The sequence below is a fragment of the Equus asinus genome, chromosome 25, assembly GCF_041296235.1.
Source record: "Equus asinus isolate D_3611 breed Donkey chromosome 25, EquAss-T2T_v2, whole genome shotgun sequence".
Classification (NCBI taxonomy): Eukaryota; Metazoa; Chordata; class Mammalia; order Perissodactyla; family Equidae; genus Equus; species Equus asinus.
In genome coordinates this window covers 13,135,850-13,274,364 of record NC_091814.1, presented here as the reverse complement: position 1 = coordinate 13,274,364, position 138,515 = coordinate 13,135,850, and the positions used below count along the sequence as shown (strand labels likewise).

The window sequence follows — 138,515 nt, the reverse complement described above, 5'->3', positions numbered from 1 at the left end:
CCACCTCCACCCAGGTAACCACTCTAGCAGTTAAATGTACATAGGTGTTATCTTTTTTTCCATTAATATACTAACATATATTACTATGAATAAAGATATTTTCAATTGATGAACCAAGGAATAGTTGAGTGAGAATTAGATAATAGTAAAAGGTGAAAGATTTATGCATTCTGAAGAGAAACATGAGTATGAATTAGATAATAGTAGATCATAGATGAGTTGTGTTAGAAAGAATAAGGGTGGCCAGCCCTGCAGCTGAGTGGTTAAGTTTGTGCTCTCTGCTTTGGTGGTCCAGGCTTCATCAGTTCGTTTCCTGGGTGCAGACCTACACACTGCTCATCAGGCCAGGCTGTGGTGGCATCCCACATAGAAGAACTGGAATGACTTACAACTAGGATATGCAACTATGTATTGGGGCTTTGGGGAGGGAAAAAAAAGCACAAAAGAGGAAGATTGGCAATAGATGTTAGCTCAGGACCAATCTTCCTCACCAAAAAAAAAAGCATTAAAAAAAAAGAATAAGACAGATTTTCCTAAGAAATCAAGGAGGAAGTTGGGATTTCAGGAGCTTAATCCTAATCTCTTCATAATTAAATTTTGCCATATGAAAAATTTGTGATTTTAGGCAAAGTGAATTAGCAAAATGGTGAGGGATTGAAGGGTAAACTTGTTCTGCTCTTATTTTGCTGAGTTTGTTCTGTTCATCTCCTCTGCTGGGGGCTCTGTTGGGTGGCTTACTGTATCCACTTGTCTCCAGAACCACAGGAAGAGGGCGGGAGGATAGCTGATCTAGTTAGATTTTAAATGAAACTGAAATGAAAGTTTACTTCCTCCTTGTGGATACCTCATGTGACAAGTTCCAATTTCTTCTCAAAGTCGATTTAACTGAAGTCTCTTTGCTGCCGCTGAAATCTTTGGAGCAAGCCCACCTTCAAGCCTTCTTAGTTTGGGGGTGCCTGCCGGTTCCATCATGTACGTATGTCCGTTCTTTTTCTCTCATTTGGTATTTAAACCCCTCGTTTGTGCTTTTAGCTTGCTCTGCCTGCCAGTTTTAAATCTGGTTTCAGGAAGTACACTAAAAAAAATCATGTCGCTCAATTTGCCTCTTCTTTTTTTGACTAAGAAGAATCTATTTTTGAAAAGTTAATGTCTGCTTGAACATCTAAGCCTGAGGTTGAAACATAGTTTTCTTTGGGATATAATTTGAAGATTTACATGCTTAAAATTCCAGCTGTTTTGAATTGAAAAGAAAACAGAATCCCGTCTGAGGGAGCTGGTCGTTGAATGTCTGTTAGTCTCGGTATTAAACTCGGAAGGGGGTTTCCAAAAGTGGGTAATTGCTTCCTTTGAAATCGATATTTTGATTGTTGGGAAAAAAAAGTTAAAAAAAGAAAATGATCTAAGGATATGAAAACAATACATGGGAGTCGTCTTTTAACTACCTCTAAAGGTTGTGGATATTTAAATAGACCAGTTAAGAAGAGCTCATTTATTCAAAAATTAAGATAAGCTGATTTTTCAAAAGTTTGTCTTCTTAAGGATGATTTTTTTTCCCAAAAGGAGGAAAGAGGATTTCCCTTGATTAGATTTGTTGGCAAATCCTGTAAAGTCCCTGCTTCCCTCCCCTCCTGACTCCCCCACCTTGGATGTAAGTTTGGTTTACCAGATATCGGGAAATTTCTGAAAATCACTTTTTAAAGTGCTATGGAGTATTGGAAGTGGTATTTCAAACATAAATCTGCAGTTACTCCCTGTGACTATATCCCCCAGAAAGTTTCCTGTCTAATTCTGATTTGTAATATTCTGTCCCTTTGACAGACTTTGAATTGCTATTTTTTGTTATGAAAAAATATGGTCACAATATGCGGCGAATAGCTCCTCTTCCTCTCTTGCCTTTCCTTTGACAGGACGCACTGGCTGCTTTGGGCGCTCCTGGCGTGCTCCTGTGCAGCAGCGCAGCTGCACAGAGACCCCACTCTGGATAATCACTGGGATCTCTGGAAGAAAACCTATGGCAAACAGTACAAGGAAAAGGTAGATGGGATTGCAATTTGCTTTTGCTTGAGTACTCTATGCTTTCTCCCTCTCAAAATTATATTCTTATAAGCAGTGTTTTCAATAAACATTATGCAATCATTTCTTGCCAGATTCTGTCCTTGGTACTAGAGATACGGCAGGAAAAACAAAACAAAGTTCCTGTTTCTATGGAGCTTATATCATAGTAGGAGAGACAGAAAATAAGTAAATAAATAAATAAATATATATATAGTATGTGAGATGATGATAACTGCAGTAGAGAAAAATAAAGCAAGGCACGGCGGGTAGGAAGGGCCCTGGGCGATGGCTGTGAGTGGTTGGGGGTGATTATTCTACACATGTACATGATAGAATGGTCAGGGAAGGCCACACACATAGGTGACATTTGACCAGAGAATTGATAGAAGCCAGGGAGCAAGCAGATAACTGGAGTGAAGGTCCCAGGCTGAGCAGAAATGAGTGCATGTTTTTGTTTTGTTTTGTTTTTAAGATTTTATTTTTTTCCTTTTTCTCCCCAAAGCCGCACCCCTCCCCCCTGGTATATAGTTGTAGATTCTTAGTTGTGGGTCCTTCTAGTTGTGGCATATGCGATGCCACCTCAGCATGGCCCGACAAGCGGTGCCATGTCCGTGCCCAGGATTCGAACTGGTGAAACCCTGGGCCACCATAGCAGAGCGTGGGAACTTAATCACTCAGCCACGGGGCGGCCCCACAGGTTTGAGGAACAAAAAGGCCTTGTTTCAGTCCCTGGCACAGAAGCGCTACCAGATGTTGTTTCTTGACTCTCATTTCCCATTTTGTACTTTTGTTTTTATTTCAAAGCACTTATTGTTCAGTTTTAAGACCTTAACCCCAGTGCTTCAAGTAGCTAAGTTCTATAAGTTCATAATATTTCTGAGTTTGTAAGCAAGTATTATGTGTTTACTTATTTGATGTATGATTTTTGCATAAAAATGATACTTGTAGTAGAATGTGTACTGAGTTGTTTTCTTAGTGGTGATGAATCTTACCCTTACCCACTCCCCTTTAGGACCAAACCTCTAATTTCAAGGTTGACTAGCGTTAGATGTGCAGTTAGCACCACTACCTGGTTAAATGAATGTTCTCTCTCTTTCCAATGATTCCAGTCCCTTGGGAGGAATGAAAATAACTTTTAATGTTCTATCTTAATAATTTATCTCAAAGTTCACTTCTTTTTCTTTTCTGTACTTCATTAGATTTATTTTTCTTTATTCCACTTTTCTCCCCTCTAGTGGTTTGGAAGTGTATTTGTACTGGGGTAACAGTAAAACCTTGCTCCAAGGGAGAGGGGCTGTACCCAGACTTATTCCCTGGAACCAGGGCCTGGGCCTGGGCTCTAACACTCAATGAAATAAGGCAGAAAGGAGTTGTTGCTGACTGCTCATTGGGCTATGGCTTATTGGAAGTGATGGCCTTGGGGTGAGGGTGGACAATTCTAGGAGGCACCACGTACATTGTATTCTACGTGTGTTATATTCCTTGTAAGTAAAGCTCCTGGAGGGCAAGAAAATCAACAGTCAGAATATAAATTCACTCTGGATGAAGTTAAAATAATAGAACCAAAAATTATTTTAAAATAAAACTGTACATAACATCCATACAAATGAACAAGATAATTGTGAAATAAATTAGTAATCCAATTAGAAATCCTGGAAATAAAAAATACAGTCATTGAAATAAGAGCCCAATAAAAGGGATAAAGTCCAGACTGGAAAGAGTTGGATAGAATCAGCAATCTGGAAGATAGTACTGAGGCGTTAACCCAGAAGGCAACACATAAAAAAAAGGAAAAAGCTTTAAAATGTATGTAAAAAAGATGAAAGACAGTTTGAGACTCCCAAATACACGTGATACAAGTTTTTGAAGAAGAGAATTAGACAGAATGGTGGAGAAGCAATATTTGAAGAGATATTGGTTGAGAATTTTTCAGATACCAAAAAAACTCCTGAGTCCACCAAAGTGCTCTCCCATCAGAAGGAGAGGAAAATCAAAAAACCCACATCCACGCACATGTAATGCAGTGGCAAGACATCAAAGAGAAAGAGAAAAATCACACAAGTTACCAAAGTTAAAAAGAGAGGTACAACGATTAGACTGACAACAGACCTCTCATCTGTAGCCATAGATACCAGAGGCAATGGAGAAATATCTTCAAATAACTGAAGGAAAATAGCTAGAAATTTATAATCAGCTAAACTATTTTTCAAGAGAGGAAACAAAAAGACATTTTAAAGACATAAAGATTAAGTGAGTTTACCATCTACAAAAGATATACTTCAGCAAATAGCATTTTCTAAAAACACATTTTAGCAAATTGAGGAAGTGAATTATATATATCATAAAATGTTACTAATCACCATTAAAACAAGTAAGACCAAGAATTAAGATTAGCATGCAATTTTACTAGTTACATTGGATATGTTCATTTATTTGCATCCTCCCAGACAGATCCACATTTAGTAGAACACTTCCTAATGTGTTGATTTTGATTACAGAGCACTTATTTGTGCAAGATTCAGTATAACTATGTTCTTTTTTCCTGTCTTTTAGAATGAGGAAGTAGCGCGGCGTCTCATCTGGGAAAGGAATCTAAAATTTGTGATGCTTCACAATCTGGAGCATTCGATGGGAATGCATTCATATGATCTAGGCATGAACCACCTAGGAGACATGGTAGGTAAATTACAAATAATCCTGTTTTCCTCTCTGGGTAAGCAATTTGAAACTAAACAACAAAGGAGTATTATCTACATATGTACAAAGTTAGAAAACAGTGAACTGAAGGACATAAGAATTTGTACAGATTCCTTATTTAGTCCTCCTGTAACCACTTTTCTTGACAAATCCCTTCTTTAAAGGAATATTTTAAACTCACAGACTACTATTGCTTTTATTTTTTATTAATTCTAGAAAGCATTGCCTAAAGATCACTCACAATCTTTTGGAGTAAGTTACCATACTTAATTAAGTCTAAATTGACAATTTAATTGAGCCCACCTGCTTTCTTAATGGAGGAGTGTGGGTATTTAATATCACAAATAATCTCCCATTAGTTTTTAGATTCTATTCTACCCTACAAAACTTTACCACTGTGGCCAAATTAAAATCATTCATAGTACCCCTTGGAAGGGAACATCCTAGGTAGATTAACTTCCTACTGTTTGGTGTGTGTGAGGAAGATTGGCCCTGAACTAACATCTGTTGCCAAGAACTAACATCTTTTTGCTTCAGGAAGATTTCACTGAGCTAGCATCTGTGCCAATCTTCCTCTGTTTCATGTGGGACACCACCACAGCGTGACTTGACGAGCAGTGCTAAGTCTGTGTCTGGGATCTGAACTCTTGAACCCCAGGCCATTGAAGTGCAGCCCACGAACGTAACCACTACACCACCAGGCCAGCCCCTAAATTCCTACTCAAATGCAAGAATCTCTTTTGTAATTCTTTCTCACAAGGAAAACCAGTTCAGTCCACTTTTTAGACAGCTCTTTTATAAAATTCTGCCTTGCTTTGAACCAAAAATCCACCTCCCAGTAACTTCTAGTTTTTACTGTTTTCTTCTTCTCCTTCCCAATGCTTAACTAGGATGCTAATACAAAGTGTAAGACTAAGGAGGCCCAGATAATTCACCTACCGGATAGTTAGCTATGTTAGTCACAACTACCACTAGTTTTTCTTAGTTGTTAAATATATTCACAATTATGGTTATTAGGATATGAAAAAGAAGGATATAAGTGAAAGGATATATATGTATATATATATTTGCCTTGTAGACCAGTGAAGAAGTGACGTCTCTGATGAGTTCCCTGAGAGTTCCCAGCCAATGGCAGAGAAATGTGACTTACAAGTCAAACCCTAATCAGAAATTGCCTGATTCTCTGGACTGGAGAGAGAAGGGGTGTGTTACTGAAGTGAAATATCAGGTGAGTGTTATCATTCCAGGCCTCTGTACCCCAGGCAGAGCTCTCTCGTCCTTAAAAACTTAGTCTAACTTCACAATCTGGCAGTGAATCTCACAAGTCCCTTACGTCACTTTCTAATTATTTTTGTTATTCTTGTCTTCCCAACTAAATTGTAAGCTCCTTGAGGACAAAGGATGACCACAGATCATATTTTATTTGTATTCCCCACGGTCCTGAAAACACCAGTGGTTAGAGCCACATTAGACAAAACTGTGAACTAGGCAAACAGGTCTTTAAGACAAACTTTAGTGTCCGCGCTGTCCGTCTGCTGCACTGGACTCTCTGCCAGGCCGACTGCTTGAGACACAGTATCCTGTGTGGGAGACTATCGGTCAGGGAGTTTCTCCCTCCATCTCACTTATGAATTTCAGGGTTGAAAGAGAGGAAGGAACTAGGGCTGAGAGTGGTCTGTAAATTATACCAGTCAAGTTACGTCATGACTAGGCTTGCATTGTTAGAATAAGAAATGTGGGCTTTGTAACTTTATTTTTGTTATTGTATTTCCTTTAGTTTGCTTGTAAAAAAAAAAAAGCTACAAAAATCCTAACTTCAGAATAACTAAGGGTAAAATGCATGGATTACCTTAGAGGTCAGGGTGTGGGACAAGAGTCACAGTGTTGTGAGCAGCGAAGAAGGTGAAAAGGAAGAAGCGAATGGTACTGTTGATCTCTTATTCTTTTCCAGCTTGATATGTTTCTTTCAACTAGTTTTGGGCTTCTTACTGGGGCTTCTCTAAAATAAAAGTTTGGGAAGATCCAATAAGCTACCAATAAGACCCAATAAGGTGTTAACTATAAATAATGACCTCATTTACCTGGGTGCTTGCATTTTAATGGGTGATTTTACTTTAACCAAAAGCAAATTAAATTTGTTTCCTTTGGGTAGGGAGCAAAGTGGGATGAGGGGAGAAAAGAGACACAGCAATTATGATGGGGCTCTGGATCCTCTGCACTTTTTTTTAAACTAAAACAGCTTTGTGTTTATCTGTTTGTTTATGCTTCCTCATAAAATATATTTTGATCAAAAACTTCGGAAGCTAAAAATGTTTGAAAAATGCTAACCTTACGTTTCAGGTATCATTTGGCAAGAGGAAGGGTATTTTAGGTCGAGGGAGTCATCCCAGCTCCTCTCAAAGTCACTTTACTGTAGGCATCTATCTCCCTCACCTATGGGTGAAGATAGCCAGGATTTGGTAAGTGCTTAGTAAGTACTGTTTTTTAATATATTTGAATGTGGCAATTGTGCTCTGAGCGCAGCCATTTGCAAATCTTTATCAAGGTTGGACCTTGCCCAGAGAACAATCAAGTATTTAGTCTTCATTTCCATTGTCTAAGAAAGGAGATTGTAAAGGAGGGAGCTCTTCCTGGAACTACTAACAGGGCTCAATGTTGGAAGCTGTTCCGTTTGTGTGATGGCAGTCATTCTTACTGGCTTTTTACGATTGCCTTTGTGACTTTGTCCCTGTTTTAGGGTTCTTGTGGTGCTTGTTGGGCTTTCAGTGCTGTGGGGGCCCTGGAAGCACAGCTGAAGTTGAAAACAGGAAACCTGGTATCTCTGAGTGCACAGAACCTGGTGGATTGCTCAACTGAAAAATACAGTAATAAAGGCTGCAATGGTGGCTTCATGACAGCGGCTTTCCAATATATCATCGATAACAACGGCATCGATTCAGACGCTGCCTATCCCTACAAAGCCATGGTGTGTCACGAGCAAACTTTTTGTCCTGCCCCATGACCTTATGCTATCCCTTGACTGACTGTCCTAAAATTGCCACCAGCCCAATTGCTTGGGAAGCAGTGTCATATGTGAGAGAACCCCATCAGGATTTCTTAAACTCCCAAGAGTTCTCTTTCTTAGGAAGTAGCCTTCTTAATTTATAATTGACACAATGATTCTAAATAAGCAAGTAGAATTCATGCTTAAAAGTGGATTTGCAGCAGAACTTTCTTAAAATTCTTTCTGGATATCTACCTGGTATTTAAACTTTTTGCCCTGCAGCATCCCACGTTCAACCTTATTCTCAGATCATCAAGCACATCATTCTTCCACCTACTAAAAAGCTAAATAACACTCTCCTCCTCCTCACAGGTTCGTTATATATGTAGTTAAATATAAGTAACATATCTATATTGCAGAAAATTTAGGAAACATAAAAAACATCACTCAAAAACCTCCTACTTTAACCACTATTGTTTTGGTTTGTTTCTTTCAAGTTCTTTTTCCTATTAACCATTAAAAAATATAGTTGTATACACAACAAACATGAGTTTGTAACTTCCCCTTTCCCACCTGAAATATACTCAGTGTTTTCCATATTATATGGTCTTTATAAACCATCACGTAAACTGTAGATCATCTTGCAGGTGTTATATCATCAAAAAGATTTTAAAGCTCTAGTCTAGAGTTTATGATCTTTATATAGCATTCCCCTACAACCCACCTCAGAGTCTGAGAGACGTTATCCTGGCAACTTCCACATGTATGAAGATGTTCACAATTTAAAACCATAGAATAGTCCTGTGTTTCCTCTGTTATTGATGAAATGTGGAACATTAGGCTTTGAAAGTTTTTATTTTTCTTTCTTTAAAAGGAGGAAGGAGGCTTAGACACTTGAAAAGGCTAAATGAGGAAAGAAAACATATTTGAAATCCAAATTTAAGATACTGGTGATTTATAAAGGAAGTTGAACTATGCTTCTTTATCTGATTTATACTTTTTTTCAAGGATGGAAAATGCCGATATGACTCAAAAAACCGAGCTGCCACATGTTCAAAGTATACCGAACTTCCCTTTGGCAGTGAAGATTACTTGAAAGAAGCTGTGGCCAATAAAGGGCCTGTTTCTGTTGCTATAGATGCAAGTCATCCTTCTTTCTTCCTCTACAAAAGTGGTAAAAACTCAGATATATTATCCTCTTATTATGTGCTGCCCTTTCACTTTGAGAATGTTATCCTTTCCCATCACGCCACCTCTGCATGCTTAGCTTAGGTTAAACAGAATCCTCCATTTCATATATGTATTTTATACCCAATTCTAATTAATAAAGTAATACTCATCAAAGTTTACTAACACTACATGCCAGGTACTATGCTAAATTCTTTCCATGCATTATCTCATTTAATCCTCACAACAACCCTATTTACAAATGAAAAAAGTAACTCTTGGATGGGTTAACTTGCCTGAAGTCGCACAGTCTGAAAGTGGTCAGCTGGTGTGAGAAAGCATGCTCCTTGTGTCCAGAGCCTGTTCTCCTAACCCCGGCAGCCACTTGTGCTGGAGGTGTAGCACAGCAGTGTGCAAGGAGGGGGCCACCAAGAGTAGAGCCTCATAGTAGACAAAGGAGAAGGTTGTCATCTTTTCAAAAAAGTCTCACCTTAGAGATCATTTAATCTAGGAAAGGATGAAAATGTATGGAACAAACAACTTAGTAATATATAGAGAGAAATACAATAATTGATAGTGTATAAGTTAAAAAATTAGAAAAAATTGGCAGCTTATCAAAGAAGATTTCTGAGGGAACCGTGATTGGATTGATGCCAAACTCGGCAAGAAAACTGACAAATATAGTATTGATGGCAAAGAATTATGAACTCTAAATAATTTAAACATGAGATTATACATTCCTAATGTTTAACTAACCTTGCCACGTATGCAAAACAATCTAATAAAAGTAATAGCATTTTCAAGCGTTCTTCACTGTCACATGCCATTCACTCTTTTTCTCCACCTGTATTTTATTCTTAGGTGTCTACTACGACCCATCCTGTACTCAGAATGTGAATCACGGTGTCCTAGTAGTTGGCTATGGGAACCTTAATGGGAAAGACTACTGGCTTGTGAAAAACAGGTAACATATTTGCACTTTAATGTATATTTAATCAAAATCAGGAATTTGAGGGAGCCTCAGCAACTGCTTTCTTGTGATGATGATGATCGTGATATTGACAATGATAAACATTTATAGCTTCTTATAAAGTGACATTGTAAATTCCTCAGTGTCCCCATTTCTTCCCTTCTGGTTCAGCCTGCAGCACACTGTCTTCATGATTTATCTTCTACAACACTTCTCTGATCTTTCCTTCTAGGTCTCCTTTATGAATAGCTATTCCTCTGCTTAGCCCCCAAATGCTGATATTTCCTCCACGGCTCCATCCTCTGTCCATTACTCTTCTTATTCTACATTTTTCTTGGGTACCATCATTCCATTCTTATGATTTTAGCTGTAAACCATATGCTAAAGGCCTTCACATCTCTAGCTCTAGCTCTGACCTCTGCCCTGAACTTCAGACTTATTTATCTAGACATATCCACTTCCACGTATCTAAGTTTCTCCAAACTCAGAATGTCCAAGTAATTCAGTACCTTCTCCACCATATTTTTGCTCCTCCAGAACTTCTCATCTCACTAAACGGTAACACCACACAACACAGTCATCCAATTAGATACAATGGGTTTATCTTAGATCCCTCAAGATTCAATCAAGGAACAAAGTCAGGGGCTGGCCTGGTGATGCAGCAGTTAAGTTTGCACGTTCCGCTCTGGTGGCCCAGGGTTCGTCGGTTCGGATCCCCGGTGAGGACATGGCACCACTTGGCAAGCCATGCTGTAGTAGGCGTCCCACATATAAAGTAGAGGAAGATGGGCACGGATGTTAGCTCAGAGCCAGTCTTCCTCAGCAAAAGGAGGAGGATTGGCAGCAGTTAGCTCAGGGCTGATCTTCCTAAAAAAAATTTAATTAATTAATTAATTATTTAAAAAAAGGAACAAATCAAACTAATTTTATCTCAGATCTGTCCTTGATTCTGTCCCTTCTCCATTTCTTCTGTTATTGCACTAGTTCAGACATCTCTTGCCTGGACTACTCCTGTAGCCTTCTAACTGGTCCCTTTTACCCTCGAATCCGTCTTTCATACTGCTTCCAAACTGCTTTGTCTAAAAGACGAATCTGGGCTTATAACTCTTCTACTTAGTACCATTCAGTGTAAAATTAATGTTCCCCAGTAGAGAAGACAAGTCATCTGTGTTGTGGTCCTCACCTGCCTTGCCAGCCTCAACTCCTGGCACTCGTTGTCTCACACTTTTCAATTCTAGTTATATTGAACTATACACAGCTATAGTTCCCATACATATCATCTCATCTTCAATATCTTTATATCTTGGCTATGCTGTTCCCTCTGCCTGAAATATCCTTTTTCCTCACTTGGTTTATTTCTTCTCTTCCTTCAAAACCAGCTCAGACATTATCTGTACCAGACAGTTTTCCCTGAATCCTTGGTCTGGGTAAAATATTTTTTTTCTGTGCTCCTAAAATATGCTATGCATACTGTAATATTTTATACACTATATTTAAACTATACGTTTACCTATCTATCACTCCACTATTCTGTATGTGACTTTGGAGTAGAGATGATGTCTTGTCTTTGTATCCTCAGCACAGTATGTGGCACCTAATGGCCCCTCGATACATTAATTAGCTGACATCTATATGATCTATAAACAAAAGGAATGTAGTTTTTAGAGGAAAAGGAGAAGGAAATATGAAAAGTTGAGACTGAAGTATGGTTGAAGTTTCTCCTTGTATTAGTTTCCCAGGGCTCCTGTAATAAAGTCACCACAAACTGAGTGGTTTAAACAACAAACATGCATTGTCTCACAATTCCAGAGGCCAGATCAAGGTATTGACAGGGTTGGCTCCTGCCTAGGGCTGTGAGGAAGAGAATTTTCAGTGCACTCCCCCTAGCTTCTGAAGGTGTGCTGACCAAATTATGAAAGAGCAGAGTGACTGCTGGCACCAAGTGCTAACTAGGAGAGATTGGACGTGGATGTGAATTCCAGGCTCCACAGAGATTGACTCAAACGAAAATCCTCTGAGATCATCAAACCTGTTCTTATTGATCTCTTAAAATGTTAATTATGTGCCATTTCCAATGCTACCAAGTTAATCTCAAGTAAAAGAACATAGCATCTGCCTCTCTTTGTCCTCTTCTTTAATATCTTCTTTTTGTTTATACTTAGTTCTTCTGGCATGTATATAACATTGATCCATGTCCCTGAATTTTTCTCTCCTTTCTGGACATGGATCTTTAGCCTCTTTACATAATACAGTATAGCATTGGGAGTAAAAGCAGTAACTTTGAAGCCAGGCAGACTTTGGTTGGAATCCTAGCTCCCTTTACTGTCTGTGCAACCCTAGGCAGGTTATTCAATGTCTTCAGCTTTCAGTTTCCTAATCTGTAAAATGGGAATAATGGCCTCAAGATTATTATAAGGGTTAAACAAGATAATGTATGTAAAACAGCACACAGTGCCTAGTATATAATGTGTCCGATAGATCATAGTTATTATTATTATTCCTCTGTTGACTCTCTATAAAGAGAATACTATCTGGTGTAGAAAACTATGCCCTCAATAACGTCCCAACTGTAAATATAGTTCTAAGTTTTAAAGGCTTTTATAATACTAATAATATCGGCCAATGATTTAATACCAAAGCATAATTAAGTAAAAATTATTTTATGGGAGCCAAAATAATGCAAAATAGCTGCCTATACAAACTTCTGATGGCTTGGCTTAATCCAGAAATAAAATTGGAGCATCTAGATGAGGAATGATGAACTATATATTCATCAGGGACATCTCCTTAAATGTTAGGCAGCAGAGATTTTGAGATTGTACTATCTGATCAGATCCTGAAGGACTGGGGTAGTCTATTTATGGGCAATTATGGGCAGATCCATAAATTTAGAAAGCTAGCTGAGCTAGAGATAGAACTGCTATCTACTTAGAAAAGTTTAGGAGCCTAGCAAGCACACATACTTGGCTAGAAGGCCACCCCAATATAAAGGACTGCCCACAAAATGGGTCAAGATTGTCTTTAGAAAAAAAAGGGAGGAGTTTAATCTAATATACAGATCAATGAATAATGGAGGACCTCAAGTTATTTGGCGCAAGATAATTTTAGCCTGGGGAAAAAAAATTAAAGGTGTTAATCATATGCTTATTAGAACCTTAAACACACAGGCACACACACCAAAAACTAAGAAAGTCCCCAGGACACCTGTAAACAATATCTGGTGAACTCTCTAAGATAAATAGTTGCAAAATAGATAGGCCTCTAGATAATGAAGTTGATGGAGTTGGTGGGTGGGGGATAGACATTGCTTCTCTTCATCCATAAGTGGCATTAAATTATTAAAACATAAGTTGGACAAAACCATATTCCATTTTTCTCTCACTGAAAACTATTGTCTGATCTTTCCAGAGATCTTGACTCTTAGAGTAGAGTTAGGATACATGTTCTATATCAAACATCATAGGAATCGATATTAAATTCATACATACTGCCTCCTCTCTATGGAATCAAAGGCTAAAAAAAGGCTAAAAAAGAAAAATGTTATAATCTAATTATTTTTCTTAGAGATTTCTCTACAAAGAGATTAAGAATGTGCATATTGGATTATAACTTAAATCATGTATTTATTCCCACCACTCCACTGAAATCACTCTTGTCAAGATTACCAATCACCGCCATCTTGCCTCATTAAACAGTCAGTTTTCAGGGCTCATCTCTCTTGCCCTCTTAACAGTTGGTGTATGATTACTCTCTCCTTTCTGAAACACTTTCTTTAATTGATTTCAGGGGACCATACTATCCTGGTTTTCTCCCTACTTTACTTCTCAGTCTCCTGAATTCCTTAGTTCCTTTTATTCTTCCTCACTTCTAAATATTAGAATGCCCCAGGCCTCAGTTTAACCCTCTCTATGCTCACTCCTTAGATGATCTCATTTAGTCTCATGGTTTTAAATACCATCTTTGCTGATGACTCTCCACTTTGTTATCTTTAGCCCTAAACTCTCCCCTGTGCTCCAGACTCCACGTCCAACAGCCTACCATTTGAACTCTCCACCTGAATATATGTAGGCCTCTTTAACGTAACATGTGCAAAATAGAACTCTTGACTCCCTGCTACTGCCCCAATTTTCCCCATCTCAGTAAATGCCAACAGTATTTACCCCAGGTCAAAACATTGGAGCCATTCTTTCTTTCTTTGATTGACATCCCACATCTAAATCATCAGCAAATCCTGTCATTTCTACCATCATTAAATTATCCCAAATCTTACCACTTCTCAGTATCTCTACTGTTAACACTCTAGTTCAAATCACCATCCATCTATCTCTTGATCTATTGCAATAATCTCCAACTGGTAGTCCCTTCCCCTCGTTTGCCTACAGTCAATCCTCTACATAGTAGCTAGAACGTTCTTTTTAAAGCATAAAGCAGATTATGTTAATTTCCTACTCCAAACCCTCTAATGGCTTTCCTTCACACCCAGAATAAAACCAATGACCTATAAAAGCAGGACATTATCTGGCCTCAGCCTGTCTCTCCAACCACCTCTCCAGCCACTTCCCCTCTCTCTCTGCGCTCCAGGTACGCTAGCCTTGTTACTATTTCTCAGACACACCAAGCTTATTCCCAGCTCTTTTCATAGACCTTTCATTACTTGTACCTTCACTTTACTTAGGGCTTTGGTCAAATATTTCCTCAGAGAAGCATTCTCTGACTACTCCATCTAAAATGTAGTCCTGACTCCCAACACTCTGTCTCCCCTTGCTGTGCTTTATTTCTCTTTATAATACTTATTATATCATATCATATTATTTATTTCATGTTTCCCCTATAGAATGTAGGCTTTAAAAAGGCTTGTCTATCTTGTTTACCTTTATAATCCTAATGCCTAGAATAGTATCTGGCACAGGCTAGGCAGCTCGGGACTGCAATTTATTGCAAAGGAAATTGGCACATATTTTAGAAGGAATGTCTAATAAATTAGCAGTCTATAATAGGCAGGGAGAAGGTAGGGTGACCACCTGTCCCGCTTTGTCAAGGACTAAGGGATTTCCCGGCCATAGGACTTTCTCTTTAAAACCAGCACAGTCCCAGACGAACTGGGACTGTTGGTTACCCTAGCAAAAGGCTATATTTTAAAAAGAGGATGGACTTGGGGGCCGGCCCCGTGGCCGAGTGGTTAAGTTCACACACTCCGCTTCGGCAGCCCAGGGTTTCACCACTTCGGATCCTGGGCGCAGACATGGCACCGCTCATCAGGCCATGCTGAGTCAGCATCCCACATGTCACAACTAGAAGGACCCAGAACTAAGAAAAAAATACATACAACTGTGTGCCAGGAGGTTTTGGGGAGAAAAAAGGAAAAAATAAAACCTTAAAAAGAGGATGGACTCTAGTTGAGTCCAATCAGATGGACTCATACTTGGATGACAATAAAAATAGCTACCTCTCCTTATTTAGCATTTACTACATACAGACACTGTGCAATTACTTTAAATACATTTTCTCATTTAATTTTTAAGATAGATATTTTATCCCCATAATACAGAATAGGAAACTCCTGATATTGAGAGCATTAAGAAACTTGCCCAAAGTTGAACAGTTTGAGTGAAAGGGCTATAATAAATATAATATATATAATAAATATAATATTAATATAAAATAATATAATAGTTCATATATAAATATAAATATATATAAATATAATAATATAAAATAATAAATATAATAAGGGCATTAATAAAAATAACTTGGTAAGGACTGGAATGAACATTTGGAGCAGACCTTGTACAGTTCTGAAGGCAAGAATTTGTCTTCAGATATTTATTTAGCTTGAGATTTTTAATCAGTTGTATTCTTTAAGGGAGGATTAGCAGGACTCAGTCAAAAAGAGTTCTGGGATCTTCTACAAAGTTTGGGACAGTTGATCTTGGTCTGTAAAGCTGAGCATGGAAGAGTAAGTTGTCTAGATATTGAATGGGATCTGGGACTCCTAGATCTCCCTGACTGAATTCATACTACTAGTAATGAGAGCTTCAATTCAATTTCCATTACTAAAACTTAGATCCAGACTCAGTTCATCTAAAATTTTTGGCCTATTTTTTAAGGCAATGAAATAACTATAGTAAGAAAGGTTAAGATATGAATTATATAAGATCCTGGGTGTTCTGGTCTGAGTTCCATTCCCCATACTACCTCACTCACAGGAATAATGTAGGGATCCAGTGAGTATAAAAGTTAGAGGAGGGCTGGCCCAGTGGCATAGTGGTTAAGTTTGTGTGCTCTGCATCAGTGGCCTGGGGTTCACTGGTTCAGATCCTGGGTGTGGACCTACACACCACTCATCAAGCCATGCTGTGGCAGCATCCCATATACAAAATGGAGGACGATTGGTATAGATGTTAGCTCAGGGCCAATCTTCCTCACCAAAAAAAAAAAAAAGTTAGAGTGGGCTTTGGAGTAAAACAATCCTAGATTTGAACCCTGGCTTCACAGTTTACCATCTATGTGACTTTGGGCAAGTCACTTTGCCACTCTGCTCATTTTTCTCTTTAGTAAAAGGAAGATAATACCCACCTCACAGGATGATGATTAAATCATATAATATATGTTGAGCTGTTTGGCACAGAGTTAGTGCTCAAAAAATAGTGGCTGTAAATATTAATAATAGTTTGGCCAGAATTTATTATTATAGCTTTCGTTTATCAAACTGGATACTAAAAGAGCACCACATCCACTGATAAGAGGTCACAGCGGAGTTTGGATTTTATTCTAAAGGTATTGGAGAGGCATTAAAGGATTTTAGGCAGAAGAGTGGCAATAATGAAAGAAATCCAAGGGGCCGGCCCAGTGGCGCAGCGGTTGGGTTCACACATTCCACTTCGGTGGCCCAGGGTTCACCGGTTCGGATCCCGGGTGTGGACTGGCACCCCTTGGCAAGCCATGCTGTGGTACGCGTCCCACATAGAAAGTAGAGGAAGATGGGCATGGATGTTAGCTCAGGGCCAGTCTTCCTCAGCAAAAAGAGGAGGATTGGCAGCAGATGATAGCTCAGGGCTGATCCTCCTCCTCAAAAAGAAAAGAAAAAAAAATTAAAAAAAAAAAAAGAAATCCAAAAAAGAGCCATGAAAGAATTTAAGGAGGATTGACCAGCGAGAGAAGAGAAAATCAGGACACTGTAGTATCTTAAAGCCAAGAGAGAGATGAGGGGGAAGTAGACCACCGTGTTAACCGGTACAAGAGAGAGAAAAATAAGGCCTGAGAAGTGTCCAGTGAATGGTTACTGTCTAGAACATTTAAGGCCTATTAAAGCACAGCTGGTTTCAATTATACCACTTTTCCTGCAATAAACCAGAACTACTTAGTTTCTCCACTGCACACAAAAACACAGCCTTCCTTTGAGTCCTGAGCAAAAATTTGCAATGGCTTCCCTTTGCCTGTGGAGTTAAACACAAGCTCCTCAGTCTGCTGTTCTAAGCTCTTCACAACATGGCCCCAAACCAACTTTCTATCTTCTTTCCCCACCACTCCCCGAAAGACGTCCAATTTTCCTTTCAACTAAATTTCTTGCTGCTCTCCAAATTCAAACACAACAGGCATTTTCTCAGTTTCCTGCTTTTATTTATATCCTAGTGATAGCACTTCATGAATTCTGCCTCATATTATAATTATTTGTATACCTACAATTACAAAATCTCAGAATCATAAAGAACTTCAGAAATCATTTCCCTTACCAGGATTTTGTCAGTTTTTTTACTAGTCTATGGCAAAGTGAGAAAAATAAGAATATTTTGGTGAATCTTTAATAAATCTAAATTTATTTGACTCAAAGGACTATCCTTAAATTAGAGATTATGTCCTCTGAAGTTTTGTTTTTGGTGCCAAAATGTCCTTTCTTTTACACCATGATAATAAAGGGTATTTTTTTTAATGTTGGTACTTGCTAGTTTAAAAACTGGTAACTTTATGTCAATCTGCAAAAGTTTTTAGAAATTCTCAAAGTCCATGAAATCAAAAAGGGAGAGAACGAGTGATCTTCGCTAACCCTTATCTGACCCATGAATTCCCTCTGCAACATCTCTGACAAGCTATGCAACCTCTGACTGAACAATTCCAGTGCCAGGGAGCTCACCTCCTCCCAAAGTAGCATGATCCATTTTTTAACTATGAGAAAGTCTTATCTCAGCTCCACTTCTAGGTCAAACAGCTGTTTGAGAGCTGCACTTTTTATTGCCTACTTTAGAATTCCCTGCCCTATGCCTTTTCCATAGTAGTCACCCAAAAATATTTCTTAATTGACATTCACTAAAGGAACTTAAGTTTGATAGAAAATCATCACCCATGATCCCATTATGCAAAAACATTTAGAGATGGGGCCTTAGAAAGGATAACAATACTCTTTTCCTGCAGGAGACTGATTTACAAAGTGGGAGGATTAAAGGTTTGGGATAGACCTTATATTGTTTTTCTTAGGTATTAAGTCTATTCATCAGTATAGCACTAAAGCCTTTCAAACTATCCTTGAAAATTGCCTAAAAACCCTGGAGAAATTATTATATTATTTTGTTCTAATTTTGTTTTACAGCTTTCCATATATAATTACTTTAGGAAGATAAGAGATAAAAAGTTGATAATATGATTTGATTGTATTCATTTGTAATTTTGTGTTCTTTTTCTAAAGCTGGGGAATCAACTTTGGTGACAAAGGATATATTCGGATGGCAAGAAATAGTGGAAATCATTGTGGGATTGCTAATTATTGCTCTTACCCAGAAATCTAGAGGATCTCTTCATTTTATAACAAGTCAATAAAGATAAAGCACTTTCTCTTAAACTAATTTTACCTGCTGGGACTAGTAGAAATGTGTGTCATAATCAGTGTATATTTATTGTACTAATATAAAATATAGTTTGATTCATCTTTCTTTAACTTTGCAGATCTCGGAAAACTTTTGCCAAGTAAATTAATAACATCTTATAGATATAACTGTATGAGAATTGGTCAGCATGAGATAATCTGTCATTGTCTTATTTTACATACTTGTTTAAGTCCCCTAATATGCTTTTGTAACTTGATGGCATATAAATGCTTAATAAATATGTGTCCTTTCAACTTTGTATCATTATCGCATGCCATCCTTTTCTTATTGTTAGGTAACTATTATACTCCAGCAAGAGAATGTAAATTGTGATATCCTGGTGATGAACTATGGCAACTTTAATGGAAGAAACTATTAGGTTATTAATGTCCTGAGGGCTCAGATTGTATCTTTGTGCATAAAAGGATTCAATAATTTTTTTTAATGAATGATGTTAAATTAGACAAGTGCTTAAGAGACATTCTGTTTTCATGCACTTTGGAAGAATTATTTTAATGATCAACAATTAATATACTAATTCAAATTATTTTTACCTAGTCATTAGCAATTTGGCCAGGACCTTTTCTGAGCAAATAATTATGTCAACCTGAATAAAATAAGCAGACTGCATTTCTTTTAAAATATTTCATTACTCATATTTTTACCTAAGTCAGATTGATCTTCCTCACAACTGATCTAGATTAGTACACAGGTTCTGAAGAGGCAATAGGAACTTTAAATTTTGTAAGTTCATGCCTATGACGTGAAAAGTGTGTGGGATGATGTCATTAGTATATCTTAAACTAATTTCACTACCTCTGGTTCCTTCTCCATAAAGTACATTTTAAAGAACAAGAATTGCTAACAATAAATACATGGTCATAATACATGACTATCATCAAAAGTTAGAGAAGCATTATAGTTAAAAATAATTAGTTGATTATTCTTTAATTTTCATTTTGCCCTCAATATTTCAAGCACTGTAAAAGGAACAAAAACATGGGTTCTTAACCTTTGTCAATCTGATGAAGCCTATGGACACCTTCTCAGAATAATGTCTTTAAATGCATAAAATAAAATACATAGGATTACAAAGAAAGCAGACTATATTGAAATACAGTTCTTAAAATGTTAAAATATAAATTTGCGCTAGAGTAATATATATGCTTCTTTATAAATGCATTAAATAACAAGTTAATAACTATCTTAAATTTGAAGTAGTGATGAGTATAAGTGATATTTGACAATATCTCAAAAACTGCAATGTGATATGAAAATAGGATCTGAGTTTTCTTCTGGTGATAAAGTTTCTTCTGGTGATAATGTTGCTAATATCACTGTGGCTTATGGACTACATTCAGAATTGAAAGAAATATTAACTTTCAGTTAGAGGTAGTGAAAATAATGATATAATTTTTTTCCCATGCAAATTCACAAATTCTCTGAATTCTATCCATGGAATTTAAGAATCTGTGGATCCTAGGTAAAGAACCTCTCAACTAAGTAAGTAGAGTAATGAAATACTTAACAAAAATATTTATGGTATGTCCAACACAAGGGGAAATTTTTAGCAATAAGTAATTTCACATTTATAGAAATAAAAAGCTTTTTTTTAATAAAAAGTTTAAAACAAAAAATAAATTTAAGAAAATAATTTTGGAACCTGTATATAGGATGATTTGATGAAAGTAAAAAGAAGGCTACTGGCTAGAAGATATTATGGTAGGTATATATGTGAGGTGATAAAACTCTGGACAAATTTAGCAGCTACAAAAAAAGAAAAAAGTGAAAAACAAATAAACAGCAAATCTGGGAGGCATCATAGAGTAAAAGTTGACAAAACTTTTAACTGAATAATAAAGGTAAAGTGACAAGAGGATTTAAACAGTCCGGAACTAGGAGTCCACTGGACAATGCCATTAAAAAGGTATAAGAAGAAAATCATAGTTTGTTGGAGTGACATCAGCATCATGGTGGAGTGAGCTCTTCCCTTAGACTCTCCCCCCTAAGATACAACAAAAACACATTCATAAACTAGCATAGGACAGTCACATAATGCAAAAGACATCTGAGAGACCCATACAGCCATATGTCTGAAGGTGGAGGTGCTGGACTCCGTGGGAGGAAGTTGAAGGAGGTAGGGAGATCTACTCTCCCTCCCCCAACTGCAGTGACCTAGGGCATGGGACCACACAGCTCTGAGAAAAGAGGGGAGAGGGGCAGCTCTCCATGGGAACACCTTCACTATTTAAGCTCCCTCACAGTCCATGGGAAAGCCTCACACAGAGGTGGCTATGCTATTGCAAGGGTGTCTTCATCAAGCCAGCACCCCAGGAAAGCAGATAGGAAGGGCAGAGCAAGAATGCCTCCAGGATCAAGCACACAAAAGAAAGTGCCCCTCCCCCCACCCGGGGTTCCAGCTCAGCCAGTTGACCAGAGCACCCACTCATACATTAGAAAAGCAGCAGCTGTGAGTGGGCAAGCCAGCAAACACAGACAGGCCCTATCAGCATAGATTCCAAAGGACAGGCACAGATGCCAGGGACCATGGCAGCTTCAGAATACACAGCTCTTGCCTCCCCACCCCACTGGTGGCAGGTGGAAGCTGCAACCAGATACTATCACTATGTGAAAGCACAAATCATTGCCGTAAAATAGTATGAAGAAATATATTAATAATCCAGACCAGAAGGAAAATGACAAGCACTCAGAAATCAATCCTGAAGGCACAGAAATTTACAATCTAAATGACAGAGAATTCAAAATAGCTACCATAAAAAACCTCAACAAGTTACAAGAAAATACAGATAGACAGTTCAATGAAATTAGGAACAAAATTAACAAACAGAGGAATATTTCACAAGAGTGATTCATACTAGGAAGAAAAACCCATCAGAAATGTTGGAGATGAAAAACACAGTGGGTGAGATAAAGAAAAATCTGGACTCCCTGAATAACAGAGCTGATATTATGGAAGACAGAATTAGCAGTCTGGAGAACAGAAATATAGAAAGATAGACAGAAATATAGAAATGCTTCAAATGGAGGAGAAGAGAGAACTAAGACTAAAAAGAAATGAAGAAATTCTCTGAGAAATATCTGACTCAATTAGGAAATTCAACATAAGGATTATAGGTACTCAAGAGGGAGAAGGGCGGGAGAATGGAGCAGAAAGCCTGTCCAAAGAAATAGTAGCTGAGAACTTCCCAAACCTGGGGAAGAAGCTAGAAATGCAAGTAAAAGAAGCTAATAGAACTCCTAATTTTATATCAATGTAAAAAGACCTTCTCCAAGGCATATAGTAGTAAAACTGGCAAAAGTTAATGACAAAGAAAAAATATTAAGGGCAGCAAGGCAGAAGAAAATAACTTATTAAGGAACCCCCATCAGGCTTTCAGCAGAGTTCTCAGCAGAAACCTTACAGGCTAGGAAAGAATGAGATGATATATTCAAAATTCTGAAAGACAAAAACTTTCAGCCAAGAATACTTTATCCAGCAAAAATATCCTTCAGATATGATGGAGAAATGAAAATTTTCCCAGATAAACAAAAGCCAAGGGACTTCATCGTCACAAGACCCCTTCCCCCACAAGAAATGATCAAGAAGGCCTCATACCTGAAAAAAAATAAATAAAGGGTTTACAGAGCCTTAAGCAAGGAGATAAATAGGCAGACAAAGTCAAAAAATTGCAGCTCTCTATCAGGACAGGATAGCAAACACTTAATTATAACATTAAAGATGAAGGGAAGGAAAGCACCAAAATAAATATTATCTCATCATTTGAACCACAAACTCACAACACAAGATAGACTAAGTTGTGACAACAATAACTTAGAAAGGGAAGAGGAGAGGGATGGAATTGGCTTAGACTAAGGAAATAAGAGGCTATCAGAAAATGAACTATCTCATCTATGAGATTTTTTATACAAGCCTCATGGTAACCACTAAACAAATAATCAGAACAAAGACACAAATGATAAATAAAGATAAAACTATCATAGAGAACTACCAAACTGAATTGGTAGTCCAAAATACAACGGATGAGAAACAAGGGCAATATAGAACAACTGGAAAACAAGTGATAAAATGGCAGCATTAAGCACTCATATATCAATACTCACTCTAAATGTAAAAGACACAGAGTGGGGGGATAAATTAAAAACCAAGACCCAAAAATATGCTGCCTCCAGGAGACACATCTCGGCTCTAAAGACAAACACAGGCTCAGAGTAAAAGGATGGAAGGTGATACTCCAAGCCAATGGCAAACAGCAGGTGTTGTCATACTTATATTAGACAAAGTAGACTTCAAGATAAAAAAAGTATGAGAGACAAAGAGAGGCAGTATAAAATAATAATAGGGACATGCCATCAAGAAGACATAACACTTATAAATATATATGTACCCAACACAGGAGCACCAAAGTACATAAAGCAACTATTAACGAACCTAAAAGGAGATATTAACAACAACACACTAATAGTAGGGGAACTTAACATCCCATTTACATCAATGGATAGATCATCTGGACAGAAAGTCAACAAGGAAACAGTGGAATTAAATGAAAAACTAGACCAGATGGACTTAACATATACATATAGAACACTCCATCCAAAAACAGCAGAATACACATTCTTCTCAAATACACATGGAACATTCTCAATGATAGACCATATGTTGAGAAACAAGGCAAGCCTCAATAAATTTAAGAAGATTGAAATAATAACAAGCATCTTTTCCGACTGTAATGCTATAAAACTAGAAATCAACTACAAGAAAAAAGCTAGGGAAGTGACAAATATGTGGAAGCTAAACAGCATGCTAGTGAACAACCAATGAATCACTGAAGAAATTAAAGGAGAAATAAAAAATATCTGGAGACAAATGAAAATGAAAATGCACTATACCAAATCATATGGGATGCAGCAAAAGCAGTCCTAAGAGGGAAATTTATAGCAATACAGGCCCACCTTAACAAACAAGAAAAATTTCAAATAAGCAATCTTAAACTACACCTAACAGAATTAGAAAAAGAAGAACAAATAAAGCCCAAAGGCAGCAGCAGGAGGGAAATAATAAAAATTAGAGCAGAAGTAAATGAAATTGAAATGAAAAAGACTGTAGAAAGGATCAATGAAACAGGGAGCTGGTTCTTCGAGAAGATAAACAAAATTGACAAACTCTTATCTAGACTCACTAAGAAAAAAGGAGAGAAGGCTAAAATAAATAAAATTAGAAATGAAAGAGGAGAAATTACAATGGATACCACAGAAAGGATTATAAGAGAATACTATGAATATGAATATGAATACTATATGCCAACAAATTGGACAATCTAGAAGAAATGAAAAAATTCTTAGACTCATACAACCTCCCAAAACTGAATCAAGAAAAAATAGAGAATCTGAATAGGTCAATCACAAGAAATTGAAACAGTAATCAAAAACCTCCCCAAAAATAAAAGTCCAGGACCAGATGGCTTCTCTGGAGAATTCTACCAAATGTTCAAAGAAGACTTAATACCTATCCTTCTCAAACTCTTCCAAAAGGTTGAAGAAGATAGAACACTTTCTAACATATTTTACAAGGCCAACACCACCCTGACCCCAAAGCCAGACAAGGACAGCACAAAGAAAGAAAATTACAGGCCAATATTGCTGATGAATATAGACGCAAAAATCTTCAACAAAATATTGGCAAACCAAATACAGCAATACATTAAAAAGATCATACACCATGATCAAGTGGGATTTATACCAGGGATGCAGGTATGGTTCAACATCTGTAAACCAATCAATGTGATTCACCACATTAACAAAATGAGAGCTAAAAACCACATGATCATCTCAACAGACACAGAGAAAGCATTTGACAAGATCTAACATCCATTTATCATGAAAATTCTCAATAAAATGGGTATAGAAGGAAAGTACCTCAACGTAATAAAGGCCACATATGACAATCCTACAGCCAGCATCATACTCAATGGGGAAAAACTAAAAGCCATCCCTCTGAGAACAGGAACAAGACACAGGTGCCCACTCTCACCACTCTTATTCAACACAGTACTAGAGGTTTTGGCCAGAGCAATTAGGAAAGAAAAAGAAATAAAAGGAATCCAAACAGGCAATGAAGAAGGGAAACTCTTACTGTTTGCAGACGAAATGATTTTATACATAGAAAACTCTGAAGGATCCATCAGAAAACTATTAGAAATAATCAACAACTACAGCAAAGTTGCAGGGCACAAAATCAACTTACAAAAACCTGTTGCATTTCTATAATCTAATAATGAACAAACAAAAAGAGAACTCAAGAATACAATCCCAGTTACAATAGCAACAAAAGAAATAAAATATCTAGGAATAAATTTAATCAAGGAGATGAAAGACCTATACAATGAAAACTAGAAGACATTATTGAAAGAAATTGATGATGACATAAAGAAATGGAAAGATATTCCATGCATATAGATCAGAAGAATAAACATAGTTAAAATGTCTATATTACCTAATGCTATCTACAGATTCAATGCAATCTCAATCAGAATCCCAATGACATTCTTTACAGAAATAGAACGAAGAATCCTACAATTCATATGGGGCAACAAAAGACCCCAAATAGCTAAAGCAATCCTGAGAAAAAAGAACAAAACTGGATGCATGACATTCAAAATATACTTCAAAATATACTACAAAGCTATAGTAATCAAAATATCATGGTACTGGTACAAAACAGACACACAGATCAAGGGACTAGAACTGAAAGCCCAGAAATAAAACCACACATCTATGGACAGCCAATCTTCAACAAAAGAGCTAAGAATATACAATGCAGAAAGGAAAGTCTCTTCAATAAATGGTGTTGGGAAAACTGGACAGCCACGCGTAAACAATGAAAGCAGACCATTGTCTTTCGCCGTATGCAAAAATTAACTCAAAATGGATCAAAGACTTGAAGGTAAGACCTGAAACCATAAAACTCCTAGAAGAAAATATAGGCAGTGCTCTCTTTGACATCGATCTTAGAGGGATCTTTTTGAATACCATGTCAACTCGGGCAAGGGAGACAAAAGAAAAAATAAACTAGTGGGGCTTCATGAGACTAAAGAGCTTCTGTAAGGCAAAGGAAACCAGAAACAAAACAAAAAGACAACCCACCAACTGGAAGAAAATATTTTCAAATCATATATCTGACAAAGGGTTAATTTCCAAAACATATAAAAAACTCACACAACTCAACACCAAAAACCAAACGACTTGATCAAAAACTAGGCAGAGGCTGTGAACAGACATTTTTCCAAAGATATACAGATGGCCAATAGGCACATGAAAAGATGCTCAACCTCACTAATCATCAGGGAAATGCAAATCAAAACTACACTAAGATATCACCTTTCACCCGCTAAAATGACTATAACCACCAAGCCAAAAAATAACAAATGTTGGAGAGGTTATGGAGAAAAGGGAACCCTCATACACTGCTGGTGGGAATGCAAACTGATGCAGCCACTATGGAAAACAGAATGGAGACTTCTCAAATAATTAAAAATAGAAATACCATATGATCCAGCTATCCCACTACTGGGTATTTATCCAAAGAACATGAAATCAACAATTCAAAGAGATCTATGCACTGCTATGGGTCATTGTAGCATTATTTACAATAGCCAAAAAGTGGAAGCAACCCATGTGCCCACTGACTGATGATCAGATAAAGAAGATGTGGTATATATATACAATGGAATACTACTCAGCCATAAAAAAAAGACAAAATCATCCCATTTGTAACAACATGGATGGACCTTGAGGGTATTATGTTAAGCAAAAAATGCCAGACAGGGAAAGACAAGCACTGTAAGATTTCACTCATATGTAGAAGATAAACTAACACAGGGACAAAGAAAACACTTTAGTGGTTACCAGAGGGGAAGGGCCTTGGGGGGTGGGCATAAGAGGTAAAGGGGCACATTTACATGGTGACTGACAAATAACGTACAACTGAAATTTCACAATGATATAAACTATTATGATCTCAATAAAATTAAAAAAAATAAAATAAAAATAAATAAAAATTGTAAAAAGTGTAAGAAAAATGTGAAGACAGAGACTTATTATACTTTAAATAAAATTAGTCTTTTCTTACTCTTCTCTAGATGAGAATCTTGATGATGCTTCAAATATGCATTCTCAAAGTTATCAGAGAGACTATAAATAACATGTCTATCTTTAAAAACAAAAATAAAAGCAACTCTTAAAGGACATAACTACTCAAGATGAATCAGTGTATCTTTGCTGATGCCCTCCGCTCTACAACCTTCAATTTATTCTCCAACCAAGAGCCAGTGATCCTTTAAAAATATAAATTAGGTAATATCTTTCCCATTTATAACCATTCCATAGCCCCCATTACAGTTGAAATAAAACACAAATGCCTTAACATTGACTATTAAGTTCTGCCTATCCTGGCTTTATTATCTCCTCTGGAGTCAGTTCTCCACATGCGCTATGCTCTAGCCATACTGGCCTTCCTTCAGTTTTGGAAGCACTTCTTTCTTTAGGGCCTTTGCAAGTATACTTTCCCCACACACTCTTCTTCTATAACGTCTACTCATCCTTCTGGTGGTAACTCAAATGTCATTTCCTCAGAGAGACCTTCCATGACCCACCTTCTCATCTAAACTAAGTTTCTCCACCTTTGACTTTCTCATTGAATCCAGTACTTTTCTGTCATAACACTTATACAAATTGTAATTATATATGTATTTATATATTTATTTGCATAACATCTCTCTCCTTCATTAGATTTTAAGCTCACCGAGCTCAGAAATCATGACTCTTGTTTACCACTTTGTACCTAGATCTAGCCTGATGCCTGCCTTAAGGCAGTCAATCAATATTATGGAATGAAAGAATGAATAAACAATGAATGAATGCACATGAATGACCAGCACATTACAAATGTTAGAAGTAAAAGTATGTCCCAATAGTTCTTTCAAAATATGGAAATTTAACACTTTTAGAAACTATTTTAAAATTTCAAGGAACCCATTATTCAAAACTTTCTCTCCCTTCTTTGCTCTCTCTCTCCTACCCCTCCCAGGCCTGTACTTTGGTCTGGATTTTATTCCTCTCTCCTTTCTGCTTCACTAAGATAAGGATAATTAATGAGATTGCTTTAATAAAACAGTGAGTCAAAATTTTATAGTATTCAGGTAGCTCAGTTCTTGAGGTTATTTTTATTTATTTAATTTTTAGTAGAGCTAATATATTCACATGGCTCAAAAATCAAAAAGTACTACAGAGGAGGGAAAAAATATCTCTCTCCTACCACCTCCTAGATTCTCCAGCTGGAGCTGTGTAAATTGGACTGACAATAGGCAGATTAACAGACAAAAGCACATAAATTTACTTAATATGTTTTACATGACATGGGATAAGGAAATGAAGACTGGAAAAAACAGTTAAATTTGAGAATTTTTACAGTAGATTTGACAAAGAGTGGAAAAATGTGGTAGGACAAAAGGGTAATAACCTTGGGGAAAACTTAGCAAGGCCATCATTATCAAATTAGCAAGGAATCATTTGGATTCCCCTTGGCATCCCTCTGTCTTTGGAGGTAAGGATGTTCCTTTCCTCTAGGTGTAGGGAGGGCACCTCTCACATGAGGGTCTTGTGACCTGCTTCATAGGAGAAGGGGGAGGTCAGAGAGTCCTTCCCGCAGCTGCTGTTTCCATGAACTGCTTCAGGGGAGAAGGGTCAGATAAGAGTCCTTCCTGCACCTGTCGTTTCTCAAATGCCTGCAGCTTAAAATATTTAATATGCCAAGGTGCCATATTTTGGGGTAGCATGTTCTGAGCCCTGTCAGGATATAACAGTCAATTCTCATTATTTGCAGTAGTTATGAGCAAATAATACTGTGAACACTGAATTATCGAATACTGAACCATTGCTTCTAGGGAAAATATAGGGTGGGGTTCTTGTGAGCCCCTGGTGACAACATTTTCATCAATTGATCAGTACATAACCTTGTTTTGTGTTTCCATCAAAGACACATCATTTAATACATTTTGTTGATTCATTAACGTTGAACTCACAGCCCACAGCACTGTAACTCATGCCTGAACAAAGTTTATCGAACACATCTATTTTCTCTATAAGGCACATCACAACTTTTTTATGCTTAGGAACACTAAACAGCACTTCAGCACTATCCATTTTAAACAGCAAAATCACCACCAAAAAAAAAAAGCACAAAAATGCAAAAACATGGTACTAAATGCACCAGAAACGGACACTTGTTTACAATATGAGAGCTGAAACAAGAAGGCAGAGCATCCTCTTGTTCAACTTCAGCTGGGAACACACATGTAGGGAGACTCAAATTTTTTGCCACTTTGTTCATGACTGCAAAAGCGCTGTATTGAATGGATCATTAATTTGGGAGTTACACGTCAATTTTACTAAGTAGGCAAAGTCACAAATATGAAGTCTGTGAATAATGGAGATCAACTACATATCTGTAAAACAGTGAAAAATCTCTATCCCTCTCCTTTCCCCTACAGACTTAGATCCCTCCTCCTTAGAAGCAACCACTACTATTAGTTCCTTCATGTCTTCCGAGAATTTATTATGCACATACAGGCAACTTAAACATACATGTATGTTATTTTTTTATCATTAATTTTGAAGGGGTCCAGAATATGCCACACTGGCACAAAGATTATCTGACAACATTTGAAAATCAACAGGTGCAGGAAGAGGCTTTTTCTGAACTCCCCTTATTTTCGTAAAAGCAAAGCCTCTCAAAATAACTCAACCGTCATGAATCCACACCCAAGGAGTTTCACAACCAGGGAGGTTCAACTCTTATCACCGAATCAGCACAAGTCAGCACCTACATAAGAAATCAACTGAACAGACATTGTCATAAAACTATCATATATCCCATCTCTTCTCCTAAGGGCCCATTTCTTTTTCCTAAAAGTAATCTGTTTTCCCATAAGTGCCCCTCCCTATCCCCTATTAAGATGGCATATAAACTCAAAATTCTAGAGGTCCTTGAGTCACACTTCTTTGTGAACTCTCAAAATTAAATGTTCTTCTCTCTCGCTAATCTGTCTGTTGTCAGTTTAACTTGCAGGCACCCAAGTACTAAATTTAAGAGGGTAGAGGAAAAGGTTTTCCTCCCCAATAACTTCAAATAGCAAATGACAAATTGCATAAAAATTGATCCATAGTATGCAGATATCTCTACCTTGGCAGTGCTTGTGTAATATAACCAAGAATTTCTCAATTTCTAGACAGAAAAAATTTTGTTCTCTACAGTACCTAGTAGCTGCTATTAAACAATTCAGAGGCACATTCAAAATGGTACTATGATTAACACTATGCATAACTGAAGGTTGTTTGTTTTACGGTATCTGTATATCCTAACATCTCACTCTCTTAACTAATATTTTAAAAATCAGTAATAGTGTTAAATCAATAAGAATTCTTTTAGTTGTTTCTTTTAGTATTTACTTTCAGGTTTCTAATATATTTGTATTGCTATTTTTTGATTTATCAATTTTAAATGGTATCTATATACTTACTATTATGGTAGTTAATGTTTTAGATTTCTTGTACTAGCACCACCCATTTCTCCACTCTCATCCTCAAAATATAGTCATGATCTAGCTGGTTAAATCAGTAGTTAGTGATAGCATTGAAGGTGTTCATAACACACCACCCCAAAATACGCCATTCTGGCATACTATTTTGAGTTAAAGGCATTTGAAAAACAGCAGCTGCAAAGACATCCTGATCTTCCTTCTTTTTCTTAAAAGCAGGAGATGAAATTCCATGTGAAAGATGTCTTCCCTATACGAGAAGGAAAGAGACATTCTTATCATCAAGGATGTGAAATTGAGGCCAAGAGAAATCTGTACAAACAAACCTTGTTAAACTAACCCTTATTTTCCTAGTCATTTCTCCACTCATTAAATAACTACCCTATTCCAAGCCCTTTTGCCTTGTCACTGTTTCACAATTTACTACTCTTTGTCCAGTTCAGTATATAAACATTCAACTTTGCTCCCCTTCAATGAAGGGTCTTCATTTTTCTTGTGAAGACTCCCATATTCGTGTAAAAAAAAAAGTTTAAAACTTGTATGCTTTTCTCCTGTTAACCTGTTTTCTGTCAATTTAATTTGTGGGCCCAGGTAGAGACCCTAAGAAGGTAGAGGAGAAATTACTCCTCCCCTACAGCATTATTATTATTCTATGATTCACAGATGAGCTATTTACTATTTCATATATTTTTCTCTTCTCTTTAGTTAATGGCTGAAAAATAAATTTAATATAAAGCACTATATCACCAACTTAATATATCTTCATTAGGTGGTGTGGCGGCTCCCCCTCTGCCAATGTTGAAATTAATTGTGATCCCAGGAAACCAACTTTGCCTGACTTGATTTTCTCATCCCTAAAATAGGGGTAATTTTTGTGTCTCCCTCACAAGGTTTGGAAGAAGCAAACTAAGAGTAAGGTAGAATAAGATAGTGACTGTGAAAGCCCTTTGCAAACTTCAAAATGTGAGAGAAATATAAAGCAAAATAATTATTAGACCAGGGGATTTTCACTATCTTTGACCCTGAAAACAGAGTTCTAGTCTTCATTCCTCTCCTAATGGACTCTAGGCAAATCTTTTCACATCTGCGGTAGCTGTTTTCTAACAGGTAATGCAGACATACCTGTTATGAATGAAAGCTTATGAATAAGTACAATATGTTTACACTAGTAACACAACTTGGATATATAACAATCTGTAACCTAAGAAGCTTGTACTACTTGACAATCTCCAACAACCTACGAGCTCTGATTTTATTATTTTGTTTCTAAATGATACATTAATTACATTCAAAGCAATCTGTGGTCCCCATAGACTTAGCACAGTAGAAATATCTAAGTAGGAGACTGCTAGAGCAACTGGTTTCCTGAAGACACAGGAAGGTGGGAATGCAATATGTAGTAGATCCAATACCAAAATCAAAAGTCAGAAAACAATCAGAAATTAATGTGATTAATTAAGTGGTCAAGAACGCCTTGGTCACTGTAGGGAGGCTATTTATATCAGGAAGGCTTTGCACAAGCAATTATTTAACCTTCCCCTGCTGGCATCTGGCTCTTCTAACTGAGACGTGCCCCGCAGGCTCTTGGGTTTCCCGGCGTGCCTTGCGCTGCTCTTGGCGGGAAAGGTGACCTCGACCGGGGGTCAAAAGGCTACTGCCGCGCCTCCGTAGGCAATCGTTGAAGGCAGGCGCATGCGCATCGAGCGAAGGGCGTGCTGTGTCGTGCGGCTTTCCTGGTCGCTTGCGCCTGGTCCTCGGACTTTACGTAATACATATATGTGCTTGTTTCTCTTCTTTCGCTTTTTAATCTCTTTTCTGTCGCTCCCGCCTACTTTTAAGTTTCTTAACCTCTTAATGGTAAAAGGTTCAGGGAAAGAAAATGTATACCTACTTATTTTTCACGAGAGGCTTTTGAGACCGGGTTAACTGTGGCGTCTAGCCCAGGCCTCATCCGGATAAATTTAAACGTTCACGGTGAAAAGACGCTTCTATGAACTCTTCCAGTTGAATTGTCTGATTAAGAAAATGAAATTGGGACCAAAAAAAAAGGAAACTTACGTCAAAATATCAGTTACCACTGAGAATCAGAATCAGCCAGAAAAAAAAATCTAGAATATTTTCAGTTGCTGTTTTATTTTTGTTTTACAAAGTAAGACTCTATGTTATATCCAGCGCCGTGCTAACGTTCAGTGAGAGAAAGTTACCTGATTCAGTTATTTGGAAACTACAAATTTAAAGCAAAAATTGAAAGATTATTTTAAAGGGTTTGGCGGGGCGGGTTGAGGCGAGTGTTCATTTACTTAATACCTACCGTGTAGTGTTGTCAGAGCTTAAATATTGTGAAGAAAAATAGAAGATTATGCTTTGTTTGAAAAGGTCTTTTAAGGAACTTTCTCAACCCATTTATTTGAGGCTTGCTAGTTAAATAGCTTAAAGTTAGGACCTTTCTCAAGAGTTGTACAGCAAAATGAATCTCTGCATTTTTGAAGATACCATTTTAAGAAATCCTCCGATTTTTTCATATAAAATTCTGTCTGACTTGACATGTAGTAAACTAGAATATTAGGGATAAGAATAAGATATAAAGTTAAAAGTTTATATTTGTGTCACAAGGTTGAATTAAAGAAAATCCTTTATCAGAAGATGGCCACTGCACAGTTGCAGAGAACCTCCATGGTATGATTTCTTGTGTTTTAATATATTTTAATTTAACTAATTTTATTGATTCTTGAAGTCTCGATAGTTTTTATATTTGAAAGAGTCAACTGTTGGAGGGCTTAATGATATCAGGACACTCCATGTTTTAAGAAATGAAGATATTTGCTAAACTATTTTAAATTAATGGAGAATTCTGTTGGATGTTTGATGCATTGCTTTAAATTACTGGTTCAAATTCAATTTCCATGAGGTATTAATGAAGACTTTTCTGTTACTTTGATGAAATTATTATTCATAGCGGTCCACTCCTAGAAAATGAGTGTCCGTGCCCCACAAAGATAAAATTGTCGTCCTTGTATGGGTCTTGCCTTACAGTTAGCTGTGTTAAACCTAGTCAGTGACTAAATAGAAAATCGATGTTATCCATCTATGTATTATGCATTTACAGACAGTTAACCTGCAAGGGGATTTTTAACACAATTCTTAAGCCCTTGTTACATGTTACCTTTAGGGTGCTACCCTGAGAACATCCTCACGTCTTGGAAGCCACGCCAACTTTCTGGGGATTCCTAACCACTATGGTTAGGAACTGTTTGGGAGAGTACAGTACGTAGGCAAAATTAGATCTATTTTGAGTTAAGGAAAACTTTATTTTTAATAAATCTAGATAAAATGTGTTAATTTCCCTTGAATTTAGAGTGCACTGGTATTTCCCAATAAGATATCGACTGAGCAGCAATCTTTGGTGTTGGTGAAGAGGCTCCTTGCAGTTTCAGTATCCTGCATCACGTATTTGAGAGGAATATTTCCAGAATGTGCTTATGGAACAAGATATCTAGATGGTAATGTAGTGTTTATTTTCAGACGTTTTTTAAACATGTTATTTTTATTTTGGCTTGCTCTGAAACTACCGTTTTTGATTTAGAGATTTTGGTTTTTTAATAACAGCTTTATTGAGATATAATTCACGTACTTGACAATTCACTCATTTGAAGTGCACAATTCAGTGATTTTTAGTATATTCAAAGAGGTGTGCAGCCATCATCACCACCGTAAATTTTAGAACATTTTCATCACTCCAAAAGGAAACCCCACACCCATTAATTCACTCTTTACTTCCTCCAACCTCCCGAGTCCTAGGCAATCACCAATCTGCTTTCTGTCTCTATGGATTTGCCTATTCCGGACATTTCATATAAATGGAATCATACAGTATGTGGTCTTTTGTGACTGACTTCTTTCCTTAGCATAATGTTTTCAAGGTTCATCCATATTGTGGCATGGATTAGTACTTCATTCTTTTTTATTGCTGAATAATATTCCACACAGTTTATTTATACATTCGTCAGTTGATGAACATTTGAGTTTTTTTCATTTTTTGGCTGTTAGAAATAATGTCACATTCATGTACAAGTTTTTGCGTGGACGTCTAAGTGGTTTTTTTTAAAAGTATATTCAATACCTTGGAAAGCTTGTAATCATAAAAGTTTTCCTCAGTTTCTCAAGCATAATTTCACCTGACATTAGTCTTAGAAAGACTAAGAAAATAGATTAAAATATTCTATTATTTACAGCTGTGTACAATGGTACTGTATGTTTTTGTGTTATTTTAAGGAAGTAAAGATAATACAGCCAGTTTATACTACAATAATAACTTATTGCCCAAAACATAATATATACATAATATTATATGTAATATTGTGTGCCAATATGTGCTGGGCAATATGTTAAGTGCTATGTTATGCATGATATCTTGTTAATTCATATTACAGGCCTATGAGTTAGATATTATCCTTGTTTTTCAGATAAGAAACCTGAGACTGAGAGATCTTCTCGGTCCTTTCCACTGTATCACATGTTGCTTCTTTGCAGGACTCTATCTTTGATAGCCAGTTAACTTCTTGGCCTTTTACAAGTATTTTGCTGGGATAAGGGTCTATAGCAAATATTCTAAGACTCTTGGATAACGATAGCATGAAACCATTATATAAGGATAAAAAGATTATTTGTTTCCATAGAACCTTTCTTCCTTTAATTATATTAATATTAGTCATCTGGAAGTTTATTGCCATTAATAATATACCCATAATACACAGCTGAAGAAAATAATCTTTATTTAAAATTTGTAGATGTTTACTAATCTTAAGCTCTATATTTATATCATTTTTTTTGTTTAGATCTTTGTGTCAAAATTCTGAGAGAAGATAAAAATTGTCCAGGATCTACACAGTTGGTGAAGTGGTAAGTAAAAGAATACCTAGTGATACAAAGTTATTTTTTTCTTAAATCACATTTTTTTGTACCTTAGAAACCTTTCAATGTCTAACCCAATTTTAGTAATTCCCCTTTTAACACTGAATACCGTTTTTGCAGGTCTTTGAATTTTTGCATTAAAATTTTCCTTTATTTCATGTTACATGTGAGCAGGCTTCATTTCCTTTTGTTCCTCACAAATAGTTGTCAGAAATTTTGTATCTTCCCTTCCATCCCCTAGCAATGTTTTATATTTCTGCCATGTTGTTCGTTTTATTATTTTAAGCTGGTTATAAGAAGGGAGCTTTAATAAGAAAATTTTGTATTATTTAGTAGTAAGATAGTATGGAGATTTATTAAAAGAACTGTTTTCTGGAAATGGATTCAGTCTAAAAGTGAAACCTTGATTATTTTTTAGGATGCTAGGATGTTATGATGCTTTACAGAAAAAATACGTAAGTCAATATCTCTTTATCCTTTTTTTCTAAAGTTTGTGTTCTACAATGTAACAGCAGTTACCATGAAGTAAAATATTAATTTAAACTAACTTGGGCATAAGCCAGTCCAAATTGCTGAAAAGTCTGAACACTTGAATATTTTAAAGACTAATCTTCAACTCATTTAAAGCTAATAGAATTCATACTTAACAAATTTTGCCAAGCCAGTTTTGGTTAATTAACACTCATTTGTATTAATAACACATATTAACTTATAAAAACTTAATAAATTAAAAAATCTTTTTAAATAGTTCCTTCATTAGTTTCACGTGCCTTCTACAATCTTGTTTATACTAACAATTTAATAAATTTTTTCTTCATGAGAGTTCAAAAATAATCTCCATGTAGTCTAGGTTATTAAATTGTCACAAATTCCGAATTAGTAAAATTTCAGTTAATAAGGATTTACTATAGATCATAAGCCTTTTTGTATACTTAGCATGTGTTTACATCAACATACATAAAGAAGTTAAACAAAATTGTGAAAAAGATAAAATTTTATTCATAGTCACTGACCTCCCTCATTAAGGCATAAATATTTAATATTCATTAAATATTGAGTGCCTGCTATGTGGTAGGCACATATTCTAGGTAGGAGCTGGGTAAGCTAACAGTGGTCCACAAGACAAAGAGAGTCCCTTCTTAGGGGGAAAGGAGTCAATAAAACAAGTAAATCAGATAATTTCCAATAGTGTTAAATGTCATTAAAATATTTAGAAAAAGTCTGTGACAATTGTAGAGGTGAGGTAACTTTGGATGAGGTGGTCAGAGGAGCTTCTCTGAGGAGGGGACATTAAAGCTAAGACTTGAATGAGAAGGAACCAGCCAGGCATTGATTTTGGGGAGAGGATATTCCTAGCACAGCAGCAGATACAGAGCTGGAATGGAGCTTGGAGAGTCCAAGGAACAAAAAGAAGGCCAGTATGATTGAAGTGCAATGAGCAGCGGGGAGAGTGGCATGAGATGAGCCTGGGGAGACAGGCAGGGCCAGAGCATTCAGGGCTGTGTAGGTAAGGAGTTTGAATTTTATTCTAGGTGCAAATAAAAGTCATTTGAAGGTTTTAAATAGAAATGTAACATCATTTGATTTACATTTTAAATTAAAAGAAAAATCACTCTAACTGCTATTAAGAGAATGTAGAAGGAGAACAAGATTGGAATTAGGAGAATAGCACTTAATCCATTACTACTGTACTCGTGGAAAATAATGGTGATTTAGACCAAGATGGCAGAGGAAGAGAAAAATGAAAAGATTCAGGATATATTTGGCAGTAGAACTGCTTAGACTTGTTGATGGATTGGTTGTGGAGTATAAGAAAAGATCCAAATCAAAGATGCCTCTTAGATTTTTGGCAGACTACTAGAGTGAGTGATTTCCTGTGATTCTCTATTCATTTGGTCTCCAAAGCCTCTTCTCTTTATTAAATGAGCAGGGCTCTGAACTCTTTTTCTGTTTTCAAAATTGGTTCTCATACTGGCAAAGTTTAATGTGTTACTTCACAATATATATTTTCCCTGTAATTGGCAGTAATGCCCTGTTTGCGTAAGTCAGTGATCTGAATCTCGACCTTCAGTACGTCAACTAGAAACTGATATTTTGGAGAATAGAGAAGGAAATGTACGATATTGCTTTATATGCATCATATGAAGTCTGTTTTCTGCAAGATTACTTCTTATTAGGAATTAATACTGAAATAGGACAAAGAATTCTTATGATTTATCAGGAAAAATATTCTATAGAATAAAAGTAAGATTTTTGTTCTTTGTTGTATTTCAGCTAAGGATGGTTGTTCTAGCTGTAAGTATTCTTAAATTATATGTTCTTCTTTAAAGACTGTCACATTCAGCCTTGCTTAATTAAATAATACTAAAACCATCAATTGATTGTCACTTTATTCAATTAACTGATCTATTCAATGGAAAAAACGTAACAAATTAATACTTTGGGGGGTGGTTTTGTTTGTGTTTGCCGAGTTCATTTCAGAGTTTAATCTAAAGATCCAATTTAGTTCTTCTTGAATACTTAGCCTTATATAACTCAATTGTAAATTATTTTTAAATAGGTGTACACCGATCCAGAAGACCCTCAGGTAAATGTGCTTAAGTTAGTAAAGAAACAATGCCTCTAATATCTAAAAATAACATAAAATTATAATATAATAATATCTCATACATTTAATTGTGCTTTAATCAATGCACTTTCACGTGTATTTTCGCATTTCAACCTCATAAAGGCTTCTTTGAGCTAAGACAGGACTTGTTATCTTTAAACAGATTAATACACTTACTACAGAGAGATTATGTGACTGATCCTAGGCTATAAAACCACAAACCATTAGAAATAACCTAAATCTTCAGATTTCTGGTTCTTTACAATATTCTTTTTATAGAATTATGAAAGGGGTTGAGTTTGAGAGAAATAAGAAACACATCCTTAAACTTTGAATATTCATCCCAATCCAGTCACATCCACCTGTTCATTTGGCTGTTAAAGGAAAGAGGGGATTACAAAAAATGAAAGGGAAAACTAGAAGACAGGAAACAAAGGGGAAAGATCTATCGAGTGCTTGCTATATATTAGGCTCTGTTCTTTGGGGCTTTATGAGCATTATCTCGTTCATCCATCACAGCCTTTATGAGGTAACTGCCATCATCATCTTCACTTTATAGGTAAGGAAACCTAGACACAAGGTTTCTTGCCTAAAGTCATAGTGGCAGAGCCAGAATTTGGACCTAAGAATGCCTGTTCATGATCTGGGTGCTTAACCATCACACTGTAGCAATTACAATGTAGTATTTCATTCAGTCATGGAGAAGCAGATTTTAAAAAAGCAAGAGCTGATCCCTATCCCTGTGTGAGCACTGAAATGTAAAGAAAGCAATGAAAATAGTAAAGCTTCACAAGGATGGGAATGTGTCTTCTCTTTGATACTCATGCCTGCAATTAATGCTTAGTGTATGTCCATAGTGACAAAGAAAATCATGTGGGCAAAGGCTGTGAATTAGTTGATTGTTTGGAAACTGACTGTTCAAAAAATGTTCGTTTATTTTCTGATGTTTTACAGTGGCACATTTTTTCTTTCAGTGAAAGAGCATCTTGCTGATAGACTGTTTATTCAATGCTTGGTATGCCAGGCACTTTATTAAGGGCTGTGTACAAATGATCCGATTAGATAAATATTCACAACCACCAAGGAAATAGGTACTATTTTCAACTCAGTTTATTATCTGGGAAACTGAGACTTAGAAGGCTTAAATGACTTGCTTGTGGTTACAGAATAGCAAGGACTTAAGCCCTGTGCTTCCATTCTGCCAAAGTATGAGATATGCCGCCTCCTTTACCTGCCTGTTAAAGAGTTCCTTCCCTCTGGTGTATATAACATACATTACAACGAGTGGAGGAATAAATATCTCTCCCAGACTGAAGCCCCAAATCCAAAACCATGGGAATTGACTATTAGGACTCTAAAGTTTCCATGGACCAATAGTGATTAACATGGCAGAAGAATTACTAAATATATATTAATATGTTATGTACAAAAGCAGTATATAGCTACTTTGCAGCCAGTACTGTGTATCATATGCATAACTGCAGTGTTTTTTATTTAAGACAATCTCAGAATGTTACCAATTTAAATTCAAATACACCAGTAATGGACCAATCATGGACTTCATAAGGTATTGTTCTATAGTTTTCTTTTTGTGTTATAGATTACCATTTTACTCGTATTGACACCAAATAGCTAAACTTCAGGATCAATTCTGAAACTTGTCAGACATCCCCAATTAACCCTCAAGGTGTGGCTGTACAAAATGTCCTTGGAGTAGCTGCAAGCCAGGATTCTGTGGCTAATGATATACAATTTTAATTGTGAAACAGAGCCAAAGAATAGGAAAGCTATTGTATGCTTGAGTGATTAGACATATGATTAAAACAATTTTAATTTAACTTAAACATTAAAGATGTGTAATCCTTTAAACATCTTATATAAAATGCATATTTAATTTATGTAAAATTAAGTTAGTTTATAATAGTGATATTAACAGTGATATTAGTGAAATTAAATTTTTTCTAATGACATTAAAACACATTTTATGGTAACTTTCAGCTTAACAACTTAATGCTGTAATAGGAATAAGAATCTCAAATACTAAAATATGAAGTTATGCTATTAGCAGTCATGGGTGTCATAAAAGAAATTAATGTGTGATTCTCTTCTAGTAAAAACCAAAACAGTGAATCTAGTATGTCATCTGCTGACACCAAGAAAGCAAGTATTCTCCTCATTCGCAAGATTTATGTTCTAATGCAAAATCTGGGACCTTTACCTAATGATGTTTGTTTGACCATGAAACTTTTTTACTATGATGAAGGTATTCTTTACAGTACATTCTGTTTTAGTTGGTACCTGCATGTTTTATTATTATTGAGACAAGTGGTTTCCATTCCAAATGTTTTTAAGCATTGAAATTGTTATATATTTTTTAATTCTAAAATTTACATTTAATATCAGTATTTGAAAAAGGAAGATTTGAAAAACTAGGCTTTAAAATATACACAAACTTCTCCAGTAACATGAAGATATCCATGTGAGGTACAACCTCACCTATAATTAAAGAAATGAAACAGTGAGATACCATTTTTCACTTGTCAGAGCAGTAAAACTTGTAAACACATTATTGGCAAGGGTGTAAGGAGAAGCAGGCACTTTTATATACTCTTGAGGGAATGTATATAGACGCAACATTTTTAGAGGACAGTTTGGCAGTATCAAAATTTTTTTTTTTTTTAAAGATTTTATTTTTTCCTTTTTCTCCCCAAAGCCCCCCGGTACATAGTTGTGTATTCTTCGTTGTGGCTTCCTCTGGTTGTGGCATGTGGGACGCTGCCTCAGCGTGGTCTGACGAGCAGTGCCATGTCCGCGCCCAGGATTCGAACCGACGAAACACTGGGCTGCCTGCAGCGGAGCGCGCGAATTTAACCACTCGGCCACGGGGCCGCCCCAGTTTGGCAGTATCAAAATTTTAAATGCACATTCTCTTTAATCCAGAAATTCTATGGCTAGAAAAGTATCTTGAGAATATACGTACACAAATATGCAAGGTTATATGTTTATAAGAATTTTCATTATAGCCTTGGTTAAAATAGGAACAAACTGAGGGCTGGCCCAGTAGCATAGTGGTTAAGTTCGCATACTCTGTTTCGGTAGCCCAGGGTTTGCAGGTTTGGATCCCAGGTGTGGGCCTACACACCACTCATCAAGCCGTGCTGTGGCAGCATCCCACATACAAAAAATAGAGGAAGGTTGGTACAAGTGTTAGCTCAGGGACAATCTTCCTCAAGCAAAAAGAGGAAGATTGGCAACAGATGTTAGCTCAGGGCCAATCTTCTTTATGAAAAAAAAAAAAGGAACAAACTGCAAACAACCTTGAGTGTCCTTCATTGGAGGATTGGGCAAATAAATTATGGTGCATCTATATAATAGAATACTGTGCAAGCTGTTAAAAATGTGCTGATAAATTATCCAAGAAATAGTAAAAACAGATTTAAAAGAGATATTAAAAACAGTTAGGTACCAAACAGTATGATCTCATTTGTGTTTTTTTTAAGGAGATAAAATATTATTATATTTTACATGCATAATATCTTCTAGAGAAACATGAAGCAACAACAATAATAACAATGTTTATTGAATAACTACTGTGTGTCAGTTCTGTTCTGAGCATTTCACACGCTTTAATTCATTTGAATTAAATGAACCCATGAAGTAGGTACTGTTATTTTCCCCATTTGACATATGAGGAAACCAAATCAAGGATGATAAATAATTTCCTCAAGGTCACACACTGGTCAAGTGAAGGGAAAAAAAAGGTTACCTTTAGGGAATAAAATAGGAACTTGGAGATAGAAGAAGACTGATTTTTACTTTTTATTATATGCCCTTCTATACCATTTGAAATTTCTTCAATCTGCGTATATTTTTATAATACTAATATTATTATTACTGTTATATTTTCTTTGATTTCATGAACAGCACAGTTTATACTTAGTTTTTTGCAGTTACACCCCCAGATTACCAGCCTCCCGGTTTTAAGGATGGTAATTGTGAAGGAGTGATATTTGAAGGGGAGCCTATGTACTTAAATGTGGGAGAAGTTCCAACACCTTTTCACACGTTCAAAGTAAAAGTGACTACTGAGAAAGAACGAATGGAAAATATTGATTCAGCTATGTTATTACCAAAACAATTAAAAACACCACTTCAAAAAATTCTCATGGACAAAGATGATCTAGAAGATGAACAGGAGCATTATATAAATGTAAGTATATTTAAAGAGTTATAAATTACAGTAATAACAAATGTTTGACTCAATTCTGAGGACTTTAATAGCTCTCATTAATATTTGTGTAAGTACTGTATTATAATAATAAACTCAAGGTTGGGACCGTAAAGAAGGTATAGTCTTGTGGTTTTAAAACTTTTTACCTTGGTGCAAACAACATTATTCTTAGAAATTTAAAAGCGCAACTATTCTGAATGAAGCAGGGAATGGTTCTGGAGGCCCAGCCACTCACCACCTCACCTCCCTTCATGGTCGACTCTGAGGAAACCCGTTGGTCTGAAGCACAATTTGAAAACCACTGATCTGCTCCAATCCCACCATGTAATGTTGGAAACCTTTCTACGATGTCCCTACTAGGTGCTCAGGTCAGCCTTTGCTTGAATTTCTTCAGGACCTGGAAAATCACTGTCCAGCCTGGAAGGTCCTGGAAGGCAGGAAAGGGTCTTGTTCATCTTTGTAATCCTCCTGTGCCTAGCACTTAGATTTACAGTCTGTATTCTCAGTATTAGTTGAATGAATGGATGAATAGAAGTATTAAAAAAGCTTTTTTGTTGTTGCCTCACTCCCAGAAAATCTTTTATCATTAACATGTTTGGGTTTTTTTTCTGAGGAAGATTAGCCATGAGCTAACTACTGCCAATCCTCCTCTTTTTGCTGAGGAAGACTGGCCCTGAGCTAACATCCATGCCCATCCTCCTCTATTCTATACGTGGGACGCCTACCACAGCATGGCTTTTGCCAAGTGGTGCCATGTCCACACCTGGGATCCGAACTGGTGAACCCTGGGCCGCCAGGAAGCGGAACATGCAAACTTAACCGCTGTGCCATCGGGCCGGCCCCAGCGTGATTGTTTTTTAGTCTCATGTTTGTTTTCTCTCCTCTCATTTTATTCTAAATTATGACCACAGTATTTATATAGAGAGACTGATATTCTGATTTAGGCTCTGTGGCCACATCGTTACAAATAGAAAATTCAATTTTCAACCAGTTTAGTCAAAGAAGAAATCTTTTTCCTAAAACCTAAATCCTAGCCTCGCTTTATAAACAAACACGGCTGGGATTTATGTAGCATTCTTTAAAATCTTTAAAGCTCTTTGATACATGTCACAAAAGAATAATAATTATAAATTAGACATTAAACCTGTTGCTAGGGGCCTGCCCTGTGGCCGAGTGGTTAAGTTCGCACGCTCTGTTTTGGCGGCCCAGGGTTTTGCTGGTTCAGATCCTGGGTGCGGACATGGCACCACTCGTCAGGCCATGCTGAGGTGGCGTCTCACATAGCACAGCCAGAGGCACTCACAACTAGAATGTATAACTATGTACTGGGGGGGTCTTTGGGGAGAAGAATAAAAAAATAAGACTGGCAACAGATGTTAGCTCAGGTGCCAATCTTAAAAAAACAAACAAACAAAAACCTGTTGCCATTTCTACCATACCATGACTGAGTTTATTCTTCACTAACTCCTTGAAGAGGAGCGGAGCATATTCAGAGTGCATGCTAACATCAGTATGGAAATTCCAGAGCTGCAGAAGTGGTAGCTTGTTGTGTGAACATCTCTAATTCAGTGCCCTCAAACGATAGTAAGATCTAAATGTTCTCAGAACCATCATACGTTTTTGAGAAAGTTGTATATTTTTATCATTTGTCCTTAAAGCAACCCTGCAAAGTAAAGCAGTATTTTATACTTTGTCTGGATAAACTAGTTGCCTTGCTGTAGTAATTATAGGACTGCTTTATTCCTAGCAAGTGTAAGGTGGCTGTAGTGTTATATTTAACTTTCGCATAAAACAAATTTGTTTATAAATACTTCCACCCAGTTGTTTTAATCTCTTTGTGAAATGTGTCTAATTCTTTTTCTTCATGTAATTATGCAGGATGATTTTGACATTGAAACTAAAGTGGAAGAGCAGAAAAAAAACCCTGGATCTTCTGAACTTGGAGGCAAGAAGTTAATGAAAATGTACATTAATTCACTTCCAATTCAATTTGATACCATTTTAACTCTTTTGTTTTTTTCTACAGAACCAAGTTTAGTTTGTGAGGAAGATGAAATTATGAGGTCTAAAGAAAGTCCAGATCTTTCAATTTCTCATTCTCAGGTATAAACTTGATAATTCCATCTCACTTTTAACTTGCTTTTTTTTTCAAAAAACTTTCTTATGTGCTTATTTAGTTATTTCTCAGGTTTTCTTATTACATTCTAGATCTTTTAGAAGAAAATTAAGTATTAAGAATGCTTATTAACAAAATCTTGGAATTATATGTTGAAAAGTTTTGAGTATATTACTCGTGGATTTGTTTAGTAATAAACCTAAATACTGTTCATAAAATCTCAGAATTACAGAGATAGATAGAATCTTAAGCAATTATTTATTCCACCTGCCTTTGTATTTACAAATGGAGAACATAACACACTTTTGTTGCCTTGGAGCAGAACATGTTTAATTTTGTTTTCCATATACATTAAAATTCTGAAATAACCCTTAGATAAAATGAACTTGACAATAATAGTGGACTGATGATTGTCCACCTTCCTCTGCACTGCCCCTCTCTCCAACAAGAGTGGGCTAAAGTTTTATCTTCTAGAAGAGTAAGTGTCTGGTGATCATTTGGGACTTTCTCAGCTTACTGAATGATCAGTCATGTACAGGGTCTGTTTCACTTTCTTTAGGTTTGCACTTTTTGTGACGGTAAGAACCAAGTCAAAATTATTGGTTTTCATTAACTCAACATAACAAGACCCTAAATTTTATGTTACTGAATTTTCGAACCCCATTACTGTGTTGTGAAAAGTTTTTATTATGTTATGTGGTTTTGTGTAATTATTTTCTAGGTTGAGCAGTTAGTCAGTAAAACATCTGAACTTGATGTGTCTGAAAGCAAAACAAGAAGTGGAAAAGTCTTTCAAAATAAAATGGTAAGTGTCTTCTTAGATTTGTTTTCCATTCTAACCTTGTAATTTTTCCCCATACGTGAGTTTATTTTGCTTTTTTTTTTCTGTAGGAAGATTGACCCTGAGCTAACATCTGTTGCCAATCTTCCTCTTTTTTTTCTTTTTTCTCTCCCCAAAGCCCCAGTACATAATTGTATATTCTATTTGTAGGTCATTCTAGTTCTTCTATGTGGGATGCCACCACAGCATGGCTTGCTGAGTGGTGTGTAGGTCTGCACCCAGCATCTGAACTGGCAAACCCCGGGCCACCAAAGCAGAGTGTGTGAACTTAACCACTCAGCCATGGGGCTGGCCCCCTGTTTTGCTTTTTAATACTTCATTTATTGCACCAATATTTAGTAAGCGCCTATTATGTGTCAGGTACTTTACTATGTGCTGGAGATAGAGCATGAATAACACACAGTTCCTGCTCTTAGCTAAAATTTTAGAAATTGGAGGTCAGCAAGCAGTGATATAGGGCCATAATTGCACTCTGAATAGGCTACATAGAGGCACAAAGGAGAGAATGGTTAGCTTTACCAAAGGTACATTAGAGAGAGGAATCCAGGAAAGGCTTTGAGAAGGACACTATCATCCAGACTCCCAAGGAAATGTCCTAAAACGCCAAAATTTTCCCATGTTCTGTCTTATAAATGGATTATCATTAAAAATGAATGTTTTGTATATATCTTACATAAAATGAATCTCATGTCTTTAAGCAAAAAGACCATTGCTTTATTTTAGTTTTTGGTTTGAATTATACTAATTAGAAATTCATATTTTATTTTGGACCTTTAAGTTGCTCTCAAAGATTCAGAGGTGAAGAAAAAGCATTCTGTAAAATATGTAAAATACTATATCCAAAGTTAGGCAACAAATAACACGCACTAACAGTGGTATGCTGGAGCATTTCTTTCCAACTCCTAATTCAGTGACATCATGTCAGTAGCTTGAAATTGGACATGATGAGAGTATTCAAAGAATGGAAATCAGCAAATGCTTCAACTCCGGATTTGTTTCTCCCAGAGAACTGGTTGTTAAACATTTACCGGCACACCACTGATTGTAGTGCCACTTTTAGGTGTCCTTTTTTCCCACTTTCTCAATGGGAAGTTAGAACTGGCAGAAGGTAGCATTCAAACTAGTATGCTGATGAAAGCAAGAGAGAAGAGAATTTCAAAAATTGGTAGCTCTAACAGTAAAATGTTCTTCCTATTTAGGATAAGTATCCTTTACTAGGATTAGGGAGAAAAGCAAGCATTAAAAAAAATTATTAGGGGGGCTGGCCCCGTGGCCAAGTGGTTAAGTTCGCGCGCTCCGCAGCAGGCGGCCCAGTGTTTCGTTGGTTCGAGTCCTGGGCGCGGACATGGCACTGCTCGTCAGACCACGCTGAGGCGGCGTCCCACGTGCCACAGCTGGAGGAACCCACAACGAAGAATACACAACTATGTACCGGGGGGCTTTGGGGAGAAAAAGGAAACAATAAAATCTTTAAAAAAAAAAAAAAATTATTAGGCAAGATTTCCTTGTAACGTTAAGAGTCTTTGAGGACATAAATTCACTTCTGAAATTGCCCGTGTTTTTGGATATGAACACTTCACCAAAGTACTCCTGATTTTGAGTATCATGACTGACTTATGGTTAGGACAGGGCAAAAAATGAGAATATTTAATAGTATATATACTGAAGAGGCTATCACTGACGAGGCCAGCCCAGTGGTGTAATGGTTAAGTTCATGTCCTCTGCTTCAGCAGCCTGGGTTCACAGGTACGGATCCCGGGCACAGACCTACACCAGTCATCAAGCCATGCTGTGATGATGACCCACATGCAAAATAGAGGAAGATGGGCACAGATGTTAGCTCAGGGCCAATCTTCCTCACTGAAAAAAAAAAGAGGCTATTATTGAAAAGTACATTTCAAGTATCAGAAAATAAGTGTGTCCTTCTAATAGTCTCATGCTCTACTGACTGAGCTAGCCAAGTGACTGCAATATGTCCTTTTCGAGAATAGTAATATGGCAGCTAATAATTTGTTGTCATCCATTATTCATTTAAAATACTGCATATGTAGCATTATTCACAATAGCCAAAAGGTAGGAAAAACCTAAATGTCCATCAACAAACAGGTAAACAAAATGTGGTATAGCCATACAATAGAATATTATTCAGCCATAAAAAACAATGAAGTATTGACACATGCTACAACTTGGATGTATCTTGAAGACATTATGCTAAGTGAGAGAAGCCAGTCACAAAAGTCCACATATTATATGACTGTTTACATGGAAAGTCTAGAATAGGGATTTCTATAGAGACAGAAGGTCTTAGAGCTGGTTGGAGGTTGGGGAATAAACTTATAGCTATAAGGGTATGGGTTTCCTTTTGGAATGATGAAGGTGTTCTAAAATTCACTGTGGTCATGGTTGCACAACTCTGTGAATATACTTAAGATCATTGAATTGTACACTTTTAAATAGGTGAATTGTATGGTATCTGAATTATATCTCGGTAAACCTGTTTTTTTAAAAACTGCATATAGTTACCTATAGTTGAAAAATAAAGTGTTGCTTGTTCTTGGAGAAATAACCAATTAGTAAATTTTTCTGTCTTTGTGGAGGCTAATGGAAATCAACCAGTAAAAACTTCTAAAGAAAATCGGAAGAGAAGTCAACTTGAATCTGGGAAAACAGTAAGTCTTATGATAATTTATAGCTTGAACGAAATGGCAAGTATCAGAATATCATTACTATAGATTAAATTTAAAATGATAACTATAATAATATCCCTAGACATACCTCAGAGTTCTGATATCCAAATCTTATTTAAATATGTTTGCTTCTAAAAAACGGGGTGACTTTAAAATAAGATGTGCTGTGTTGGTTTATTAATGTTTTTTAGTTTTTTTGAGGAAGATTAGCCCTGAGCTAACATCTGCTGCCAATCCTCCTCTTTCTGCTGAGGAAGACTGGCCCTGAGCTAACATCCGTGCCCATCTTCCTCTACTTTCTATGTGGGACGCCTACCACAGCATGGTGTGTCAAGCGGTGCCATGTCCGCACCTGGGATCCGAACCGGCGAATCCCAGGCCGCCAAAGCGGAACATGCGAAGTTAACCACTGCGCCACTGGGCCAGCCCCCTATTAATTTTTTCTATGTAAATACTTACCATCTGATTCCATGAATGATTTGAAGTAGTTGGAGGAATTTATAAAATAAATGAAAATTAGTGTCAGGAAAAATATGAATAGGATGAGAAAATGAGAGTACAAGAATATTCAGGCCATCTTATTTATATAGAGCTAAAACTAGGCCACAAATTTCATGTGAGCTTTCTAGAGATCAAAACTAAAGTAGAAACAAGATAAGTTACCAAATTCACATGTTCCCTAAAAATATAGCATCTCCTCCTAGTACCTAGGAGAAAGAAAAATTTTCCTGACCTAAATCCTGTAACAGTTGTTTTATATTTGGAACCTTATTTTACCAAATCAGATAATGTATTTGTCATTTTTGAGATAAATATATTTGTTCAACTAGAATTTTTAGTAGTATTAGTAGGTTTAAATTAGACAACTGGAAACTTAAGACTGTTTTAAAAAATGAAATGTTAAAGGAGTAATCTCAAAATAGTTGGTTAATACTATGCTCAATTTACATATATTAAGAAGGGAATGGAATAACCTGACATTTCATTAATATGTTAGGTTTTGTAATTTTCCCCAGTGTATTAAGCTTTGATTTTTGTCTGCAAAATCATAATCCAATTTGTATCCTTACAGAGTTTTTTCCAGAAAAATCAAAGTTCAGTAACTCAGGGAATCTTGTTAGGAATTTTCCTCATTCATTCTGCCATTCATTCAAAAGTGTGTGTTGAATGTCCCATATCTGTCAGGCACTGCTAAATACCAGGGACACAAAAACAAAACGTGATTTAAATCCTACTGGTACCAGGGTAGAATGTTTCTCTTCTTGCAGCTCATTTTTAAATCTTTTTTCCTCTCTTATCCCCCCAAAATATTTTACTATTTTGAGGACATAATGTTAAGTCTATCTTTCTAACTATTCCAGCAACCCTAAAGAAGACCTTATACTTTGTAAGTGTATACTGTCAGCAGCCATCAGAAGATATAAATATGTCAATAATAAAATTTATCCTACTTTTAAAGAACCAAGTGTCATATCTTAGTAGGAAATAGCTATGCTAGGTATAATTTAAAAACAAAAAAAGAAAGAAACCTCAGAGACATGAAAAAGATCTAAAATTAAAGACCTTTAAACTGGAAAGTATCTCTATTCTTAGTAGTTGTTTTCTTTCGACAGGTCCTTCATCACTTCGATTCTTCTAGTCAAGAGTCAGTGCCGAAAAGAAGAAAGTTTAGTGAACCAAAGGAACACATATAAAAATTGTTTTTTTCTTCTGCATGTTTGCAAAGTTCTTCTCAACGTTTAAACTAAAGGACACTATATAACTATTTTAAGGTGTGTTTGCCCTACCTCTGAAAACGTATATGTAGTGTTAAGCAGTTAGTACACTAAAATGAATTCTTAATTGACTATCATATGATCCTTAATCTTATCTGAGACAAATCCAAGAGAACTTTTGAATAAAACCATAAGTGCCAGTGTCGTAATTGATTCTGTTCATTATCTATTCAATATTGATCTATTTTTCCATTTTGGTGGACACTTCCTTTAAACATATATTGTTTTAAGGCCCTCTAATGCCATTTTTGGAAACAAATAATGTTTATTTTGTATTAAATTTTGGAAGGAATTCACTTTTTACTTATGTTAAAACTATACCTTTCACTGGCTGTTTGTCATTGTGTTAAAACAATGTTCTTCGGTAGTTTGATATAGTGTATTAATATTATAATATATAATGTACAATTAAAAATTCATGCTTTACTTTTTTTAATATTTTTTACTGCAAGACAAAATGATGACTGATTTTTAAAGTCTGGCATTTTTGGCAGCATAAATAAAATATTGTTCAGCATCTAGACTCTTTCATGACTTCTCATTTTTATTTAATTAGCAGAAAATGTTTAGACACTAATTTTGAGATCATTTTGGTAGATGTTATTTTGCAAGAGTTGAGCACACTTCCTAGAACTTTTGAGTGATAGTGTGAAGGATGCTGTGCTTTTAGTGAGAAACCTGGGACCTGGTTCCAGCCTTGATGGTTTCCTTTGCTTTAGAAAAAGAGGACTTAATACTTGGCCTGTTTGCCTCCTGCAGTTTCAGCAGCCATATTCTAAAAACATACATTATCCTTGGGTTTGCCAGTAGTGGGCACTAACAGAGAACGTTGGTATGTATGCGATGGTAGAAATGTACCTGTCCTGTTTAAAGTAAACCAAATAAATCTCCACAAACTGACCCCAGATCAGGTTTTTCTGGAACCGGAAAGTTAGAGATAAGCTAATTGTTGAAAACAACCAATTTTAAAATGTTTATTTATTCTTAGCTTTATTGGATCCCAACCATCTCACCTAATTGTCCCAGTATACACTGCTACGGTAACACACCTGCTACACTGAGATTCACCAACAGAAACCTTCGGAGATCGACAGCGGGTGCTGGCTAACGGAACGCTGTGATTGGCTGGCTTACTGGGGGTGGAGAGCGCAGCCCTTTTTCCTCTGTTCTTACCAAGGTTCCTTCATTGGATTGACCAGCTGTCAGATTTAACCCAAACCTGCCTCCTTTTGGTGGTGTTTGTCTGGATCGCAATACAATAGCCGGGGGAGAGCCTCCCCTTGTAAGCTGCGATTGGCTAGGCTCAACATTGGCCGTTTCTGATTGGTCCAATGAAGAAACACCAAGGTAGGTTGCCTAGGGATCCTGAGGAAGCTGATGTGTTATTTCTTTTCTGCATCGAACGATCAGGAAGTTTGTGTTCTCTGCGTGGCTGAGAAGTTTTTCACCTACTAGGACGGGGGTGGGGGTGGGGGAGGACAGGTGTCCCCTAAAATAGAGCGCAAGCTGCACCCTGCGTCCGGCCATAACCCAGAAGTAACGTCAGGTAAGCAACGGGGGAAGTACATTTCCTAGCTACCAAAAAAAACCCTCCAAATTTTTTATTCTATGGAGAAAGGGAGGATTTGATTTATTTAATTTTTTGGCCATTTGTTTTTTTTCAAATAGGATTTTTAACTAGTAAATGTCCAAGGCGAGTTAATTCCTCAAAGAAAATTCCCCTTTATTTTTTATCCCCGAAAACGTAAAGTTTCTTGGATTGCGTTAGGAAATAAGCCCTATTCACAGCGCCAGGTAGGGTTGGTGCCCTTAAGCTTTTATTTCATAGTTCTCTTCCTCCTTCACTCTTCTTCCCACCGCTCACCAAGAATTATATTTGAAATACAGCTTTGTACAAAGAATCTTTTTGTAAGTCACTTCATTTGTATTTCTATTTTAAATGTTCATATGCGTTTCTGAGTATTCATTTTAATCAGTATACATTTATCGAACAGTTACAACATTAAAGACATTGTGCTAGTTGCTATGGAGAATATAAAAACCCAAGAAGACAATATCCCTGCCCTCAAGAAGTTTACAGCTGAGAGACAGCCATACCAAAAGAAAGACTATAATAAATACTTTAAAGGAAGTAAGTATAAATAAAGTTCTGTGAAAGTGCAGCTGAGGGAGAGACCAATTCTGGCTATGGGACGTATCGGTAATGGAGAAGGGGTTTCACTTAAGGCTTTAAAGTGGGTCCTCAAATGCCTTTGAAGAATGAGTACAACTTAGAGAGGTAGGGAAAAGAGAGAGAACTGCAGCACGTACAGAGGAGCAGACATGGAAGGCATGGGACATGTTTGAGAAATTATTTAACAGTACATAATTGGGAGTAATGGGAAATATTGCTAGAAGGTAGAATGGGATCCCGTCACAAAAGCTCTTGAATGCATTCTTTCCATCTTGAAAAAAATATTCTTTTTTTATTTTTTTTAATTTTTATTTTTTTGTTGAGGAAGAGTCGCCCTGAGCTAAAATCTGTTGCCAATCTTCCCCTTTTTGCTTGAGGAAGATTCACCCTGAGCTAACATCTGTGCCAGTCTTCATGTATTTTGTATGTAGGTCACCACCACAGCATGGCCACTGCTGAGTGGTGTAGGTCCAGGCCCAGGAACTGAATCTGGGCTGCCAAAGTGGAGCATGCTGAAAGGCCATGTGGCCTCCCCTGAAAAAGATATTCTTTTAAATAATTGCTGATAAAAAATATTTATTGTCTATCATCTTAAAAACTGGCATTTACATTTATCTAAAATAAACTATGCTAACTTTAAACCTTATCACAGATGATTTAGTGTAATTTCTCTTAACTGTAGATTTTTAAAACAACTGTAGTTCATGGTATAAAAGGGCATGTGCTTTAATTTTTTGTAATTGAGAAAGAATTTGCTAATCTTTTAACATTCTCTTGCCAGTCCTTTTTGTTGGCAGCTATTTGTGTATTTGCAAGATGGCTAGTGAGGGGTAGGGGTGGAAGTTTTCTGGCTGTATGGAACTGCTGCACATGGTCTTCAGAGTGGTATTCCATAGACTGGTGATCTCAGTGAGTGCGTGAAATGAGCCATTAGAGTATAGGGAGAAAATGTCAGAACATGTATTTCTATTGCTTTTCTTATTTTTTTTACTTTCTATTTTTTGTGTATGTTTTCTAATGTACCATTGAATGTTTACAGAAATTAAATATAAATTATTATATGCGTTATGGGCCTGGATGCTCACAATTTTTTGCTGTCCCATATTATTTAACTTGGGGAGGATCCATTTTGTGAAAGAGAAGTCACAATGATGGACATTCACTCCTGGATTATAGATTATGCACAAGAAATCAGCAAGTTTAAAGGGTGGTCATTTCTGCTGGTCTTTACAATTACTGATTTAATTTCTTGTCAATGCCTTCTGTGGAGTTCAAGTTACTGTACTTTGGAAAAGATATTGTGTTACCCACCTAATTTTTCTGGTCATTACTCCTTTCTTTCTTTCTTTCTTTCTTTAAGTTTGTAAATATTTCTTATTTGTATACATTTTTAGTATGCATGTATGAATATCTATATGTGTTTATTTACATGAGGTATATAAACACACCTATACACATAGGTGTATACACCTATACACATATAGATATTTTTTCATCACCCCTTCCAGAAGCAGGTGAGAATGACTACTTTAACTCACCGAGCCCGTCGCACTGAAGTAGGCAAGAACTCTGAAAGGAAGGTGGAAAATGAGGAAGACACTAATCAAGACAGGAGTCCAGATGATGAAGACTCTGGAGACTCTAAAGATATCCGCCTCACCCTTATGGAAGAAGTGTTGCTCCTGGGACTAAAAGATAAAGAGGTAATGCAGTTGGGTGGCTAGGCTGTCTCAAAGACTCTTAAGTATTAGAGTGTTTTTAGGAAGTAATCTGATAGAACATTTTCATTAATGCTAAGTTGGCCTTAGAACTGTGCTCTAGCCATCTGGGAGATAGGGAAGTTTGGGAGGGTGGCTGATACTTGGTGGGTAAAATCCAGAAGAATAATTACTTGAAGTGTAGTTTAATAACAAAATTATTCCAAAATTTTAGAGGATACAAGAGAGGATATAACACATTGTCAAGTTTTTGTACTTGTAGTTTCCCAAATGAGATTGGTGATGAAATAACCTCGTATTAAACTAAGAAAATAGGCCCACACATTGAAGTTTTCTTGAGCTTTGGGGAGAAAAAGTCTTTTAAATGAAAACACAAGAAACATGTATGATTAGCCGGCTTACAAAAATAAACAGCAGGTAAGTTTCTTATGGTAGAAATAACTTTTTAATTTTATTCTGTGCATCTTTAGAAGTTAAATAACAATGATTGACAAGGATTATTTTAATTTTAGAAGTGTTTTAAAATTAATTTCAGCTTTTCCTTTCTAAGTTTTCCCTTACTAATAGAACATTTATTTTATAATAGAACTAGTCTTGAGATAGCGACTCTTGTGATATAACCAAGTATTCTTGGCTTTTCTACTAATAATATACATTATCCTTCATTTGTAAATTGACTTTTTATTGTGTGTTCCCATCACTTTCTTCCCTCATGAAGAGGTTATGAAGATATATAAGAGTGTTACGGAACCTGAAGTGAGTTCATTCACCCGTTGCGCAGCAAGCCAATCTCTGACACTGGGTGTGGTGGAAGAAAGTAGGAATTTTATTTTTGCACAGCACTGAGCAAGGAGAGATGGCAGCTAACGCTGAAATCCCAAACTCCCCGAAAAGCTAAAAGGAAGGGTTTTTATTTAGGGTTTTAGGTAGGGGAGGGGGAGCATATGGCCTTGCTGGTCGGAGCTTTCCCACCAGCCTGTCTTTGGCCTTGAGACACTTGCAGAGAGGAGGGAGCCCGTGACCTTGCTGGGCAGCAGCTTTCCCACCAGCCCGTATCTCTTTGTGGGAGGAGATGGTCCAGGTGCTTGTCCATGGAGGATAGTGGATTCTGGAGCCAGGAAGCCAGAGAGTAAGCAGAGAATGAGTGTTCTGGTTTTAACCCCATATATGCTGGGTTTAATGTGGGGAAACTGATATCGGGGTTGGTATCAAAAGTAGTGTTTTGTGTGTGTGTGAGAAAGATTTGCCCTGAGCTAGCATCCATTACCGATCCTCCTCTTTTTTTGCTTGAGGAAGATTAGTCCTGAGCTAACATCTGTGCCAATCTTCCTCTACTTTGTATGTGGGATGCCTCCACAGTATGGCTTGATGAGTAGTATGTAGGACTGCACCCGGCATCCAAACCCACGAACCCTGGGCCGCTGAAGCAGGGCACGCAGAACCACTCGGCCATGGGGCCAGCCCCCTATAAAAGTAGTACTTTAAACAGTCTGCTTCCTTTCCAAGAAACTCTTCATTAAATATAAAATAAAATAAAATAAAATAAAGGCATATTTGTTATTGGCCTCAGTTTTGAAAACATCAAATTAAAATGTTACTTTATATTTAAAAAATACTAAATTTGGCTTTGATAATTGTCCTTAGCTAGAAATGAATTGGCTACATACATCTAGTAACATCTCTTCTAATCTCCATTGATCCCTCAACTTGAGAATACCCTAGTTTCTTAGACTTTATGTTTATTTTCTTTATAAGACTTGTTATAGCCTCTGTATTGTTAAAATTAATATTAGAGACGTGCCCATATGTGAATGGCCAAGACACAGGTATATCAGAAAACTTTGCCTGGAAATGTATTTTCCTGTTTGCGGAGAAAGTTGATGAGGCTCTGGTTTTATAACAGTCAAACAAACGAAAAAGCAAAACTGCCTCTTCAAGGGATGTCAGAGTAGGTCTGAAGGTTGGGTGGTATAAATACTGTTTTGAGATGTTTACACAGTACCGAGGAAACAGTCACTGACTGTAGAAGAGCATATTTGAGCGAAAAAGCTATTTGGTTTGTTTTGGTTTTGAATAGGAATGATTAATTTCCTGCTGACCCTAGATAATAGAATTTTTGCTTCTGTTCTGTAGACAAACTGCCTGTGGACATGTCTTCATGTGTTTCTAAATTTATAATAGTAGATAGTTAATATAAACTTAAGGAAATAGAATAAAAAATAAAGGAGCTCATTTAGACCTGTGATCATAGCGGGTACTCAACATATTGGTGAGAGACTGTACAAGTTGGGGAGACAATAATTAACCACCTTTCGAATTGTTCTAATTTTATTTTTGAAAGTAGTTGATAAATTAGGTCTTTAGCTTTTAGTTGACTCAAGAAGAACAAGAAATGACAAATCCTTAGGTGTAAATAAACAGGAGAGGTCCAACCTTCTGATTTATTAAAGTAGTAGCAGTTGTTCCAAAGTGCAAGTTACATAATTCTCCCTCAAAATATTACACTGCTTTCCAGCACTACTTATTTTTTCTCATCTCCAAAACTACTTGTAGATTGATTTAATCAATATTTTAAAGAAATAAATATCAATATTTGGCATGACTGGGGACACTCATTATGTGCTTAGCATTATGCAAATACTAAGGTAAATATAAAATAGTATAATATATGGTCCCTGTCCTCAAGAACTGGCCTTCTAGCTGGGGAGACAAGATATACATACTTTTTAAAAGTTAAGTACCCAAAGGTCTGTCAACAGCAGAATGGATAAAAGTGAACCATTGGGGCCAGCCCAGTGGTGCAGTAGTTAAGTGCACACGTTCCGCTTCAGTGGCCCAGGGTTTGCCAGTTTGGATCCCGGGTGCAGACATGGCACCACTTGGCACTGTGGTAGGCATCCCGCATAGAAAGTGGAGGAAGATGGGAGTGGATGTTAGCTCAGGGCCTACTTCCTCAGCAAAAAGAGGAGGATTGGCAGCAGTTAGCTCAGGGCTAATCTTCCTCAAAAAAAAAAAGTGAACCATCCATTTGTTTAAATGAGTATAAATATATTTTCTCTACAGAATGAAAATGAACATTGTTAGAAAACATGTATGATTCTCATATAATGTTCAGTAAAGGAAGCCAGACACAAAAGAATACATACTGTATGATTCCATGTATGTAAAATTCAAAAAACTAAACAGTAATGTTTGGGGTTGCATATTTAGGTGGTAAAACTATAAAGAAAGGAAGAAAGGGATTACCATAACTGTTAGGACAGTGATTACCTTTTTGTTGGGATAGGGAGGAGGGGGGTGTTAGTGATCAGAAAAGAGCATGAGGGGGCTTTCTGGGTACTAACAGTTTTCTGTTTCTGTACTGGGGGAAATTTCATGGATATTCACTTAGGGATAATTCGTTGAGCTTGAAACTTTTGTGCACGCTTCTGTGTATGCATTATATTTCATAATTCAAATGATTTTTAAAGAAGTAAACAACAATTAAAAAAACAGCAAGTTTTTCCATGTTAGAACAGTAAAAGCCAGAGGAGTTGGAAGAAAGAGAGATCATCATGGGTTGGAATAGTCTGGGGAAGAAGAGAAGGCAGTGAAAGAAGCTGAGCTTTTAAGAATGGGTAGGATTAACATAGATGGAGAGAGGGGAACACATTCTGGATGAGGGAACCTGAGGGAGCAAAGACATCGTGAGTTTGGCAGATAATTGAGTAACCAGTATGATTGAAGTAGGTGGTGTTCTTGGAGAACAGCAAGATTCAACGTTGGCAAATTAGATTCAGACCTTAGCATGGAGGATTTTAAGTGCCAGCCAGAGACTTGTAGGCTCTTAAGTAAAAGAGGATCAGCTTAATGAAAACAGCAAAGTCCATTTTTTTGTGTGTCCAAATTAAGGACTTAATGATATTTTCATTCTATGTTCTATGTGAGTATATGTTTATAATGTAATATATGTATATAATTTCTTGTTTCTATATGGTTTAGGGTTTGTAACATGTCAAAAGAAAATCCTAAATGTTAAACTTTGCATCCCAAAGTCCCAAAGTTCACTTTTGCTGAAGATTTCCATAAGATTCTCTGTTTAGAACTCAATACTATAATTTTTTTTTAAGATTTTATTTTTTTCCTTTTTCTCCCCAAAGCCCCCCGGTACATAGTTGTATATTCTTCATTGTGGGTCCTTCTAGTTGTGGCGTGTGGGACGCTCCCTCAGCGTGGTTTGATGAGCAGTGCCATGTCTGCGCCCAGGATTCGAACCAATGAAACACTGGGCCACCTGCAGCGGAGCGCCAGAACTTAACCACTCGGCCACGGGGCCAGTCCCCCAATACTATAAGTTTTAAAAAATTATATCCGTTTCGAAAAACATAGAAATTAGAAAATAATATAAGGAGACTAATATTTCAAGAATTGTAGAAAGGAATGACAGAAGGTCATATAGTCAAATTGCTCGTGAAATATTACTGTAATCCCTTTCTAAAGATTCTTCTGAGAAGTAGCTGCCTGGGGGATGGTTTTAAAACGTTAGGCTTCAGGGGGCCAGCCCAGTGGCGCAGTGGTTAAGTTCCCATGTTCCACTTCGGTGGCCTGGGGTTTGCCAGTTCGGATCCTGGGTGCGGACATGGCACCACTTGGCAGGCCATGCTGTCGTAGGTGTCCGACATATAAAGTAGAGGAAGATGGGCATGGATGTTAGCTCAGGGCCAGACTTCCTCGGCAAAAAGGGGAGGATTGGCAGCAGGTGTTAGCTCAGGGCTAGTCTTCCTCAAAAAAAAAAAGAACAACAAACACATTAAGCTTCATTGTCTTGTGAAAATAATGAGGAAATTTTAATATACGTTGAAGAGTCTAACCTTTGAGATACACTTAAAATTAGATGTTATCTCAGTTCAATAACACTGACCTCAACTGAGAAAATTAAACTTTAGTATCAGCCTGACCGAAATAAAATAGATTTATTTCTGTTGAAATCAAGATCCTGTTTATCTGTCATTATTGCCTTTGGTAAGAGTTTTGATATATACTAGCACCCCTTATCACAGTTTAGCTTTCCCTGGTTTCACTTACCCACAGTCAACTGAAGTCCGAAAATGTTAAATGGAAAATCCTGGAAATAAACAATATACAAGTTTTAAACTGAGTGTACACCGTCCTGAGTAGTGTGATGAGATCTTATGGCTTACCACTCCATCCCGCCCAGCAGGTGGATCACGCCTTTGTCCGGCATGTCCACGCCGTATATACGCTACCTGCCCTTTAGTCACTTAGTAGCCGTCTGGGTTATCAGCTCTACTGTCATGGTATCACAGCGCTTGTGTTCAAGTAACCATTATTTTACTTAATAATGGCCCCAAAGCACAAGAGTAGTGATGCTGGCAATTCAGATATGCCAAAGAGAAGCCATAAAGTGCTTCCTTTAAGTGAAAATGTGAAACTTCTCGACTTACTAAGGAAAGAAAAAAATTTATATGTTGAGGTTGCTAAGATCTACAGTAACTTTCACTACAATATATTGTTATAATTATTCTATTTTATTATTGTTGTTAATCTCTTATTGTGCCTAATTTATAAATTAAACTTTAACATAGGTATATAACATAGGAAAAAACATAGTATATGTAGGGTTCAGTACTATCTGTGTTTTCAGGCATCCACGGCGAGTCTTGGAATGTATCCCCCAAGGATAAGGGGGGACTACTGTAGGTAGATATTATTGACTCATGGACAGTTAATACTTTAATTAAATTGCTAGTATATTTAAAACTTCTCCTTTATGAGAATCTTTATTATTAGATTCAGTTACCTGTAAGAGAAGTGAGCCTATTAATGCTTTTGACTTTTGGCAATAACCGTTTCAGTTTGTGAAAAGTGTTTTTTAACCCCCTTCCCTTCGTTGCCAAGCTTTCTCCTAGTAATGCCATTTATTGAATGCTTACTATGCACTGTGACATAAAAACTTTCCATCAGGGGGCCAGCCCCGGGGCCAAGTGGTTAAGTCTGCACACTCCACTTCGGCAGCCCAGGGTTCGGATGATGGGTGCGGACATGGCACTGCTCATTAGGCCACATTGAGGCGGCGTCCCACATGTCACAATGAGAAGGACCCACAACTAAAATATACAACTATGTATTGGGGGAATTTGGGGAGAAAAAGCAGGAAGAAAAAAAAAACAAAGAAGATTGGCAACAGTTGTTAGCTCAGGTACCAATCTTAGGGGAAAAAAAAAACTTTCCATCATATTTCTCATGTCACTGGAGTAAAAATTGGTAAGAAGCATTGTTTGTTGGAATTATGGAAATATATTTTCATTCATTTGTTTGATCACCAGAAATTTGTTGAATGTCTCATATATGTCTGGTGCTGGATATTGAAAGAGAACAAAGACTATATAGTCCCTGCTTTTGGGATCATTTATAGTCTAGTGGCATGGCAGTGGCTGGAGAGGTTGGGAGGGGGATCAGGAAAGCGAGTGGGCGTTGCAGTACAGTGTGATATATGTGTAACTATGTACTGAGGGAACAAAGAAGAAAGACCCCTAACTCAGATGGGAGGTTTAAAGTGGTAGTGGGAAAGGGAAGGAGAAAAGATATTGGGAAAGACTTCTGGGAGGTCGTAACTCTTAACCTGAATTCTGAAGATGAGCAAGAGCTAGTCTGTGAAGAGAGACAGGTTCCAGGGAAAAGAACATCAGGATGTTGGTGATCATCTCAGTGATTTTCAACTGAAATAACCACAGATATTTGAAAGCATCCCATCTCCTTTAAATGAACTCAGATGTTTTGAAACTTAAGTACCGAACAGAACTGTTATGTGTTTTATTGCTTCACCTCTTTTATTTTATTAAAATCAAAAGATTAAAAGTCTAATTTAGGGGCCAGCCCAGTGGCGCAGAAGTTAAGTGCGCATGTTCTGCTTCGGTGGCCCGGGGCTCAGTGGTTCGGATCCGGGGTGTGGACATGGCACCACTAGGCAAGCCATGCTGTGGTAAGTGTCCCACATAGAAAGCAGAGGAAGATGGGCATGGATGTTAGCTCAGGGCCAGTCTTCCTCAGCAAAAAGAGAAGGATTGGCAGCAGATGTTAGCTCAGGGCTAATCTTCCTCACACACACAAAAAAGTCTAATTTAGGTCACTACCTGGTCTCCTAGTTTCCTGATTGCACAAAATGAACAATAAATCTCTTGTCAGTAGTTACTGGTATTGTGAAGAGGTCAAGTGTATCACCAGGACTCGTTTGTCAGGTTTTGTCTTTTTATTAACATAGGCTGTTAAAAAAAAAAGAAAGAACCTTTGTTTTGTTTTGTTTTTTATTATATCCAGTCATATAACCCCCAAAGAATTATTTACTATTGGTACAAAAGGAAATAAACTGGGAGACCAAGTCTTATTTTAAACAGAAAGAGGGGCCATCCCTGTGGCCGAGTGGTTAAGTTCTCGCGCTCTGCTTCTGCGGCCCAGGGTTTCGCCCCCGGTTGGGATCCTGGGTGCAGACATGGCACCGCTCATCAAGCCATGCTGAGGCAGCATCCCCCATAGCACAACCAGAGGCACTCACAACTACAATATACAACCACTGCTCGGGGGGCAGGGGGGGTGCTTTGGGGAAAAGAAGAAGGAGAAAAAAAAGAAAGTTGACAACAGATGTTAGTTCAGGTGCCAATCCTTAAAAAAAGAAAATTGCCTCCAGAAAGAAGTACCTATTTAAAAAAGAATAATAAGAAGAAAATATAGTTTAAGCTATTTCATTGAGAGCCTTCCTCTCCCTGTACCTCGCCCCCCAACCTCTAAATGCGCACTGTTCTCTTCTAAAATGTCTGGTATTGATATGAAGGCAAAAACTACCCACTTAAATTTGAACTCATGGCTGTAACCACTGAGCCTATAAACTTGATGTGAGCCATCTCATCTGTTTGTCTCCTCCTTTATATTTTGTGTTTGTATAACTTGAGTTTTAAAAACATTTTGCACTTTTCTCTTGCTTGATCCTGCAAGGCACATATTGTCCTCTCTTTGTGGGAGTCAAAATTAAGTGGTTAATTGGCCAATAAGTTGTGGAATTTATGTTCAAACTGACTCTGAGGCTAAAAAAGGACATGCTTGCAAAACAGGGATCACATATTTTTCTGTGTTTCTTACTGAGCAAAGAGAATTGTTCAGGATTGCTAATTACTAGTGTGACCCCACAAGTTGTATCTCCTAGGATAGCCTCATAGGAGTTTAACTTATGTCTCCTATAAGATAAAAGATTATTATGTTCCGCAGTAATATTTAGTATGAGTTATTTTTTCAAGTCTTACCTATAACTTTCTTTTTCTAATGTTTAATGCCCTAGCAAAGCTCACTCTCAAATATTTTGGGATCCCGTAAAAAATATTAAGTTGACATCAATAATATCAGAATAAAGGAAAGTACCCCTGTAAGCAATTTTGAATGATGTGATTTTGTTAGTGTTACTTTTCATCCCATTGCCTCAGATTTTAAGAAGGAAATATGAAAGTTTTACATATTTTTTTATCTTCTCTTTCTTCCCTCAAACAAGATATCCTGTTCATAGAAACAATAAGTCCAAGTAAGTAAGAAATTTGAATAACCTAACTTGCAAAATGAAAAATGCTTAAAAAGGGAGTAAATAATATTTAATGTATTATAATATCTTCAGACAGTCTGGTATATAAATAAATAGGCATTAGACATTTCTCCTCAGTTAATTCTGATGGCCAGAGATTAGAACCCATGCCACGTAGCCTCCTCTGGAAGGAGGTAAAGACTCTTATACTAAAAACAGATAAATAGGAGTAGATAGTGGGGTTTTTTTTCCTTGAATCTTAAAGCTTAAGACCAAATGAATAGCCAAGTTTCTTCCAGATTTTTCTGTGGGAGTGTGACTTTACTAAGTTTGCTAGGGCCGCCATTACAAATACCACAGACTGGGAGGCTTAAACAACAGAAGTTTCTTTTCTCACAGTTCTGGAGGCTCTGGGTCTAAGATTTGGTTCCTTCTGAGAGCGCTCTCCTTGGCTTGTAGATGGCCATCTTCTCACTGTGTCCTTACAAGAGTTTTCCTCCGTATACATGAATCCGTGGTGTCTCTGTGTGTCCACATTTCCTCTTCTTATAAGGACACTAGGCAGATTGGAGTATGTCCCACCTTAACAGCCCCATTTGAACTTAATCACCTCTGTAAAGGCCCTGTTTCCAAATATGGTCACATCCAGAGGTACTGGGGGTTAGGGCTTCAACTTACAGATTTTGAGAGGATGCAGTTCAGCCCATACCAATGATTTAGAGAGGTTTTAGAGGAAATAGAAAGGTTCTGGAGATAATTGCTTAATACTTTACTTATGTTCACCTAGAGTGCAGTTCAACCTCAGGAAGTGCCATTAAAATGGTATAAAATTGTATCTTATATAATTGTAAGTTATCTTTCAGTGGTGAGATTATGGGTGGTTTTTTTCTTAAATTCAAGTCAGCCAACATTAATTGAGCACCTGCTCTACGCAAGGCCCTAGGAAAAATAAGGAAAACGCAGAAGTAACTAAGATGTGCTTATCTTCCCTCAAGGAGCATAGGAATCTGATATGGGAGAAGAGATGTGTATACAATAACCATACTGCTAGACACGATATGTAAGTGCTGTGAGAAAGGTACAGAAAGTGCTATAAGAACATGGAAGAGGAAGAAATTCCTTGGAGGTTACTCTTTACATACTCTGTTTGCCCTCACCTGTCACAGTTATCCGAAAGGTTAAAGGTGGGAATGGCAAATACAAAAAAATATTGAATCAAAGGTTTTGAGGTTTCCATGTGTTCACTGGTAGATTGTGCTCACCATTTTGGGCTATTATTGACTTCTTTTTAAAAATTTGTCTAAGATATAAAAATGGCTTTATTATTTTAAAAGTAAAATATGTTTATACTAAGGAATTCAGAAAAAGATCTACATGAGAGAACTTAATGGGGTGATAGAAATGTTCTATGTCTTGATGGGGTGTGAGATACATATAAGCATTTGTCAAAACTAATTGAACTTAACGTCTGTGCATTTCACTCTGTATAAATTATGACTCAATTTTTTAAAAAAGGTTTAAAGAAGAAAATAAAAATCACCCATAATCTCACCAGTAAAAGATAACTACTATTAAAATTTTTATATATTCTTGTAGACTTTTTTCTGTGCATAAATATACATAGACACATAATTATAAAAAAAAGGATTATATCAGACAAGTTATTTTACAGCCTTCTTTTTCTATTTAATATAATGTAGATTTTATAATCTAGACATTAATGTGACATCTTTCATGTCAATAAATATAAACAGACCCTATTATTTTTAATGGCTTCATAGGATTCCATTGAATAAATGTAAGTTATTAATAACTTTTAGAGCTTGTCTACAACCTCCGAGAGGGCAGGACAATAGCTGTCTTGCCCCACCTTATCTATCTACCCTTCTCTCTCACTGCTCCAGTCAATATGCCACTTTAGTCTTGGCTTTTTTTCTTCCACTTTTTTTATTGTGGTAAAATAAACAAAACATAAAATTTATCATCTTAAGCATTTTTAAGTGTACAGTTCAGTGATATTAAGTACTTTCATATTGTTGTGCAACTGTCACCACTATCCATCTCCAGAACTCTTTTTGTCTTGTAAAACTAAAACTCGATACCCATTAAACAATAACTCTCCATTCCCCCCTCCCTCCAACCCCTGGCAACCACCATTCTCCTTTCTGTCACTATGATTTTGACTACTGTAGGTACCTCATATAAGTGGAGTCATATAATACTTGTCTTTTTGTGATTGACTTATTTCACTTAGCTAATGTTCTCAAGCTTCATCCATGTTGCAGCTTATGTCAGAATTTCTTTCCTTTTTAAAGCTGAGTTGTTACATCTTCTTGCTGTATTGAACCTCTTATTAATATATAATGTCTTGGGGCCGGCCCGTGGCCAAGTGGTTAAGTTTGCGCACTCCACTTCTATGGCCCAGGGTTTCGCTGATTCAGATCCTGGGGGCGACATGGCACCACTCATCAGGCCATGCCGAGGCGGCGTCCCACATGCCACAACTAGGACTCACAACTAAAATATACAACTATGTACTGAAGGGATTTGGGGAGAAAAAGCAGGAAAAAAATATACAGTGTCTTTCTTTGTCTCTTATAACCTTATTTGATTTAAAATCTTTTTTGTTTGATATTAATGTAACCACCTCTGCTCTTTTTTGGTTACTATTTGCATGGAATATTTTTTTCCATCCTTTCACTTTCAACCTATTTGTGTCTTTGGATTTAAAGTGAATCTCTTGTAGACAGCATATAGTTTGTTCATATTTTTTAATCTATTCTGTCAGTCTTTTTATTTTGATTGGAGAGTTTAATCCATTTACATTTAAAATATTTACTGATAAGGAAGGACTTGCTTCTGTCACTTGCTATTTTCTATATGTCTTAAGGCTTTTTTGTCCCTTATTTCCTGAATTATTGTCTTCCTTTGTATTTAGTTAATTTTTTGTAGCCAAGCATTTTAATCTCATTTCCTTTTGTGTATATTCTATAACTGTTTTCTTTGTTGTTACCATAGGGATTACATTTAACATCCTAAAGTTATAACACTCTAACTTGAATTTATATCAACTTAACTTCAATAGCGTACAAAAACTCTGCTTTTCTACAGCTCCGTCTCACCCCTTTCAGTTATTGATGTTATAAAATTACATCTTTATATGTTGTGTGTCCAAAAACATAAACTAATAATTGCTTTTTATAATGCATTAGTCTCTTAAATTATGTACAAGACAAAATGTAGAGTAACAAACCAAAGTTACACTAACTCTAGCTTATAGAATAATAATTTTTTTAATGTATTAGTCTCTTAAATCCTATAGAAAACAAAAAGTGGAGTTGCAAACCATTCTTACTATAAAAACAGCTTTTATAATTGCCCATGTAGTTACCTTTACTGACATCTTTATTTCTTCATACTGCTTTGGGTTACTGTCTAGTATCCCTTCATTTCAACCTGTAGGGCTCCCTTTAGCATTTTATTTATTTATTTATTCATTCATTCATTCATTCTTACTTGAGGAAGATTTGCCCTGAGCTAACATCTGTTGCCACTCTTCCTCTGTTTTGTGTATGAGTTGCCACCACAGCATGGCTGCTGATGAGTGGTGTGGGTCTGCACCCAGGAACTGAAACTGGTCTACCAAAGCAGGACACACTGAATTTAACCAGTAAGCCACCAGGCCAGCCCCTTTAACATTTCTTGCAAGACAAGTCTAGTGGTAAGGAAACTCCCTCAGCTTTTGTTTATCTGGAAATGTCTTAATTTCTCCTTCACTTTTGAAAGACAGTTTTGCCAGATACACGATTCTTGGTTGACAGATTGTTTTCTTCTAGCACTTTGAATATATCAGGCCACTGCCTCCTGGCCTCCAAAGTTTCTGATGAGAGATCTGTTCATAATCTCACTGAGGATCCCTTGCATGTAACAAGTCGCTTCTCTCTCACTGCTTTTTCAAGATTCTCTCTTTGGCTTTTAACAGTTTGATGTTAATGTGACTCAGTGTGCACCTCTTTGAGTTCATCCAATTTGGAATTCCTTGAGCTTCTAGTATGTTTATATTCATGTCTTTCATCAAACTTGGGAAGTTTTTGGCCATTAATTCTTCAGATAATCTCTCTGTCCCTTTTTCTCTGTTTTCTCCTTCTGGGAGTCCCAGAATGTGTATGTTGGTTCACTTTTGTTGATGTCTCATGGTTGCCTGGGCTCTGTTCATTATTCTTCAATTTTTTTCTTTCTGTCCTTCAGACTCAATAATTTTAATTGCCCTATCTTCAAATTTGTTAACACTTTCTTTTGCCTGCTCAAATCTGCCTTTGAATCCCTCTAGTGAATTTTTCATTTCAGTTATTATACTTTTTAGCTCAAGAATTTCTTTTTGACTTCTTTCTAGGTTTTCTTTCTCTTTGTTGTCATCTCCATTTTGTTCATATATCATTTTCTTGACTTTCTCCACATCCTCCTTTAGTTCTTTGAGAATCTTTCAGATGTTTTAAGTCTTTACTAGGTCTGCCATCTGGTCTTTTCTGGGACAGTTTCTGGTGGTTTATTTTTTCCTTTGAGTGGGCATGCTGAACTGTTTCTTAATATGCCTTGTGATTTTTTTGGTTGAAAAGTGGACGTTTGAATCCAATGATATGGTAACTCTGGAAATCAGATTCTGCCACTTCCCCGGGTTGTGGTTTTCTGTTTCTGTTTTGTTTTGTTTTGCTTTTATTTTTTTCAGCTTTATTTAGGTATAATTGACAAAATTGTAAGATATTTAAAGTGTACAATATGATGAATTGATATATGTATACATTGTGAAGAGATTCCCCCCATTGTGTTAATTAACACATCCATTACCTAACATATTTACCTTTTTTTTTTTGGTGGGAACATTTAAGTTCTGCTCTCTTAGCAAATTTCCATTATACAATACAGTGTTAACAACTATAGTCACCATGTTATACATTAGATCCTCAGACCTTATTCATCTTATATCTGAAAGTCTGCACCCTTTTGCCAATGTCTCTCCATTTTCCCCACCCCCCAGCCCCTGGCAACTTTTATACTTTACTACTCTGTTCTGTGAACTTGGTTTGTTTAGACTCCATATGTTAAGTGATAGCATGCAGTGTTCGTCTTCTCTGCCTGACTTATCTCACTTAGCATAATGCCCTCCAGGCTCACTCATCCATGTTGTTGCAAATGACAAGATTTCCTTTTTTAAGGCTGAATAATATTACATGTATATATTTATATGACAAATATATATATACACACACATATATATCATATTTTCTTTTTTTTTAACACCTTTTTTTTTTCTTTCTGCTTTTTCTCCCCAAATCCCCCCAGTACATAATTGAACATTTTGGTTGTGGGTCCTTCTAGTTGTGGCACATAGGATGCCACCTCAACATGGCCAGATGAGCGGTGCCATGTCCACACCCAGGATCCGAACCAGCAAAACCATGGGCCGCCATAGCAGAGCACGCGAACTTCTTAAACACTTGGCCATGGGACTAGCCCCCCATATTTTCTTTATCTCTTCATCCGTTGATGGACACTTAGGTTGTTTCCAAACCCTGACTATTGTAAGTAATGTTCCAGTGAACGTAGAAGTACAGATCTCTCTTCAAGATAGTGGTTTTGTTTCCTTTGGGTATATACCCAGAAGTAGGATTGCAAGATCATATGGTAGTTCTATTTTTAATTTCTTGAGGAACTTCCATACTGTTTTCCATAGTGGCTGTACCAGTTTACATTCCTGCCAACAGTGTACCAGGGTTCCCTCTTCTCCACATCCTCACTAGTATTTCTTATCTCTTGTCTTTGATAATAGCCATTCTAACAGGTGTAATGTGATAGCTCATCATAATTTTGATTTGCATTTCCCTGATAGTTAGTGATGTTGAGCACTTTTTTTCATGTACCTGTTGGCCATCTGGTATGTTTTCTTTGGAAAAATGTCTATTCAGATCCTTTGCCTTTTTCTTATTTATTTTTTTTACTTATTTATTTATTTTTTTTGAGGAAGATCAGCCCTGAGCTAACATCTGCCAATCCTCCTCTTTTTGCTGAGGAAGACTGGCCCTGAGCTAACATCCGTGCCCATCTTCCTCTACTTTATATGTGGGACGCTTGCCACAGCATGGCTTGATGAGTGGTGCCATGTCCACACCCTGGATCGGAACCAGCAAACCCTGGGCCACCAAAGCGGAACATGCGCACTTAACCACTGTGCCACTGGGCCGGCCCCCTTTGCCCATTTTTTAATTGGGTTATTTCATTTTTTGCTGTTGAGTTACATGAGTTCCATATATATTTTTGATGTTAACCCCTTATCGGATATGTGGTTTGTGAATATTTTCTCCCATTCCATATGTTGCTTTTTCATTTTGCTGATGCTTTCCTTTGCTGGGCAGAAGCTTTTTAGTGTGATGTAGCCTCACTTGCTGATTTTTGCTTTTGTTGCTTGTGCTTTTGGTGTGAAATCCAAAAATGCTTTGCCAAGACCAATGTCAAAGAGTTCACCTCCTGTATTTTCTTCTGGTAGATTTACAGTTTCAGGTGTTACATTCAAGTTTTTAATCCATTTTGAGTTGATTTTTGTGTATGGTGTAATCTTCTTTTTTTTGTTGTTTAATTGCTGTAAGCTGTCTCTGTACCGAGGGTCAGCGTAAGATGTAAACTTAAGGTCTTCTCAAGTCTTTTCTGAGCCTGTGCCTTTCCTTGGGCATTTGAGGTGACTTTCTGATTTTCCCTGTATATGTTGTTGCTTTTGAAGGTCTTAGTCTTTGAATCTGGCTCCCAAAGGAGGAAAAAGAGAAAAATGAAGGGATGGAGAAAGGCATCAACCATTTAAATCACCTGGAAGTCACTTCAGCTGGAAGGGGAAGGGCTTGCAACAAAGGAGGAGGTTACCACAGTGGCCTCTGTATCTGCACCTTCGTGATCAGAAGCAGCAATCAGTGATCAGAATGCAGATCCCTGATATTTGGAGGACAGGGTCCTTATTGCCCACATGGCTTCCAGAAGCTGCATATAAGCTGCTCCAAGAACACATGCATGGCTGCCTGCCATGGGGCTAGGGGTGGAGGATGGGTAGCCCTGCTAAGCTAAGAGCTGAAATTGAATGAAATTAACCACAGGCCTTTCCCTGGAAGTTGCAAGCCTGCAATACACTCCAGAGTTCCAAAATATTTATATCAGACAGATTCTGCTGGTGCAGTTGTTGTCTAGGTGAGAAGACAGGTTTCTGGTGCATCCTTCTCTGCCATCTTCCCTGAATCCCCACATTTGTCTTTTGTATATTCCTGCCATGTTACTTTCTCCATAGTTTGTTTCAATTTAAATTCTGCATTTCCTTTCAAACCCCATCACAAATCCAGCAGTGACCTTTCGATTCTCTGAATTCCCTTGCATTTATCATACCTCTCCATGTGCTTAGGTACTGTATTTTCTGGTTTCCTTATAGGCAGTATCTAAAAGCACAGGCTTAGAAGCAGTTATATCTATGTTCAAATCCAAAGTCTACCACTTACTAAAAATAGGACTTGGCCTCAGTTTCCACATTTTTTTCTTTATACTTATTTTATAGAGATAATATTGACTTCATAGTGATATTGTGAGAAATTAAATTACTTATATAAAATGTTTAACTGAGAGCCTGACACATATAAAATCTCAATAAATAATAACCAAAGTGAAATAAGTCATACAGAGAAAGATAAATATCTTATGATCACAGTTATATGTGGAATTAAAAAAAAAGGCTCATAGATACAGAGAACAGATTGATGGTTACCAGAGATGGGGGTTAGAGGTTGAGTGAAATGGGTAAATGTGGTCAAAAGGTACAAAATTTCAGTTATAAAATAAATAAGTCCTGGAGACGTAATGTTCAGTGTGATGACTATATTTAATGATGCTGTACATTTGAAAGTTGCTGAGAGGGCAGATCTTAAAAGTTCACATCACAAGAAAAAAACTATGTTCGGTGATATAAAATCATTATGTTGCATACCTGAAACTAACATATAAAGTTATATGTCAACTATATACCAATAAAAAATAATAATAACCATATAAATTTATCATTTAAAAATTGAGAAGTAAAGGAATAAAGATGGGAGAAAGTGTGGGAGAGACATTAACTTTTACTTTATTTTTTTTTAAGATTTTTTCATTTTTCTCCCCAAAGACCCCTGATACATAGTTATGTATTTTTAGTTGTGGGTCATTCTAGTTGTGGCATGTGGGACGCCTCCTCAGCATGGCTTGATGAGCGGTGCAGTGTCCGCGCCCAGGATCCGAACCAGCGAAACCCTGGGCCACCAAAACAGAGCACACGAACTTAACCACTTGGCCACGAGGCCAGCCCCAAACTTTTATTTTTTATAGCGAGTCAATTAGATATTGTCAAAAAATTGAAACATTTACTTAAATAAATGACCCCAACCTCAATAATCTTTTTTCTTAACTTTAGAAAGGAGTCTTTTAGGAAATATCTCTTGTAATAACTAAATGTTTGAAGTTAATTCTTTTAGTCACTTCTTATGTTAAATTTAAGTAAAATTATATTTATTACATTTTACTTTGAAAATAGCACATGTAGTATGATTTATTCCATTTTTTAAAAATGTGATTAAGGTTACTTGAATTTGACATAAAAAGGAAATTGAAGTTAAACTGAATATTGCTTTTCTTCATCACAAGATATTATTTACTAAAAGTCCCCACTAAGGTTTAAAAAAAGAGCTTATAAAAAAACAAGGCTATGTGTGGACGTTGCTTGGCTCCTGACTCAAACCATATATTAAACAATTGATGTGGGGCCGGCCCCATGGCCAAGTGGTTAAGTTTGCACGCTCCGCTTCAGCGGCCCAGAGTTTCACTGGTTCAGATCCTGGCCGTGGACATGGCACAGCTCATGAGGCCACATTGAGGAGACATCCCACATGCCACAACTAGAAGGGCCCACAACTAAAATATACAACTATGTACTGGGGGGATTTGGGGAGAAAAAGCAGAAAAAAAAAAAAACACATTGATGGAATTTGAAGGCTTATTGAGTATTTGATAATATTAAGGAATTCTTAATTTTTTTAGGTGTGATGTTGATATTAGTATTCCAGTTTTTTTAAAAAACCTTCATCTCTTGAGGAGGGTGTTGGAGTATTTTATGGACACCATGTTACAATAATAGGATTTTCACTGAAATAATCTGGGCATAGGGTGAGAGGTATAGATGAAAGAAGATTATATTGGGAGCTGTTGAAGCTAGAGGATACATAGAGGTTCATAATCTCTCTATTTTGTGTACGTTTGGAAATGGTAAAAGAAAGGATTGGGGTCATGTTTTCTTAACCACATGATTCAATTTTAGATAATATCCTGTCGACTCCCTGTTATGAAAGATGATGAAATTACCATTCTCATGGTTTCTTCTACCACCTGTACCCCCAATGTTTTATGAAAGTTTATGAGATACATGTTCTGTTGTTGCATAATTCACTCAAAGCTGTTTTATGAAGGAAAACCCCAGAATTGAGGTTGAGGAAGAAGCAGATGGGAAAATTGATGGGTAGGAGAGAAGATATGTGTATTATATCTATAAAGAAAAATCTGGTTTTACATACACCCAAATGATAATAGAATGATGGAATTTATGACTAATTTTTGTTTTATTTTTTATGGTTCTTCTTTTCTTTCCAAATTTTCTAAAATGTGTTATACTACTTTTTCATCAGGGAGAAAAAAACTATTTGAAAACAAAAGAAATATCTTCATTTACCTAGTTTTGCTTTTCTAGGGTTTGAACATACCATAATTGCCTTTAAGTGTTAATAAATCTATTTTAAATCATTCGAGGAGATGTGGGGAAGTAGATTTAGAGCCCTAAACATATTTTTAGATTTTTACTCCCCCTTCTCAAATATCTCTTTTGTTCTATTCTCTTTGGATAGTGTGTAGTAATGAAAATTCCTTTTTCTCATAAGTATCAGACTGTGGGAAAAAGAAAGACATAAGTTACTGTTTTTGGTGCTACAATCACTTTAAAATTTTTAGAGTAATAAATAAAGGATAGTTTTACTGGCCAGAATGAGATTTAAATCTTTTGTAGGAATATTCAAAGATTACCAATTGCTTTCCTTTATTTTGGATTTCTTTTTCACTGGCAAGGTATTACCGTGTTGGTTTTTCCCTGAACTTTTGATAATGGCTTTATTTTAAGGAAAAAGAATCTCAACTGGAGGCCCTGAGAAAACTAATAAATTGGTCATTATGACTAGTTTTGCATCTTTCCACCCAACTTCCTGAATAAGCCTGAAAGAATATTATCTTCATGTAGTTTGTTTAGAAATTTTGTCTGTTTGTCTAACTTTATAATCCATCCTTCCCAGTCATGCTGAAATCATCTGTTAAACCAGAATAACATCCAGGTCACAGTTCCTCATTCCCATTATGATTAAGCAGAGTGAGCTTTTAATGCATAATCTCTTTAGTGAAATGTCTCTATTGGCTCTGTAGACATAGAAATATGAATAGGAGTTGGAATGAATCACATTAATTTATAAAAGAGGAATTTAGATCAAATAAGGAAAACAGTGTATTAACTCTTCTTAGAGTTTTTTCTTAGAGGAAAAAAGTGAAATAAAATTAGTTTTGCTTATATAATTTTTTTTCTTGTATAATTTTTGACAATCCTGGAGATAATTATACAGACTTTAGCCTTTGGAATTGGGCATATAGAAAAGGCTTCAAGAAGACACAATAAGATTCTTTCTCTCTTGGAAGATGAAGCAATTTTAACTTTGAATCTTCAGATTTGGGGGGAGGGAAGGATTATTTTTTCTGAGGTTTTTCCTAATAAAATGATATTTTCTCAGTGTAGATAATTTAGAAAAATTAGAAAACCTTTTTTTAACGTAGATGGTATTTTACATAATTGTGATAATCTTGAATACACAATTATGTATTTGGCTCTTTTTCATTCAGCTTTATCCAAAGGATTTTCTAATGTTATCCTAATGTTAGCTATAGCTTATGCTCATGTTAGCATAGTTTTTAATGATGCTTTAAGTTTCTTTGTTTTCTTGCCTTTTTTTACCCCAAGCAGACAACTTTAAAATCTTTACCCTAAGCAGGCAACTTCAGAGTTGATTTAAGGTGTGTCTTCAAGGAAGTTTGAATAAGGAATACTTGACTAGGCGGAAATTCAGCATAAAGTATTGACTGAATTTATGGAAATCTCATTGCCCAACCTTTTACAAGAGCAAAATGACATTATAAAAAATTTAAATATGTATAATCTTTGACCCGAAAATTTCTTCTAGGAATTTTTTCAACAGAAATACCTGCACAAATACTCTTTATAGCATTTTGTAATGGCAAAAAACTTTGAGCAACCCAAATACATCAGTAAGGACTTAGATAGACAAATTATAGTGCATCTAAAATTAAATACTTTGCAGCCATTACAATGAATGAAACAGATCTATATTTACTGATGTGGAAAGATATCCAAAATAATGAGTGAGTGGAAAAGTTGCACTCAGTATGATCTCATTTCTGTAAATAATATTAATAAATGTATATTAGAATATGTATATAAATCTAGGAAAATACCCACTAAACTGTTATCTGGAGCAGATAAGATAGGAGACTTTCACTTTATAAATTATACATTTCTATAATGTGATCTTTTTTTCTTTCTTTTTTTCAATCATATGTTTACAGTCAAGACAAAACAAAGTCCACTATCCAAAGATCTCATTCCGCCAGTCCTCCAAGATTCTCTGTTGGTCATGAGGCAATGTGTGATTCCATTTATTTTAGTAGATCCTAAAATGTTTCTCTTTCTCTTTCCCTCATGTATATATCCTTTGGTAATTAAATTTAATGATTGAATGGTGAACTTTAGTATGTACGTGATAGATCATCCTGCATACTAAAGCACTGGCCCTTTAACACAGAATCTTTATCATAGATGGTTTGAGAATTCACCAAAGAGCTAGATATATTTACAGGAAAATGGACCTTAGAATTATAATTATTTTTTAAAACTCTACCTGTGTATTTTTGTACTTTTTTCTATTGTGGCATATGACTCAATAAAAAGAAGCTTTTTAAAAACTTATTTGAAGAGTTTTACCTATTATGAGATACTATGATGGAAAAAGGTGAAACCCAATTTCTACATCCTGGTCTCCACTGTTTCCTTATTTACAGTGCGTCTCATTTATAGTTCTGTTGACAACCTGACATCACTGTCACTGAAACAAAATTTATATGGTCAGGAAGAAATGATAAAGGGAAACTTTCCTATAATTGCTTTGATACTGGCTGAAATGTTTGTGCACCTGTTGACACTTATAAAGTCATCAGGATTATGTGGAAATTATGCCTAAGTAAATAACATGTTCTAAAGTAAGTTATAGTTTAACCTTAATTGTATAAGGTTAAGTTCTATAGACAGCTAAGTTGTATAAAACCAAGTACTGATCTAAAGAAAAAGCTCACTCCTTCCTTAAAGAGGAGTTACAAATATGACTCTTGAAGTAGGCATGAGGCAGGCAATGGAGGAAACTAATCCCAGCTTTGAGTCTAAGATCAGGCCCTCAGGAAGTTTGGATATGTGTAGGGATGTGTCTGGTTCAAGCCAACCTTTTACCAGGTGAACATACTTACTTTCAATCATAAGTTTATGCTTTCAGGAAACATTTATTGAGAAGTACTATGTATCAGTCAGATACTCTGTTCTTAAGGAATTTTATAGTCTACTAAGGACAAACAGTTGATTGCAATGTAATATAATAAGTGATAGGGGAGAAGTATATATATATATGTATATAGACACGCCTAGGTGAGGAACCTAACCTGGAGGGTGGAGTGGAGGGAAACACAGTGTTAGAGACAGTTTCATGGAAGATGCAACCTCTGTACTCAGTTCTTAAGAATGGGGAGGGGTTGGGGAAGGAAGAGTGCTGGTTCTTCTACAACAGGGAGAACTGTCTGTGCAAAGGCCAGAGGCAACATGATGCATTAAGTATACTTAAAGTAGTTCTGGAAAGCTAGAGCAAAGTGTGCTAAGGAAAAGAGACTCGAGAGAGACTAGTAAGCAGCCCCCTGGTTTGAGTGCTATACTAAGGAATTGGGACTTGACTGGGAGGAGAATTTGAAACATTTTTAAGTAGAAGGGAAGGGAGTTATGTAATTAGATTTGAGCTTAAAGATCATCCTGGCTCTGGAAGAAATGGAATGGAAGACCTCTACCTCTGGCAGTATAATGGTCAGATATTAAAGTCTTGAATAAACTTAATTTTTTTTAATTTTTTAAAATTTTTTCCTTTTTCTCCCCAAGCCCCCCAGTACATAGTTGTATATTCTTCATTGTGGGTCCTTCTAGTTGTGGCATGTGGGACGCTGCCTCAACGTGGCTTGATGAGCAGTGCCATGTCCGCACCCAGGATTCAAACCAATAAAACAGTGGGCCGCCTGCAGCGGAGCACGCGAACTTAACCACTCGGCCATGGGGCCAGCCCCTAAACTTAATTTTTAATGTATCGCTGGGCCTTCGGAAAGTAAAGGAAATCTTCAGGGCTCCCAAACAAACAACAAAATTAAAATCCTAGAGGAGCCAGCACCCTGGCGTAGTGGTTAAGTTCGGTGCATTCTGCTTCGGTGGCCCAGTTTCATGGGTTCAGATCCCACGCACAGACCTACACCACTCATCAGCCACACTGGCGGCAACCCACGTATAAAGTAGAGGAAGATTGACAGAGATGGTAGCTCAGGACTAATCTTCCTCAAGCAAAAAACATATTGAGGACGATTAGCAACAGAAGTTAGCTCGTGACTAATCTTCCTCAGCAAAAAAAAAATTTTTTAATCTCCTAGAGGTGAGCAATAAACAAACAAAAACCAGATTGCCCTGGGGCAAATTACCAAATCAGTCCAGAGATTCAGGAATAAATCCTGGGGTTGAGAAAAAATGGGGAAGCCAGGTTTAAATGTGATCCCAGTTGTGAGGCAGTCTCCCACTCCCTACATGTCTGACTCTCAGCAGAAGCAAATGCAGATCTTCCTCTCTGGAGGAAGGCATCCTCAATTTAGGCCTCCAGAATCTCACAGATTCACAAAAAGTTAAATATCAAATCAAGTATCTTATGTACAAAGAAACACTCATGAGAAAGAATCAGCAGAAATAACAATAGGTCATTCAAGGATCTTGGATATTGAAATGATCAGACAATATAAAATATCTATGATGTTTTTAAAGAGATAAAAGAATCGCAAAATCAACAAAAAGAAATGATCACAAATGACCAGGCAAATGTGAAAAATAACTGCATAGAACTTTTAGATGTGAAAATAGTTGAAATCAAAATGTCAGGGTTCGTTTAACACATTAGATACATATGGAGAGAGTAAATTGGAAGCCAGATATGAAATAATTCTTCAGAAAGCAACATGGAGACAAAGGAAACAGAAAATAAAAGAGAGTTTTAAAGACATGGAGGTTGAATGAGAAAGATTGAAGTCCCAGAAGGAAAGAATAAAGAAAATGGAGGAAAGCCAAAATTCTTAAAAGATAAGAACTGAGAATTTTTGAGAACTAAGAAATGAACCTACAGATACAGGAAGCGTAGACCAAACAGGATAAGTAAATTCACACACAGTCATTGTAGTCAAACTGCAAAACAGCAAGAGAGAAGATCTTAAAGGACTGAAGAAAAAACACCAATCACCTACAAAGAAACCACAATCAATAAGAATGATAGATTTCATGCTGCAACAATCAAGCCTTCTAGAAGAAGAAGGTGTATTATCTTCAATGTGATAAGAGAAAACTGGCAACCTAGAATTTTATGTCCAGAGAAACTTTCGAGAACAATGGTAAAATGAAGACATTTCAGGTAAACACACTAGAGTTTGCCTCGAACGGACTTTCATTTAAGGAAATTCTGCTTTAGGAAGAAGGAAAATTGTACCAGAAAGGAGGTCTGGGATGCAAGAAGGAATGGTGAGCAAAGAAATTGGTAAGCGTCTGAGTAAATCTAAACAAGTACTACCTGTATAAAATAATTATGATGCTAATGATAATATCTAGTTTGTGAGATAAAAAAAGACGAAATATTGGTCAACTAGGAGAGTGGTTAAAATATTGATTCATTTTAAAAATAGATCTTATATTAATTTTAAATTATTTGTAATGCACGTTAAAATTTCAAGGATAACTTTCCTAAAGAAAAGAGAATGTGTAACTCCCAAACCAATAAAGAGGAAAAATGGAATTAAAAAAGATTTTTTAATAAAAAAAATTCTTTGCCACTATTTAGTTTTGTGATGTCTGTCATGTTAATAACCTCCATCAGCCTTAATTTCCTCATCTTTAAACTGTGACTAATAGTAGTACCTCCCTTATAGGATTATTGTGAAGATATAATCAGATAATGCATGCAAAAAAGCTTAGCACAAATCTATTACATAAAGAGTATTCAATAAATATTAGGCATTACTGCTATTAACAGTGATTTAGTTTTGGTGTTGCTTTAAAGCCATGCTAAACCTCCCTGCCACATCTCCCTCACCTTCTCTCCAGTGAGAGAGAATGCTCTGCCCAAAGATAGCTGAAGAGTGTTGAACAGTTCTGATAACTCTGATGGGTCTTCTTAGTGTTAATCATAACTGCTTGCTCAAAACTTTCAGGATTCAATATTGCTTTTCCGTAAGAAGTTCAAAGCATCAAGACTTTCCACAGCCTGGCCCCCAACCAACTTGATCTCATGATTTCTCTTTAAATCCTTGAGTTAGATCTCTAAACATATGTAAGGTATCCTTCCTTGACTCTTTTGCTTAGAATAGTTTTTTGAAGCATAGGTAGAATTTGGATGATTTCCTTCATCTGAAAAACCCTCTCTCTGCCAAAGTCAACCTATTCTTCAAACCCCAGTTCAAGTCCCATAAGAGTTCTTGATTACTCTAGCCCAAAAGTGATTTATAATTTGAAAAACTATCATCTAAACCAAACTTCCAATAGTTATGTCTGTCTCTTCTGTTACTTTTTCAACTGAGCTTTTATTTAAATTTTGTGTTATCACAGAACTTTCCTCAAGTTTGCATGGTCTTTCCTGCTAGACTTTCAGCTCCTTAAGAGAGTGGCTATTTCTTATATGTCTTTGTATCCCCTCCAGCTCCTAGAGGGAAGGGAAGGGAAACTAACATTTAGTGCCTACTTTATGCCAGGCACTATGCTAAGTGTTTTCTTATATATAATGCCTCATTTATTCCTCCCAGCAAACTTATAAAGATAAATGTTAGTGTCCCCATTTTACAGGTGAGGACATTGCACTTGAGAAAGGTTAAGTAACATACCGGAGGTACTCAACTAGTCAGTAGCAGAGTTGAGTTTCTACTATACCATCCATCAAAATAATAATAATATTTTGCAAATAATACGTATCTTAGAGGAGTGAAAGGCTCAAAGGGTTTATACATTTTTCTTCTTGACTTATTTGTATCCCACTCTGAAATTTAGAGTGTCATGGAAACAGATGTCAAAGAAGCCAAAATTCTTCTCAAAAATTAAAATTTGATATGCCAGTTAACTAACAGCTGAACCATAGGAATTCACAAAGAGTTTGAAGTCAGACAGAAGATAATATTTGGGGGAGTTTAGATTAAGGGAATTAAAGAGAGATTCTTTGATTCTCTACTTCATTTTGAGTTCCTGCAATGTGATGCGAATCACAAGTAATGAATCACAACCAAGTGGACCATTCTTAGGGTATTTGCTGCAAGTCTGGATCCCTTTGAGAACATGGTTTCTCTTCTCTTTCCCCCTTTTCTAGGGTTACACATCTTTCTGGAATGACTGCATATCATCTGGCCTGCGAGGGGGCATCCTGATAGAGCTGGCCATGCGGGGTCGAATCTCGCTGGAACCCCCCACCATGCGTAAGAAGCGATTACTAGACAGAAAGGTACAACATCTTCTGTGAACATCCTCTTAACTTATAAAAGGGCAGATACGAATGGTCCATTTTGGAGAAATAGGACGATTTGAGTACTGAGACAAGATAAATATCACTGACTCAGCTGTCCCATTGTCTAACAGGCTTAATTACCCTATAGCAGAGGAAGAAATTCGATATCCATAGTCTAATAGTTATAAGTTCACGGTTTTGTCTTCTTTTTTGTGCAGAAAAATCACATTTAGAATGCTGTTGATTATTTCTTCCTCTATATCTATAGCTGCAACATTATGAAAGATAGTATAATATAGGAGAAGGCAAACATTTGGGTCAGGTGTAGTCTTTACTTAACTCTGGTCATCCTCAGATAACCATTCAATTACTCTCCTTCCATTTACTGGAAGTCCATTTTCTTACTACTCTTTCTTCTACTCACAACTTCACTGTCATACTCAGCACTCTACTAAAACTACATTCTTAGGTGTCACTAGCTTCTATTCAGTCTTCAATTTATTTTTCTCTTTTAACCTGTATGTGACATTTGACACTTTTGACCACCTCCTCCTACTTGAATATTTCTCCTTTCCTGGGCTTTGTTATATTACGTTTTCTCGCTTCTGTCACTGTGCCCTATTTCCTTTACTTCCCCATTCCTTAACATGTAAGTCTCAGTTTGTATCCCTTTGCAAAACTTTCTGTCCTTTTGAGATATCATCTACCTTTACAGCTTCATCTATCACGTTCATGATAGTAGCTCCCAAATTTCTACGCCTGTCTTTTTTTCCATTCCCAGGAACATATTTAACTATTGGCTAGACATTTCAACTTGGCTATCCCGTATCAGTTAAAACCAAATTTTATCAACTTTTCCCCAAAACTGGCTTCCTTTTCTGACTTTCCTACCTTTATTAATTGTTTCACAATTTGGTTTTCCAGACTTAGAGAGTTATTATTGAATCTTTTCTCCATTATTATTTATATCCAGTTTGTCACTAGGCCCCACTTCATATGTTATTTTTGTCTCTTCACTATCACCTCATACTAGATTTTAAACTTCTGGAAGACAGGGACAGGATGTTATGCTGCTTTGCATTTCCTACAGCACTTAACTAATGATGTATATGGCATATTGAAAGATTTTAACTTGAATGAAGCGCATGAACCAGGGCCCCTTGTTCCTTCTTTCCTGACAGGTGCTGCTGAGGTCAGACAGCCCGACAGGTGATGTTCTACTGGATGAAACTCTCAAACACATCAAAGCAACTGAACCCACAGAAACTGTCCAAACATGGATAGAGCTACTCACTGGTAAGATGACTCAAAATGATTCAATAATCCCACACTTTGTAATCTGTATCCTAACCTTAAGGTTAGGAAAAGAACTACAGAAATTCAGGGTGTTGGGTAAGATATATATTGTTCACTGTTTGACTATACTTATGAGGGTCAGAAAAGACTTGATTAATCAGTACAGAAGGTTTTCCAAAGCTTCACCTTACCTTCTTCCACCCCATCCCATAAGCTCTTCAATATTATTCTTCACGAGAAATTTTTTTTAACATCTTTATTGAGATATAATTCACATACCATACAGTTGACCCATTTAAAGTATACAATTAAACAGATTTTAGAATATCCACACAATTGGGCAACCTTCATCACAATCTAAGTTTAGAACATTTCATCACCTCAAAAATAAACCCCCATACTCATTAGCAGTTTTCTCCACATTTCCTGCCCAGCTCTAGGCAACCACTAATCTATAGACTGTCTCTATAGATTTGCCTACTCTGGATATTTCGTATAAATGGAATCATACAGCTTATGGTTTTTTGTGACTGGTTTCTTAGGACAATGTTTTCAAGGTTCATCCAGGTTGTAGCGTGTATCAGTACTTCATTCCTTTTTTCTTTTTTAAGGTCAAGTTCAAAAACTTACATGAGTAATTAGATCTACGGCATAAAATTTTAGGAGCATCTTCCTGCAAGGCACTTTGAGGTCACAGCCAAGTGTCACCTTTGGAACAATTTTTTTTTACTGAAATTTTTATTGAGATATTTATAAATTCACATGCAGTTGTAAGAAATAATACAGAGAGATCCCTTATATGCTTTGCCCAGAATCCCACACTGGTAACATTTTATGAAACTATAGTTTAATATGACAACCAGGATATTGAAATTGATACAATTCACCAATCTTAGTTTTTGTCAGTTTTAACTTGACTCCTTTTTATTGCCAAATAATGTTTCATTTTATGGATGTACTGCATTTGTTTATCCATTCATCAGTTGATGGACGTTTGAGTTATTTCCACATTTTGGCTATTATGAATAATGCTACTGTGAACATTTATAGACAAGTTTTTGTGTGCATGTTTTAATTTCTTTTGGGTAAATAGTTAATATTTTTTATTTTGGTAAAATATAGATAACATTTATTATTTTAACCATTCATAAGTATACAATTTACAGTGTTGTGTAACTATCGCCTCTCTTTATACCCAAAGTTTTCTCATCACCCCAAACATCACTCTTCCTCCCTGGACCCCTCATTCCCTGGCAACCTCTCATCTACCTTCTGTCTGTATGAATATGCCTAGACTAAGTAACTCATATGAGTGGAATCATACAATATTTGTCCTTCAATGTCTGGCTTATTTTACTAAGCATACTGTTTTCAAGGTCCAGTCATGTTGTAGCATATATCAAAATCTCATCCCTTTTTATGGCTGAATAGTGTTCCATTGTATGTATATATCACATTTTGTTTATTCATTTCATCACTTGATGGACACGGGTTGTTTCCACCTTTTGGCTATTGTGGATAATGCTGCTACAGACATTGGTGTACAAATATCTGTTAAAGTTCCTGCTTTCTGGGTCATATGCTAGTTCTATGTTTTGAGAAACTGCCAAACTGTTTTCTACAGAGGCTGCACCCTTTCGCATTCTCACCAGCCATGCATGAGATGCTAGTATCTCCACATACTTGTCAACACTTGTTATTTTCATATTTTTTGTTTTGTTTTGTTTTTAATTATAGCCATCCTAGTAAGTGTGAAAGTGAAAGTGGTACCTCATTGTGGTTTTGATTTGTGTTTCCATAATGACTAATGTTGAGCATCTCTTCACGGGCTTATCAGCAATTTGTATATCTTCTTTGGAGAAATGTCTGTTCAAGTCTTTTGCCCATTTTTTGAGTTCTGTTGTTGTTGAATTTTAGAAGTTCTTTATATATTCTAGATATCAATCCTTTATCAGATATATGATTGCATATATTCTCTCCCATTCTGTAGGTTGTCTTTTCACTTTCTTGTTAGTAACCCTGATGCACAAAAGTTCTTGATTTTGATAAAGTCCAGTTTATCTATTTTTTCTTTTGTTGGCTGCGCTTCAGGTGTCATATCCATGAAACTGTTGCCAAATCCAATATCATGAAGATTTTCCCCAGTGCTTTCTTCTACGAGTTTTATAGTTTTAGTTTTTAAATTTGGTTCTTTGATCCATTTGGAGTTAATTTTTATATGTGATGTAAGATAAAGGTTCAACTTCATTCTTTGACATGTGGATGTGCAGTTTCCAAGAACTGTTTGTTGAAAAGATTGTCCTTTTCCCCTTGGATAGTCTTGGCAACCTTGTTGAAAATCAGTTGACCATATATGTGAGGGTTTATTTCTGGGCTGTCTATTTCATTGCATTGATATGTATGTCTGTTCTTATGCCAGTGCCGTACTGTTTTAACTTCCTATCTTTCTAGTAAGTTTTGAGGTCGGGAGGTATGAGTCCCCCAACTTTATTCTTCTTTTTCAAGATTGTTTTGGCTGTTCTGGGTCCCTTGCAATTCCATATGAATTTGAGGATCAGCTTGTCCATTTCTATGGAAAAGGCAGTGGGAATTTTGATAGAGATTGTGTTGAACATGTAGCTCTCTTTAGGTGGAATTGACATCTTAACAATGTTAAGTCTTACTGTCCATTAAAATGGAATATCTTTCCATTATTTAGGTCTTCGTTAATTTCTTTCAGCAATGTTTTATAGTTTCAGTGTACAAATCTCTTACCTCCTTCGTAAGGCTTATTCTTAAGTATTTAATTCTTTTAGACACTATTATAAATGGAATTTCTTTCCTAATTTGCTTTTCATATTATTTATTACTAGTATATAGAAACAACTGATTTTCTGTGTGTTGATCTTGTCCCCCACAACTTAGCTGAATTTGGTATTAGCTCTAATAGCTTTTTTGTAAATTCTTTGGGATTTTCTATATATAGGATCATGTCATCTGCAAATAGAGGTAGTTTTAGCTTTTCCTTTCCAATTTGGATGGCTTTAATCTTTTTTCTTTTTTTTTCTTTTTTTTTTTTAAATTTTATTTTTTTCCTTTTTCTCCCCAAAGCACCCCGGTATATAGTTGTATATTCTTCGTTGTGGGTCCTTCTAATTGTGGCATGTGGGACGCTGCCTCAGCGTGGTTTGATGAGCAGTGCCATGTCCACGCCCAGGATTCAAACCAACGAAACACTGGGCCGCCTGCAGCGGAGCGCACAAACTTAACCACTTGGCCACGGGGCCAGCCCCATAATCATTTTTCTTTTTTGTCTAATAGCTCTGGCTGGAACTTCCAGCACAGTGTTGAATAGCAGTGGTGAAAGCAGGCATCCTTGTCTTTTTCCTGACCTTTGAGGGAAAGCTTTCAGAATTTTACCATTGAATATGATGTTAGCTGTGAGTTTTTCATACATACTCTTTATCATGTTGGGGAATTTTCCTTTTATTTTTAGTTTTCTAGAAGTTTTTGTCATGAAAGGGTGTTTGTTTTTTGTCAAATGTCTTTTCTGAGTCAAATGAGATAATCGTGGGTTTTTTTCCTTTGTTCTATTAATGTGATGTATTACATTTTTTATTGAGATATAATTGACATATAACATTATATTAGTTTCAAGTGTACAATATATTGATTTGATATTTGCATATATTGTGAAGTGATCACTACAATAAGTCTAGTTAACATCCATCACCACACAGAGGTACAAATATCTTTTTCTTGTGGTGAGAACTTTTAAGATCTACTTTCTTAGCAACTTTCAAGTAACACTAGAATATTATTAACTAGAATTTTCCAGCTATACATTACATCCCCAGGACTTACTTACGTTATAACTAGAAGTTTGTACCTTTTGATCACCTTCACCCATTTCACCCTCCCCACCCCGCTACATACACTCACCTCCAGCAACCACCAATCTATTCTCTGTACCCATGATTTTGTGTTTTTTTTTTTTTTACTTTTTGGGGTTTTTGTACATTCCACATATAAGTGAGATTGTATGGTATTTGTCTTTCTCTGTCTGACTTATTTCACTTAGCATCATGCCCTCAAAGTCCATCCATGTTGTCACAGATGGCAAGACTTCCTCCTTTTTTATGGCTAATAATATTCCTGGGTGTGTGTGTGTGTGTGTGTGTGTGTGTGTGTACATACTTAGGTTGCTTCCATGTCTTGGCTATTGTAAATAATGCTGCAATGAACATAGGGGTGCATATATCTTTTCAAGTTAGTGTTTCATTTCCTTCAGATAAATACCCAGAAGTCAACTTGCTGGATCATATGATAGTTCTATTTTTAATTTTTTGAGGAAGTTCAATACTGTTTTCCAAAGTGCCTGCACCAATTTATATTCCCACCAACAGTGCACAAGTGTTTGCTTTTCTCTACGTCCTTGCCAGCACTTGTTATTTCCTACGTAGAGAAGGGTTCCCTTTTCTCTACGACCTTGCCAGCACTTGTGATTTCCTGTCTTGTTAATAATAGCCATTCTAACAGCTGTAAGGTGATATCTCATGTGGTCTTAATTTGCATTTCCCTGATGATTAGTGATGTTGAGCTCTTTTTCATGTATTTTTTGGCCATCTGTATGTCTTTAGAAAAATATCTATTCAGATTCTCTGCCCATTTGATTTTCTTATGTCATATTCCTGAGATAAATTTTATTTGATCATGGTGAATAATCTTTTTAATATGCTGTTGGGTTCAATTTCCTAATATTTTATTAAGGATTTTTGCATCTGTATTAATAATGATTATTGATCTATAATTTTATTTTCTTGTGATGTCTTTATCTGGCTTTAGTGTCAGATTATCCTGGCCTTATAGAACGAGTTAGGAAGTGTTCCCTCTTCAATTTTTTGGAAGAGTTTGGAAAGGATTGGTGTTAATTCTAGTTTAAATGTTAGGTAGAATTCACTGATGAAGCCCTCTGGCTGGGATGTTTCTTTGTTGGGAGGTTTTTGATTACTAATTTGATCTCTCTACTTGTTATAGATCTGTTGAGATTTTCTGTTTCTTCTTCAGTCAGTTTAGGTAATTTGAGTGTTTCAAGGATTCTGTCCATTTCTTCTAGGTTATCTAATTCATTGGCTCACAGTTGTTCATAATATTCTTTTTTTTTAATTGCTTTTTCTCCCCAAATCCCCCCAGTACATAGTTGTATATTTTACTTGTCAGTTCTTCTAATTGTGGCATGTGGGATGTGGCCTCAACATGGCCTGACGAGTGGTGCCATGTCTGCACCCTGGATCCAAACCTGGGAAAACCCAGGCTGCTAAAGCAGAGCATGCAAACTCAACCACTTGGCCATGGGGCCGGCTGCCCATAATGTTCTCTTATAATCCTTTTTCATCTCTTGTAAGGTTGGTTGTAATGTCCCCACTTTCATTTCTGATTTGTGTCTTTTCTCTTTTTCTTTGACTGTCTAGCTAAAGGTTTGTCAATTTTGTTGATCTTTTCAAAGAACCAACTTTTGGTTTCTTTGGTTGTTCTGTGTTGTTTTTCTGTTCCCTATTTTATCTCCACTTTAATCTTTCCTTCCTTCTACTAGCATTGGATTTACTTTGCTCCATTTTTTCTAGTTCCTTAAGGTATAAAGTTAAATGATTGATTTGAGATCTTTCTTCTTCTTCTTCTTCTTCTTGTGAGGAAGATTGGCCCTGAGCTAACATCTGTGCCAGTCTTCCTCTACTTTATGTGGGATTCCACAACAGTGCAGCTTGACGCGCGGTGCTAGGTCCATGCCCGGGATCCAAATCTGCAAACCCTGGGCTGCCATAGCAAGGTGCACAAAATTAACCACTACGCCTCTGGGCCAGCCCTCTCTTTCCTTTTTTTCAATGTAGTCATTTACAGCTATAAATGTCCTTCTGAGCGCTGCTTTCACGTATTGCATACATTCTAGTATGTAGTATTCTCATCCATTTTGAAGTATTTCTAATTTCCCTTGTGATTTCTTCTTTGACGTATTAGTTGTTTAAGATTGTTTAATTTCCATATATATGTGAATTTTCCAGCTTTCCTTCTGTTACTGACTTCTAATTCCATCCCATTGTGGTCAGAGAAGATACTTTGTGTGATATCTATCTTTTGAAATCTGTTGAGGTTATTTTGTGGCCTAACACACAGTCTATCCTGGGGAACGTGCCATGAGCACTTGAGAAGAATGTATCTTCTGCTGTTGTGGGTGGAGTGTTCTCTGTATATCTCTGTATATCTGTCAGGTCTAATGAGTTTATGATGTTGTTGAAGTCTTCTATTTCCTTAACTGTTTTCTGTCTACTTGATCTATGCCTCACTGAAAGTGGGATATTATAAAACTGTCCATTTCTGTCTGTTCTGTCAACTTTTGTTTCATGTATTTTAAGGTTCTGTTACTAGGTGTGTAAATATTCATAATTGTTATATCTTCTTGCTGTATTGAAACTTTTCTTAATATATAATACCCTTCTCTGACTCCTATTACCTTATTTGATTTAAACTCTATTTTGTCCAATATTAGTATAGCCACCTCTGCTCTCTTTTGAGATAAATTTCTCTATTTGAATAAAATTTTTTTTCCATCCTTTCACTTTCAATTTATTTGTGTCTAAAGTGAGTCTCTTGTAGATAGCATATAGTTGGATCATGTTTTGTTTTTTTTTTTAAAGATTTTTTTTTTTTTAAGATTTTATTTTTTTCCTTTTTCTCCCCAAAGCCCCCCAGTACATAGTTGTATATTCTTCGTTGTGGGTCCTTCTAGTTGTGGCATGTGGGACGCTGCCTCAGCGTGGTTTGATGAGCAGTGCCATGTCCGCGCCCAGGATTCCAACCAACGAAACACTGGGCCGCCTGCAGCGGAGCGTGTGAACTTAACCACTCGGCCACGGGGCCAGCCCCAGTTGGATCATGTTTTTAACCCATTCTGCCAATCTTTGTCTTTTGATTGAATAGCTTAATCCATTTACATTTAAAATAATTACTGATAAGGAGACACTTATTTCTCCCTTTTTGCTGTCTGTTTTCTATATGGCTTATAGCTTTTTTGGTTCCTCATTTTCTGCATTACTGTATTCTTTTGTGTCTACTTGATATTTTATAGTAAACATTTTGATTCACCTCTTATTTTCTTTTGTATGTATTCCATAGACATTTTCTTTGTTGTTACCACGAGGATTACATTATTAAATTTAACATCCTAAAGTTATAACAACCTAATTTGAATTTACACTAACTTAACTTCAATAACATACAAAAACTCTGCTCCTATACAGCTCCATTCCACCCTCTTTCTGTTTTGATGTCACAGATTGTATATTGTATATATATGGTGTGTATATATATTGTATATACATTGTGTGCTCAATGACATAGATTAATAATTATTTTTTAATGTATTTGTCTTTTAAAGCATATAGAAAGTAAACAGTGGTGTTACAAATCAAAATTACAATAATCCTAGCTTTTATAGTTGTCCATGTATTTGCCTTTATTGGAGATTTTTATTTCTTCATACTGCTTCAGATTACTGTCTGGCTTCCCTTCATTTCACCCTGCAGCACTCCTTTTTAAAATTTCTTGGTGGGCAAGTCTAATGGTAACAACCTTCCTCAGTTTTTGTCTATCTGAGAAAGTCTTAGTTTCTCCCTCATTTTTGAAGGATGTTTTTCTGGATATATAATTCTCAGTTGACAAGTTTTTTTCTTTCAGCTCTTTGAATCAGCCCACTGCCTTCTGGCCTCCAAGGTCTGTGATGAGAAATCTGCCAATAATCTTACCAAAGATCCCTTGTGTATTGACTCGCTTCTCTCTTCCTGCTTTCAAGATTCTTTATCTTTGGCTTTCAGCAGTTTGATTATAATGTGTCTCAGTTTTATCTGACATTGAGTTCGTTAAGCTTCTTGAATTTGTATATTCATGTCATTCATCAAATTTGGAAAGTTTTCAGCCATATTTCTTCAGATATTCTTTCTGCCCCTTTTTCTCTCTCTTCTTATTCACTTTTTTCACTTTTTTTTTCTTTCTGTTCCCCAGACTCTATACTTTCAATTGTCCTATCTTTGTGTTTGCTAATTCTTTCTTCTGCCTGCTTAAATCTGCTTTTGACCTGAAATAGTGTATTTTTCATTTCAGTTATTGTATTTAAGCTCCAGACTTTCTTTTTGATTCCTTTTTATAATCTTTATCTCTTTATTGATATTCTAATTTTGTTCATACATTGTTTTCCCATCTTTATCCATATCTCCTTTAGCTCTTTGCTAAATGATGTGTCTTAAAGGAGCATCTGTACGACAGTTGTAGGGGCTGGCCCTGTGGCTGAGTGGTTAAGTTCACATGCTCTGCTTCAGCAGCTCAGGGTTTCACCAGTTCAAATCCTGGGCGTGGATCTGGCACCACTCGTCAAGCCATGCTGAGGCTGCATCCCACACGCCATGACTAGAAGGACCCACAACTAAAAATACACAACTGTGTACCAGGGGGAAGAAAAAGGAAAAATAAAATCTTACAAAAAAAAAAAAGACAGTTGTTTTCAAGTCTTTGTCTAGTAAATCTAACATCTGGGCTTCCTCTGATACATATTATCTCAGTTTCTTTTGTTCCTTTGCATGGGCCATATTTTGCTGTTTCTTTGTATACCTTGTGATTTTTTTTTGTTGAAAACTGGACATTTGAATCATGATGTGATAACTCTGGAAATCAGATTCTCCCTGTCCCCCAGGGTTTGCTGTGTTTTTTATTGTTGTACTGTCTGTGTGCTGTGGATCAGACTGAGGTGAAAGCTTCAGATTTCAGGTCTTTTCTGAGGCTATGTCTTTTCTTGAGGAAGCACATTGGCTTCTACAATACTGTGTTTTTGCAGTTGTTTTTGAACTTTTAAAAAAAAATGCTTTACCTTTATATCTCCTGGAAGCTGCTTCAGCTGGTGGGGATTGGAACAGTGGCAGCCAGCCTTTACCTGCATGTCAGCCATCAGAAGTTGCAATCCATAATCAAAACGTATATCTTGATATTTATCGTCTACCCTAACTCCAGCAAGCCACACCAAAACCACAGATTGCTGTCCCCACAGGTGCCTACCATGGGGCTGGGAGCTAAGTAGTTACTACTGGCTGAAGGCTGAAATTGACCTATATTAACCACAGTTTACCATCTAGGCCTTCCCATGGAACCTACAAGTGTTCAGACAGACTTCAGGGTTCCAAAATAGTTATTTCAGATAGATTCTACTAGTACGATTGTTGTCTAGGTGGAGAGATGGATTTCTGGTGCTTCCTACTCTGCCATTGTCCCTGATATCATACCTCAATGATTAACATTTTTTAAAGAACTTTATCATCTATATCCAGTTTGATAGTAGGGCCCACTTCAAATATTATTTTTATATCCCTCTATGATCCCATACTGGATTTTAAACTTCTTGAGAACAGGGATAGAGACTATTTTTCACAAAGTGGCCACACTATTTTACGTTCCTGCTACCAGTGTGTGAGAGTTTCAATTCCTCCACATTCTCTGTCTTTTTGTTATTCTCTGTCTTTATTTTCTTTTAGCCATCCTAGTACCTATGTAATGGGATTTCATTGTGATTTTTATTTGCATTTCCCTAATGACTAATGATGTTGATCATCTTTATATGTGCCTATTGGCCATTTGTATATCTTCTTTGGAGAATTGTCTATTCACATCCTTTGCCCACTTTTTAACTGGGTTTGCCTTTTTACCATTCAGTTGTACTTTTTAAATACATTCTAGATACAAATCTTTTTGCAGATACATGATTTGTAAAAATTTTCTCCCAGTCTGTGAGTTATCTACATAAAAGTTTTCAATTTTGATACATTTCAATTAATCTTTTTTTTCTTTTGTTGCTTGTGATTCAGGTGTAATAACTAAACAACCAGTGCCAAACCCAACATCATGAAAATTTATGCCTATATTTTCTTCTAAGAGTTTTATAGCTTTAGCTCTATCATTTAGATATGTTATCCTTTTCGAGTTAATTTTTTTTTTAAGATTTAATTTTTTTTCTTTTTTCTCCCCAAAGCCCCCTGGTACATAGTTGTATATTCTTAGTTGTGGGTCCTTCTAGTTGTGGCATGTGGGGTGCCACCTCAGTGTGGCCTGATGAGTGGTGCCGTGTCCGCGCCCAGGATTCAAACCGACGAAACACTGGGCCACCTGCAGCAGAGCGCGTGTACTTAACCACTCGGCCACGGGGCCAGCCCCTCGAGTTAATTTTTATATATGGTGTGAGGTATGGCTGCAACATCATTCTTTTGTATGAGGATATATATATAGTTCTCCTAGCACTATTTGTTGAAAAGACTGTGCTTTCTTACATGAATTGTCTTGGTACCATTTTCAAAAATCATTTGACCATAAACGTGTGTGTTTATTTCTGGACTCTTCATTGATCTATATGTCTATTCTTATGCCAGTACCACATTGTCTCAACTGTTGTACCTTTATAGTAATTTTGAAATCAGGAAGTGTGAGTTCTCCAAATTTGTTCTTCCTTTTCCAGATTATTTTGGCCATTCTGGGTCCTTTGCATTTTCATATGAATTTTAGGATCAGATTGCCAGTTTCTGCAATAAAGCAAGCTAGGATTTTGACAGGGATTGTGTTGAATCTGTAGATCAATTTGGGGAATATTACTGTCTGAATAATATCAAGTCTTCCAATCCATGGACATGGCTGTCTCTCCATTTATTTAGATCTTCTTTAATTTCTTTCAACAATATTTTGTAATTTTTAGTGTACAAGTCTTGTACTTCTTTTGTTAAATTTATTCCTAAGGGGCCGGCCCAGTGGTGCAGTGGTTAAGTGCACACATTTCGCTTCAGCGGCCCGGGGTTCACCGATTCGGATCCCGGGTGCGGACATGGCACCACTTGGCACACCATGCTGTGGTAGGCATCCCACATATAAAGTAGAGGAAGATGGGCATAGATGTTAGCACAGGGCCAGTCTTCCTCAGCGAAAAGAGGAGGATTAGCAGCAGATGTTAGCTCAGGGCTAATCTTCCTCAAAAAAAAAAAATTTATTCCTAAGTATTTTGTTCTTTTTGATGCTATTGTAAATGTAATTGTTTTCTTACTTTTATTTTCAGGTTGTTTATTTCTAATGTATAGAAATTCAATTAATTTTTTAATTTTAATTTTAATTTAATTTAATTTAATTTAATTTAATTTTTATTTTTTTGAGGAAGATTAGCCCTGAGCTAACATCTGCTGCCAATCCTCCTCTTTTTGCTGAGGAAGACTGGCCCTGAGCTAACATCCGTGCCCATCTATCTCTGCTTTATATGTGGGATGCCTACTACAGCATGGCTTGCCAAGTGGTGCCATGTCCGCACCCAGGATCTGAACCGGCAAACCCCGGGCCACTGAAGCAGAATGTGTGAACTTAACCGCTGTGCCACCGGGCCGGCCCCTCAATTAATTTTTATATATTAATCTTGTATCCTGCAACCTTGCCAAACTTATTAGCTCTGATACTTTTTAAGTGGATTCCTTAGATTTTTCTATATGCAAGATCATGTCATCTGAAAATAAAAATAGTTTAACTTCTTCTTGTCTAATCTGGATGCCTTTTCTTTTTTTTTCTTGCCTAATTGCCCTGGCTAGAACCTCCTGTACAGTGCTAAATAGAAGTGATGAGAATGGACATCCTTCTCTTGTTCCTGACAACATTCCCTCTTTCACCATTAAGTACTATGCTAACTGTGGGTTTTTCCCAAATAGCCTCTATCAGGTTGCGAAAGTTCCCATCTAATCCTAGTTTGTCGAGTGTTTTTATCCATGTAAGGGGGTTGGATTTTATCAAATACTTTTTTTGTGTCTATTGAGATGATCACTTGGTTTTTGCTTTTTATTCTATTGAGAGGATGTATTACATAATTGATTTTTGGATGTTAAAACAACCTTGCATTTCTGATGTAAGTTCCACCTGATCACATTATATAGTTTTTATTATATGTTGCTGGGTTTGTTTTGCTAGTATTTTGTTGAGAATTTTTGCACCTATATTCATAAAGGATATTGGCCTGTAGTTTTCCTGTGATGTGTCTTTGTCTGGTTATATCAGAGTAAAACTTACTGTATAGACTAAGGAAGTGTTCCCGCCTCTTCTGTTTTTTTGAGTTTGTGAAGAGTTGGTATTAATTCTTCTTTAAATGTTCAGTAGAATTACCAGTAAAGCCAACTTGGCTACACTTTTCTTTGTGGGAGGAAGTTTTAAAATTACTTGTTCAATCTGTTTACTTGTTACAGATCTATTCCGATTTTCTCTGTCTTCTTGAGTCAGTTAGGGTAATTTGTGTGTTTCAAAGAATTTGTCCATTTCTTCTAGGTTATCTAATTTGTTGGCATACTGTTGTTCCTAGTATTCCCTTATAACCCTTTTTATTTTTTTAAAGTCAGTAGTGATGTGTCTCCTCTTTCATTCCTAATTTTAGTAATTTGAGTCTTCTCTTTTTTTCCCTTGGTCAGTTTACGCTTCTCAGTTTTTTGGATCTTTTCAATGAACCAAGTTTTGATTTTATTGATTTTCTTTGTTATTTTTATTTTCTCTTTTTCTTCGCTATTCTTTATTATTTCCTTTCTTCTGCTTGCTTTGGGTTTAGTATGCTCTTCTTTCTCTAGTTTTTTAAGGTAGAAGGTTAGATTATTGATTTGACATCTCCTTTTCTAATATAGTATTTGGAATTGTAAATTTCCCTCTTAGTACTGCTTTAAACTGCATCCCATAAATTTTGATATGTTGTGTTTTTTTATTTTCGCTCAACTCAGAGTATTTTTTTTAAATTCTCTTTGTGATTTCTTCTTTGACTCATTAGTTATTTAGAAGTGTGTTGTTTTATTTCCACATATTTTTTAATTTCCCAAATTTTTTTTGTTTTTAATTTCTAATTTAATTCCTTTGTGGTTGGAGAGCATACTTTGTATGTTTTTCAGTCCTTTTAAATTTATTAAGGCTTGTTTTATGGCCTAGCATATGGCCTATCCTGGAGAATGCTCCATGTGCACTTGAGAAGAATGTGTATTCTACTATTTTCGAGTGGAATGCTCTATACATGTCTCATTAGGTCTAGTGTTGTTCAAGTCTTCTATTTCCTTTCCCCATAGGTGAGACCTGGAACCCCTTCAAACTACAGTACCAGCTGAGAAATGTAAGAGAGAGAATTGCAAAGAACCTAGTAGAGAAGGGTATTCTAACCACTGAGAAGCAGAATTTCCTTCTATTTGACATGACTACTCATCCAGTGACCAATACAACAGAGAAACAACGACTAGTGAAAAAACTTCAAGATAGTGTCCTAGAGCGGTGGGTAAATGACCCTCAGCGTATGGACAAGCGAACACTAGCACTCCTGGTGCTAGCCCACTCTTCCGATGTACTAGAGAATGTCTTCTCCTCTCTGACAGATGACAAGTATGATATGGCAATGAATCGAGCCAAGGACCTAGTAGAACTGGACCCTGAAGTAGAGGGAACAAAGCACAGTGCCACAGAGATGATCTGGGCTGTGCTGGCAGCCTTCAATAAATCCTAAAGCCAACAGGTGGGTTTCTCCTTTTTCCTCTACTAGCTGGTGACTGTCAGAGACATCATCACTGAGTTTTGTGTGATGAGATATTTTTCATCAATTTTTTTTCCTTCTTTTGAATCAGACTCATGATTTAGGGAGAGCAATTTCAGGGCTTCTCCACAGACCTTGACCATTATAAGTAGACTTTATTTCTCCCTATACTTCCACTCCAGATGTGAATAACTGGGTGAACCCACACACACCCAATAAACATTTTCTTTCATTTCTTCGTTTACTTTCATCCAATGTGGTTTTGGATACACAGGAATATCTAAGTGGGATTTGGAGTTCTCCAGCCACAGAATGTGAATGAGATGTAGAACAAACCATTTACAGTCATGCATCACTTAACACTGGGGATACATTATGAGAAATGTGTCATTAGGCGATTTCATCATTGTGTGAACATCACAGAGTGTACTTACACAAACCTAGACAGTATAGCCTACTACACACCTAGACTATATGGTACTAATCTTATGGGACCACTGTCATATATGTGGTCCATCGTTGACGGAAATGTCATTATGTGGTGCATGACTGTATTACATTTTTTAAAGTTTGTTTTCTATCTTAAATACCTGTTTTCAGTCTTTGTCTCTCAGACTCTGCTAAGTAATGTAGCTTATTGAAATAACTGTCTCTTTAAATAAGGGGCAATGGAAACAAAACTAATTTTTGGAGCAGATGGTCTCTGGGATTATATGTCCCACTAGGGATTTTCTCATCTTTCCTTTTCTAATCTAATGAGAATATTCCAAATTTGATTTCCTGGTTCTCACAGTCCTAGAACCAGAAATATATTCTATCCTCTTTATTAGCATTATCCTACTAGATCATTCATTAGGACAAAAGTCTAAATGAAAGAAATGTATCTCTCAACCACGTCCTTCATGCAATCAGCATTACAGTTTGTAAGGGAGGGGTGGCGTCAGAATTTCCTGGCTCCCCTGGACTGTTTTCAGTGGCTCTGCTCTGAGTGAGCTGAGGCAGTTGTAACTTTCGATTGCTAAATAGCAGCATTCAGAGTCCGGACAGAATATCTGAACTCCAGATCTTCCTGTTCCCTATTTTTTGCCTTTCTACATGAATTGATAGATTCTGTCTATATTTAAGGGTTCTGAAAGTAGTTTTGTCTATATTTAATGCACAGACATCCTCCTAGTCATTAGTCTTGTTTCAAGACAACCATCTTTCTAGCCAAATTTCTAAAATGTTTTTTCAATTTAGTAGTGAGTGCAAAGAGAAGCTTAAGAAAAAGTCTAGTTAGTGGGGCAATTGGGTGTCAAAAGTATGCTGCTGATATAAAGTCCAGTATTTGGGAATATAAAGAGGACAGGTAACCAAGTTGTGCTAATATCAAGCATTTATTATGCTGATACTTTTAATGATCCTGCCTCTTGACTATTACAGAGAAACAGGCTGTCAAAGGGCTAATACAGATGCCCCTGGCCTGACATCAAATCTTCCTGATCAGAAGTAATTAAATGAATGATTATAACTTTCATCTCCTCCTCCATACATGTCTAGCCCCACAAAATTCCCCAACTCAATTAACATTTTTTTCGTTTTTCACTTCAGGTATCACTTAGGTGACTAGAGATGCAAATTTTAATGTGAAACAAATTCAAATGTGAGGCTGAGTAGAGCTTCAGTCTGGCTCTAAAAGTACAAAACCAGTCCATGTATTGTCTCTACCTGGCTTAGTTTTTTTTTTCCATTTGAACAATTCAGCATGAATTGAAACCAGGTTTTCCTGTGGAAAGTTTCAGCTTGATTGCGGGGGTAGAAGTTGAGTTGAGTTCTTTCTTGCAACTCTTGGTCAGTGTTTATTTTTATATTGTATCTCAAAAAGATATGGATGTCTTCAGTTTGAATCTGCATAATGTTCACGGCAAAACACCTTCTCATTTAATGTACATGGCCTTCTTATTTCTGTATAATAAAGATTATTGGCTCTCTGGTCTCTCTGCAGTTTTACAACTTCAGTTGTTTTAACTGGAAATAAGAACCTTCCACACAAGGCCAGTAACACTCTCCCTTTCCATTAGGATACCAGCCTCTGTTTCATCCTGTGTAGAAAATTATGGATACACAGCTATTATAATTGTAACACATATAGGCTGGGGGGCAGAAGACTAACCTGAACACCAGTTAATGTTGTAAAGTGAATAGTGTCTCCATCTCAAGCAAAATGTTACCCAGTTATCCCATTATTACCATGAAGAGGATGAGTATGTTCTGTCCTATTAATATCTACTTGCAAGTGACACTTGAACTTATCTAAGAACTGAGTCTTAAGTTCCAAACATAGATAACATACCTAACTATGACAGAGTTGACAACATGTGGAAAGATAATTGTGCTTGTAACTGGCTTATTGTTCTTCCCTTCTTTATAATGTCTATAGCACAAGGGTGTAGACTATTTTTTTTTTAACAACAAAAAACCCCACAGTTATTTATCTTTTAGTTCTCCAAAATTAAAAATATCAAGTCCTACTGCTAAGGAGAAAACAAATAAAATCTGAAACTGCTCCCCTCCTCTTCTCTTAAAGTCACAGAACACAGACGGAACTATAGTGGGACAGGAGGGTGCATAGAACCAGGAGGGGGAGGATGGCAAGATAAACCCCCCAAATACTTAACAAGCTGTTCAACAGAAACCGTGATAAATATAGAACAATGCAAGACAAGTGAAAATAAGAAATGTATTTACTAGGATTGTTTATACTTCCCTGTTGTTTTTATTTCAGATAAAGCATTGTTCCCATAAGTCATCCTTTATACAGGGTTTCTCAAAGAGTGGAGCAAAGACCACTGCACCAAAAGAGGGTTAACTTGCTAAAATGCAGGTTCCTAGTAAATCAGTCTCTGGGTTTGGGGGCTTAGGAAGCTGCATTTTAAACAGTCTGAAGGCTTGCACATTAAAATTTGAGAACACTGCTTTATTTTATTGCCTGTAATTCATTCATCCAAAAATATTGAGTATTTAGAAGTTAACTGGCACTTGCTAAGTGCTGACGATAAAAAGTTGTATAGGACACAGTTTCAGCTCCCAAGAACTCACATTTAAGTGGGCAAATAAGATACTTTGTGACAAATGCTCAAATAGAAGTAGAAACTTAATATTTGGAAGTACAAAGAAAGAAGTAACATTCCTCCTGAGAACGTTAGGAAAGACTTAGAGGAGTTATATTTATTTCTAGTAGCTTTCATATAGCTTTCATGTACTGAGCACTTTTCTCCTGAGCTACTATGCTAACCACTTTATATGTTATCTAATTTAGTCCTCTCAACACTAAAAACACCTATAAGGTTATTTTAAAGAAAACTTGGAGATAATAGGCTTGCCTAAGGACACAGTGCAGTTTGAGTTCAAACACATGCTTTTAACTACTACTCTCTCCTGCCTCTATTTAAAATTCAGTCATGAAGAATCTTTTCAGATTGAGAAGGAAGAGCCAAGGCTATTCCCGGCAGGGGAAACAATATGTACAAAATAATTTGTTATGTGCTTGAATTTCATGAATGTGTGTGCTTCTCACATATCTCTAGATTTCCAAAAGGTATCATTCTAAAAGGATATATTCAAGAGATAGACTAAAGACAGGTTTTTGAAACTAACAAATTATCTAATTTTGTTTACCTGCATTTATTCCTTCTGTCATGCTTTTCCTTATATAAAACCAAGGGGGTTTTGGGGTTTTTTTTTTTTTTTGAGGGGGGAGGTGGTGAGGAAGATGTTCCCTGAGCTAATATATGTTGCCAATCTTCCTCTTTTTGCTTGAGGAAGATTGAGCCTGAGCTAACATCTGTGCCAATCTTCCTCTATTTTGTATGTGGGTCGCCATCAGAATGTGTCAGATGAGTAGTGTAGGTCTGTGCCCAGGACCTGAACCAGGGAACCCAGGTCACCAAAGCAGAGTGTGCCGAACTTAACCACTGTGCCAGCCCCTAAAACTGAGTTTTTGACATATCATTTTCCTTCTTCCTTAATAACTTCTGTCAACATTTCATACAGAATTTACAGAGTAAATTCCCTCAGTTTTCATCTGAGAAAGGCTTCAGCCTTCACTTTTGAAGGATAATTTCACTGGCTATAGAATTCTAGGTTGATAGGTTATTTTTTGGCAGTTTTCTTTTTTTTTTAACAACACGTTAAATATTTTGCTCTACTCTCTTCTTGCATACATGTTTTCTGACATCAAATTTTAACAAAACTATAAAGAGGATTCTAATTAAAAGATAAAAAAATTTTTCCCCTTTTCCACACAGCTAAAATGCCCATAGATATATATACATATAGTTTCTAAAAATGTATTTACTCCCTAAATAATAAAAATAATTGCTTTAATGCTGAAATAAGTTAAGTAAAGCTGATTTTTTATATTTTCCTGTTATCTATTACATATGTGCATGGATCTTTGTTCCTGTGTCCCCAATTCTTCGTAGGGCCTTCATCTCTCTCCTTTTCTCCTTGGTGAGTTCCAGGTTCTATTGATTTGGGAAGAGACAGCCTAGACATGACTTCTTGTTGATAAGTGAGAAAGGGAGCCATCTCTGCCAGAAAGCAGTAAAATTCTCACAGAATGCAAGTCAGACAAAGCATGGGTCACTTCCTGGCAGAAATCTCCTTTTTCTAGCAGCCCAATTCACTGTCTACATTCAAGGTTGTAAAAAAGTAGATTCACCTGGGGGAGGAATCCCTAACAGCTCTTCAAAGAGACATGTTTTTGTGTAGAATTTTTTTGCTTGATTATCAATAGTCTGTTCACCACTTGGTTTTTCTCAACCTCATTGAACCTCCCTAAGTATAGTAGCATATTTTATCTGAACTTTAGAAATTCAGGTAGGAATCTAGGGGCTTCTGCCCCTTTGGGAGGGCTTCTTGACCGAATCTACATGTTTCTCCCACATAAGTAAGCCCAGTAGATGTACATCATCTTCCTGATTTGATGGGAAAAAATTCAAAGTTTTTCTTACATATCAGAGATGTTGAAATTCCATCCCCTAATGTAAACATGAGTACTTCTCCAAATATTTCTGGACATTTAAAGCTATAATATCTCAAAATATTTGTGGGTTAGCCTTAATAATAAAAAGCAAAACTTGTTAATTTCCCCAGCTCTGTCACCTCAGCTTTTCTTGAACTCCAGTGGAGGCCAAAAAGGTCTTAGATAACTTAAGTTAAACTAATTAAATGAAATTAGATTTATTTCTGTCTGGGAGTGAGGAGGAAAAGATTATTATGATCAGAGAGACTAGAAGACTACAGAAGGTAATAGAATAGCTGACTGGATTCTTAAGAACATTGTGAACATTTAAAAGACTGAACAAATACTTTTTATTTTAAAATGCTCAAAGTAATATGAGACATGTTTTAAAAATTAGATTACTTCTTTTAATCAGTCTTTCACTTCTCTACTCCATCTTACTCTTCACATTAGATACCTTTTCTTTTTAAACTATTCATGGAACCATAACATTACTAGGGGAAACTGCATAAATCAAAATAAATAAAAATGTACAACTCAGTGTTGAAGAGTGAGCATTCCCCTGTAAGCAGTACCCAGGTCAAGAAACGGAACATCACCAGCTCCTCAAATGCCCCCTTCATACCTTCCCAGCCACTATCTCCCCCCTTAAAGGTAACCAGAATCCTGACTTTTAATACAATAGATTGGTTTTGCATTTGAACATTATATAAATGAAATCATACAATAGGTATTTTTTGTGACCATTGATTATTTTACTTTGAACATTTGGGTGCTTCTAGTTTGGGGCAATTATAAATAGAGCTGCTATGAACACGTTTGGTGAACTTAAGACTGCGTTTCAGTTGGATATATGTACCTAGGAGCGGAATTGCTGGGTCGTAGGGTTTGGGTTATGTTCAGCTTTAGTATATAGTGCCATCAGTTTTCCACAGTATGGTTATATCAATTTACACTCCCACCAGCCATACTACAGATTTTTTTAATTGTCAAGTCATAAATTTGGAGGCAATGATTGTGCTGAGACAAATCTGAATAAATGAAGGCCACTGTTAATTCCTGTGACAATGCTTTAATTTATAGAAACCGGACTTCTTGGGTAGGCCCCAGAGGGTCTCTGTGCACCCTGAAAATATGTACAATATTTTTGCACATTATGCATGTGTGCATGTGTGTATTTTGGACAGAGAAGAAACACAGCTTGTGTCAGATTCTCAAAGATCAGATTTCCCTACTTTGGAAAACTGGTGGCGATCTATACTAAAGCAAAACATAATCCAGTCCTTGACAAACACACAAAAAAGTTAAGAATGATTGCTTCATGGGAGCCCAGCAATCAAGAAGCTATTATTACTCAGGAATACTTGGCTTGCTATTAGCAAACACTGTTCTAGGTTGGTAGTGGTGCGTTGACATAGACAGTCTGAATAGCCAGGTTTCCTGTGGCTAACGGAGAGGGATTAACACTTTTGACTGCTTAATTTTCCTTTTATTTTTAGTAGGTTAAAATCCTTTATTGACATAGCTTCATGATGTTTTGATAACTTTTTATAATAGCCTTATTGATATAATTCACATACCATATAATATACCGAAAGTGAAAAATTCATTGGTTTTTTAATATATTCACAGCATTGTGCTATCATCACAATCAATTTTAGAATATTTCATCACCCCAGAAAAAACACCGTACCCATTAGCAGTCATTCCCCATTTCTCCCAGTTCTAGGCAAACGCTAATATACTGTCTACCTCTATAGATTTGCCTATTCTGGATTACTCATATAAATTCATGCAATATATGTCTTTTGTGATGCTTCTTTCACTGGGCATAATGTTTTCAAGGCGCATCCATGTTGTGGTATGTATCAGTGCTTCATTTATTTTTATTGCCGAATAATATTCCACTGTATGGATATACCACATTTTATTTATCCACCAGTCAATGGACTTGGTAATTATTTTAAATGATGCCTATATAGAATATAAGGCCAAAACAAAATCTATGTTTCCTCTCCTAAACCTCCCACCTCAGATGTCACCATATTAGTACATGGTGCCATCATTCACCTAGTTGCTCCAGCCCAAAACTTTGAAGTTATCCTTGATTCTCACAACAGCAAATTCTGTTGGTTGTACCTTCAAAATAGACCCCACATCCAGCCATTTTCAGCCTTCTCTGTAACTACTACCCCCTAGTAGTTACAAGTCCCTAGTCCAAGCCACTGTCATCTCTTCCCTGAACTTTTATAAAAGCCTAATTGATTTCCTGCTGCTGCTTCCACACTTGGCCCCAACAGAGCAGCCAGAGTGATCCGTTTAATACATAAATCAACCTGTGTTACTCCCCTGCTCAACACCATCTCCTGGCTGCCCGTCACACACAAAATAAAATCCAAAGCCTTTCCCACGGCCTGAAAGCCAAAAGTGATCTGATCCTTGCCTACATCTCCTCTTTTTCTCTGGCTCTAGCTACAGTGACCTTGCTGTTTCTCAAGTTAACATGTCCCTGTTTCAGGAGCTCTGCATTTACTGTTCCCTCTGCCTGGACCAGTTCTCCTCCAGACAGCAGCTTGGCTCACTCGCCCACTTCATTCAGATCTCTGCTCAGATATCTCAGGTCCTCCCTAATCCCTCTGTCTAAACTATCACCTCCTCCCACCCAGTCACAAATAGATTACTAAACATACTTTATACCCCAGATGTTGGGCTAGTTTTAGTGAAACTCCAGTCTTTTTTATTGGCTTTAATTCTAAGTTCCCCTCTTCCTAATGCTCAGCAATTTAGCTATATCAAGGGTAAAAGTGTGATTTAAATCATTCCCTTAGTGATCATAGTTTTTATATATTACTCTTTTTTCTTTTTTTTGTGAGGAAGATTCACCCTGAGCTAACATCTGTGCCAGTCTTCCTCTACTTTGTATGTGGGATGCCTCCCCAGCATGGCTGGTGAGTGGAGTAGGTCCACACCTGGGATCCAAGCCTGCGAACCCCAAGCTACTGAAGCGGAGTGTGCATAACTTTAACCACTCGGCCATGGGGCTGGCCCCTATATATTACTCTTAAGCAGAGCTTGGAGTTAGAAATATCTTAGCTTGTATCAGAAAGTGTTTTCCAAAAGAACTTGTTTATCTTTTAGATACTTAAACTAATCTCTTAAACATATTCATAATATATTTTCACCATAATTGCCCAAACCTGATTCGACCAATAGTTTCCATTTTCTTCCTCTACATGACCTAGCTTGAACTTAACCTGCCTTCTTTTATCCCTTTCCTCTATCCAGTCGAGCCATACATTCAACTGGTTACCAAGTTCTGTTGGTCTAAGTTCTTAATATGTCTCATTTTTCTATGCCCTTCCATTCCTATTGCCACTGCCCCTTGTCAATAAGCCAAAAATGGAATCTTTAGACCTTGGAAAATTAGCAGTGGTTGGTGATTCTGGGCAAAAATATGAAGATCGTTTCCTACACTCCTTTATACCCTCTTTTATTATCCGCACACTTCCCTAAGGCAGGTGAAAAACAGAGGGGATTTTTATTTGTTTTGTATTGTGTTGTTTTCACTTAAGCTTTTTATTGAAATATACATACAGAAAAGTGCAAATATCATAACTGTGCAGCTCAGTTTTCACAAACTGAATGCACCCATGTAACCAGCACCAGGATTAAGAAACAGAACATTACTAGCACTTCAGAAACCCCGCTCACGCTCCCTCCCAGCCACTACCCTCCAAGGGCAACTGACCTGCTGACTTCTAACAACATTGACCATTTTTACCTTAACAGAGTTTTTCAGATAAATGGAAAAAGCTTAAATGGGGGAAAAGTTGAGGAAAAGCACATCTTAGAAGCCTGAAATGAAAAGGAAAAGAAGTTGGGAAGGAGAAGTCTAGACAATCGAAAAAGAAGAAAAAGGAAGAGGAAAAGAGGAAAGGAGAGGGAATGAGAGAAAGCAGAGGTTTGAAGAGAGAGAATCATGCTACCTGGTTGGCTGCCCAAGAAACCCAACTGTAATATTTTTTTTTCCTCCCCAAACGCTAGTGCATGGCTATATATCCTAGTTGTAGGGCCTTCTAGTTTTAGTGCTATGTGAGCTGCCACCACAGCATGGCAACTGACAGACGGGTGGTGTGGTTCAGTGTGGTTCCAGGACCAGGAAGCAAACTTGGGCCCCCGAAGCAGTGAGAGCTCTGAACTTTAACCACTAGGCCATCAAGGCTGGCTCCTGATACCCTTCTTAAGCCTGCCCTCTCCTTTCCCCCTGCCCCAGCCTCCACCTCTTCCCCACCCCACCCCCACTGACAGGATTTTAAGGTTGAAAGCCCTCTGCTCCAACTCTCCCTCACAAGTTTTTAGCTGGCACATTAAACTTCATTAGTGATCCATTCTTTTGAGTTAAAATTGCCCTCTTTGGGCTGAAGACTTTTTAAATACAAATACTACAATGAGTAAGCTGCTATTAGTAGCTGACACATAATAGTGCTAAGTAAATTTTCTTCCTTTCTCTTTCTGTGATTTTCTCTAGGGCCTTCCCTAAGCCAGTATTTCACAGTGTAGCTGTTAACTAAATTTGATCTGATTACTTAATCCAAGTTTATATATTTCTTTTTTTAAAAGATTTTGTATTTTTCCTTCTTATCCCCAAATCCCCCCAGTACACAGTTGTATATTTTAGTTGTGCATCCTTCTAATTGTGGCATGTAGGACGCCACTTCAGCATGGCTTGATGAGCAGTGCTAGGTCCACGCCCAGGATCCGAACCAGTGAAACCTTAGGCTGCCGAAGTGAAGCTGTGAACTTAACCACTCAAGCCCCTACTTAATCCAAGCTTAAAATGGTAACTGATAATGTTGATTTGGTATCTTCTGGATAATATATTTGCACTTTAACCAGGAACTTAAATGCAATGGAAGGCAGAGGTGAGATATTTATGAGAAGAGAGGCTTTTTTATTCTCAGAGGAAAAATTATAAAAGTCTTTGAAATGGGCAAAAATGTTATTGGGTATTGTCTAGAGGAGCCTTCAGAGTTATTTGATCTATGTCTTTCATTGTCTTTGAACTATTTTACAATTTGTAAGTTGAGAGAACTGATGGCAATGCAAATGATTCATATACATAGAAAGACAAGTGAATTTTGTCCAGTGAGATATGATTGAATTCCACCCTATGGAAAAGATAATTCCAAACATTATATTTTTTGCCCCATAAATAATGACCAATTTTACAACTATTAAGAAATTCTTTTCCACATTCCTAATTGCCCATATATGTGTTGGTCTTCAGATTCTCTTTTGAACCAGTTTAACATCTTACTAGTTCCCTCATTTGCATGAGTTATGATTTTACTTTTTTGAAAATTATCTTTAATACTGAATTGTTCTGATCACTTAGCTACTTTCCCGAGGGTACTCTTAAGGCCAGCCCTAAGAGTAAATGTGTAGAAGAGGCAAGGAGAGGCTTCAGCTGGGTTAATTTCCTGGTATTCTCAGTCTGGCCCATCAGAGGGTGCTAATGATGTGTGTCTTAACCTAGATGTTCCTGCCCCCCCTTCTTCTACAGAATGTTGCTTAAGCACTGATGAATTTTATAGTGTTGTTCCCAGACATCTCATCTCACACCCTGAAAAGATGTATGTCTTGCCCTGAAAAATTAAGGCATAAGGAAGAATAAAAGACTGAAAGATGATGAATAAACATGGAAGAAGTTCAGATCCTCTTCTCTCCTTACTTTCCCTCCTCCAATCTGCTCTTCTCCGTGTATTTGCTTTTCTGTAAATGGCACCACCTTTCTTTCAAGAAGTTGGAATTCATTCACCTTTATTCCCTACATCCAATATCATTTGTCTCGTCAGCTCGTCTCCAATCACAGGGCCCCTGGCTTTGATCAGGCCTCTCAAGTCCTGCCTGGATGACCACAATCAGAGATCAGCTGGTCTCCCTCTCCCCTCCAGTCCAATTCCCACATGGCTACCAGAGTTACATCTTTCCAAATCCAACAGAATTGAAAGCTCAGAAATAAAACCACACATCTATGGACAGCTAATCCTTGACAAAGGAGCCAAGAACATACAATGGAGAAAGGAAAGCCTCTTCAATAAATGGTGTTGGGAAAACTGAACAGCCACATGGAAAAGAATGAAAGTAGACCGTTATCTTACACCTTACACAAAAAATTAACTCAAAATGGATTAAAGACTTGAATATAAAATCTGAAACCATAAAACTTCTAGAAGAAATTATAGGCAATACACTCTTTGACACTGCTCTTGGCAGCATCTATTTGAACACCATGTCTACTCAGGCAAAGGAAACAAAAGAAAAAATAAACAAACGGGACTATGTCAGACTTCTGCAAGGCAAAGGAAACCAGGAACAAAACGAAGAGACAACCCACCAATTAAGAGAAAATATTTGCAAATCATGTATCTGACAAGGGGTTAATTTCCAAAATCTATAAAGAACTCATACAACTCAACAACAAAAAAAGAGACAACTCAATCAAAAAATAGGCAGAGGATAGGAACAGATATTTTTCCAAAGAAGATATACAGATGGCCAATAGGCACATGAAAAGATGTTCAACATCACTAATTACTAGGGAAATGCAAATCAAAACTGCTATGAGATACCACCTCACACCCGTCAGAATGGCTATAATTAACAAGACGAGAAATAATAAGTGTTGCAGAGGATGTTGAGAAAAAGAAACCCTCATACACTGCTGGTGGGAATGCAAACTGGTGCAACCACTATGGAAAACAGTATGGAGATTTCTCAAAAAAATTAAAAATAGAAATATCATATGATCCAGCTATCCCACTACTGGGTATTTATCCAAAGAACAAGAAATCAACAATACAAAGAGATCTATGCACTCCTATGTTCATTGCAGCGTTATTTACAATAGCCAAGATGTGGAAGCAAACCCAAGTGCCCATCAATTGATGAATGGATAAAGAAGATGTGGTATCTATCTACAGTGGAATACTACTCAGCCATAAAAAAAACAAAATCGTCCCATTTGCAACAACATGGATGGACCTTGAGGGTATTATGTTAAGCAAAATAAGCCTGACAGAGAAAGACAAACACTGTATGATTTCAGTCATATATGGAAGATAAACAAACACTTGGACAAAAAGAACAGATTAGTGGTTACCAGAGGGGAAGGGGGTAGGGGGGTGGGTGATAGAGGTAAAGGGGCACATATGTATGGTGATGGATAGAAAATAGACTGTTGGTGAGCACGATGCAGCCTATACGGAAACTGATATATAATAATGTACATCCAAAATTACATAATGTTATAAACCAATATGACCTCAATGAAATAATAAAAATAAGAAAGCTTGAAAAATAATTTTAAAATGTTGATTAAATGTTTAAATAATACTATTTTGGATATATTGGGTTAAATATATTAAAAATTAATTTCACCTGTTAAAAACAATCTTTCCAAATCCCAAATCTAACCATACCATTTCTCTGCTTGAAATCAGAGGCTCCCTTTGTCTTCGTGAAACCCTAACACATTAGCATGACTTACAAGTCTCCTCAGGGTCCCAGCAACCTGAACAGCTTCATGTCCTGCCGCTCCACACAGGTTCCCAGATCCACCTTATTTGCAATCTCTCCTTAGGGAGCTTTTCAAAATACAGGTTCCCAGGCCCCCGCCCAGAGATGCCAATTCAATTGGGGTGAAATAGGGCTAAGGAAATCAGTATTTTTATAAAGTTCCCTGGGAATTTCTAGTCAGCTAAGTTTGAGAACCAAGGATCCAGTACATGGAGTTTCTTATGGTTCTGAGTCTTTTCACATGAGGCTCCTTCTGTCTGACAAGAGCTTCTCCACCCTTTCTTTTTACCTTGAGTGTTCCTATACTTCCTTCAAATGTCATCCCCTCCAGGAAGCTGCATTTGATGCTCTTCTCCAGTGTAAATTATCTTTATCTCTTATCTCCTCACTCATCTGTGCACAACTTGAAGAGACTGTCTTTTATTTTTGCATCCGTGGTGCTCAGCACAATACCCAGCACATGCTATGAATGCTCACAGTTCACTAGATGAAGGAGGAGTCTTGCTGGGCTGACAGGATCTCACTCCCTCCCAGAAGTTGTTATTCCTGCTACAGTTTCTCTCTCCCTTTTCCATTGTCCTCAATCAGGGGTCAGTCACCCTCTAACCTTTTATAAGATAGCTGATCCTCTAAATTGTCTCCCTTTTCTCCCTTCCTTTGCCAGTCTCCAAACTTCCTATTCATCCTCGTAGTCCCAGCTTAGGTTCTACCTCACCTGAAACATTCTTTGACCAGCTCAGCCAGAAATAATCCTTTAAACACCTATAAATAAAACTCATTTGGCAAGTGTCATACATCATCTAATATTGTAGTTGTTTCTACATAATGTAAGGAACACAATATGGTGCCTTACATACTTAAATACATGTGTTAGAGACGTACAGCTCACCCCCAATGCATGGGTCACAATCACCGTCCTAACCTCCTTCCTTGTCATAATGCTGTGGGACTTGAACATTTGTGACTTCACATTTACTTCATTATGTCAACATCAGTGACTTTTGTAGTCGTGCCATATCTGCCCCTAATTATGATTATTATAGGCTAGAGCTCATCATAACCTATAATTTCTCCACCTTCCTAGATACAAACTGAAACTTCCTTCTCACTGCAACTTCCTACTCTTATGGCTCTATCAGTCATTCCCACCAAATCTGAGCTTCATCTGTCTCACCAGTTCTTCACCTCCTTCCCATTCTCCCAGTTCATCAACCTCATTCTGTCTTTCCTAAAGAATCTAGGTGCTATCATCAGCCATTTCAACAAAGTGGCAAACCAATCTCCTCCCTCCACTGTTCCTTCTTTACCAGTCCTTTGTCCTAGTTAACTCAGGCTGTTTTCTCCATTTCAAGGCAGCCAGGAGTTACTGACGATGCCATGCTGATTGGGACTACTACAAATTCATACTTAGCTAATCTCAGGTAGATCTTGGTATTTTGAATCATTGCTATTTTCTATGGTGCTGTTTCTACCCCTATTTTTCCTAGATCCTCCATCCCACCCTGGCATCCTTTTTATTCTCAAAAGATCGACCTCAAAGCAAGTCCATTCAATGTGACTTCCCTAAACATTTAGCCACTTCAAAATCTCTCTGTACATTTCCCCTCCCACTCTCCATTTACAGTTGCCAAAGTCCTGTCTACCTCTCTCCTTCTTGAACTAATGATTTCCTCTGAGACTTTAATTCTTTCATGATCTCTTCTTTAAAGTAGATCATTACATTTTAAATTTTTCTTAATTAGCCTCTTCCCCTTTTCTAAAAACATGCTTGAGTCTTGCCTACCCTCCAGAAAAGAAAATTTGCTGGTAATTGCCCTAATTCCTTTCTTTGCTTCACTGAATATTGCTACCACCTCGTCACTCTTCAACCCCTTGCAATTAGCTTTTATCCCCTCCATCTTTAACTTCTCTGTCACTTCTTCTGGTTCTTCTCCTTACCACTCTGATCATTTGTCTCTGCGTCCCTTGCCGACTTTTCCCCAGGTTATTGCCCTGGGACCTATTTTTCTTTTTAACTTTCTCCTTCAGTGATCCCATCTACTTCCACAATTTTATTTATATTTATTTAAAGAAGCCCAAATTTTATTCATTTTATTCAGATTCTACTTTTCTCTCAAACTCCAGATCTATATTTCCTAGAACCCTAAAATTTCAGATATGGAGATCTCAGAGGTCATTTATCTTAAGTCTTTAGTGACTGGATATCTCCACCAAATAGCTCACTGGCTTTTAAAAAGTCAATGTTTTCAAAATTGAACACCTCATTTTCTGTCTGCTTCCAATTCCATTTGCAAATTGAGTCCCCTTCTTGAATGTATTGCTTCTATATAGAGTCGACTTGAGGCACAGCCTCCTCATTGCCTATACTCAATCAGCTGCTAATCGAGTAGATTCCATTGCGACAGACTCTCTCAATTACGTTCACTGTTTTGTATTCTAAACTACCACATTTCTAGTTTAAATCCTATTTATCTACCACCTAGAGTATAGCAGTGGACTCCTGGCTAGACTGCCCACCTCTAGTATCTTTCTGCTTGGAATTCTGAATTATCTTTATTCATTACCACCAGATTAATATTCCTAAAGAGCTGTTCTGATCTGCCACTCTCCGGTCTAAAAAGCTTAAATGTCTTTCATGGATTACTAAATTATTCACAAATTCCTTATCCTGGCATTCAAAGCCCTCCACGTTCTGGACTCAGTTCTGTTTTTCTAGCCTTCATGCTGTGTTCATCACCTTAAATATCCTTCCTTCCTTCATCTTTACCTGATAAACTTGTTAGTTCTTTCAAGTTTATTTCAAATACCACCTCAGTCATGAAGTCTTTTTTTTTTTCATCCCTAAACTGAATATGAGCCTTTCTTTGAACCCCATAGCTTTTTAATAACTTTTATTTCAGTGCTTACCAGATTTTGCCTTGTATGAGAATAATCTACGTATTCCAGTGCTTCTCAAACTTTTCCATTAGAAGTGCATCTAATTATACAGAAAAATGAACAGATATCCCCAAGGCTATTTGTCACAAGAAGTTACTCGGAAAATTAAATTTTAATATGAATTTTTCAGTGTTACCATTAATAGACTGTTTTTAATATAAAAGTGCCATGCTTTTTGACTAACACTCCAGCAAGATGTATCTATTTAATCTTGGGGATTTAGGGTACACCTGGCACACTGTGAAAACCCTCCTCACATGCCCACTAAACTAAGCTTTCCAAGGCAGAGACGTCTTTACTGTATATGTATCCTCTGTAAAACTAATACAGTACCATCTACAAACAGACGCTCAAGAAATATTGTTGAACTGTGACTCAGGATAGGTTAACTACATACCGTTAACTATAGTTACTAAATGTTAACCATGTACCTAGAACTGTGCTTGGAGCTTGGTCCTCATGGGATGAGCCTGAACAAGAATAAAACTGTACGTAAGAGTTAAATTTTGGAACACAGGCCGCCTGTGTTCTGCACGACTCTGGTTGGGGACTCAGTCTCTCCATTCCACACACCAAATTACACATAGGAATAGTGTTGAGTACTGCTTTAAAGTCCACTCCGACCTCCAAATTATTTTCCGGAGATTGATAATTTTCTGCTAACACTGCGCAAAGCTTAATCCTTTCCACCTGAAACAAAAACGTTTCCATCCTTTCGCTCTCCAGTTTGAAGCTCAGCAAAGCATCCCGGGGGCGGGGTGGTGGAATTGAAAGAAGTCTCATCCCACCAAAGGAGCAAAACCCCCCAAGCTAACAGCACCGCCCCGTAACATCCCCCACGGGCTTCCAATTGGTCCTTGTGGCTCATTCTCTTTCCAGATTGGTGTTCCAGCTTGCCCGTCGCCTCCACAAAAACCCACCTTTAGCCAGTGACTATTGGTAGATCGTTACGTCATTGCCCCATCTACCCTCTTCCTGTTGGCTCCCATACGAAGGGGCGGTCGCAACGTCACAGGCAAGGGCCGCCATTTTGACTGAGCAGTCCTAGTGACAGGAGGCGAAGCAGCAGCGCAGGTTGTCCCCGTTTCCCCTCCCCCTTCCCTTCTCCGGTTGACTTCCCGGGCCCCCTACACTCCACAATCCCGGTCCCGCCATGTCCCAGAAGCAAGAAGAGGAGAACCCTGCGGAGGAGACCGGCGAGGAGAAGCAGGTGAAACGGAGGGGGTGCGGGCGGGCGAGCCGGGGGCGACCGTGATGAGGCGGGAGACGGTCTCCCACCAGTGCGGATTGGTCGCCATGGTCTCAGGCTCTGCAGGGGTTGGCCGCTTCTTGCGTCACGCAGGGTGAGCCTCAGCGCGGCTTGCTGCTTTGGCACTGGTTGGTTGGGTCGATTGTCAGTCGGTTGTGTACCCTTTCTGATTGGCCAATAAGCCTCCTGTTAAACCTGTGCTATAATTGGCCGAGCTCGGGCGCGGGGCGGGTGTTTGGAAAGACTGGGTGAATGAAAGGGGTCTGGTGGTCCCGGGTTGCGGAGTGTTATTGGTTAGTAGCGGTAAAAGACCCCACACCCAGGCTGCGGCCGCATCCTAAATCCTCAGAAAGAAACAGTTCGAGGTAAAGACGTTTAAAAAGGACCAGCGGTGGGGGAAGGGAGAAGAGTAATTATTATCGTAGCTGGTTTAAGGCGGCAACTTTCTCTAGAGACCTATTTTGATGGTTGGGGACGGTCTGTTGCCCACCTTCGATGAGGACCGAACAAGGTTGAAGACTGGAGTTCCGTACAGAATAATGGAGGTTTAACCTAGAAAAGACGCCGAGAGAGTCGTGACAAGAAAGACGCCGCCCTATTCCCCCCAGACTTCCAAGGTAGTGAGACTTACTTAGTTCACCCGCAATTCTGTGATGAAAACACGCCAGATAAACCTCCTCTGGGGTTTGTATTTGACTTAGAACGTTTGGTATTGGGCTCAGAGGTTCGTGAAATACACCTGGTGTTAATTTGTGCCGGATTTTCAAGGGAAGGGAATATGATTCCGCTAAATAAGGAGCCACAAATTGGCTTTAGGCCCTTTTAGAGAGTCATTAAAGAAGAGGGCGGCGGGGCCCACAAAAGGCAAGAAGAAAGTCGCAACAAGAGAGCCTCTGCAAGCTAATTGAGTTCTTGGCACGTTACCTAAACTTCCATCGCTTGCCCCACTAGGGAAAGTGTTGATTTTTTGGCAAAAACTGGTGGGTAAATACTAGTTAACCTACTGTATCTTTGTTTTCCTGAGGTTGAAAACAGTGTTATTTTCATTTCTGTTTACCTGTCACCTTCCTACCACAATGTTTATGGAAATGCTGAAGCAATGCTGTTCTATTAAGGTGGAGATTTCTGGAAAAGGCCACATAGCCTCCTCCACGGACTTATCAGATAACTGTGTTAGACTTGGAATAATGAGGGAACGTCTCAGCAGAATTATCCCCTTTATTTCCCATTCAACCTGTACTGTGTGTTAGGGACAGCCAGGGAGCTTTCCTACTCATCTTGTATCACCAGAAGCCCTGTTAGCTTTCTGTCTTCTGTGCTGAGTGAGCAGTGGCTCACTCCGTGATTAAAGCATTGTGTTTAGGTATTAAACCTAGTGCTTGCAGGTCACGGAGGTGGTTCCCAGGGCATAGTGTGAGAAGCAGCTGGTCTTTTTCTTCTCACAGTACAGTCATCTTGAGCTTTAAGGATTTGAACAAAGGTCTAGCTTTATTTAAGAGCAGAGTGGAGATAGCGTGTTTGCAAGTGGGTAGATCTCCAGGAAAAGTTGATAGTATAAAGGTTATCAGATATTAGAAGCAGTTGCTTCTCAGTCTTTAATTTTATTGGCCCATTTGTTTCCTCCAGGACACGCAGGAGAAAGAAGGTATTCTCCCTGAGAGAGCTGAGGAGGCAAAGCTAAAGGCCAAATATCCAAGCCTAGGACAAAAGCCTGGAGGCTCCGACTTCCTCATGAAGAGACTCCAGAAAGGGGTATGGAGCACGATCTTACCCTCTGACTTTGGAGCTAAAGGGGGGCTTTAGGGTTGAGATCTGTAGAGATTCTACTGAAGACTGATCTAGAGGTTTTGTTGTTGGGCAGTGGTAGAAAGGAATTAGAAACTTATAAAGAGCAAGGCAAGTTATTGTAAGTCCCTGATATGGTATCAGTTATGTTCTGATTTTCCATATAGGAAATTAAGGCTTTATGTCAGGGCATTTGGGTATGAGGAGTTGGAGGAATGAGGGAAGGGTGTTAGAGACTGGTATGCTGACTGCCCCCAGGCATTTGCCTCTTTGGATAGTGAGAGTTCCAGGACTGCACTTTTAGGATTAGAGCTAAATTTGGGCGTGCATCATTTCAGAAGTCCCCAGAGGTACCTAAAGCTGACTGAGGGATTGTAAATTCATTAAACTGGAGTGTGGTCCTCTGTGTGGATGAAATGGAGAGAGCAGGAGATCCCTGTGGAGAATCCTAGTTATTGAGTCTTAGTCACAGATGCTGATTTGCAGCTTACCTTGCTGTAGGCAACGCAGGCGTGGGCAGGCTGTCACAGCCATGGAACATGTGTGGGAGTGGTGGGAGTCCGAGGGAAAGTACATTTTCCTCACGAACAAGCCCAGTTTCTATTCATGGTCTGAGAGAATGAATTTTAATTTTGAGGTTGTTGGCTTGAGGTTGATCTCCTGCTGATTGCTATGATAGCCCCAGATTGACCATTATGTCTTATTTCCGTTTCCCCAGCACCAAGCCCATTGGAGGCTAATAGGTCCTCAGTAAGCCTTTATGAATAAAGTCAGTAATTTGTTTGAACCATCCTTTACTGATGGGGCTACAAAGGATGTAGGGGCTCTCTCTTAACTCCAAAAAATCTATACTCCAGCTAGGAAATTGCTCACATTCCTGAAAAAGCCAGAATGCATTGGGGAGAAGACATAAAGTAAATGTGATTAATGCTAAGTTATGTATGCATGAGGTTAATCAAAGAAGCTTTGAAAGACCCGAGTGTACATAGGAGTTTGTAATGGATGTGAGTCTCCTTGCTTTTGAGGAAGGCCAGAGCTCCTCACTCACCTAAGCCTCTCTCTTGTCTCTTAGCAAAAGTACTTTGACTCAGGAGACTACAACATGGCCAAAGCCAAGATGAAGAATAAGCAGCTGCCAAGCGCAGGACCAGACAAGAACCTGGTGACTGGTGACCACATCCCCACCCCACAGGATCTGCCCCAGAGAAAGTCCTCGCTCGTCACCAGCAAGCTTGCGGGGTAACCTGGGCCCCCCTTCTCCTCCCCTTACTCACTCACTGGACTTTTGTATATCATAGGCAGGGATAGAATGGGCACCTAGTTAGATCTTCTCAGCTTGCTAGCCAGAAATGACTGTGATTCTGCTGGGGGCTGCTGAGAAGGCAGTGCGAGTTGAAGAGGGGCTCTGAGTTCATTTCTCTGGTTTAATTAAGATTTCCACACCCTCACTGTAGCCCAGGTAGGGGTCCAGAAATAGGAGACTAGGATTGGATAATGCTGCAAACTGTTTTTTTCTTTTGTATGAGAAACTGGGGAGATGTGATTTCTCCTTTTGAAAGAGACTATCCCCAAATTAGTTAGGCTAAGCCTTGGGAATACTACAGCAGATTTAACATCCCGAGGCTAACTTGACAGAGTTGGGAAAGGTAGATTGAATGAGATCTGTTTTCTGTGCTTCTAAGTGTTGTGTCCCTTAGCCTGCCATTGCTTCATGTTTCCATTATGGCAGGTTTAGAGAATCCTCAAAAAAGAAAAACTGATTTGCTTGCCTAAAATTATAATGCTCACTTACCCTCCCTTACTCAGTCAGTGTCTCTTACAGTTTGCCCTGGCTCTTAAATAATGTAAATAGATTGGAGACCATTATCCACATAAAATGGGCACCTTCTCTCTCTCTTCTAGCATGTTGCTTTTGAATGTATCATGAGATGGTGGAAAGAGCACTGGTTTAGGAGTCAAGATAACTGGGTTCTAGTTGTACTCAGTCTTTACAGAACTGATGTGTAACCTTGGTCAAGTCATTTAACCTCTCTGGATTTGTTTCCTCATTTGTAAAATAGAGTTGAATACAGATAAGATTGATTGGTTTTTAAGTCCAATAACTGCCAACTGAAAAACTCTGTGCTATTCATTGTAAATCTAAAAGTGAGGAAGGTCCATGGGTGTGTGCCTACAGAGGGGAACCGTTTGAAGACTACATGGGGAGAGACGAAGTTGAGATTTGGGGCTTATAAATTCAGGCAAGAGGGCCTTAGAAGTATCATGATTTTGAGGGTCACGAAAAAGAATTTTAAGAAACTGGCTATAGAAGCTTCTTGCTTCTGCTCCCGCCCACTTTCCTGGCCTACAATCTGGGCCTTCGCTGCTAAAAGCTGCTCTGGCAGCTGAGCTGTAGGCCTGAGGAAACATGCTCAGTCATGCACACGTGGAGTCCCACATTTCAGCTGTAATCCAATGCCAGGCGCATTGTTAGGGAGACAAGAGGGAAATGGATGAACTGAGCTAGTCTCCAGGGCTTAGCACTACTGCAGGGCTGGAGCAGCAGGTTCTTAGGAGATGATTCACCTTGGAGGAAGCTGGGGAGGGTAGTTAGGGAGAGAAAAAAGGAACACTGAGAAATCTCTGCCTTCCCAGAGCACTGTAACCCAGCCCCTGTGTGATGAGAAGTAGCAATGCTGATTCGTCAACAGGTGGACGGAAGGGGTTGCAGGTGGTCAGCATCTTCAATTGAGTTATCATTAGGCAGTCCTGAATTTTACTGAATGCAGCTTGCTAGTTATGACAGAAAGGGCCAGGGGGAGAACTGTTCAGGGGAAGAAGAGTGTGTAATCCTCTCTTGTCCTCTCACCTCAGAAATTCTGAGAGGTCAAACACTTGGCGCGATGAGAATGACTGATGAGCTTGCTGGTGCGCATGTGGAGAGACAGGGTGCTTATATACTTCTTTCCTGACTGGCCATTCACTCTCAGCCTGTCGTTCAGATTGGATAGGAAAATGTTGGTGAGGAAGGAATGGAGAGAGCAGGATCCCCGGATTCCCTGGCCCCACACTCCCTGACTGTCCCTTGTAATTGTATATAATTTGTGTTTCTTGCTCCATTTCCTCATGCTGTCTTCCTTAGTCTAAAGTCCATGTGGGAGGGGGAAAATGCCAAACATCCTTGTATAGTTTCCTCAACTGTCCCAGCTGTGTTGTACATAGATATGTCATGTTATTATATATATAAATATATATATAATTTTGTACCTTTTCTTCATCTCCGATCTTCTTGAATTTTGTACTTTTTTCTTTTCTGTCTGAGCTGCGTTCTCTGTTGGTCCATTTGAATCCTGAAGACTGAGGTCACAATGAGTCTGGTTTTTAGGAAGGAATAGAAGAAATAGGGAAATCAGAAAAACTGTTGGTCTCACTCTTTCTCCACCTGGTCCTCTTCAAGGCTAAGCAAACAAAGAAACAAGCTAAATTCTGTATTTGCCGTCTATTTCCACAGCATGAAGTACATAGCTTCCATGGCAAATAAGAGTCATTTCAGAATCCAAATCCAAATTGCCTTGATTAAACCAAGGTTATTCAAGCCACTCAGAACAACATGTGTGTTGTCTGGCCCTGGCCTCCACACAGTCACCACCTCATCACTGTGTGCCCCCAGTCAGTTTCCACTGCTGCAAGGAGCTGTGGGCAGGCCTCTGTAACTCAGCCTGCTCTGAGCCAGGTAGCTTACACCCCTGGAAACCTCCAGTTATTTTGATCTTGTCTAAAGAATTGTTTTTCTGTCCTTTTTTCATGGATATCTCCAAAAAGACAGAGAACATTTTGTTGTGTGGATAGGAAAAGACTGAAATTCTCTCTCTTTTTTTTTTTTTTTTTTTAACAACTCTATAGATAGGGCTGAGGTGTATTCCAGGTAGCCTAATGATTGAATGGTTAAGTGTGAAGACTGATGGGGAGACTGGGATGGAACTGAGGGGTTTTTCCGTTATTACTTGACAGTGTTTTCTTTTTCTTCTGTGTTCGTCTGCAGTGGCCAAGTTGAATGATGCTGCCCGGGGCTCCGCCAGATCCTGAGACGCTGCCCCCCTGGGTCCTTTGCTGGCTCCTGCCTCTCCCTGCCTTTGCAGCCAGGGGTCAGGAGGTGGCTCGGGCGCGGGCTGGAGAGGCAGAAGCCCCTGCCCGTCGGTGTCCCAGCGCATGGAGCCCCTTGGGCTGAGCACCAAGACTTTGAACCTTTTTTGTTTTTCTTTTTTTCCAAATAACTATTGGGAGAAATCTCAGTGAAATTCTGGGGGTGGGGGTGGGGGTTTGAGAGGGTGGGGTGGGAGATTTGGGGGAATATGAATTCAGGCTTGGAGTTGATAAAAACATTCCTGACTATCCTCCTCCTTAACCATGTGGCTGGTGTGAGGTGGGTGTGAGGGGGAAGAAGTGGAGCAGACTACAGATGAGGGGTTCTAATTCAGCTCTGTAGAAAAATGCCTTGTTTGCTTGGATGTGGCTGGGGATCTGGTGTGAGATAAAAGAAACTGTCCATCTAAATGTGACAGATGCAAACAGCTCCTCTAGTTCTGCAGAGCAACCTAAGAACTCAATTAATGTTAATTGTTCATTAAAAAAAAAAGTGCTGTCCTTGAAATAGATTTGCTGTGGGGAGAAGGGCAGTGAGTGTGGGGAGAAGGGGCCATGAGTGTGGGGAGCCCCACAGAGCCCAGGGGACTTTTTCAGTATTTGAAATAAAAAAGAAAAGAAGACCCACGAAAAAAACCCAACCCAGAAATACTCTGAAGCAGTTGGTGTGTTTTATTGGGGTTTGGGGAAAGGGAGGAAAATAAGACTGAAGACACCATTCAGGGGAGAAGCTGGTGTGGGGCCCTGAGTTTCTAAGGAATAGGAGCCCTTAATATGGGCAATAGCTGAGCTCGCCTTTTCTGTCACTCAGGGAAAGGGAGCAGGGACGTTGGCGTACAGACCAGGGTTTTCCTGACTCCTGTACATCCCTGTGTTTTGGTAGCTAATGCAGGAGATGCAGCAACCTCAGGTTTTGGCTCACAAAATGAGGGATTTGAGGTATTTGATGTGAATGGTTTATTGCCACCTAAAGCTTAGTCCAGGCTAAGCAAAAAAGGAAGCTCACTCTTCCCTCTCCCTTTTAGTCTTCCATTCCTTCACAAGTTCTCATGTCTGGGAAGGAGAAATGTGACCTCTGGTAATAAGCCAAAAGGAACTCAAGCCTTTCTGTTTGTGGCCAGCAGGAGGCAGAGTGACTTCTTTCCTTATGATGTCCCAACCACCACTGGAACCCTGCCACTGAAAGAAGTTAAAAACTCCTTGTAAATGTAATATACAGAAGAAATGTTACCAAAGGAGAAATAAACTCACACTTGTCTCCCCCCTACCCACCCCAACATTCACACTTGGTAGATCGAAACTGTTTGCCCATTTTGCCCAAGTTTCATTAGGAGAGTTTATCATGGTATTTTCCCAAATGTGATTGGCCTCTCAAATGAATATGCATCAAGGAAGATAAACAAGGTCCAGGAGACATAGATATTCCAGAGAAATCTCCATCATATTGAGGGGAAGGGTACTCCTGAACAGGAGAAGAAATATTGTTCTCAGTATCTAACTCATTCTGTCTCCTTAATCAGAAGCTTTCCAAATAAGTTTTCAACTACTCAGAATGTTACTGACTTGCTCTCTCCTGATTTAGCCAGGGGATTTTGATGCCTCCTAACCCTCAGCCTTTCTGAACAGCATGCTAGACACTGAGCGAGCCAGGTGGTATGGAGATACGTTAAAGAAAGGCATTCCCTATCTTTGTGAGGTTTATTGTCTAGCTAGAAAAAAATACATGAAAAAATTCATACACTTCAAAAGATACAAACTCAAATGGAGATGGATCCTAATTTGTGTGTGTGTGTATACATATATATGTATCTACATGTGTGCGTGTATATATATAAAAAATACATTAGTAGAGTGTTTATTATGGTGGGGTTAGTGAGCCTCATCCTGTTCCCCTTAAACCAATCCTATGACTTCTTTTTGAGCATGTTGTCCCTAGTTTATGTTTGCCAGATGGATATAGCTGGGGAATGGAGTCAGTGAGGCTGAATGTGGGATCATTCAGCTAGGGCAATTTCATTTTAATATACAGGTACGGAAGTTGAGGTGTAGAACTCAACTACTTAGAAGGTGGCAAAGCTAGCTTACTGAAGAGCTTGAGTTAGTATCTAGGCCTTATATGAGTTTTCCATTATTCCTGACTTCCCTGGTCCTGTTTTAAGCTGTAGCCTTAGGAATCCTGAGGTGCCAAGAAGTGTTTGTGGCTATCTCTATTTCAGTTTAAAAATTGCCATTCCTTCTCCTTCACTCCTGTACTATAGGGCTAGGCAGCCAGGACAGACGGATTCTGCAATGCTTCGGATAGTCTGCCCATTATTTTAGCTGGATGTTTTCTAACATCTGTATTCCAAAGAGTGGAGTCAAGGGTTCTTCCACTCCTCCAACATGACTGAGTGATGATTGTGCTGACAAGCCTCTCAGTTGAGCCATCTGATATGCAGAGTGGCAGGAATGAAGTCACCATTATTATTGTCCAGCAGCATTTATTTTAAGCTGATGTGGCCTGGGCATGGAAAACGCAGGCAAAGAAAAATAGCTCAGGGAGTTGCCATTGAGGATCTATCCACAGCGAGCCAGCAGCACCCACACGAGCAGCCCTCGCGTGTATAGTGCCCTTTACTGGGCCTTGAGGGAGGTTAACAAGGAAAGGGAGGCTCTCATCCCTCGTGAAGCTAAGACATAACGATGGCAAACAAATAAAAGCAAATATGTGTAGTTGTAAGCAGAGTGCCAAGAGCTAAGGGAAGGAGAGTCAGGAGATGAGCTGTTAGCTAAATTTTCTTAGAGATGGATGACTTACTAAGGTAAGGCCTCCCGTGCTTGGGCAGCAATATTTTAATTCACAAGTAATTGGTGAACACTGACTTTGTGATTAGAAATATTAACTGTTGTTGGGCAGATAAACAATGTAAGGGATGGTGTCTGCCCTGGTAGAACTTGAGGACTCACTGAGAAACTTCTACGTATAATGCAGGACAGCATATGATTAGTTAGGCAGTGGTAAAAGAATTCTAAGAAGGGGAAATTCAAAAGGCTGGAATCATTGGGTAAATATTAGTAGAGGAAATGGAAATTGAACTGGGCCTTGAAAGATGGGTAGTATTGGGGCCAGTCCTGGTGGCGCAGCAGTTAAGTGCGCACGTTCTTCAGCGGCCCGGGCTTCGCCGGTTTGGATCCCGGGTGCGGACATGGCACCGCTTGACAAGCCATGCAGTGCTAAGCGTCCCACATAGAAAGTAGAGGAAGATGGGCACAGATATTAGCTCAGGGCCAGTCTTCCTCAGCAAAAAGAGGAGGCTTGGCAGCAGATGTTAGCTCAGGGCTGATCTTCAAAAAAAACAAACAAACAAAAAAAATGAGTAGTATTTAAATAGTCCAGGTCAAATATCTTTTTTTTTTTTTTTAAAGATTGGCACCTGGGCTAACAACTGTTGCCAATCTTTTTTTCTGCTTTATTTCCCAAACCCCTCCCCCCCCCCCCCCCCCCCCCCCCCCCGGTACATAGTTGTATATCTTAGTTGCAGGTCCTTCTAGTTGTGGGATGTGGGATGCTGCCTCAACGTGGCCTGACTAGCAGTGCCATGTCCGCACCCAGGATCCGAACCCTGGGCTGCCGCAGCAGAGGGCGCAAACTTAACCACTCGGCCACAGAGCCGGCCCCCCAGGTCAAATATCGTAATAAATGCCCACAGTATGCTAGGCACTGTACTAAAACATAAGATGAGTGATATGTGAGTGCTGCTTTTGAAGAGATTACACTCTGGGGGGGAAACTACGCATGAGGAAATTGTATTACAATGTTCAACTTGCAGCAGTAGAGGCCTAGTGACAGGAATAGGGATGAGCATTTAATAATAATTACTAAATATTTTGAGTGCTTGCTATGTGTCAAGGCCCACGCTAAGTGCTTAACTTACATCATTCATTTAATCCTCACAACAATTCTGTGAAGTAGATAGTCTTACTATTGCCATTATACAAATGAGGAAACTACAACAGTAACGTGTGCAAGTCACACAGCTTCTGAGAGTGGAGGCAGGATTCACTCCACTGCCTGCAAAGGGATGGGGAAAAAGAGTGGTCAGGAAAAGTTTCATGGAGTAAGTGCTGAAGGATGAACAGGATTTCTCCAAAAAGGTAAGATGAGAAAGGGCATTTTGGTAGAGGGACCAACACTTAGAGAAGGATGAGACAGTGAGGAATCTGGTGGTTCTGCAGTAGCAGCCCTGGGGAGTGACCGGAGACCAGGCTAGAAAGGAAGGCAGACAGGAGCCAGATTACAGAGTATATGGCATGCAGGCAGGCCTGGGAACCACTGAGGGGATTACAAAGAAGAGATCTGGTCAGATCTGTTTTATTTATTTTTTTATCTTTATTTTTTGTGAGGAAGATTGGCCCTGAGCTAACATCTGTTGCTAATCCTCCTCATTTTGCTTGTGGAAGATGGTCGCGGAGCTAAATTTATGGCAGTCTTCCTCCATTTTATGTGGGATGCCACCACAGCATGGTTTGATGAGCAGTGCTGGGATCCATGCCCCAGATGCGAACCGGCAAACCTTGGGCTGCCGACACCGAGTGTGTGTCTTAACTACTACGCCACCGGGCTGGCCCCTGGTCAGATGTTTTAAATAGGTCACTGCCACATTGTGTGGAGAAGGGATTTAAAGGTAATGAATTTAGTGATGGACTGCTTTGAATGTCAAGCTGCCTGGTTTTAAAACCCTGATTTTGATATATTTTGATAACTCAGGACAGGTTTCTTAAACTTTCTTTGCTTTAATTTACTTATTTGTAAAATAGGAATGATGTGGTACCTACCATAAAGGATTGTTGTGGTGATTAAACAAGATAAGGCATGGAAAGCCCTTACTGCAGGGACTACAGCAGCACATAAGAGATAGTTCCTGCCATCAAGGAGCTTCCAGACTAGAGAGAGAGATAATAAAGATGGGTAGATGGACAATTAGAATACAAGGATTTGCTGCTAAAATAGGGATAAACCCAAAGTGCTCTGGAAGCACAGAGTAGGGGCAGTCACCTAATTTGGGGAAGTAGGAGAACAGTCAGGAAAATCCTTTCATAGAAAGTATGTTCTAAGCTGAAATCTGCTGGAGTAGTAGGACTGAGATAAAGGGGTTAGACTGCGAAAGGAGTCTTCCGGGTGGAAGGAACAGTATGTAAAAACATGCAGAGGTATTACATTCTGGAAACCAAAAAGAAACGAGTGGCTGTAGCATAGCACGCAAGGGGTAAAACCAGAGATGGGTGGAGGGAAACAAGAGTCAGATTACAAAGAGCCCTTTGGACTTGATGCTGAAGGCAGTGAGTGAGAAGCTGCTGTTTAAAGGTGTTGAGCAAAGGAATGACATGATCAAATTAGTTCTTTGGAATAAGCTTTCTGACTGCAGTGTGGGGAACAGATTGAAGAGGGTAAAATTGATGTATTAAACATGCTATTAGTGGGACAGAAAAGTTGAGAAGGAGTTATGGCTTTTGTGAAGAGGAAGATAATGAGTTCAATTTGTGGCATAAGTTTGAAGTAACAATGAAACACCTAAGTGGAAAACTGTACTACACTCCACTTAGTAAACTATTACCATGGGCTAGTTGAATTATGACAGACTATTATGTTGCTACAGTACTGTAGGTTAGATATCATGAGGAACTAAAGAAGGTAATGGTAGTGGGGATGAAGAAGAGTAGACAGATTCAAGAGGTTTATGAGAAGTACGGTCAAGAGAACTTGATGTGGCATGTGGGACTTGGAAAGAGACCAGACTCTAATAAAAAATTCCCAGGTTTCTGGCCTGGATAACTGAGTAAATAATGATGCCATAACCCAGATAGAGAATACAACTGGAAGAGCAAGTTTGACAAGGAAGATAATGAGTTCAGTTTTGCAGAAGGGTTGATAGAGGGGCCTACAGGACATCCAAGAAGAGATGGCCGGTAAGTTATTGGATTTATGAGTCTAGAGGTTAGAGAAGAAGTCAAGATAGGAGATAGAGATTCTGTGGACTTTGATACATACTAGTAAAGCTTTGGAAGTGAAAGCATATAGAGCAGAAAGACTGAAGAGCTGACCCTGATGAAGGCTAACATCTGAAGGGAATGGAGAAAAGGGCCCAACAAATAGAAGAATCAGAAAGATGTGGTGCCCAAGAACAGTTTAAAGGACGAACTGGATCAGTCAGTCGTGTAAAATGCTTTCGGTGGTTAAATGAAGTAGAAAATGAGACTATCTCACCCAGGTAATAAAAGTGCCCAAAAATTTCAGGAAAGAAATGTGCCCAAATCATGGATACCTCTGTCACAATTATGGTTTAGGGGGTGTGTGTGTCCACCTTCTGTACTTTTCAAGATTTTGGTAATGAGCATGTCTTTGATAATTAGAGGTAATTTTTATTCTAAAAACAATAATAAAAATCACAAAATGTTAAAAAATGGACCAAAGGGTGTCCATTTGATTCGGCAATTAGTAGTCTTTTTGACATCAGCTTTAATCTTGCTTGTAGAACTGAGTAGTGGGGGAAGGTTTTGTTGTTGTTTTAGTATGGGAATGATTTAGTCACATTTATTGACTGAGTGAAAGGAACAAGTAAAAGTTGAAACTCAATAGAGAATGACAATAACCAAAAAAGCAGGGTTCTGAAGAAAAAAGAGGGGATGGGAACAAGAGCTCAGGGGGATATGGTTAAGTAAACAACACTTGAGCAGACATTTATTGAGCACTTAGTATGTGCCAGCCACTGTACAAGGTGAGGTGCTGGGGTTAGTCTAGTTGGGAAGCCAGCTTAGTAAGAAATTGGTCTCAATCAGGATGTATAACTCAAAGTGAAGATATAACAATGGGTAAACTCACAGATAATTGGTGGGAGTCCTTGTCTACCAGCTGTAATGTTCTTCGTGGCATAGGATGTGAAGTTGCTAGATGAGAGTTAGGGAGGTGGCAGTTAGACAGGGACCTTAACAAAAGTAGCCATAGTTTAGAAGAGAAGATGAAAAGGAGCGGAATGGAAGAGAGCAGACAAAAAATACTAAGGAAAAAGGTTAGGGAGCAGTGTTGAGCCTAACAGATTAGAAACGACGAATGCCTAATCCTTGGAATGTGTAATCCATTGGAATGGTACCAACTCGTATATTTCTACTCTTTCCTCTAGCAACATCCAACTGCCTGAGTACAAGAGCAGAGAAGTCACATATATTGTTGTGTACATCCTGGATCATGATTTGTAGACACATGAAGTAGACTGAGAAGGGAACAAGGGGATTGAAGGTGCTGGTGAAAGACAGTTCAGGGAATCCACCTGATCCAGACTGGGAAAGAAGGTAGGGTAAGGAAGGTATGATAACCTCTGGTCAAGAGAAGTCTTAATAAGGTCAAAGAGCAGATGATTTAGAAGTCAAAGAAATGATTAAGCTGGAAGCTCAGGACATGGTAGTGAGAATGATGTTAGAGTCTAAGATTTTAGAGTTGGAACTCTTCCAATGTAATGACAAGGGCAGTGGGAGTGGGTGTATAGGTAAAGGTCATTGGAGTGTAAAAGAACTAGGGGAGTTCCCACATCCAGCTGCCAAGGAAGGTAGCTTATTTATTTGGTGTTCTGTTATCATGTTAAATCCAACTGTATTTTTTTATATTAAAGGAAAATTAAAGTGTCTACCTTAGAAAGCAACAACAACCAAAAAGAATTATGGGCTTGGAGTGTTGGATCAATAAATCAAGGTGTTTAAATCCAGAATTATGCAGGACTGTGGACAAGACGAAGCCAAGTGCCAGTCCTGGTGTAGGAGTGACCGGGAATATGAAGGAGAGTTTAACCTGGTGGAATGAACTCCAAAGCAGGAGAGGTTGCATGCAAATATCTTTAGAAGAATAATGGCCTGAAAGTGACACTAGGGAGCAAAGAGGGTCTCAGTTCCCCGACTTTCTGATGTAGGAGGGAAAAAACCCACCCTCGAGGGCTGCAAATAAAGCTGTGTCTTAGGGGAAACCTAGGTGTAATTTGAATGAGTGGGTTGAGGGAAATTCTCTAAAGAGTTTCTGTGTGATGGGGGCAGGCCCGGTGGCGCAGTGGTTGAGTGCCCACCTTCCGCTTCGGCAGCCGAGGTTCGCCGCTTCGTATCCCGGGTGCAGACGTGGCACCGCTTGTCAAGCCATGCTGTGGTAGGCGTCCCACATAGAAAGTAGAGGAAGATGGGGATGGATGTTAGCTCAGGGCCAGCCTTCCTCAAAAGAAAAAAGAGTTTCTGTGTGAGGCATCATTTGAGGGGACCAGGGACGAAAGTATAAGTGAGTAGGAGAGTTCTGCATCTGGGCAGGGTCCAAAGATTATAGAACTATTGTACAAGGAATTAGGCTTAAGTTTCCCAACTTTGGTTTAAAAGTTCTTTGGTACCAGTCTTGACTGAAGGCCCCAGAGGGTTATGGAGCCCAGAGACTCTCAGGGTGCTAAGTGGTAGGTTAAGCATTCTACTTCTGAGGAGACATTCTGTGAAAAGAAAATGGAGCAGTAGTTTGAACAGTGATTACAAAGAGGAACACGTAAGCTAGACAAGCAAACAACTGAAGGAGGGTGTTTCATCCACTCATTGAACAAGTATTTCTTGAACTCCTACCAGGGTTTTGTCTGTTCTTTGTTATATCCCCAGCATCAAGAATGGTGTTTGACACATAATATGTGTTCAGTAAATATTTGTTGAAGGAATGATTAATCTATAAGTATTCAGGAAAAATAAAAAAGCTTGGGGCTGACCCTGTGGCCAAGTGGTTAAGTTTGTGCACTCTGCTTCAGCAGCCTGGGGTTTCGCCACTTCAAATTCTGAGTGTGGACCTAGCACTGCTCATCAGGCCATGCTGAGCTGGCATCCCACAGAGCAGAGCCAGAAGGACCTACAACTAGAATATACAACTATGTACTGGGGGGCTTTGGGGAGAAGAAGGGAAAAAAAAGATTGGCAGCAGATGTTAGTACAGGGCCCACCTTCCTCAAAAAAATTTTAAAATTTTTTTAAAAATAAAGAAGAGTTTGGGGCTGGCCCCATCGCCAAGTGGTTAAGTTTGCGCGCTCCGCTGCCGGCGGCTCAGTATGTCGTTGGTTCGAATCCTAGGTGCAGACATGGCACTGCTCATCGAGCCACGCTGAGGCAGCATCCCACATGCCACAACTAGAAGGACCCACAACTAAGAATATACAACTATGTACCGGCGGGCTTTGGGGAGAAAAAGGAAAAAATAAAATCTTTAAAATAAATAAAAATAAAAAAGAGTTTGATCTCTTTAAACAGTCTCTGAATGGCAGCATTAGTGGATAAACATGGAAATGAAATCTCTAATGAGAGAATGATGTTGGAAGGTTACTCTCCAGACAACGCTGGGTCTCTTTTGGAAAACTTTTCGATGAGCCACATGACTAAGAACAGACAAAGGCCAAGTGCTCAGATTATCAACCAAGGATGACTTTTTCGGTAAGACATTAAAATGTCTCTTGATGACAGGAAGAGAGCACTAAATACCAGTAACCGCATTGTGGTAAATTGGCCCCTTCAGGTAAGAAAAGTTTTGGTATAAACAGTTTAGTGACAGAGGCACTTAGTGTATTTAGATAGACTTTTTTTGAACCTTGTTCTGACATATATTTATCATGGATAGATGCTAGAGATTAATACAAAATATGAACTCTTAGTTAATAAATCTTTATTATAATATTTAGATTGAAAATACTGAACTAAATAGAATTTATACAGTACACAGATTTTCTCAGATTATTCATATTAGCTGCTAGGACTACATACCCATCAATAAGCATCATTCTTTTTTTTTTTTTTTTAAAGGTGGCTGACCACCAGCCCACTGTTTTATGTACTTTTTTTTTTTTTTTTTTGGTGAGGAAGAATGGCCCTGAGCTAACATCTGTTGCCGATCTTCTTCTTTTTTTTTTTTTTCTCCCCAAAGTCCCTCAGTACACAGTTGTATATCCTAGTTGTAGGTCCTTCTAGTTCTTCTGTGTAGGATGCCGCCTCAGCATGGCTTGATGAGCAGTGCATAAGTCCACACACAGGATCTGAACTGGCAAACCCCGGGCTGCCAAAGTGGGGTGTGCAAACTTAACCACTCGGCCATGGGGCTGGCCCCCAATAAGCATCATTCTTGATCTAGTGCCAGCTACCTACCTTACAGTCCCGAACCCAATTAGTAACGTCAAACTGATACCTGTGCTAGAATATTTGTATTTTTAACTGGAGATAAAACTCCCGTGGTAGAAATTCAAACATTAGCAGACCTATGGGGGAATTTTTTTTGGCAGAGACAACTTATGTTGCTAAAATCCCCCCATGTAGACACCGCCTACTCAAATATACAAAGCAAGGTCCTAGCACCATTCAGTGCTCATGAGTCCTGGTTTGACATTAAGCCCGTGCCTTTTGTGATTAAGAAAGTCTGAGTCACCCTCAGACTTTTCTCCATGCATTTCTGAGTCATTTCCTTTTCCATTGACTCAAACTAGGTAAAAGAAATATCCAAAAGTACAGGGTTTTGGAACTAAAGAGGCATTAGAGATCATGAGTTCAGTGTACTCATTTTACAAATGGAACTGAGGGCAAAAGATTGTGCCTTTTGTCCAGTTGCACAGCCTTTGTCAGGCAGCTTTTCCTATACCAAGGCTCTCAGAAGAAGCTCATTTCACAGCAAATTTGAGACTCTGGCTTAGATTTGTATTTGTTAGAAGTAAACAAACTAAATACTGGGGTTGGAGGTTGGAGAGGAACTTAGGGCCCAGAGGAACAAGCTGGCATTCATAGTATCCCCTTCAAGTAATTTGACCTATCATTGGTGCTCCTGCAATGGACCAAGGAGGGGACTCATGAAGGATCAGCATCTTTTAACTCAGGGTTTCTCTACCTTGGGACTGTTAACATTTTGGACTAGATAGTAATTCTTCGTTGTGGAGGCTATCCTATGTATTTTAAGATGTTAACAGCATCTGTGTCCTTTATCCATTAGATGCTCAGTCAATACAATCAGAAAAGTCCCCAGTGGGGCTGGCCCCGTGGTGTAATCGTTAAATTCGGCACGCTCTGCTTTGGCAGCCTGGGTTCCCTGGTTCGGATCCCAGACGTGGACCTACACCACTCATCAGTCCTGCTGTGTTGGCATCCCACATATAAAGTGGAGGAAGACTGGCACAGATGTTAGCTCAGGATGAATCTTCCTCAAGCAAAAAAAGAGGAAGATTGTCAACAGTTGTTAGCTCAGGGCCGATCTTCCTCAGCAAAAAGAAAAGTCCCCAGACATTGCCAAATGCTCCCTGGGTCCCCTGGTTGAGAACCACAGTGCTAACTTAAAGGGCTCTGTAACTCAGGCCTGGGCCCATTTAATCCTCTCAGGAGTGCCTTACCTTGCTCCTGCACCCCTGGTGCCTGGCTTCTCTCCCTCATCTTTCCCTCTGGGGCTATCACACCATCAGATGGGATCCTCGGACCTCTCTACCCTCAATGGCCCCGAAAGTGGCACCTGGGGTGAAAATGGGAAGCAGAAGTTTCTACCCTTCCCCTCTTGCACCAAGGGGATCCCCCTGGCTAGATAGGAATTTACATAATTGGTTAAAATAAGACAAAATGTGTGCAGGGCTCAGCTGTTAACTGTGCCTGCTGTGAATCAAGTAGAGATCAGAGCCTTAAGCTCCTTTCCTACCTTGGGGTGGGCTGGGAGGGATAGATGAGGGCATACCAACGGAATCTGCCTTTTCTGCACAATTTCCCCTTGACTCAGCAGTCCCACTTCCCCTCCCCAGCCCACACTCATCCTCACCAGTGCCAGTATTTAGATAGACGCTGCAAGCTTGTGTTGTCATAGAAAGACAGAAACCAGATGGTTGCTATGGAGGTTTGTTTACACACCCCTAGAGTATGGCCCGGCTCAGTGGTAAGGGTAATGGCAGTGCTTGCTAGGACATGCATTTTTCTTCCTCTTAACTTGCTGTTCCCCTGCCTCTTCTATTCTCCCCACAAGTCCATGCTTCTCATTCCTGCTCCCAGACGCCACTTCCCACTAACCAGTATTGTTCTTAAACCTCTCCTTTGCCTCAGGAAGTCACAGTTTAAGAACAGAATTACTTAACCTTTTGAGCCTCAGTCCCTCCATGTGTAATATGAGGATAGTTATACTACAAACCTTATATGGGTTTTTTAAGAATTAAATTAGGGGGTCCGCCCCCGTGGCCGAGTGGTTAAGTTCACGTGCTCCACTTTGGCAGGCCAGGGTTTCACCAGTTTGGATCCTGGGTGCAGACGTGACACTGCTCATCAAGCCATGCTGAGGCAGCCTCCCGCATAGCATGACCAGAAGGACCTACAACTAGAATATACTACTATGTACTGGGGGGCTTTGGGGAGAAGAAAAAGAAAAAAAAGCATTAAATTAGATATATACAAAGAAACTTGTATCATGGCTGGCAAAGTAGATGCTCAATAAATGGAATTTGTTCTTACAGTCAAATAAAATCATGCTCTGGGGCACTTGGGAACCAACCACTAGTGCCTTTGGAAATCTTGGCTTGTGCTTCCTCTCTGATATTAGGAAAAAGCTGTTGTGGGAGTGTGCCTTGTCCTGTGGAGTGATGGAAGAGCAGAATTGTAGGGGGAGGGAGGTTTGCTTTGTTTTTTATCTTTGTTGTACTCAGCTGGAAAGCTGTTCTGGGGGAAAAATCTGGACATATGATCTCTTCCTTTCTGCAATTTGAAATGAAAGCCACAGGGAAGAGAAGACACAAGATGGAATCATCCTTGCCTGGCTAAAATGGAAGAATATAAAGGAGGCAGAATGGTCTGTGGACCATTAATTCTGGCTCCCTCCTCCAGCAGACCCCTATCCCAGAGGAGGCTGGCTGTGTCGGTGTAGCAGGCTGAGGCTTGTTCCTTCTATAAATCCTGTGCGTGATGTCTGTTGAACTTTTTGGAAAAAAATAAACAACTGGTATTTTCTAACACCGGATAGAAGGCAGGTAGTTCCACCCCTGGAAGCAGGTAAGATTTCTCTTCTTCAGTTTGAATTCAGTGTAGAACTGTGTTCCTACAGGAAGTCTCAGCTCCTCCCAACACACTGAGGAAATAGAAAAAAGAAAACATTAAGCACCTTGCATTTTCACCTCCCTTCTGACAAAACGGATACTACTATCCTGTTTTTACAGGTTAAAAAAAGAGATTCAGTTGAAAAAGGACTAGAAAGGTAAACACTAAGCTGAGAATTGTGGTTACATCTGGAGGGAAGTTAAGGGAATGGGATTAGAGGTGGTCATCAAAGGAAATTTGGTCTCATCTGTAATGTTTTGCTTTTTTACAAGGAGAATATCTATGCATTAGTTGTGTAATTAAAAATTAAATTTTGAATTAAAAGGTAAGACGATTTTACACAATTTTAATGAAGCTCAGAAAAGGTCATTTATCTAAGGTCATAGAGAACTAGGTTTGGAGCCCAGAGGGAGTCCTGAGCTTTCCGTCTCAGGGACCTGAGGTCATCGTAGTGGGCCCCTGGCCTTAGTTTGGCTTTTTAATCACTAAAGTGGGGCATGACTGGACCATGTCAGACCAACTTGATGACTGCCCTATGACTTAGCCTGTGAAGTATGACTAAATCACACAGACTCCAGGTAGGAAATGAGGAAGGATATAAAGAAGGATTGATAAAGGAGATTATGTTACACTGAACAAGATTTTAAATTGGATATTTAGCTGGGGTACCAAGATATTATAGATAGGGAATTCCAAAGGGAGACACCAGACAGAAATGCAAAGGTTTAAAGGAAATTACTAAGGACCAGTTCCACAGTTCTTGAACCTCCTCTTCCAGTTCAAGAGTATAAAAAGTGGACCTAGGGTTTACAAAAGAGCTTTCTTTGGAGAGAGCTACCCCCATGTTGTGAGCTGCATCCAATCTCAAAGAGAAGAGGTAGGGAGTACTTCCCGTTCTCCTCAAACCAAGAAAGAGGGACCTCAAGGGACCCCTGAAGGAGTTGATTTTTGTTCCTGGGTAGATGATTATTAGACTGTATGACTCATGGTAGAGGAATTTCAAGGCAAAGGTCGGCTAACAACGGAGGCTGCACTGCAGTAACAAAGTAGACAGCTACATCTTGGAAGTAACTGCACTCCCTTCTGACCAAGGGTCAAATACACATGAATCCTGGGCACCAAGTATGAAGCCAGTTTAAATCCTACTCAAGAGAACTTCCTAGAAGCATAGAGGGACTCTTCACAAAGGGTTCTGTGTAGAATGGACCTCTGAAAAACAAGATCAGAGGGGAGTGGTGGCCATAGAAATACAATGCATCATGTCACTTCAGGGAAGCTGACATTGCCATTGAAAAGGCCCAGCAGGGAAGCCTCTGATGGATCCATACAATGTCCATGAGACAGTCAGCTTTCAACATCAGCTCGACCTAGAGAGCATGAAGCCACCAAGAACATTCCTCCCTCTTCCTTCTGCTCCATTCCTGGAGGTGTCAGTGTCAGCATCTAAGAAATAGAGAAGGAAATGTAGCAAGAGGAGAAGAGAAGCCAACTGCACCTCTTCCACAAAGGCAAGCTGGCAAGCTATATTAACTCTAGTTGTGGGGTGGAGATGCTCTCACCTATGATGGAGACTGATGTGTGTGTTAATATATTTCTGAATCAAGAGTGTGTTTTGCTACTTAAAGCGATTGTGAGGCTGTTACCTCAAGGTGATGAAATGTTAGGGGGGATGCTGGAATCTTCATCCAGGTCAGAGGAAAACCTCTGCCACTGAAATAAATGTTGTAGAGGCAGGCTGCAAATCTGGCTGAGGCCAAGGGAATTTAAAATAGATTCAGTTAGTTGAAACCTTGAAGATCATCTAGTTCCAACTAATTCCTCCTGAATTTATCTTTTCCACAGCCTCCCTGTCAAATGATCATTTTGTCTTTTCTTGAATAACTCCAGTGTCTTGGAATATACTACTATCTTCACCCTCATTAAAACTCTACAAGTTAAAAAAAAAAGCAAAAAAAAACTCTACAAGTATTTGAGGACCACTTCTCTTTACATCTGCTTTCACTAGTCTAAACATTCTCCCTTCCTTCAGTTATTGCTTTCTGACATGGTGTGGACTCTTGGCATCATGTCAGGTGTTTTCTGGATGAACTCAAATGTGTCAATGTGCCTCTCGAAGTCTGGTCCAGATGTGGCCTGACTGAACCAAGTAGAACTAAACCATCACCTGCTTGGTTGCGGATCATAGAGATTAAAATCTTAATTCAAAAAAACTACAGATAAGGCCAAAGTCTTCTTTGACCATTATCTCAAACCCTGGTGCTTTCCTTCCAGAGATAAACAGTGTTTCATTTTGGTTATGTATCCTTCCAGACTTTTTTGCATGTCTTTACATGGATATACATTTACATGTAGAAATAGTGTAGTTGTATGGGATTTTAAAACATAAATGATATCAAATAGTTTGTATTATTCTACATCTTTTTTCACTTAACATGTTTCAAAGAACTTTTCATATCAGTACATGTAACTCTTACATGTTTTGATATATACTCTTTATAACTGCTATATAGTATCCTATAGTATGGATGTATCAGTTTATGTAACCATTTTGTCTTTAGACATATAGATTGTTTCCAGTTTTTTGCTTTTACAATGTTTCACTGAAAATTCTTTATGCCTCTTACTATACTTAGTACTATACGTACTATACAGGAGTATCTCTCTGGGGTAAATATGGAGAAGTTCAATTGCTGAGTCACAGGGTATGCACATTTAAAATTTTAATACATACTTAAAAATTACCCTAAAATGATTTATATCCCTGCCAACCTTGTGAGAATTCCCTAGCCATGTTCCTATACCTTTGCTAACACTTGGTATTAGCAGTCTTTTGAATTTTTGCCAGGATGAAAGATGAACAAAAGTGATATATCACACATACATACATCCATATGTATGTATACATAGGTATAAGAGTGCGCATATGTACATGCCATTTGTATGTCCTCTATTTTAATTGCCTAAACTTTGCCCATATTTCTGTTGGGTCTCCTAAGTAATTTTCAAAACATATTATACCACCTCTCCTATGTCATTCATATATTTTTCTTTCTTTCTTTTTTAACCTTTGTGCTAGACTTTACATTTAACCCATTTAAACTAAATCTTGTTAGATTTGGTCTAGCCTACCAGATCTCTTTGCATATTGATTCTGCTCTCCCACATATTCATTATCCCTCCCATATTCTTGATATCTACAAGTGTGATCATCTATCACCAGTGTTAACTGAATTATTTGTACAAACATTGAACAGGATAGCACCCAGGTCAGAGCCTGGTAGTATGTACTAGAGACCTCTAATTTGGTATTAATACATTTTCAGTTAATAGGATTCTGGACGCTGCTCACAATGCCATTTCCACCAATAGCAATTAGGAACCTGGTTCAATTGGAACCTGCAGCTACAGGCCCCATTGTCAGACTTCCCAGAAGGGAAGTCTGTGTTCCATGTCCCAGGCCAGAAGGAGAAAAATTGAAATGGAGTAGTAAACCAAGTTTACTACCCCTTTCTTGGGCTTCTGTCATCTGGGTCAGCTTCTCCAAGGATGTGCTGCTTCCATTTCAGGACCCACAGATTTTCTAAAAACTTATAAAATTGTCATTCATTCTTCAATTTTGTATCACTTAGTTTAGGCCAACTACAGTTGAAGTCTCCCAGATCCTTTGTAGCTTCACTTCTTTCCCTGCCCACCTTAAGGTCCATGGATAATGATCTTGAGACACTTTTACCACACCTTCCATTATCTTTGTCTTTTGTTCTTTGCTCCCAGCTACCTCACCCCTCCCCAATACTAGATCAGTCTAATCTTTATTCAGTCATTTAAGAAATATCTATCAAGTGCCTATTGACATGCCAAGAGTTGTTCTAGGTATTGGGGATAGAGGTGTGTTTTCTCCATTTCTGGTTGTTGGCTGTTGCCTTATGGGAGAGCATTGGAACCAGTGCCAGTGTGTGGTTTCCAGCCTTAACTTGGCAGTCCTCGGGGCAGCCAGATGCCTTGTGAACTTCCTACAGCTGCTCTCCTCAAGCCCCTCTCTCTAATCCCAGTCTCTGCCATTTGTAGACCACCTTGCATTCCACCTCAAAAGGAAAATGGACAAGTGCCAAATTCCCCAGCATTCCTCTTGACCTCTAAACTGCCCTGTGAGGGTCCCCCATATGTATCTTCCTGCCTGGCTAAAGAAGAGGATCTCCTTATAGAGGTTTTAACTTGAGCTTCTGCCTTCCTATCTATCTCTTCGGGAATACTGTGCCCTATCAATTGTCCCTTCTCTCTCCTTTATCATTTCTTTCATTCCACAAGATCATGTTTGAATCCCTCATTCTAAAAAAATCTTTCTTCTTTAACCCAACTACCCTCTGCTTTCTCATCACTCTCAAATTGCTTGAAAAAGAAATTTTCAACTCCTATTTACTCTTTAGCCCAATGAAATTCAGCTTTTGCCCTCATTATTTTACAAAATCCATTCTCAAAATGACCTAATTGCCAAATACAATGCCCTATTTTCAGTCTTTCCCTGAATTTTTTCCTCTCCTGTCTTTCGGCGAACTCCTAACTTTCTTTCTACCTTCATATAGTCAATAAATATTTATTGATCAGAACTTTCTGTGTGCCAGCCACAGGGCTAGGTGCTGGGAATATAGCAGTGACAAGACAGACCAAGCCTCTGCTCTCATGGAACTTACAGTGAGAGGGTAAGCGAGCACAAACATTCAGCAAAGAATCAGATTTCCATTTCCAGCAAATAACAGACTAGATACCCTGACAACTATACCCCACTACAAAACACCAGCTCAAATATAAAAAGCAGGGGCTGGCCCCGTGGCACAGTGGTTAAGTGCGCATATTCCGCTTCAGCGGCCCGGGGTTCACTGGTTCGGATCCCGGGTGCAGACATGGCACCACTTTGCAGGCCATGCTGTGGTAGGTGTCCCACATAGAAGGTAGAGGAAGATGGGCACGGATGTTAGCTCAGGGCCAGTCTTCCTCAGCAAAAAAGAGGAGGATTGGCAGCAGATGTTAGCTCAGGGCTAATCTTCCTCCATCAATCAATCAATCAATCAATAAAGCAAAAGCATGATCCAAAAATGTAAATTTTTTTGAAATTGGTAGCTGCTCTAGAGGCATCTGCTAATCCCCAGTGACAGTCTTAATGATTGTTTCTCAGGGGACAGTAGACAAAGCCTAGGGCTTGTGCAGAAAGAGCAGCTGGACTGGAAACCCCCTGAATAAGGCTAGGACTCCTGTGGGTTCCAATCTCAGTGAAAGGGTAAACCAGAAACTACCCACCCTGAGAAGAGAGACAGCAAGGAATGTCCCTCTCAATTTTGACCTTGAATCAGGGGAAAAAAGATCTCCCCTGGGAATTCATAAGCTAGTCTTCTCACGTTTATAGCCTGAATTCACACTACCCAAAGAAACAGAAGAACTTCAAGCCCAGAATTTAAAAGTACTGTAGTCACAGGTTGGTAGTTTCCGCAGGCACTTGAGAGAAACAAACAAATCCTCTCTGAAGGAAGGCAGCTTCAATCCAGACTCAAAAAACCTTAGAGATCAATTTCCTTCAAATATGAGTTCACAAATAGAAACCTCAAAACATAAGGCAACAGGAAATAAGGCACCATGAATGAGAAAGTCATAAATAGCAGAATTAAGTCCACAGAGAATTTGGATATTGGAATTATAATACAGCATATAAATAAGTACATTTAATATATTTAAAGGAAAAAAAGTAATAAAAGTATGACTAAAGAATAAGAGACTATACTGGGGCTGGCCCCGTGCCGAGTGGTTGAGTTCATGCACTCCGCTTGGGTGGGCCAGGGTTCCTCATGAAGCCATGCTGAGGCGGTGTCCTACATGCCACAGCTAGAAGGATCCACAACTAAAAATATACAACTATGTACTGGGGGCTTTGGGGAGAAAAAGGAAAATAAAATCTTAAAAAAAAAAATGAGACTATAAAAATTATAAGACATATTTTAAAAGGTACAATCAATTTCTAGAAATGTAAGATATAATAATTAAAATAATTTAAAATTATTAAAACACATAATTAAAATTGATATATATGTTGTAAAGGAAAATAAGGGATGCCTGAAAACATAATAGAGTGTGATGGCCTCAAGTGTATCCCCTTAAAATACATGTTTAAGTCCTAATGCCCAGTACCTCAGAATATGGCTGTATTTGGAGTCTTTAAAGAAGTCATTAAGGTTAAATGAGGTCATGGGGGTGGGGCCCTAATCCAATATGACTGGTGTCCTTCTAAAAGTAGATTGAGAAGCTGGCCCCATGGTGTAGTGGTTAAGTTCAGTGCACTCGGCTTCAGGGGCCTGGGTGTTTGTAGGTTCAGATCCTGGGTGTGGACCTACACCACTCCTCAGCTGTGCTGTGGTGGTGACCCACATATAAAGTGGAGGAAGACTGGCACAGATGTTAGGTCAGAGCTAACCTTCCTCAGAAAAAAAAAAAGATCAGGACACAGACATGCCCAGAGGAAAGACCATGTGAAGACAGGAGAAGACTCACTTGAAATCTCAAATTTTATCATTGGCAACAAATACTGTCAGTTGTTTTTCTTGAAGTGACAGGCTCACTTTGTTCAGTTTTGAGAAAATACAAAATACTCAAGTCTAGGGGCCAGCCCAGTGGCATAGTGGTTAAGTTCACATGCTCCACTTTGTCAGCCCAGGGTTTGCAGGTCTGGATCCCGGGCGCAGACCTAGCACCATTCATCAAGCCACACTCTGGCAGTGTCCCACATAAAACAGAGGAAGATTGGCACAGGTGTTAGCTCAGTGACAATCTTCCTCAAGCAAAAAGAAAGAAGAGGATTGGCAACAGATGTTAGCTCAGGGCCAGTCTTCCTCACAAAAAAATTAAATAAATAAGCATACCCTTAAAAAAAAAGACTGAAGTCTAATTATCCATAGTTTGACTGTCAGTCATTCTTTCAAGTTAAAATGGTGTTTCATTAAAAAAGCAACTTGGGGCCAGCCCTATGGCCGAGTGGTTAAGTTCGCACACTCTTCTTCAGCAGCCCAGGGTTTCGCCGGTCCGAATCCTAGGTGCAGACATGGCACCACTCATCAAGTCATGCTGAGGCAGCATCCCACATGCCACAACCAGAAGGACCCACAACTAAAAATATACAATTATGGGGGCCAGCCCAGTGGTGCAGCGGTTAAGTGTGCATGTTCCACTTCCACAGCCCGGGGTTTGTCAGTTCGGATCCCAGCTGCAGACATGGCACCACTTGGCAAACTATGCTGTGGTAGTTGTCCCACATAGAAAGTAGAGGAAGATGGGCACGGATGTTAGCTCAGGGCCAGTCTTCCTCAGCAAAAAGAGGAGGATTGGCAGCAGATGTTAGCTCAGGGTAATCTTCCTGAAAAAAAAAAAAAAAAAAGAGGAAACTAGATACCCTTTGCCTTCCCTTTTCTCCTTCCTGCTGGTTGGAATGCAGATAACATGGGTGAAGCTAGCCATCTTGGACCATGAGGTAGAAAAGCATGTGTGAGGATGGCAGAACATAAAAGAAGGAATGTGAGTTCCTGATCATTATGGAACCACCATGCTGACTCTGGGTTCTGTCTGAAAGGAAGAAGAATGAATATTAGATAAGGCAACTAGCAATGTCTGTCCAACCTTCTGAAAGGCTACTGAACCCTAGTTATATGCTAGTGTTACCTATGGAGACTAGGGCCTGAAACTATGATCTTGTAGGCAGATAATAATTATGGCGCTGTAATGGCAGGGCAGGAAGATGCTGATGCCAGAGGCACAGTATGGAAGAGTATGGTATGCAATAAGAAGTGCAGAAAATAGCCAATTAAGCAAGAAGCTCAATTAATGATTTTGACACAACATGAGATCAACCTTTTTAGTTTGTGATCAAAATAATCTTTAGAGATTATTTATGGTCACAGGGGATTGCTTAGGAAAAATTATGCACATTTTAGAAACAAGGCAAAAAGATGACTACGTGACCTTTTAATATCATGGTAGAGCATTTTTGAATAAGTCTGCCTGAGGGTCACCAGATTATCTTGGAGAATGTAATTTTGATTAGCACCCAGAAAAAAGTTAGAGGGTAAGGGCCAGCCTGTTGGCGCAGTGGTTAAGTGCACACATTCTGCTTCCACAGCCTAGGGTTCGCTGGTTCGGATCCCGGGTGCAGACATGGCACCACTTCGCAGGCCATGCTGTGGTAGGCGTCCCACATAGAAAGCAGAGGAAGATGGGCACGGATGTTAGCTCAGGGCCAGTCTTCCTCAGCAAAAAGAGGAGGATTGGCAGCAGATGTTAGCTCAGGGCTAATCTTCCTCAAAAAAAAAAAAAAGAGGGTAACGTATAGAAAACTAATAAGGTACAGTAATTTTTTTCTAGTCTACTAAAGAACATAACCCTAAAAGTTATAGTTTATTGCCTTATAGGACATTAACTGCTTTAATACCTAATTTAGTATCCTTGATCAGCATCTTCCCCTATTGACTATATAAATCCCAATTTCTCATATCTTCACGGAATTAGCTTTCTCATCTATTGATTCCTTCATTACTGAGGTAAATAAAATTTTGATATGTGGAAAAAAAGAAAGAATACGGTATGAAGAGGCCTTAGAAAGAGCTTAAAGGCAAAAGATTAGCCTCAGTTTAGAGGAAGAGAACAGGATATTCCAGTAATTCTGGAATTTTCTACCAGCAAAGTGGAATGCCTCTCAAAATTCGAGTTATATATAGGGCCTAAAAACAAAACAAAACAAACAAACAAAACACTGCTTTACCAGGCTGAGGAATAAAAGGGTTGAATAATTAAGAGAGGCAGTAAGGATAAGAGCAAGAATTTTTTAATTAGAGACAGGGGCAGGCAACATGAGATATTAAGTATGCCTGATTCAGGCCCTGAAAGACTGGAGATCAAGGCTATTAGAATACATCTTAG

At 38.1% G+C, this 138,515-nt stretch overlaps 4 protein-coding genes and 1 long non-coding RNA gene across 13 annotated transcripts; all 5 read left to right on the top strand.

Annotated features, from left to right (window-relative positions):
• Positions 1-637: 637 nt before the first annotated feature.
• CTSS (cathepsin S) lies at positions 638-18,989 on the top strand. The gene is made up of 8 exons (XM_014865369.3): positions 638-972; positions 1,908-2,034; positions 4,609-4,731; positions 5,831-5,980; positions 7,490-7,717; positions 8,744-8,909; positions 9,764-9,866; positions 18,553-18,989. Coding segments are annotated over exons 1-8 (999 nt in total). The 5' UTR covers positions 638-970; the 3' UTR covers positions 18,653-18,989.
• Positions 18,990-32,033: 13,044 nt separating this feature from the next.
• HORMAD1 (HORMA domain containing 1) lies at positions 32,034-50,031 on the top strand. Its single transcript, XM_014865370.3, has 15 exons — positions 32,034-32,107; positions 32,956-33,018; positions 33,698-33,842; positions 35,178-35,241; positions 35,672-35,708; positions 37,528-37,548; positions 37,814-37,840; positions 39,361-39,428; positions 39,973-40,124; positions 41,812-42,071; positions 43,971-44,037; positions 44,119-44,195; positions 44,930-45,013; positions 47,647-47,718; positions 49,350-50,031. The coding sequence occupies exons 2-15, from the start codon at positions 32,986-32,988 to the stop codon at positions 49,428-49,430; spliced, it is 1,188 nt and encodes a 395-aa protein (XP_014720856.1). The 5' UTR covers positions 32,034-32,107; positions 32,956-32,985; the 3' UTR covers positions 49,431-50,031.
• A 708-nt stretch (positions 50,032-50,739) lies between these two features.
• On the top strand, positions 50,740-106,190 carry GOLPH3L (golgi phosphoprotein 3 like). 9 transcript variants are annotated; one of them, XM_070497141.1, is made up of 7 exons: positions 50,842-50,858; positions 51,506-51,642; positions 53,193-53,387; positions 78,807-78,938; positions 80,123-80,237; positions 93,368-93,804; positions 104,391-106,190. In XM_070497141.1, the coding sequence occupies exons 3-6, from the start codon at positions 53,205-53,207 to the stop codon at positions 93,793-93,795; spliced, it is 858 nt and encodes a 285-aa protein (XP_070353242.1). In that variant the 5' UTR covers positions 50,842-50,858; positions 51,506-51,642; positions 53,193-53,204; the 3' UTR covers positions 93,796-93,804; positions 104,391-106,190. The 9 variants fall into 9 exon arrangements, with proteins under 9 accessions (XP_070353243.1, XP_070353242.1, XP_070353241.1 ...); XM_070497142.1 differs by lacking the exon at positions 51,506-51,642 and having other exon boundaries at positions 50,740-50,858; XM_070497140.1 differs by lacking the exon at positions 104,391-106,190 and having other exon boundaries at positions 93,368-95,795.
• A 4,109-nt stretch (positions 106,191-110,299) lies between these two features.
• On the top strand, positions 110,300-117,147 carry ENSA (endosulfine alpha). Its single transcript, XM_014865375.3, has 4 exons — positions 110,300-110,552; positions 112,218-112,343; positions 113,449-113,615; positions 116,398-117,147. Exons 1-4 carry the CDS (start codon positions 110,496-110,498, stop codon positions 116,411-116,413), a joined length of 366 nt encoding a protein of 121 aa, XP_014720861.1. The 5' UTR covers positions 110,300-110,495; the 3' UTR covers positions 116,414-117,147.
• A 3,351-nt stretch (positions 117,148-120,498) lies between these two features.
• On the top strand, positions 120,499-125,761 carry LOC139041969 (uncharacterized). The gene is made up of 2 exons (XR_011498086.1): positions 120,499-120,632; positions 125,607-125,761. It is a non-coding gene; the product is annotated as an uncharacterized lncRNA (long non-coding RNA).
• The last annotated feature ends 12,754 nt before the right edge of the window (positions 125,762-138,515 follow it).

Coding starts and splice junctions, on each gene's coding strand:
- CTSS (XM_014865369.3), top strand. Junction 8,910..9,763: donor TTTCTTCCTCTACAAAAGTG/GTAAAAACTCAG, acceptor TTTTATTCTTAG/GTGTCTACTACGACCCATCC. Junction 9,867..18,552: donor TACTGGCTTGTGAAAAACAG/GTAACATATTTG, acceptor CTTTTTCTAAAG/CTGGGGAATCAACTTTGGTG.
- ENSA (XM_014865375.3), top strand. CDS start 110,496: ATGTCCCAGAAGCAAGAAGAGGAGAACCCTGCGGAGGAGACCGGCGAG. Junction 110,553..112,217: donor AGACCGGCGAGGAGAAGCAG/GTGAAACGGAGG, acceptor TGTTTCCTCCAG/GACACGCAGGAGAAAGAAGG. Junction 112,344..113,448: donor TGAAGAGACTCCAGAAAGGG/GTATGGAGCACG, acceptor CTTGTCTCTTAG/CAAAAGTACTTTGACTCAGG.
- GOLPH3L (XM_070497142.1), top strand. CDS start 53,205: ATGACTACTTTAACTCACCGAGCCCGTCGCACTGAAGTAGGCAAGAAC. Junction 78,939..80,122: donor AGCGATTACTAGACAGAAAG/GTACAACATCTT, acceptor CTTTCCTGACAG/GTGCTGCTGAGGTCAGACAG. Junction 80,238..93,367: donor ATGGATAGAGCTACTCACTG/GTAAGATGACTC, acceptor CTTTCCCCATAG/GTGAGACCTGGAACCCCTTC.
- HORMAD1 (XM_014865370.3), top strand. CDS start 32,986: ATGGCCACTGCACAGTTGCAGAGAACCTCCATG. Junction 33,019..33,697: donor AGTTGCAGAGAACCTCCATG/GTATGATTTCTT, acceptor CCTTGAATTTAG/AGTGCACTGGTATTTCCCAA. Junction 40,125..41,811: donor ACTTTTTTACTATGATGAAG/GTATTCTTTACA, acceptor AGTTTTTTGCAG/TTACACCCCCAGATTACCAG.